Raw genomic sequence first — 121,896 nt, 5'->3', positions numbered from 1 at the left:
TGCCCTTCCTATTGATGTTGTTGAAAGCTTTCCCGAAATCGAAATATATCAAAATGACCCGAAGGGTGTTGATGTGGTCAGAGCGGCAGGAGACACGCAAGTATCCCTTCAATTGTCGCACTCATGGTTGTTTTTCTCTCGGATATTAACAATCGTCTCCTTCTTCCACTCATTGGGAAAGATTCACAGGATTTCAGTATAAGTAGCAGTAGCAGCGATGGATAAGCAGGCCGCCAAGCCCAAAGCCTTGCCTCGCTTGACTGCACTGGTAACCAGATGATTTCACTTTTGTTTGGAGAAGTAGTCCGCAATTAAAGCTATTGTTACATCGGAATTTGGAAATTCAAATTTGATATTTCTAACTTGTCTTTGTGGCAACACTACCTCGCTTCCCGCATCGAGGCAAATTCGCAAGCTCTAAATCACCTTCACATTCCTGGACTTCGCGATCCGACCAGTGCTTTATCTCATCGAGATTGATCGTGAGAAATGTTTACGCCAGGAGTACCAAATCCGCGACTGATCGAGTATTGTTTCGTTTGTTTGTCCCCACGACAGTCGAGAATGAGTTTCAAGTGCTAACCCGGTCTGGCCTGCATGTGAAGTATCGCTGAAGTCGATACGGTTGCGGCTGCGGATACATTTTGGACAATATGGTTTTCGTTGTTGTCTTAATCTGTTAGGGATCCGAACTTCATGCAAGGAATAAGTCCGACGAAAGCATTAACTGAGTTGCACCACAGCCTCAGGTCAAAAGTACACTCAAAAACATACGAACACATATATAAGTACTTTTACTTTTTCAACTTAGATACTAATGTTATAATAAATCACATATACATGTGCCCCGTACAATCTAAATAAATTAGGCATAGAAGCATAGAAATAATTGAAATAACAGAAATCAACTTATTGTTTGATATTGTAAACACAGATTAGAAGCGAGCGCTTCGCAAACGAAAACAAGCAAGATCGCCAGCAATATTCACGGAACTAAATGAATAAAAATGCCGAATAAAAGTTTAATATTGCTTTATTATTATAAACATAGGTTTTATACTTTAAAATTTATATGAAGAAACGAATTTTTTTCAGACTTTGTCCCGTTCACAAGCGGGGTCGGCTCGTCGTGATCGGTTTCACCATTTCGTACTATTAAATGCCTGCTCTGGATGCAATCTCAAGACTTTTAAATCCCCATCCGGGGTATCAAGCCACCTTTTGGTCATTTACCATCGACTTCGATGTTCAGACCAATCTTGGCAAGTGAATTCTCGTTGGCGCGAATTGCGTGACCATACCATCGAAGACGCCTCTCGCAATTTTTCCACGATCGATACAACCCCATAACGATCGCGGATATCACTAGTCCAACGCAACATCTTCGTTTCCATTACCGCAAGACGCCGTTCATTGTCTTTTATAGTCGGCCAACACTCAGAACCATGGAGGGCAACAGAACGGACGACATTGCGGTAAATTTTAGACTTGAGACGTTTGTTCATATGTCGATCACAAAGAACACCAGTTGTGGAACGCCACTTCATCCATGTTGCGTTAATGTGTGAAGCAATTTCATATGAAGAAAGGAACGCTTATTACACGAAGCGCCTTATTAGCCAGGACGAAATCAATCGTAGTACCTTCACAGGTGTGGTATAGGATGTAGTTCAAAATAAATTTCCTACGATCCTCGTTCTTGAATGTATTTGAGCACAGAGGTAACATTTTTTTCTCACAGAGGCGCAGTTTCTCGATTTGCGTTAGTGAGCTATCTGCCCAGAAAATCAACCCAAAGATGAGAAGTGGCTGGATAACTGCTTTCTCCGCAACAGGTCTATTATACCTAATGATCGGTAGAACGGAACGCAAAGCGTTGATTGCACGCTTCAGTGCGAGATCGATGTGTTGAATATTTTAGAGCGAAGTGGTGAGCCCTATGTATGTATGTCACTTGTGCTACTTTCGAAATCGAGATGGAATTTATGCGAAGGGAGATGTCCCCGTTGTTGCTCTTAATGGCGTATGCCCTGAAACACTATTGCACAGTTAGATACTAGACAGCTACCTCACTCCCCCTTGCTCCTCAAGGGGGGAAATCAGTGCGAGTACGCACGATTTCAAATTGTTTTGTCCTTGAGGATGAGCGAGATGTAACGAAAATCCGATCAGCTGTGTTTGACATACTGCCCGGACTTGCCAATGTATTGGTGAGATTGGCAAGTTTTTGCTTATGGATAAGTGAATACGTGAAACAACTTTTTGGTATATAGGTGAGCATGGCAGTAGTACCAGAATAGCAAATGCTCACCGATCTCTCCACTTGATGGTGGACCGGACTAAATGAGTCCGGTCCACCATCAAGTGGATGGGGACTTAGGATCCCACAGATCCTAAACAACAACCTAGCTTTAGTCTAGCTTAGACTACAACGACTGGTGTTTTAAGTCCAATATAACTCGCAACCTTGTCGTGTTTTTGCGATGATATAAGGGAGCGTCTTTCCACCTGTTGGCACTTTCGGTCACGCTGCTCCCAGGGCAGAGGTGAGGCAGCGTCTGATGAGTTGCCTCTGCCCTGGACGAAACCGTCAGTCAAATTTTTGATTTTTTCAATTCTTAATGCTTGGGGTGCTACGCTCCAATACTAGGGATCCATGGACTAAAAAACGAGGGAGTAAGTTGCTCCTCATTTAGTCCGGTCCACCATCAAGTGGATGGGGACTTAGGATCCCGCAGATCCTAAACAACAAGGGTATTGTCTGTCCTTCGCTGAAAGCTCTTTTGATACCTACAAATTCGATTGGAGCATACCGCAAGTTTCTGCTTCAAAACCTCTAAGATTTCTTCGATTGGCATATCATTTGAGAGATGGTAGTTTCCAACGATGTTGGAATGATGGATTTCAAGAAGTGCTTGCGTGACACGCCCAATCTCCTTTATCAACTTTTCAACCCTTTTGTTAAGTCGAATTACCTAGAACCGTGCGTTCCGTTCCTCCTGCGCGTATTTCTGTTATTCACTCTGAAATGTTTAGACGAATAACGGTGGCAGCCACAACGTAGACCACGCTATGAACCTCTGTCGCAGTAATCGCGATAACCAAACGTTCAGTCAAAATTCTCTGAATGGGACCTGGAATGCGGTCAAAGTCTCATTATAAATTGAGTCGAGATCCCCAGTCACTAAGATTCTCCTGATCACTGGGTTCATGGAGTGTCTTATAGGTGGAGTATTCGAGTTGCTCATTTGTTCAGTCCGGTAAGGTGATGACTCCACACGACGCTCAAGTGAAATTTCGTGGAAAAATTGTTGCCTAGTTGGTAGGGCAACTCGATTATTTTCCACTATCACCCGGTATAGATTTAAGGAGGTTGACTCCTCCAGAGGGGGAAGGATATGTTAGGGATGACATACACAAATGGAAACGTTCTGCTTGAGGGTCGACATGGACATTACTACTTGGGCTAGCATGACATCATTGGCCCTTTGCGAGACTCACACAGTTTCAGGTATTGTTTCACAATCATCGATAGGTTCAGGCGGCGACCTGAGGCGATACCTCTGAAAGGCATGACTGTACAATCTTATGCAGAGACCCTCTGCCGAGAATGGATTCCACACTTTGGTGTGCCGGCAATTATAACCACCGAACAGGGAATGCAGATTGAGTCCTCCCTTTTCTCAGAGTTAGGCAATCTCCTCGGCTTTAAATGCCACCGGACAACTGCATACCACTCGCAGCTCAATGGGATGCTCGAAAGGTATTACATAACGCTGAAGACCGCTGTAATGGCCCAAGACGATCCTTCTTGATGGCAGGTCCTGCCACTTGTTCCAATTGACCTCCGGACAACCAGTCGAGAAGAATTTGCGAACCTGCGGAGTTGGTATACGGTCAGAACCTGAAATTCCCCAACGACCCTCTTCTCGACGTCAAGTCGGGACTCAACGCTACCGGTCTGTTGCATCTGCTCAAGGATACGAGCGGGGTCTGTTCATCGTGATGGGTTTCGCCATTTGGCTCTATCGAGTGCCTGATTTGGATGCAGGCTTTTAAATCCCCATCCATCGTATCAAGCCACCGTTGTTTCGACCTGCCTTTTGGTCGTTTAGCATCGACTTCGATGTTCAGATCAATCTTGGCAAGTGAATTCTCGCTAGCGGAAATTGCGTGATACCATCGGTGCAACCCTATAACGACCGCGGTATTCCTCATTTCGGATGTAATCAAAACTTGTCACGTCACTAGCTCCACGCAACATCTTCGTCTCCATTACCACAAGACGCTGTTCATTGTCTTTTATTTTATATTCGGACAACAATCAGAACCATAGAGAGGGACGGGACGGACAACATTGCGATAAATTTTAGACTTGAGACGTTTGTTGATATGTCGATCACAAAGAACACTAGTTGTGGAACGCTACTTCATCCAGGTTGCGTTAATGCGTGAAGCAATTTCATCACACAGTTCTCCATTGGCTGATAGCGTGGACCCGAGGTATTTAAATCGATCAGTTCTGGGCCGATCATTGCCGCCGTCGTCAAAAATTCAATTTTGTTTAAATTCAATTTGAGACCGTGTTGGATGAGGCGATCATTCCATTTTTGAACGAGTTGCTCGAGATCATTTTTGCTATTAGATGCAAGAAAAACATCATCTGCATAAAGCAGTGCATAGGGCGCTAGAGGTAGGATGTCAAGTGTGACGGTGTTCGTAACAAGAACAAAGAGGAGTGGTAAGAGGGCGCTTCCTTGATGAACATCAAAAGAGAACGAGACGGTTTTGATACACCCGCCACACCCCTAACTTTACTTTTCGGATCGTGATAGATCAATTGAATCTAACGCACGAGTAAGCTGCTTATAATGACTTTATATAGTTGCGTGGGAGACAGTGGTATGGGAGAAGTTTTAACGGGTTGAAGTCCCACATTGTGCCTACGGAAGCGTTCCACTTCTATAAAGAAATCAGACAGATGAACAGTAAACTGAGTTCAGTAAGGTTTTGTTTTACACAAAACTAGACCAAAAGATTAAGTAAAAATTCGAAGTTACTCTTGAGGTAATGTTAATTGGGTTTAAGGTCATATTGATTAGCAGCAGTGCAACAAGTAAAAAACGGATCGACAATCAGAGGTGATTGAAGGTCAGGCTATCAATTCTCTTCTCCCGTGCTTGATTTCCGGTTCCTCTGGCGATATGACATAATTTAATAGAGTGGTTTTATGAAGAGTTTTTCTACTACTACTAATGCCTTGTCATTATTACGAAGGAGGAAAGCTTGACCTTGCCGATCTGACCTTTTCGATCGAATGGCTGCATTAACACTACACAGTTGCGCGAAAAAGAGGCTGCCTTATTTTTCTAAGGTATTTCTCCGTGTAATTTGTCTCAATAAAAATCGAAGAAAATACATGTCGAAAAAGCTGATTTGCCTGCTGTTTCTTCCATTTGTAACATTAAGATACGAAATTTGGTAAACACAGGAAAACTTTAAAAATGTATACAAAGTAATTTATCTGAATTTCTGGGGAGGTATGTTGGGGGAGGGGGTCCTCTTACAAGCGAAGAAGAGATGCAAGGCAGCATCAGATGGGAGACATCAATTATTACTTTTGTAATTGTGTTGATAGTAGTTTATTGCATATTTGGAAGATTCGCTGGAAATCCCTTTTAAATGCATTCTACGTACATACATATACAAAATTGTGAAGCAACATAAATCATTGCAAATATAAGACATGATACTGGAAACTACCTAGAGTTGGTAAAAAAATTATTCGTTTATTCTCATTTTCCAAAGATGTATTTATTAATGACTTGTACACAAAAGAACTGCATTAATCTATATATTGTGAAAAATTAGTAAGCATTAATTTGCCAAAAAAGAAAGGTTTTGATTTTGTTTTTTAGTAGGGCTTTTGGATAAAGTTCGGTGACCTTTCGTATTTATTATAGCTTGAAGTCTCCCAGACATTGATTATACAAGCTTCTTGGCCTGCTGAGACTTCAGCTCGACTCAACCCTTCTGAATATTATAAATTACGCCTTTCCTTGAAAAATATTTAATAAATGTTAATATTGCCCGTAAATTTTCGATAAAACTATTATGCGGTGAACAGCGATCACTCTTTAGTTTTTTACGAAATACTGTGGATCATTTTCATACATACATATTTTTAAAAGAAATTCTATCGCAATACATTCGCATACTTCCTTCTCCAAATTTATTACTATTCATTCAAATAAAGTTGAATTCGCCTTCGTCAAGAAGCATCAAATTTTTCCCTCTCGAGCAAACTGTTATTCTGTTTCCGGTTTTTCTCATTTTTAAGAGTTTTTCTCTTTTATGTATCTCCTCATGTTGCCGATTTCTCACAGTGGTTTTACAAATCCATGAGCAGTTATTGTTTTTTATTCAGCTTTCTTCCCCCAATACATGACGACTTTCACCCTATGGTGAAACCATGAAAACTATACATAGGAGATTCAACTCTCAGCACATTCTTTGAAATTTTACGGAGACGGAAAAGTTTTGCACACGGGTGTTGAAAAATTCCACGTATAAGGGTGCACGAAAAGTGCACAATGAGATCCCATGCCCCCTTTGTCGCTGAAGTTGCTCCTCCTGTGTATAGTCTTCCTAGGTGGGACCTTCGAGCGGAACAGCATTTGTAAGCTATAGGCTATGTAGACTGCCAGCAACTATGCACGAATTCCTTCGTCATAATTGTTATCGGTTTCGATTCAAGATAGAAACAATTATTAACGGTTTCAAAGTTGCACACTGGCTAAGTCCATTCTAGTCAGTCTTATTAATTTACTTGGGGTACCGGATTCTGTCATGCCCATATATAGTTTTATCCTATTTATGCTATCATAGGCGGGCTTGAAGTGAATGAAGAGATGATGCAATTCCCTTCTAGCCATGCGAAGCCTTTTTGACCTAGCGGGACAGCGGAGACTATCGTATAGATGGTAGCCGGCCACGTGATATCTCTATAATTGCGGTATTGCGTCATATTCCATTTTTAAGGTCTTATGTGAAACAAAACCTTATTAGAATCGATTCGATATCTGTCTTTCAGTCTTTCTGTCACACCCGATTTATTCGGAAACGGTTGGACCGATTGTCACGAAAATTAGTGAGATCGAGTGGTCTGTTGTTCCTTTTACATGCATAAACGTGAATAGAGGGTGCAAAATTTTTTTTTCACAGAATGAAGCCATGTGGGGTATCAAATGAAAGGGCTTGATCAGTACTTTTCGAAACTAGTCTCGTATTTGATATCAGGTAAAACGTAGGAGAGCGAAGGCTCAAAATATGACCCCCAAAAAGTGTCACAGCTCTCGTTCTCAGAACCTATCCAACCGAAAAATCTGAAAAAAATCACAGTGGTGTATCTAAACGAAATCTAAGCCTCAAAATACACCTCGTTTCGATATCTGCATAAATGAAGATAATAATACTATATTACCATATTTTAGAAATTTAGCCGGAAACCCCCTTTAAGTTCATGCTAGAAATACACTGGCACTTGCATAAGGGATAACATAAGGCATATCCTTGGGAAGTTTGAAGAAAATCGAACTATTATTAACAAAGTTATAGAAGATGAAATTTTTACATTTTGTGTGAAATTCGTACATTCTAAAACGTGTATGACGTCATCATAACATTAATTCATCAATACCACTACAAGGTAGCTCTTACGAATGGGGGTCGCAGGGAAACATTTCCTTTTAGTTTTCTAATCATTTATACATCAATATCAATTACTCCAGGCCGACAAATGTATGTATTTATATGTATATATAAATGAAGCTTTAGGGTAGTGCCTAATTTAGATATATACATTTGTATATTGAACAAGCGGTATTCAATATACGTACTTTATATGTACATATCTATATTTTCATGAACGAAGTAAATCGAAAATAGGTGTACGATCAATTTATATACATGCATATTCGGTAATAGGGATTGTTTGTTTCTTTAGGGTGAGCATAATATCTACATCTGTAATATGTACGTATATCTTGTAGTTTGAAAAAAGCATAGAGGAATATTTTGGGTTTTTAGCCATATACGAATGGAAAAATGCGAAGAAATAGAAAATTCATATGATGAATACAAATCCTTTACATCCGAAGTGCCAGCTTCCGGTATTCTGACTTGTTTATGTAAAAGATGTTATTGACAATTACCAGGCATCAGTTTGGTATCCTGAACCTTCAGTATAAGTTGATGAATCGCTTGGTATAGTTGGCCGCCTCCACATTTAACCAGTGCGGTTGTAATTGCATCGGGCCCTGGTGACTTATCATTCATAAGCCGATGAATTGCACTGACTATTTCTTCCACGCTTGCTGGTGGCAGCATTTATCTACTGTCTCCAGTTGGCAGGAACTCCAAATCGTCGATATTTTGGTGGTCGAGCAGCTTATCAAAATACTTAACCCATCGCTTCAATATGTCCATACGGTCGGAAATCAGATTCCCCTCTTTGCATCGACAGAATGGGCATCGAGTTGTTGGTAAAAGTTCTGCTGGGGTGATTCCTTGACTTGTACGAATGTATGTGGAATACGTAGCCTTTAAGTTTCTACTAAAAAGTGGAAAAGAAATTAACTAAGAACGGCCATGAGACATTAATTCGACATTTTTTTTTCTGAAGAATGATGCGATATTATTTGCTGCTTTTCCTTCTTTTATCGAATACCGTCGACAAACACATTGTTGTATGCCATTAAACATTAATGCCGAACCCATATGTTTACAAACCCTAACAAACTATTCGAAATTCAAACGTGTCGATACATTATTTGCTTGGTTTTGTGAAATATTGCAAGCGCTTGCCGCCTATTCCGATCGACTGTCGGCTTTTCGGATAAATCGAAGAAAGTTTGCTTTGCTACTCAGAAAACACTAAAAAAGTTCAAAAGCCTATGCACAACTACGGTGGTGCAGCGGCGCAATGCATTATAAATAGCGAGAACTTCGGACCTAATACTCCGATCGTTATGAAATTTGGTGAGAATATTCTTGAGATTATGTACTTAAAGTATATACAATAAAACAATTTCAATTCCCGCGCCCATCTGTCGAATGTATATAACCTCTTAATACGCTAGGGGAGGCCTCTGTTTACCACGATACAAATCCCACTGTCACCAGCGATATTCGAATTGCGACTTCCATAACGCGGCCAGGGCTCTAACCACCGAGCCATCAAGATATAGGTTATATAAGGTATAACGAAATCCTTGACGGGTGATTTCCGTCTTTTCGCAATCTTACCCATTTCAGCCGTTGACTATCAACAACCTACTCGGTTAATTTCGAAGTTGCCACTGGTATCGCAATAACAAAAGCCAGTCTTCACGATTTCAGTGATGCCACAACAAAGGGACGCCATCTATTGGTCGATTGTAAAAACTTAAAAGGCAACCTACGTATTGTTTGTTATCATAACCACCCGTTAATTCGTATTCGATAAATTATTTATTGTAATTTTCTGCAAACTAATTGTTGGAATATTTTTTTTTCTGTCAACTTTGTATGACCCCACCCTACACGATTTGTTTTTCATCGCTCTGCCCTAAGTCTCATTAGGGATTGATAGGCAACAAACAAAACCACAAAAAAGATTTTCTATCGGATGTATTTAATATTTGAACCATTCGGAAGACATACTTCGACTAACAACACAATGACAAATGCACTAAACTCAACCTGATAGCAGTCCACCCAGGCTGGCAGATTTTATTTTAAATTTAAGTATTCATGAGTCCATCAGTTATGGACATAAACGATCAGTTTGTCATAATTTTGTCATTCTCACTGACGCTACACTGATAAAAAACTGACCATCTAGGGTAGATCTATGACGAGAGTATTCTTGTTAATTGTACATTTTTGGACGATCATCCTTGAGCTCCCCTTCCGAAAAATTTGTTCACTAACCATTCATAACATAACGTACATGCAAGTGGAGCATGTAAACGGGTTCTCTTCTAATGTACCTGTGTGAGGTATCAAATGAAAGGCTTCAGCACTTTCATAGGCAGATTTTACTATTGACGATTGCATAAAAAAGAGTATGGGGTGAAAATGTACAAACTTAGAGTGAGATAGGATTCATTTTTGGAAACTTCCCAAAAATTCAGGATGATGAGCTTATATGAAATCCAGGCCTCTAAATATATCCAATTCCGATACCTGCTCAACTAAACTTAATATATTATAATAAATAATAATGTATAAATAAACTTAAAATATATTATTATTAGTATATTACCAACTTAGATCTTTAGAAATGAACCGGAAAAGCCCATTTACGCTCATTCTACGATCACCTAATTTTTCAGTACCATAGGGGATAGTATCGCGCATAATACTATGTCGTGTGAAATCAAGCTATTAGTATCAAAGTTATCAATTTCGCGCGAATTCACTGCATCCTAAACCATAGAAATAAGATGCTAACGTCATAGTTAACGAGAATAATTGACCTACGATTCAGATACAGTCGCATATCTGAAGAAGCTACTTTCCCCAGTCCCTTTTAAGGTTTTGTATAAATGTGTAAAACAAAACCTTATCAAAATTGGTTCCATTAAGGGGAGGTGACATTTCCATTGCTGCCTACGCCATGCAGAGGAAACTGATCTTCCGGGTCAACGAGTAAGTTTGGGATGACTTGGCACTTGGCGCAAAACGTTGGACGAAGAGGGCGGGTATCTCGTGAAGTCCTGCGGGACTTGAAGCGCATTTCAAGGAACCGTGAACGATGGGGGATAAGTGTGATTGAGGCACTATATCCAACCAACAAAGTTATAGTATCTGAGTGAAATTATGCGGTGTTTCCAACGATTGATTATCTGAAATAATAAAAAACTTATTGTTTCTTTTTCGTTAATCCATCGTAAATATCCACACCAACGAAAAAGAAACAAGTTTCTTTATTATTTCAGATCAAAGTTATAGTAGGTTAGATTTGTTTTTTTTTTCGTGTAAATTTGGAGTTAAAAATACTAAAGTTCTTTACTACATCTAAAAAGTTTTACATACTTGAATTCTATATAATCTCACGAGAGAATTCTTGTTAAATGTGAAGTATGCTACATCGTTGCAGTTTTCTTGCCCACATTCGAGGTTCGAAAATTCAAATTTGAGTCTTCGAACTTCCGCTGCGGCGGGTTTTTTTCGGTGTGGTAACGCTACACCGCTTTCCCGTGTAAAATGCTGTGGGATTTTTGGTGGACAGATGGCGAGAAGCGGTGTGAGAATGTAGCGACATGGTAATGACATGACAGCAACAACATGGCAACGCCTTTCAACAGCTGATATGCTCAACAAAGTAACGTCACTATATGGATCGGCAAGGATATAAATTCGACGCCATCCGACTTTTTTACACAGTTCGCTCCGAGCTCTCGAAGCGAACGGTCATTAAGAGCAGAGCTGAACAAGAATCCAGAAGGAAGTATACGTTCTGGACAGTGGTGTCATTCACGTCCGAAAAAGGGTAACTATTATAAGAACATTAAATTAAAAAAATATTGTTACATTCCAGAGCTGCTGCGCACAACAGCAAATACGGGCTTGGGGACAGGATGTCCGCCAAGAGGTGTAAGATGATACACCCCGAGGAGATGTCATCGGAAGAAGAAGGCAGCTCCCCAGAGCTGCAAGCAATAAACGCGACCCTCCTCGAAAAAATCGAGGGGCTGAAGCTAGAAAAAGCCGCGATGGTCCAGCAGCTGGACTGTCAGCTAAAAATTATAAAGCGGCTAGAGGATCGCTTGGCATCCCTCGAAGGGAGGATGCCAATCGCAACGTCGGAGCAGCAGCAACGACAACATCATCGTGAACAACATCAACATGAACAACAACAACACGAGCAACAACTGAAGGAGCAACAACAGAAGGATCAACAACATCATCAAGATGGAGAGATGTGCGTCGTCATCCAAGAAGAGGAAGGCGACGAGTTTAACTTCGTCCAGCGGAGGAAAAAGAGAAACAGAGAAAAGGTGAGTGTAAGTAGAGTTAATGCCCCTCCGGCAAACCCTCAGGCACCCTCCCCCCAGGTTACCCGCCCAAAAAAGGCAAAAATTCCGCCCATCACTGGGTATAAAATTAATGTTCCTCAATTCTTGAGGATATTAAAAGAGAAAGGGTTAAAAGCAACCCTAAAAAATACGAGGGCCGATAGGACCCTCATTTTTGCTCAAAGTCTTGAGGATCATGCAGCGATCTTCAACCTTATTAAGGAAAAGGGACTGCATGCCACGACCAGTACCCCTCCGGCTTTAAGGACTCAGTCCTTGGTCATCCGTGGTCTTCATAGAGAGACTGAGCCGGCTGACATAATGCGCGAACTCAACGAAGAGTATCCGCACCTAAAATTGAAAAGTGTCTCAAATCTAGTCACACGAGCCGACAAACTGGCCCACAGCCTGAACCCGGCATCTCCTTTGAAGTCGCAATCAGGGCTGTTCATGGCTACTTTCGAGCCAGAACAAGATCTAAACGAAGCATTTAAGGTGAAATATATCCTTCACCAGAAAATTTCGCTTGAGAAAGTCAAGCCGTTTCAAGAAGTGCAGTGCTACAACTGCCAAAACTTCGGGCATATCGCCATCAATTGCTCCATCGTACACCGGTGCGTGAGGTGCACGAAAACCCATGTGCGAGGGGAATGCTCAAATCCCACCGCAGACAAACCAACTTGCTGCAATTGCGGCCAGGCCGGACACCCCGCCAACTATCGCGGATGCCCGGCATACAAGGACATGGTTGCCAGAAGGGAAGCTGGCAGGGCGAAAAAAAATGCCGAGACCATAAATGCCAAACAGGCGGTGACTCAGATGTCACAAAGCTTGGCCAAACCGGGCGTTTCTTACGCTCAAGCAGCTAGGAATACTCTCCCTAGAGCTGCAGCCCCCCAAACTCCTCTTACCCAAACAACTAGGAACACTATTCCTAGAACTACAGCCCCTCAAGGCAATAAATTGGCCTTCCAAAACTTGGTCGAAACTATCGCGTCGGCCCAAACAAATGAACAGCGACAATTAGCCGCTATCCAACTTTTGATGAGTTTATGGAGTTAAAAGTCGTCACATTTAACTCCGCGTCCTTGGTCTCACACGCCCAACGTGCCACCGCACAAGAGTTGGTCGATTCCCTGAAAGCAGACTTCTTCTGTGTTTCAGAGACACATTTAAAAAGCAGGCACAACGTTAATTTTACCGGATATAACATTATCCGGGACGACACCAACAGCGGTTCCGCCCTTTTAGTCAGAAAAGACTATGCATTTGAGGAAGTCTCCATCAAAAACCTGCAGACCTGTTCCGCGGCAGCGGCCTTAGTTAAAACTAACGACAATAGACGCATCTTAATAGCTGCAGTCTACATAAAATGTAACTCTCCCCCTGAACAACTGGGCCAAGACTTACAAATCTTGAGCGATCTCCAGTCTAAATCTAAATACCTAATTTTTGGTGGGGACTTTAACTCACGGCACACTTCCTGGGGCGATTTGGCAAAAAACCGAAATGGGGTTGCCCTCGAAAAATGGATCCATAATCAAAGTCCATTAAACCAGCTTGAGATGATTTTGCCAGACACACCCACAAGGCCTGCAAGTCAGTCAATACTTGACTATTTTCTAATGTCCGCAGACGCCACTCTCACACTGCAGGTGTTAACGTGCAAAACTTTACCAGGGATGTCTGATCACTTCGCAGTTGAACTTATACTTTCCCTAAACTCTCAACTGCAAAAGCGAGTACCCAGCGCAATAAGATCATTCGCCCATACTAACTGGGATAAATTCAGGGCAGAATTGGCACCACAGCTAAATCTGAAAAAGATCACTGTCTCGCAAAATCTAACGGACAAAGAAATCGATGAGGCCATCATCTTGGCTACTGATGCCATCAACTCTGCTACACGCAGAAACACAAAGCTCCTCAAAATCGATGAGATTCAGTTCGATAAACTGCCGCACGAGATAATGAAACACCTGAAAGTCAGAAAAATCTGGCGCAGAAATCTCAAGCGAATCTTCCACAAAAATGGCAACAGAGCTAACACGGAATATAAAGTGTTAATTTCGCGGATTAACTGCCTTAGTACATTAATCCGTCAAATGGTGGAACAATTCCGTAGCAAGGAACTCACTCGCAAGCTAGCAGATGTGAAACCCGGATCTAATATGTTTGTACATATAAATAGGCTGACAGGCCGCAACAGATCCAAAAACTTCGTTCTTACCAAAAACAATGAAAACATCGGCAGTGACGCTAGGAAAGCTCAAATACTCGCGGAGTCTTTCCTAAATCAACTAAACTCTCCTTCACCTAGTAACAACCGAGCCGTCAGTTCGATTGTAGACACGACAATCAAAGACTTTCTTCATGAGCATTCACTAAAATTAACTACCTTCTCCACCTTTAACCCATCCTGTAAACCAAATGACCCAAAAACCTTTTTGAGCTTATCACAGCTCGCAGCCATCACTAAAAGCCTTAACGGCAAAAAATCAACTGGACCAGATGACATAGCAAATATTGTCATCAAAAACCTCCCTAGGGCATCAATGAAGTTCCTTCTTGCAGTCTTCAACAACTGCATCAATAATGGTTACTTTCCCACTACTTGGAAAGTAGCAAAGATAATCGCCATTAAAAAAAGGCGGCTCCCACGAACCACAAAACTTCAGGCCCGTCTCTCTCCTCTCCAACTTGGGCAAGCTCTTCGAAAAAGTATGGACAGTGGGATTAGTCCAACATTGCGATCGGAAAAACATTATTCCGAACCATCAATTCGGGTTCCGGACTAAGCACGGGACCCAACACGCACTAAGCTACCTTCACGATTCAGTGAGTAGCAGACTTAACGTCAATAACAAGCCCACAGTAGTGTGTGCATTAGACCTCGAAAAGGCATTTGATTCCGTGTGGGTCAACGGACTTATCTTCAAATTAATCAGCCTTGATTTCCCTATCCCGGTGATCAGACTTATAATAAGTTTCTTCGAAGATAGGCATTTTTACGTCAGCGTGAGAAATGATTATTCCGATCTCCTACCGGTCACTTCTGGAGTACCGCAGGGATCCATTTCAGGGCCTACACTCTACAACATTTTCACGGCCGACGCTCCAATCCCAGAGAGCGGCACAGAACTATTACAGTTCGCTGACGACACGCTTATCTTCTCGTCGAGCCTCCGACCCGGTAAGGCAGCTAATGCTATTGAGAAATACTTAACAGATCTCTGCAAGTACTACCAGACCTGGGGGATAAAAATCAACGAGGCTAAAACACAGGTTATTACTCTTCGGAGAAAATCCAGATACTTGGGATCTAGATCTATCCACAGAAAAGCTAAACGCTTAAAGCTACGCATCGGGAATACCGTAGTAAACAGTTCACAACAAATGAAATACCTGGGAATGCTATTTCATGAACACCTACGATTCGACCCCCACCTTAATCTTGTTCTCAGCAAAGCACGCGGTGCACTAAGTAAAATCTACTCTATTCTTCGTAAAAGAGTAGGACTTTGCACTAAATCTAAACTGACCCTATACAAAGTCCTCATAAGACCGATTCTTTGCTACGGAGCCCCTACATGGATCTCTTGCTCGACCAAAGCTATGAAGAAGTGCGAGTCCTTCGAGCGCAAAATTTTGAGACACTGCGTCGGCTTGTCGTACAATTGGAAAACCATGAAGTGCGGCCGCAATGCCGAAGTGTACAGGCGAGCAAAAGTTAAACCTCTTCGAGAGTTCGCTCTCAACCTGTTAGAAAGATTCTTCGAAAGAACGGAGAATCACCCGAATCCACTCATGAGGCAACTTTATCTGGAGGGTAACTCCACCCCAGTGGCCACATTCTTAAGGCCTTGCCAAATTGTGAGCTCTGCATTAAAACCCGCCATTGTCTCTCTCTTCGACACTCCTTGCCTGGTAGGGGTGCACAGAGGTTAAGCGCGAAATTGTGAGCGCTATAAAAACATTAGTTATAAGAATTAGATTTAAGTATTATTTATTAGATTAGATTAAGTCAGAATAAGTAAGTAAATAAGCCTTCTCGCGCTCTAGGTGCAGGCGCAGTTTTTTTCAAATATATGTCCAGTTTTTTTTAATCATGAATTGTCAAGATCTCTGTGTAAAGTAAATACACAGTAAAAAGTAATGTCAGAGAAGGTCGGGCAGGCCAAACAATGTAATAGCCACCCGTTTTTTTTTAAAATATTTAATTATGACACATAAGCTACATTTAGGCTAGTAATAAGAAACAAACGATATGTATTTAATGTAAGTCACTGGTTTTTAAATAAATGATTTAAAAAAAAAAAAAAAAAACTCTTTTACACACTCTTTCTCTCGACCTTCTCGGTGTTTGTTGAATAAATGGGTAGAACCTTAAAAACATACTTTTTCATGTTTCGACATTGGTGACCCCGACGACTAGAGTTAAAATAAAAAGTGCAGTGATCTTAAATTTCTATACGTTTAATCGACACCAAGCGCGAGTTTCAAAATGGCGACCGAATCCAAATCGCCAGAGACGCCGAAAACATCCCTTCAGAGTGATTTCCAGCCGCCGATAGCTAATCGACCAGCAGGCGTATTCGTGGAAGCGGCATGCATACAAAAATTTCCGTCATTTTATCGACCCGACCCGGCATTTTGGTTTGAGCAGGTAGAGGCTGCGTTCCACACTAATCACATCACGTCGGACGAAACAAGATTTAAGTACGTGATACAATTTGCCGAGCCGGAAATCCTTCCGCATGTGATCTCGATAGCACGCAATCCTCCGCAATCCAACGGTTTGGGAAACAAGCGCGTAATTGCCGACCGCCATGTAAGTGGCAAAATAATTCCGCGACTTCGGAAAACTAAATTCGTCGTCGAGGACGACCCCTCTCACACTAAACCCAGCCGATTATTAGTACTCGATCGGAAAAGCGGCATGCATTTACTGGTGGATACCGGTGCTGATATTTTAGTTTTGCCTAAAGACAAAAATCAGCACACGCCAATGCAATTTCAGCTTTATGCCGCCAACAATACGCCGATCAAAACATATGGACATCGCATCATAACGCTCGACCTCGGCTTACGACGAAAGTTTACCTGGAGGTTCCTTTTAGCGGATGTTCGACAGCCAATAATCGCTGTCGATTTGCTGCACCATTATGGCTTATTAGTGGACCTACGCAGGAGGAAGATAATCGACGAAAAGACCAACTTATCCTGCATCGCAAAGCTCACCGGCACTATAACTTGTGGTATGACAACACTGAAGTCAAGCGAAAGTTATCATGATATTCTGAGAGATTTTGTCGACATCACAATTCCATCTGACCGAGCGAAAGTGATGGCTCATGATATCTACCACCATATCCTGACTAAAGGACCGCCTGTTTTTGACCGACCCAGACGATTAACGCCCGAAAAACTGGGAGTTTGCTAACCAACGAGTAGCCCATGGGCGAGCCCGTTACACTTGGTACGGAAGAAAAACGGACAATGCAGACCATGTGGAGATTATCGGCGTTTGAACGCTATCATCGTCCCAGATAAGTACCCCATCGCTCACATTAGTGACTTTGCGCACAAACTGAGTGGATGCAAGGTATTTTCCACGATTGATCTGACAAGAGCATACCACCAGATTCCTGTAGCACCCGAGGACATTCCCAAAACAGCTGTCATTACTCCTTTTGGGCTTTTTGAGTTCCGAGTAATGACGTTCGGTCTACGTAATGCCGCACAAACTTTCCAGCGGTACATTGATCATGCACTCCGCGGATTGGACTTTTGCTATGCATACATCGATGACATTCTTATCGCTTCTAAATCGAACGAGGAGCATCGGAAGCACCTATTGACGATATTTAATCGACTCCGTGAATACGGATTATCCATCAATGTCGATAAATGCATCTTCGGAACATCTTCTGCCGAATATTTAAGATATTTGGTGAGCGAAAATGGCATCAAGCCCCTTCCAGGACGAGTGGAAACCATTTTGAATTTCGGAAAACCGTCAACAATTGCCGATTTGCGACGATTTCTAGGAGCTGTTAATTTCTATAGAAAATCGTTGCAGAATGCAGCCGAAATTCAAGCACCTCTCCACGAGTATCTCATTGGTGCAAGGAAACGGGATAAACGCAAAATCGAATGGAATCCACGAGCAGATGTCTCAGTTGAAAAGTGCAAACAGCAAACTGCCAACGCTGCGTTACTACGACATCCCATTGAGAATGCACCATTGGCCATCAAATCAGACGCATCGGACACGGCTATGGGAGCAGTTCTCGAACAGTGGAACAACGATTTTTGGGAACCGCTCGGTTTCTTTTCGAAGAAGTTCTCCGATACACAACGTAGGTACAGCACTTACGATCGAGAACTCCAAGCAATCTACAGTGCAGTCAAGTTTTTTCGCTATATGGTCGAAGGTCGTCCGTTATTAATCAAAACCGATCATAAGCCGATAACGTTTGCCTTCCAACAGAAAGCCGATAAAGCTAGTCCACGGCAATTAAGGCAACTGGACTATATCGGCCAATTCTCGACCAATATCATATACGTCACTGGCGAGGAAAACGTTACAGCAGACGCCTTGTCCCGAATTAGTGCTGTTACATTGCCGGTTGCCATAACCACCGAAGAATTAGCTACAGCGCAACGAAACGATGAGGAACTCCAACATCTACTGCGTTCTGAAACGACCTTGGATTTGAAAAAGTTGCGAGTTGACGACAAGGATACAATGTTGTACTGCGACGTGTCAACTTCCAAAATACGGCCGTATATCCCAATACTTCTCAGGAGGAGAATATTTGAGATTACTCACCGACTATCTCATCCAAGCGGATACGTCACGAAGAAGCTGATTTGCCGAAAATATGTCTGGCCTAGTATTTCCAAGGACATTCTCGAGTGGGCACGAACATGTCTAGCGTGTCAACGAAGTAAGATTGGACGACATGACACCATCGCATGGCCAAATCGATATGCCGGACACGAGATTCAGTCACGTACATATCGATATTGTCGGACCGCTAACGCAATCACAAGGTCACTCGTATGTATTGACTATGATCGATAAATTTACGAGATGGCCTGAAGCGGTTCCGATACGATCAATTACGGCAGATGTTATCGCAGACGCATTCTACACCAACTGGATTTCACGATTTGGAGCACCTACTATATTAACATCGGACCAAGGATCCCAGTTCGAATCTTTGATCTTCCAGTCGCTGACACACTTAGTGGGTTGCAAAAAGATTCGAACCACTGCATACCATCCTGCTTCTAACGGATTGATTGAGCGATGGCACCGATCGATGAAAGCAGCTATTATGTGCCACAACAACCGTGAATGGGTCGAAGTTTTGTCAACGGTTTTGCTCGGTCTTCGTACAAGCGTTAAGGAGGATATTGGCGCAACAGCTGCTGAGCTAATCTATGGGACAACGATTCGCATTCCTGGAGAGTTCTTTCTTGACGAGGAAATGCCTCCCGATCCGAAATTTTTCGTTGAGAAATTTCGTCACCATATGACGCAAGTTCGTGCAACGCCAATCTCTCGACATGATAGAAGGAAGGTGTTCGTCCACAAGGATCTTTCTACATGCTCACACGTGTTCGTGCGGATTGATCGAGTGAAGAAGCCGCTAGAGCATCCGTACGAAGGACCATATAAGGTGTTAGAAAGACTTTCCGACAACGTTTTTAAAATGGAAATTCAGGGCAAAGCAACAAATATCAGCGTCGAGCGGCTAAAACCTGCCTATTTCGAAGTAACATCTGATCCAACGGAAGCAGCCCAACGACCAATAAGTTTGGCTCCCAAAACGTATGTAGGACCAAGAGCGAAACCCGCAAGTGAGTGGCGAGTAATATTCGATACGTAGTTTTCTAGCCGTTAACCGTCAAAACTACTCAGGAGGGAGCAGTGTAGCGACATGGTAATGACATGACAGCACCAACATGGCAACGCCTTTCAACAGCTGATATGCTCAACAAAGTAACGTCACTATATGGATCGGCAAGGTTATAAATTCGACGCCATCCGACTCTTTTACATACTCTTTCTCTCGACCTTCTCGGTGTTTGTTGAATAAATGGGTAGAACCTTAAAAACATACTTTTTCATGTTTCGACAAGAAGAAGAAGAGGAGGTGGAGAAACGAGTTGTACGAAGAAAAAGTCATTTTTAAGGTGGAAAGAAAAACATGCTTTGGGCTAAATGAGCGATGGTAATTTCACAGAAAGCGGCGAGCGGTCGAAGGTTTTGTGAATTATTTTTTCACACTATCCAACGTTGTCGTCGAAATATTATTTTACCATACTATCATCGATTTCACTGAAGGGGAGGAGCATCCGGCAGCTATCATCAGAAAAAGTGGAACTGCGAGCTGAAATTGAAAATGTGTGCCAAAGCGAGCAAATTGCAGATACATTAAAAGCGCGTTCCTCGACAATATTTCCATTTCAATCAAGTGTTTATGTGCATGAACGACGCCATTTAAAGCTTTACCACTACTGCTAAATACTCACAATATACTGTAGGAGGCAATGTGGTCAGCATTGCGCTCGCCCGAGATTATTACCTTGATTTGACTCAGGTCATTCACACCTGAGTCCACTGGTATCCGACGTTAAATCACAATACAAATCCCACTTCCACCAGTGAGATTTGAACCGCGACCTTCCGTACGATAGCCTGGTGCTCTAACGACTCAGCTATCCGCACACAAGATATAATATAAAATGCTCATAATGACGAAGGTTAAGTCAATCGTTCAAACAGTTGTTAAGGAATTTTAAATGAACAATTGCAGATTTGATCATCATTCGACGGATAATTTTGTCAACTCACAAGATATTTAGAGAGCGAAAAAGACACCTACTGTGCTGTTAAAGAGATTGTTGAACCGATCAAAAAGCAGATCTGAACTCGAAGCGAATGTGAACTTAGCAATATTGGAAATATAAATAAATGGCGCATACGCAACAAATCTGAATTATTTAAATTATCGACAATTGATTAAGAATTTTAGTTCTATACTTCGCAGACGCATACATATTGCAATACAGCAAAAATAGAAATAAAAAAAATAAAATGTTATTGCATTTCACACCACAACAAAGAAACAATACCCATAACAGAAAAGAACGAATCGAAATTCATTACGTAAATATTGGCTTAGTAATGTTATATAAATAATTAAAGTTAAAAATATTTATTCAAGAAAACCAAAAATCACGAAAAGAAAACACTTTTAATTTTTAACAAAGAATTACCTAAATGAGTTTATTGAGGAAAATATTAATTTAATAATGATTGGATATTGTATGTCTAACTAATTAAAGAAAAACAAAGAGAACTAAATATAATAAAACAAAAAAGCGAAAATGAAGAAGATAATGACGAAGACATTATATGAATAAAAAAATTACTAATTAAATATAACAGACAAATAAGTGAAACCAATTATCCAGTATAGCTAAGGAATAACTGAAAAAAACAGAAAAATGAAATGGGAGAATATATAGCTAATAAGTAGCTTTTGCATAACACCATAAAGTCCTCCATAGTACATTATCCTCTGTATTTGAGTTGTATAGTGTAATGCTGTGATTCGTTCCCACACATCAGGTTTTCCTTCTTTTTGATAGAAACTAAAAAAGAAAATTAAAGAACTGAAGTCAGTCCTCTCATGTATTGAGGGTTCCCCCCATTACGTTTGTAGCGGCAGGAGGCAAATATTTCGGTTGTGGTAGGTCGCCGCAGGGCATCACCGAGCCCCACATGAAGAAAAAAGGAAGGCGGAGGCCACTCGTCGCGTAGGTATCAGAAACGGCTCAGGGCTAGTCAACCCCTAGCGCGTTAGTTTTTTTGTGATTTTGTCCCCTCTCTTATTAGGCCGCTAGGCTAGAGTAGTTTACCCTGGGTAGGTATAGTTTTTTTTACTATTGATTTTAGACATTGGTCCTAACGTGCATCTGTAGAAAATATAAAAGTTCAGATATTGCTCAAAATATACCTTGCTCCTTGGAAACAAAATAATACAACAAAGTATGCTCATTATTATTTTGGAATGTATAAACTTATATTAACGTTAATGGACGAGTACAAAAGTAGCTTAGATTACAACCTTAACTACAGACAAACGAAATTCTCCAAATACAAGCTCGTTCATATACAAGAGATAATTTGGAAACAAGAACGATATACATTACAGGATTAAAACTATAATTGGACGGATTACTGATATTTCAGGACATATGCACTGAGTTTACATATAATAGAAGCCTTATCACTAATCAAAATATATTCGTAAATGTACTGAGACATTCTTTCAACTGTTCAATTGTCGTGTCATTTAAAATTAACATAGAAGGGTGAACTATCATTTATTGCATCCATACAAGCATTTATTTATGTACCATATATGTGGTCAATGAAATGAAACATGCAAAAATATTTATACAAAACACACAAAGTAAGCACAGATTGTGCAATAATCAAGACGTTTATGGGAGGAAATGTAGTGTACATGTATCAAGTAACTATATTAAGAACATTCTTACCCACATCTGCTGCTTTGCAAATGCGAAAGATATTTAACAAAAGGAATTAGTAGTTGCTATCCTAATTAAATTGGATTTATCTTTTAGCATTCACGCATCAAGTTTATTCAGTTACCATTAATTTAATGAAGAAATTTAGGAGCGTTGCCATGTTGTGATACTAAAGACGAGTTTTTGTACTTAGAATTGTTTATTATATCATATAGCGAAGTCGTCTAAACAACGATAATGAAAACTTACCCAGCGTAGACGGATACCAACCGAATGCAGTACAAACTAGGACCTCACTGTGAATTTGGCAATCCACATTTAGTGAAGATTTTATTCGATGGACATATGTTCAAATGTTTATTATATACAAGGGAATGTAGTGAAATAGTTTCCAAAATTACACGGATGTTTGCGGAACCCCTTCCACCAACTGAGTTCGGCTCGTTTTCAAATTTTTTCTCGCTGTCGGTACGGGGAAAACATTTGATTTTGACAAGGAGTCGCTCGGAGTATTTGGATAGTCACGTCCCAAAAGTGTTTTTTCCTCTTGTTTGCTTCCTAGGTTTCCGCTCTTCGGATCGGGATCCATTTTGATGTTACGGTCAAAGTTCGTTTCTTTTGCTAATGGATGGATGTTGGATTCCTTTAGTGAAATTCCACTTCTCAATGATGATTGGCTACCTGATTTGATGGTTTGTGTCATGGTTAACGTGCTAGGTGATCGTATGGATGATGATGTGTCGGTTGGCGATTTACTCTTTGAGGGCGAGTCATGATATTCATAAACGTTTGAATTCCCCTTTTGCTGTGCATGATGATTTTGTATCATGTGGGCATTTTCAATTCCTCCAACAGTGCCCTCTCGTTCAGATTCGACTCCATCGTGCATAAATACGTCTTCGTCATAGAAACGGTCCGATTGCCTGTTAAAATGCCATATAAGTGAAATACATAAAATATAGAGCAGATAAATTATATGGTGGAGTACTTTAATCGCTATGTTTTTAATCTCGTATCCTCAGCAGTTCAAAATTTTACTACATAAGGCCAGTTTGTCGAGTGGTAAGAACTACCCGAACTATTTCAAATAAGTTAGACTTGCTTTTTCTATTCGCTAGTGATATTTATTATGCTTAAAACTACAAGTCGGAATACCGGAAGCTCGCGCTTCGGGTGTAAAGGTTTCATGTTCATCTTATGTAAGAAACTTCAATGCACATTTTTCCATCCGTATATAGCTACATATTTTTGGTAATAATAGTAGGATTTTCACCAAAATTTTCAGTATGGTGCCTCATACTAGAGCCTATACTATTGCAAACTATTATCGATCTGGAATGAACTCAAGGTGGGTTCTCAGTAAATTTTCAAAATATAATAATATACTATTATAATTAACTTTATTTGAGCAAATAACTCAACGGAGGGTATTGCAAGGCCTAGATATGTGCATGGATCACTACATTTTCCGGTTGGGTGATTTATGAGAACGGGTCCTTGAGGTAAGCGATCCTTCTGAAATATACTAATCAAGGCCAGTTTAAATCCAATGCAATTTAACCGTACAATTAATAAAATATTACTAAAAGCAAGTGTCTTTTTAATTTGTCTTTGGTGCGTAGGCGGTAAAAATATTAATCGTCCCAAGTCTAGGTAAAGAAGAAGGGTTTGAGGGAACATGTTTGTACTATTCTCAGTAAAACAAAAATGAAATGCTTAGATCAGGGAAAGAGAGAGTTGGAGTTGGAGTTATTCCACTATGCTAAATCCTACCGGATACAAATTCGTGGAGCGTGCGCGCATTGCAGAAACCAATCACCCTCCGTTTTCGATAGCCAGAGTTCAGTCTCCATTTGAGACGTTGTTAGCGTTTCGGAAGCAGTAATTTGTAGGTTGCTAGCCCAGAAATTTGTACCCATTTTAATCGTCTTTTACAACAAGCCGGGAAAACTTTGAGTGTACTCGTAAGCCCCAACTCCCTTTGCGACAATTTGCTGATATCGTGATAATTTAAAGATGTCATATGTAAAATTTAAAACAGACATATCATATGTCAAATTTAAAACAAAACGAAAATGTTCAAACCATTAGACCAACCAGGCGGGTGTGGAATACTATACCTAAAGCTTGCTTTTTAGGAACACAATCACTCCCACTCTTTATTCTTTTTTTTCTGGCAAAGTATCGCAAGTAGACAAATTGCAAATGCAATGAGTGCTAGTGTGATGCTGGAATCCCAAGCTGCCAAACCTCAACAATCCATCGCAAATTTAAACGTGCAGATAGGATGTTTGGCTTGGTTTTAATAGGGTTGCGAGCGCTTGCCACTGATCCAATCGCGTATCGGTTTTTGGACAAATCAAAGGGAAAACGCTAGCTGCGTTCCGTATGGTACTCGCGAACCTTGCGGAGTGAACGCCGACGAGCGCGGTCGAAGTCGTTCCCTTTGGCTTGTGAGGGTTTACCTCTCAAAACGGAATTTCGGAAAAGTAATTATTTAGGAAATGCTTTATGTAATTGTATGTTTTGTATGCAATGCGATTTAATTGAACATTCTGTATGTTATTTTTTTGTTGAGTATGCTGGGAGTCTTGAGTCCGCACCCACTTAGTGACGGACCGAACCACTTGGGGAGGAACGTACTCCCTCTTTTGTAGTTCACGGACTCCTCTTTTTTGAGTTAAACCCAAAACTTGTCTAGATGCTACTTATTAATTAAGTTATCTTATTCCAAAGGTATTTAATCTAGTGTAGAAATTACCAAAGCTCTTTTTTAAAGCGTAATTCAATAGCATTATTTCCTGTCCTACCTCTATTCATACCTCTTAGCATTTCTCCATAGTATACAGCATATCACTACCAAGACTATCAAAAATAAGCAGGCTGTTGACATACTCCAAAAAGCGATTTGTAAAGGTTCGCGCGGTTCCCACCAAAATTCCGTTGTGGGTGGATAAGTTGGTACTAATACTCCAATCACTGTTGGCAGATACTGGGTCCAAAATGCCATTTCTGTCTGTCTATAATTCATCAGAATAGATGAATTATATGTAGTATTTATATTAAGATATCTAAGTTCTCCTTGATACGCCAAATCGAAATGAAGACCTAATATCTGCTGAGGTGTTGGATTCCTGTTAACAGTAGAAAAAAAAAATTAAATATTAAAATCAGTTCAAATTTTCAAGTGTAGAAACGTACCCATATCTCGCAAAATCTGTGAAAGCTTTCATAAAGAAATGACTCATATTCCGATCGTTATCAGTCCACATATTTCGCTCAAGCCTATCCCTTGATGGAAAGAACTCTACATCCATGAATGGTGCGCCTGTCAGAAAATAATGCTCAGCATTATGAGGTACTTTTCTCCATTCAGGGAGTTTTAATCCTTCGACAGTGGTATTCATCACGTACATGTAAACGGGAACTCGTTGTTCCAATAGTAATTTCACCATTCTATCTACTGGAGCTCGATACAAAAAGTCAGAGAGCATATCAATATACTTTTCGCGAATTCGTGTGGTATTGTGTGGATCAGGCCAAAATGTATACATATATTTTATAGCCTCATATACACCTTTCGGGTTCAGGGTATAATTATACCTGAATACTAGTTCATGTATTTTCTGTTCTACAAACTGCTCATCTATGTTGAAATACGGTGCCAAAGACTGATTTTGTGCTATCATAAAAGCTGCTTCCTGCGTTGTAACCCCCGTCATATAATGTAATCCCCTATTAAATTTCTTATTTCTAATTAATTGCTCTGGGGTTTCAGAGAGAAATTTCCAATCTCGTTCATGCCAGCCTTCATACCAATGGTCTTTAGGAAAAGTGAAGTTTAGATCCAATACTGGAGCCCATGGAAACATGCCCACTTGTGGTGCAAACTCTGCATTCCCAAGCTCATAAAAACTTCTTCCATGTCGTAAGCAGTTAACCAATTTCCATGAAGACTCTATCGAACATCCTAGCAATTGTCCTAACACTCGACTTGTATTTTGTGCCCGGTACTTATCTACAATAAATGCCGAGTCCGCTAGGGGCGATCCAGATTGGGCAATTATCCTAGTAACAATGCTTCTTGTTTGTGGGGCTACCATAAGTAGACCTGCAGACGCAGCTCCTGCGCCTGGTCCGAAAAGTGTTATTGAATTGCGGTCGCCATTAAAAAATTCGATATTATCGTAGACCCAGCGCAATGCCATTGATTGATCTAATATTCCATAGTTTCCTGGAGAATTCTCATCTGCTGTGGACAAGAACCCAAGTGCACCTAAACGATAATTGAATGTTACTACAACTACGTTGTAAAACGCAGCCATCATATGGCCGGGAAATAAGTTTGAAGCGCCACGTATGAATTCACCGCCATGAATGTGGACCATTACAGGATACTTTTGTGCCACACCTGCTCCAGTCTGAAAATAGAAGGAAACGGTTTAATTTTAGTTAAAATAGTGTTCGTCACAATGTTGAGGGGTTAGACCACGGTGAAAGGAAAACAATGAGGCATGTAAGTTTAGACTTTCATTTTCGCTAACAACTTTGTGTAACTTTATTAAATTCAATAAATAACACAGACGTAGGTCTCACGTAACATAATTTGAGTCAAAAACAAGAAAACAACAAGTCGGAATTCCGAAAGCTGCAAGGTGCGTTCTCTTCTCTAATTATAAGATTTCGGTGCAGGTTGAGGAATATCATGATTATACAGAACTTTGCACCCACGGAGACTTCCGATATAGCGGGGAAGGATGCTTTTTACGGACAATTCACACAGTTCACAGCAGGCTTCCTGAAGATGACATTGTGATGGGGATAGGTGATCTGAATGCCAAAGTGGGATCTGACAACATCTTGCACTGACATTTGATGGGGAAATACGGGCTTGGTGACCGTAACGATAATGGTGAAAGGTTTGTAGATTTCTGCAACTTCCATTGCCTCGTGATTGGTGGCACATTGTTTGAACACAGAGCCTGCCATAAAGTCAGTTAGGCTTCAACTGACACCATACGAGTAATCAGATTGAGCGCTGACATCATCTAATGGTTGCTTTGGATTGCTTGCGTGTTGCGTCTGCCACGCCTCGCAGGCTTCAAATTTCATTATCGACCGCTTGTACGACCCAGCTGTCGCTCGACAGTGGGAGTATTTTGCTGATCGAGCGGCAGATCTATTGAGAAAAGCGTCTGGGAATATCGATGAGCATTGGGCTGCCATCAAACATGCTCTTTTCTCGGATACTACACAAGTTGTCCGCCAAGTCCCGAAGGGGCGTCATAAGGTCTGACTAACTACGGAGTTGGGGAAGCAGATCGATGAACGGAAGGGGTTGAAAGCTCTCTAACCGTTGCAAGTGACGACGGGCGCGACACGCTCGAATTTCGATACCGAACCAACCCCCGAGAAAGGGCTTGCATAAGGTCACAAATCTTCATGTGAAAGGCGTCAACGGTCGACTTCTCATCCACGCTGATGAACAACTGAAGAAGTGGAAAGAACACTTCATTATGGCTCTTCGTATTACATCAGGTAAAACTCCGCCTCATTTCGCGACATATGATGGCGCAAAATGTCGGAGGATTTTGAGGTAGAAAGCGGAGTCCGCCAATATTATTTTTTCTTGTTATCCGGGACGGTCTTCAAAGTGATTATCCGGAGGATGTGGAGGAATTCAAAGAACGATGACAGCTTTCCTCTCAACCGGTCATGGACCGTGGCCAAATGGCTTTGGATTTAGAAAGAGAGGCAAGTTGAGTTGGGCTGAACCACCACCAACGAAACTAATTTGTCAGTCTGATGGATCATTGCGCTCTCCCTATCTGCATTAATGGGCAAAGCAACGAAAGCGCCAATCAGTTTGTATATCTAGGAAGCGTGGTTTCTGCCGACGGCGGCACCGAACTAGATGTTGCCCAGGCGCTGAAGCGCATTTCAGGTAACCGCGGGCGATGACACGTAGGCGTAGTTGACCCACGTTTTTCCATTCGTATATAGCTACAAATTCAAAATGTTCCTCCTTTTTTTTTGAAACTTAGAGATATACGTACATATTACAGACGTAGATGTTATGCTTACCCTAAACAAACAAATATAAATACCAAATACTATATATGCAAACACATATAAAGCTTGATCTTACGAATTGTCGTACACGTTTAACAATGCACTAAATTCACACGAAATGAGAAACTTTGCCCTTCTATGACGTTGTTAATAGCAATTGGATTTTCCGTCAAATTTTCCAAAATTATGACCTACATTATTCCTTATACTGATGCAAAATGTTGTACTCCTAGAATGGACTTAAGGGTTTGGATTTCCCTCAGGGATCGTCAACGATCCTTTACGGGTCGTTTACGATACGGGGAGTGGCGTCCCCGAGGTGCTCGAGCAAGTAGTCCTGACTCCCTTGCGTCCTAGGTAGTAGCCTCGAGAAAGTTTCTCGGTGAAGAGCGAACTGCTAATGACCGATACACGCCAGGACACACTGGGAGTCCCCGGAGCCGTCGACAACTCCCTGTCGACGTCGATGGAGTGATGTGAGCCTAGCTCTGCCAAGGTGGTAGTTGTGGCGTGTATCAGGAGCCAGCCCCTTCGGGACCCTGGTCGGGTAGTGTGCATTGAACCGGTTTTAGTAGACCGCGTTGCCCCGAGCGAGCGCTGATCTGTCCGTGAATTCCGGGATCAGCTAAGCGTAGGTCAGGCCTCAGGGAACTGGGGTAGGGGCTGTGTCCCCGAGGTTATACCCGTTCCTAACTATTGCGCTCCTTTACACACGATGCGCTAGTAAACAACTCAAATGGAGAATAAAAACGAACGAAACGAGGAGATAGTGGAAATGGAGAGTGAGCTGGCTGCGTTTATTCGCAGCACGAAAATGCGCCGTTCGCTCCAGCGCCCAGCGAAGGACGCAACAAGGGTTGAAATACCCGACGAGACATCGGGACGCGCAGACGGAGAGAAAGACTCGGAAAGTGATGCGGCACCTGCAACACAGATAGGAACCCAAACCATACCGTACAGTGCTATAATTTGGGAAAGAGGCGCAGTGGAAACTGCCGAAACTAATAAAATGGTTTCGAATATAAGCCGAGTGGGAGGACTGTCGATTACTCTGGCGCAAGCTGAAGAGGAAAGACTTATTAAGAAATGCACGGCAGTTGTGAAGCACATGCGATCTGCGACGTTCCTCCAGAAAAACGTCGGCAAGGGGGTGAAAAACGGGCTAATGGAACTAGAAGAGCTCCTGAACAGGATTTCATACTATAGGCGAACATGGAAAGTAAGACAAAATCCGCAGGAAGCAGAAACAATCGCGCTTCCCGAGGAGAACACCACGAGTACCAAACAGATCGCTGACAGCCCGTTGCAGAGCGAACTTGGTAAAAAACGAAAGGAGGAAGGGACATCTGAAGGAGACTTCACTCAGGTACTCTCCAGGGCTGAAAAGAAGAAGGCGAAGAGGATCAAAAGACAACAACACGTCGCGCCATCAGAAAAACCTCTGCCTAAAACTAAGGCGGACATGAAGGACGGAGTGCCAAAAGAAAAGTTGGGGAGACGAAGGAGGACTAGACCGCCAGCTTTGTTTATTAAGCCGGCGGAAGGCAAGACTTTTGCGGAAGTCCTCATCGAAATCCGTTACAAAATCAAACCCGAAGACAACGGACTATAAATAAAGACTATAAATAAAGTCACGTTCTGTGAAGCAGTCAAGGGGCTTCTAGGAGAAAAGGCTTTGGTTTCTAGCCTGGAACCCACGTGTGCTTTGGAAATCCGAGACCTTGACTGTCTCACGGAAAATAACGAGGTAGAAGAGGCCATCAAACCCGAATGCCCGGAGGTAACCAATATCCGGATTGGTATCACCTCCGCGAACTCCCGAGGCCAAAAACTCGCTGTGGTGGAAGTTGCCGAGCAATACGCGAGGAAGCTTCTAAACAGCGGGAAAATAAGAATTGGTTGGGTAGTGTGTAGGATACGAATTCGGGCCGCCCCAATCAAATGTTACAGATGTTTGGATTATGGGCACACATCTGCAAATTGTCGGGTACATGACAGAAGGGCAACATGCCGTAAATGCGGTCAGGCAGGTCATAAAGCGAACAGCTGCAATGAAAAGAAAAGCTGCGTCCTATGCAGGGACCGTGGCGCGACTGATGAGAGCATTGCGCACACTGCGGGATCGGGGCGGTGTCCAGTTTTCACAGCAGAACTGGAAAGAGCTAGGATACGGTCAACATGATTCGCATCCTACAAATCAATATGCACCGGAGTGCAACCGCTCACGAGTTGTTAGCGCAGTTCGTTGCGGAGACCAAAGCTGATTTAGTACTCATCAGTGAGCAGTACCGAAACAAGGGCCCAGTTTCATGGCACCCAGACATATCAGGTACCGCTGCCATCTGGGTTCAGGACGGCACCCTCCTGGGGGTTCTTGCCCAAGGCCGGGGGGACGGCTTTGTCTGGATTCGGTGTTCAGGGATAACGTTTTTTAGTGTCTATCTTACGCCGAATGAGACGATGCCGGACTTTCGTCGGAGGCTTGATGCTTTGGAGGACGCTATCTTAAGCACGGATGGGCGGATCCTGGTCGGGGGTGACTTCAATGCTAGGGCACTTGAATGAGGCATGCCTCACACAGATGCCAGAGGGAAACGAATTCTGGAAATGGCGGCGAGAACAGGACTGGTAGTTCTAAACACCGGATCTACCCCAACATTGCGGCGCCCGGGCTGCGAAGGAAGCATTCCAGACGTAACCTTCGCGTCGGAATCGCTGGTGGACGGGTGGCGAATTCTGGAAGACTTCTCCGCAAGTGACCACCAATACATTGCTTTCGAAGTGGTGGATACAAACTCTCGGTGTGCGCCACCCCAGCGATTTACATGTACATGGAACGTCGCGAAGGTGAACACCGGGAAGTTTGTCGAAACTCTGGGAACGGGTGGGGCCACGCTGGAGAGTACTCCTGGGGGCGGTGGCGCCGCAGCTGACACTGTCGTAAATTCAGTTATGAACCTGATAACGACGGTCTGCGGAGCCTCCATGCCCAGGAAGACATCGAGGCGCGGCAAACCTTCCATGTATTGGTGGACAGCGGAAATCGCAGAGCTCCGGAAGGGGTGTCACAGGCTCCGCCGCTTAACACAACGTCTAGGCGACTGGGAGGAGGCATGTACCATAATGATGAAGTACAAATTAGCCAAAAGGAGACTCCGCAGCGCAATAAACAAAGCTCGCTGCTGGCAAGATCTGGTCGACGAGGTGAATGGGGATCCGTGGGGACTCGGTTACACACTGGTAACCCGAAAAATCGGGGCTCCGCGGTAACCCTGTTCACTTAAGGCTGAGAAGATGGGCCGCATTGTGGGGGCACTCTTCCCTGCGCACCCCGTATGGGGTGGTGACGTCGGCGCGGAGAGCGCAGAGGACTGTCCACTTTTCTATAAAAGAGTTGGAACAGGCAGTCCTTTCTATGAAAAACAAGAAGGCGCCAGGACCCGATGGTATTCCAGCAGAGGTATACAAACTGGTATTCCAACACCGGCCAGACCTACTGCTCGGCGCATTCAACGGAGATTTATCTCCCCGGCAGTTTGGTTTTAGGGCAGGGAGATCGACAATTGATGCTGTCATATAAGTCGTGGACGCCGTTCGACGAGGAGAGGCACATAGCCGCCGAACTCGACGGGTGGTGCTCCTCGTAACGCTTGACGTCAGGAACGCTTTCAATTCCATAAGATGGAAAGACATTCTAGGCACACTAGACAATACCTTCAACGTGCCGAACTATCTCTTACGGATTTTGAGGGACTATCTGAGGAACCGCTCCCTGCTCTATGAAACACTAGAGGGTCAAAGGTGGATGGAGGTCACGTCGGGGGTAGCACAGGGATCCATCCTAGGGCCGGACCTCTGGAACGTTACCTACGACAGTCTGCTTAAACTCGACATGCCAGAGGAGTCGCGCCTGGTCGTCTACGCAGATGATGTCGCAGCGCTTGTTGCTGGACGCACTGTCGAACAGGCGCAAAGCAGACTCGGCATATTGATGCGACGGGTAAGTGGATGGATGACTACTCATGGTTTCAACCTTGCACTGGAAGAAAACGAAGTAGTCATCCTGACTAAAAAGAGAATTCCGACCCTGCGTCCCATATCGTTCGGCGAGTCGATCATCGAGTCAAAATCAGCGGTAAAGTACCTCGGGTTGACTCTTGACTCAAAGATGAGCTTTTCTGAGCAAATCAAAGCAGTAGCGAACAAGGCTGCGGCTAAGGTTTCGGCGTTAAGTAGGCTAACGACAAACATTGGGAGTGCTACGTCTAGTAGGCGACGTCTTCTGATGAGCTCAACCCAGTCTGTCCTACTCTGCGGCGCAGAGGTATGGACTGGCGCTCTTAAAAAGGAGGTATGTCGTAAACGCCTCGCGCAAGTGCAGAGACGGGGAGCTTTACGGGTGGCGTCTGCGTACCGCACTGTCTCTGAACCGGCCGTGATGGTGATCGCGGGAGTTATCCCCGTTGCCCTTCTTGCTAGGGAGCGTCAGGCCATATACAAGCGCAAGGGAGGTTGTTGCTCGCGAAGAACGGCAACACACTCTAGACGAGTGGCAGCTCTCTTGGCAAAATTAAACTAGACGCAGATGGACTGCGCGGCTCATCGGCAACTTAGATGCGTGGCTGAATCGGAAGCATAGTGAGACTGACTATTTCCTTACCCAATTTTTAAGCGGGCATGGAGGTTTTTAGTCTTACCAGCACAAGATTGGAAAGGCGCGTTCTCCGGATTGTGTGTTTTGCAATGGAGTTGTGGACGACGCCCACCACACTTTTTTTCTTGTGGAAGGTGGGATGGGGTTCGTCAGCAGCTCTATTTAAACACAGGGGATCTCTCTCCAGACAACATTGTCGAAGAGATGCTGAGGAGTTCTGACAGGTGGAACCCTAATGGGCAACGTTCGGGCCCTTCTCGTTGCTAAGAAGATAGAACTCGACCGGTGGAGGAGCCGGATGACATGGGGTTCCTTGAACTGACAGTTCCCTTCTTGCTCTTCCCTCCCGTTGGTGAAAGGAATTCCCTGATTTGAAGGCTCCGCAAAGCGGGAGAGTTCGAGGACTAGCCCGAAGTAATGTGACAAACGGTTCCAGGCTAGCTCTCTGACGATGGGGAGGTGTTTAGTTGGTTGTCCGACGACGTACCGAATCGGGAATCCAACACTGTGTGCGTAAATGCATTCAGCTACCCTACCCCAACAAAAAAAAAAGGGTTTGGATTAAATTTATAAATTATATTTTGATTACATCTATAAAATAGCGTAATATGCCATTGTTGATTTTATTTGATATCGAAACTATATACATCAATTTTTTACAAATGCATCAACGCGATTTTTGTCAAATGTTTCGGTTGCGTAGAAATGAGATCTGTTTCACTTTTTTGGACGCACCCAGTATCAAAAATAGGATCAAAACTCCAAAAGTACTGATTGAGTCCTTTCCCTTCACCGCCCACCTGCATGTATGAGGAGCCCCCCTTAAACAGAAAATGCGGGTTGAATCATACCGCAATGGAAAACAAGTCGGAATACCGGAAGCTCGCGCTTCGGGTATAAAGGTTTTGTGTTCATCTTGTGTAAGAAATTTTAACGCACATTTTCCTATCCGTATATAGCTACAAATCCAACATATTCCTTCATATTTTTCCAAACTACATACATATTACAGCCATAGATATTACGCTCACCCTAAACAAACAAACTGCCTATTTCTGAATGGTGATCAAAGGGTAGTATAGGGGGGGCTGAATGGGTGGTCAAAGGGTAGTATAGATCCAAGGGCGAAACGTGGATTGGTACCCATGATGGAGCATAAAACCTGGCAAATGCCTGCTCCACTATCAAACCCTATCTCCACCTCCACGTGGTGACCGCTGGGAGCTCATTCTTAACGAAAAGCTGCAGATGGAGAAGGATGAAGGCCAGTCTCCCGCGCCTAAAAACGGGACAAATTGTACCAACTGGTCCTCCAGGTTGGGGGTTGGGTAGGGCTGACAACCCTACACGGAAAACAACTTGTTACGAAGCCACAACAGGAGCCTCGGACAGGACGGACTTTAAAACGACGAACCCGGCAACGACAACGGAATAACGATTTGCGCATTTTCTCATGGAACGTGCGCTCCCTGTACAGAGATGAAGCTGATGTCCCCCCCCCCCCTGTCCCAATATAGGGCTGATAACATTAACGTTCACGTCCCTACAGAGGAGACTGCAGAGTCGGAGAAGGATACCTTCTACGAGGCAGTAGAACGAACCCTCGAAGCCTGTCTTAGATATGATATCAAAATCATACTTGGGGATTTTAACAGCCAAGTAGGGAAGGAGCCAGTATTCAGGCGATACGTTGGCTCTCATAGCTTACACGAAAAAACAAATGATAACGGACTGCGGACTATTCAATTAGCAGGGTCACACGAAACGGTTGTTGGAAGTACCTGGTTTGCGCGGAAAGTGGTCCACAAACATACGTGGGCCTCTCCAGATGGGACCACTTTCAACCAAATTGACCACGTGTTGATCGAACGCCGCCACATCTCAGCCTTGATGAATGTCAGAACATATAGGGAGGCCAATATAGACTCGGATCACTATCTCGTTGGCATGGTGCTCCGAGCTCGAATAACAATACCACTGAAGAACGTTATCATGGATACGGCCACAAACAAACTTGGCGCCAGCCACAAAAGGAGTCGGAACGGCTGGTTTGACGATGAATATAAGCTAGCAACGGAACGGAAGAATGCCGCATACCGAGTAATGTTGCATTCTCAAAGAACGCGGGCACGCGCAGAGATTTATCACGAACTCCGTCGGGCGGAGAAGCGACTTCACAGACGGAAAAAGCCTGGGAGAATCAACAAGTCTGTGAACTAGAAAAGTACGAGGAACAACCGCACGAGGCGCGGAAGTTTTACCAACAAGTCAGCAGGATGAAACCTGATACACCTCGATGCTCATCCTGCCGAGACAAAGAGGGAAATCTGATTTCCGACAGAATGAGCATATTGGAGCGATGGGTTGAGTACTTTGATGAGCTACTGAACAACCAGAACATCGGCGAGTTGGAGGTCCCGCCAACTGAAGACGACGGACAAATACTGCCACCACCAAGTTTAGGAGAAACAGTCCGTGCAATTCATCAGCTAAAAAATCATAAGTCGCCAGGAGCCGATGGAATTACAGCCCAATTGGTTAAATATGGAGGCGACCAGTTACACCAAGTGGTTCATCAACTTGTGCTCAAGGTATGGGACAGCGAATCAATGCCTGGCGATTGGCAATGAGGCATTATCTGTCTCATACATAAAAAGGGAGATATCAGACAGTGCAGCAATTACAGAGGTATCATGTTGCTGAGTACCATCTATAAGATATTCTCCACTATCTTGCTGGGCTGGATAGCCCAATACGCCCAGAACATCATTGGCCCATACCAAAGAGGCTTCACTCCAGGCAAATCAGCAACGGATCAGATTTTCTCTCTGCAGCAAGCGATCGAAAAACTGTTGGAATATGGACAACAGTTGCACCATCTGTTCATCGACTCTAAAGCCGCCTATGATAGCATAGCCAGGGTAAAACTGTACGGTATCCCGACGAAATTAATAAGACTGACTAGACTGACACTGACCAATGTGCGAGGCCAGATAAAAGCAGCAGGATCACTTTCAAGACCATTCGACATCAACAACGGTCTACGACAAGGGGATGCCCTATCATGCGTCCTCTTTAACCTGGCCCTCGAGAAAGTGATCCATGATGCTGAGGTAAATGCAAGAGGTACGATCTTCTTCAAGTCCACCCAACTACTGGCCTACACTGACGATATCGACATCATGGGAAGAACCACCCGAGATGTACAAACTGCCTTCATCCAGATCGAGCAGGCGGCCATTGGGGCGAGATCTTGGGCTGCACATCAATGAAGGCAAGACAAAATATTTGGTGGTAACGTGAGCACCGAAGACGAATCAACCAACAACATCAAACCGCACTGGTCAAACACGAAGAAGAATAGGGATAGGAGAATACAACTTTGAGACCGTTGACAATTTCTCCTATCTAGGGTCGAAAATCACAACCGATAACAACTACGATGATGAAATCCGCGCACGGTTGTTGTCAGTCAACAGAGCCTATTTCAGCTTACAAAGACTGTTCCGCTCGAAACGTCTCACCATAGGGTCAAAGCTCTTACTGTACAAGACTATGGTCTTGCCAGTCCTCATGTATTCCTCCGAAACTTGGGTTCTTAGCAAGAAAAATTGCGAACTCTTGGCCGCGTTCGAGAGAAGAATCCTCCGAAGAATTTTTGGCCTTCTACATGAGGATGGACGATTCCGTAGTCTACACAATGACGAAATCTATGAGCGATACCATGACCGTGAGGTTACGGTGGGCGGGTCACTTAATCCGTATGGATGAGTGTGATCCCACCCGGAAAGTCTATAAGGGCAATATCTATGGTAGAAAAAGAAGACGAGGCAGACCCTGCCTAAGATGGAGCGATGGCGTAGGTCAGGACGCCAGACAGCTTTTAAGGATATCGAATTGGTGGACCTCGACGCAAAACCGGGATGTCTGGAGTTCCTTATTAAGGCAGGCCTAGACCAGATACCGGTTGTAGCGCCGTTGATGATGATGATGATGTACACATATATGCACGTATATAAATTGATCGTACCCATATTTCCGATTTACTTCCTGCACAAAAGCATCCATATGTACATATATAGCACCTATATTAAATACGGCTGGTTTAATGTACAAATATATCTATTTTAATTAGGCACTACCGGGAAACTTCATTAGCACGCATATACTATATATCTACAGACGCACATGTCTGGTTGGAGTAGTTGATATTCATATATAAATGACTAAAAAACTAAAACAAAATAATCCCTAGCGACCCCATTCATAAGAACTTCTTTCGTTGTAGTATTGACGAATTGATATGTGATGATGACGTCATGCGGGTTGTCGAGAGCACGAAATTCACAAAAAATGGTAAAGTTTTAACCCCTATAACTTTGTTAATAATAGTTGGATTTTCTTCAAACTGCTATGTTCTTCATTATACGCATGCCAAATTTTGTACTTCTGGGATGAATATAAGGGGGTGCCGGGTAAATTTATAAAATGTGGAAATATACTATTATTAACTTTATTTGTGCAGATATCGGAACCGGATATATTTTGAGGCCTAGATTTTGTTGTTTCGAAAAGTACTAATTGAGACCTTTCATTTGATACCCCACATGGCTACAATCTGTGAAAAAAAATTTGCATTTGCTCCATTCACATGTATGGGGAGGCCCCCTTAAACTTAACACAAATTGGCGCCACTTACTGCATGTAAAGGGAACACCACATTACATACCCTTACCAATTTTCATGACAATCGGTCTAGCCGTTTCCGAATAAATCGGGTGTGACAGACAGACGGACAGACAGACACCGTCTCAATTCTAATAAGGTTTTGTTTCACACAAAACCTTAAAAACGAGAAGACGCAATACCAAATTGCTCGGCAGCGCTGATCTTGGCAAACGGACTTGTGAATCTATTGGTGAAATTCGGTGTTGCCTACATATTAGTGAATCCGTGAAGGCTTTTAGAATGACTGATGTATGTGATCTATTTTGGGGAGAAGTGGAAGCCAGCACCAACTATTGTTTTTTGTTATCAAGGAACAAAGAAAGATTACACTAATACATACATTCACAAACACTTTGGTTTGAGTTTTGTAGATGGTTATATCTATGTTGCCCGCTGAACCGATTGTTTTGAAATTTGTCACACATGTAAAGGACTTTGTGACGTATACCACCTTTTTACCTGTGAGAACACACCTCAGAAAAGACACTGTTTATTTCTATTGAAGGGAGCTTTACATGAAAATAGTGGGATATAATTCAGAATGGTTATGAAAAAATTTTCCCTGTTATTCTTTTGTTCAAAAAGCAAAGAAGTTATATTATCCCAAGGTAGATTGAATTCATGTTACTAAAGCATATATGGGTTTTCAGCTGCAGGCATTACTAGACCAGAGAAAATCGCGTTTACTGACGTAATTGACAATTGTTCAAACGAGGAACGAGAAAATTTGCAATTAATTTGAACTAAGTGTAATCTGTTTGAAATAATTAAGACTTGCTTTTGCTTTTTCGCTAGTGTTATTTATTATACTTGCAAAAACCGATATTTCGAGAATCAGTTGTTCCTTTCATCAGTGATACATTTTAAAATGAGCGTGCGATAGGTCCAAAAATCGCAGTATAAACAGAAAATTGAGAACAACACCGATAGTAATGCGAACATTTTGCAAACTTCCTTGGCCCCTTTACGATTACTAACTAATAACACGGGAAAACCAATGGATTAATTAATTACATTAATTCAACCCCTTTTTCTGTGAAATTTTGTAAACCAGTACGGATGCGATTTTTTTTTAATCAAAAGATATCACTAAAGAAGAAATCTTTTATATCGAAAGTCAAGTTAAAAACTTGACAAATACACTACTGCCAACTGCACATGGGACAGTCAAAATTAATGCTGCTACGGACACATTATCAACTTCTCCAAATGTGAAAAAACTTCCTAAAACATCGGATCCTTATTTATGCTCTATTAAACGAAAGAAAAAAAGAAACAAGCAAGCATTTTCCAAAGAAACATTAAATTTAATGCTACCAAACGAGAATGAAAACGATCCACACGAGGCGATAGTGAATAAAAATAATTAAAGTCCTATTACTGTTTGTTCAAATAATATTCGCATTTTTACTATTTTGTCTAATGCATATTATCAAATATTAAATGGTATGCTCCTTAACTAAAATAATAGTTTTCTTCGATTTTATGATACAAATGGTTCACTTGATGACGGACCGGACAATACCAACTTACGACAGATTTCACTTCAATATAATTCGCACTCATGTCGTATTTACGATTATATATAAATGGAGCGATTACCAGCTGTCACAACTTTCGGTCAGGTTGTCCTCAGCGCAGAGGTGAGGCTGCGTCTGATGAATTGGCTCTGCCCTGGAAGAACCTGTCAGTCAACTTTTTTGTAAATGTAATCTTTTAGAGCGATTGATTCGATTAAGTCAAGGCAATAAGATGGGCTGAAGTTAACGCTGGGTCTAAGAAACCTTTTCAATTCTATGAGGTAAACCGAGAGGCTGATGATTTGTGAAAAGCGCTACACGCTACGCTAACAAAATGACACTATCCAAGTTACCTCGAATACAATATGCGTCGTATAAACGGATCTTGAAAAATAAGTATAATATATAAGGAAACCCAAAAATCTCTCAGAAATGAAACGTCTACTTTAATGGATTTCGAATTATTTTATCTCTGTTTTCCTTTATATATAAAAGCAAGTCGGGAAACCGGACACTGAATGCTTCAGGTAAGGAAGGTTTTGTGTACCAAGCTCGTAATGTTTATCCATTTAGTTTGGCAGACCATTTACTTTAGTATGATACTGACATTTAACTTCTTAGAATGCAATAAATGTTCACTAAAGTGACAAACTTGACCTACTATAACTCTGTTAGTAATAGTGGTAGTATCGTACTCTATAGTACAACCTATATTTCTGCAAAACCCGATGATTCCAAGATAAACTTAACGGGGGTTCATAGTGAATTTTTTGAAAATAGTCTTATAATAAACACCATATTTTCTTTTTTCTGATTTTTGGGATGAGTAGTTTCTGAAAACGGGTCCTTGAAGTAACTATCTCTTTTCGAGCCCAGCACTCCTCCCTTTGGCAACCAATGTTAAAATTAATACAGGTTTCCGAAAATATTAATCGAGACCTTTCTTTTAATATCCCCCCCTTTTGCTTGCTTACGCTGTCCTAATCTATTTGATTATCTACTCTGATATCTATCAGAATACTGGATGAGGAACAGACAGAAGACACTGTGACAAACCATTCAACGGATGTCGATATTTATGATACCTTACATATTCGCGGTGTGATTCAGAATAGATCATAGTAAATATTATATTGTGTAAAAACTGAATTATACTCCTCGGAATTTCCGGTGTAAGCAAAACACAACTTGGGTTTTGCATCTTGGGGTTGGCAGCTAATAAATGAAAAATGAAATACACAGAACAAATCGAAATTCTTATATATAAGCTAGCGCAACCTAAACGTCATGATTTGAATTATTTATAATTTTCTTCTTTTCAAATATTTTCTTATCTCATTTCAAGATTAAGCACAGAAGATAGAAGATCTGGATAATTTAATACCCAGCGACACAGAATAGAGCAACGAATCAAACCCATTGAATTTTATTTTACGAATCCACGTTCTGTTATTTTAGTTTAGTTTGTATATCATGACGCCAGCTACAAATTGTAATCTAAAAGAAGTTTCGTGATGCCGGAAGGTGACTCACTATACGGATGGACGAAAATATTGAACTTATATCTGTGAGTTAACAACAAAGTCCAGAAACCACAACAAGGTGACGACTTTCGATAGAAGTTTCGATATTATGATGACATGACATAACGGATAGAGTACCAGTGGACTTTAGTACGCCATTGGTTCTAGGCAAAAAACAGAAGAAACTTCTAATTTCATTCTAAATTTTATAATGAGCGGTGGACTCCATTTCTAATTGGAAGCCCGCCGAGTCAAGCAAAATTACAGAAAATAGGCTATGGGCACTTGCCCCAAATTATTTGCATGACATGCCGATCTGACATAAAATGAGGTGGTTTTGAGAAAATGTACTCAATACTATACTCAGGCAAATAAAAAAAATGCTGACGCTTCAGGTACGAAACTTTTTGTATATTCCTTACATAAAGACATTTGAGTGGGCATTTGTCCTATTAGTACGTCGCATATAATATAGGGGTGGTCAAGGGTAGTATAGGTCCCAGGGCGAAACGCAGATTGGTACCCACGATGGAGCATAACACCTGGGAAACGCCTGCTGAACCAACGCCAACAACTCTACTACCAAATCCTATCTCCACCTCCACGTGGTGACCGCTGGGAGCTCATTCTTAACGAAAAGCTGCAGACGAAGACGGATGAAGGCGAGTCTCCCGCGCCTAAAACCGGCACAAATTGTATCAACTGGTCCTCAAGGTTGGGGGTTGGGTAGGGCTGACAACCCTACATGGAAAAAAGTCGTTATGAAGCCACAACAGGAACCTCGAACTGGATGGATTTTACAACGACAATCCCGGCAATGAAAAAGGAATAACGATTTGCGCGTTTTTTTATGGAAGGCGCGCACCCTGTACAGAGATGGAGCTGGGGCCTGCCCTAATATAGGGCTGATGTAACAGCATTGCAGTAGATGCGTTGGACAGGGACCGGTTTCATGGAGAAGAGTCACTGCACCATATATTATAGCGGCCATCCAGTAAATCATGTTGTCGGAGACTTGGGGATTTTAACAGCCAAGTAGGGACAGACCCCGTATTCAGGCGATACGTTGGCTCCCATAGCTTAGATCAAAATACAAATGATAACGGACTGCGGATTATTCAATTAGCAGTATCACACGAAATGGTTATTGGAAGTATCTGGTTTGCGCGGAAAGCAAGCACTTTCAACCAAAGTGATCACGTGCTGATCGAACGCCGCCACCTCTAAGCGTTGATGAATGTCAGAACATATAGGGGGGCCAATATAGACTCGGATCACTATCTCGTTGACATGGTGCTCCGAGCGAGAATAACGACACCGCCTAGAATCCCCTCTGACAATCAGGTGAGAGTGAACACTGAAGCCATCCACAAGACAGTCCTCCGCGACACCTATAAGAGGGAAATGGATGCCGCAATAACTGCAGTCAACAGAGGACCTGGAGATGAAGCATCAACAAATCACAACCACCTGAAGAACGTTATCATAAATACGGACACAAACATACTTGGCCCCAGCCGCAAAAAGAGTCGGAACGGCTGGTTTGACGATGAATATAAGCTAGCAACGGAACAGAAAAATGCCGCATACCGCGTAACGTGGCATTCTCAAAGAACGCGGCCACGCGCAGAGACTTATCACGAACTCCTTCGAGCGGAGAAGCGACTTCACAGACGGAAAAAGGAAACCTGGGGGAACCAAAAGGTCTGTGAACTCGAAAAGTACAGGGAGAAATCGCACCAGGCGCGCAAGTTTTACCAACAAGTCAGCAGGATGAAACCTTACACACTTCGAAGCTCATCCTGCCGAGAAAAAGAGGAAAATCTGATTTCGGACAAAATGGGCATATTGGAGCGATGGGTTGAGTACTTTGACGAACTACTGAACAACCAGAACATGGAGGTCCCGCCAACTGAAGACGACGGACAATTAGTGCCACCACCAAGTATAGAAGAAGCAGTCCGTGCAATTCATCAGCTAAAAAATCATAGGTCACCAGGAGCCGATGGAATTACAGCCAAATTTGTCAAACATGGAGGCGACCTATTACACCAAGTGGTTCATCAACTTGTGCTCAAGGTATGGGACAACCAATCAATGCCTGACGATTGGCAAATAGGTATTATCTGTCTCATGCATAAAAAGGGAGATATCACACAGTGCAGCAATTATAGAGGTATCACGTTACTGAGTACCATATATAAGATATTCTCCGCTATCTTGCTAGACCGGATAGCCCCATACGCCCAGAACATCATTGGCCCATACCAAAGATTCTGCACTCCAGGCAAATCAGCAACGGATCAGATTTTCTCTGAGACAAGCAATGGAAAAACTGTTGGCATATGGATATCAGTCGCACCATCTTTTCATCGACTTTAAAGCCGCCTATGATAGCGTAGGCAGGTTAAAACTGTACACGGTCATGAGAGAATTCGGTATCCCGATGAAATTGATAAGACTGACTAGGCTGGCCCTGACCAATGTGCGAGGCCAGATAAAAGCAACAAGATCACTCTCAAGACCATTCGACATTAACAATCTCTTTAACCTGACTCTGGAGAGAGCGATCCGTGATGCTGAGGTAAATGCGAGGGGTATGATTCTCTTTAAGTCCACCCAACTACTGGCCTATGCTGACGATATCGACATTACGGGAAGAACGACCCGAGACGTACAGACTGCCTTCATCCAAATCGAGCAGGCGGCCATTGGGGCGAGATCTTGAGCTGCACGTTAATGAAGGCAAGACAAAATATATGGTGGCAACGTTAGCACCAAAAACCAACCAAACAACAACATCAAACCGCACTGGTCAAACGGGAAGAATAAAGATAGGAGAATGCAACTTTGAGACCGTTGATAATTTCTCCTATCTAGGGTCGAAAATCACAACCGATAGCAGCTACGATAATGAAATCCGCGCACGGTTGTTGGCAGCCAACAGAGCCTATTTCAGCTTATAAAAACTGTTCCGCTCGAAACATCTCACCATAGTGCCAAAGCTCTTACTGTACAAAACTATGATCTTGCTAGTCCTTAGGTATACCACAGAGAGTTCGGTTCTTAGCAAGAAAAATTGCGAACTGTTGGCCGCGTTCGAGAGAAGAATCCTCCGAAGAATTTTTGGCCCCCTACATGAGGATGGACGATTTCGTAGTCTACAGAGTCTTGAATTTGCAAAGAAGCGACAACTTTGATCTGTTATAACTTTGTTACTAATAGTGTCATTTCCACCAAACTTGGTAGGATCACGGTCTATGTTATAGTCGTAGTGCTAACATGAACTTAAGAGGGGGTTTGGCGGCCAATTACAAAAAGAAAAGTACTAATACCTTTCATTTGAAATCCCATATGACTATATTTGGTGAAGAAAAATGTCCACCCCCCTTTTGCATAAATTCCCTGTAAACGGACGTAACTCACTGTATACGTGAGTGTTTACAGTTCCCACCTTTCCACCAAATTTGGTGTCAATAGCTGCAACTGGCTCTAAGAAAAATGCGTGTGACGGACAGACACACAGTAAACCGATCTTAATAAGATTTTGTTTTACACAAAACCTTAAAAACGAGGCGGAAACCGGAAGCTGGACACTTTGTGTTTCTTTATGTGAGAAGCAGTTCCATTTACACATATGTATTTATGTAGTTACAAATTTAATCCTGCAACATTTTTCATTACCCGTTTCCACAAATAATTTGCTCTGGGCAATATTTTATCGATAATAGTCAACCTCGTATATCTAGCGAGGGGTTCAATATTGTTAACAAACAAACAATGCAAAAGTTCACAAACAATTGGGGAAACCGGAAGCTAAACGCTTCAGGTATGAAAGGCTTTGTGTTTTCCTTATATGAGAATATTTGAGTATACATTTGCTTATGTATTTAGTTCGTAACACTATTCACTTTAGTGTTATACTGACATTCAAAATCTTAAAATGGAAAAAATTTGTGCAAAGGAGGCAACTTTCGCCTATTACAACTTTGTTAGTAATAGTGTGATTTCCAACAAACTTGGTAGGATCTTACTCCATAGTATAGTATAATGCCTCTTGATGATTTAAGGATAAAATTAAACGAGGTTTTCAGTTAATTTCTAAAAAATTTTGTGATAATAAATATAGTAATATACTATTACTGACTGTATTTAAACAGATATTAGTATGGAGGGTATTGTGAGACCTGGTCCCCATACAATTACACCTGCGTGCCTTTCCTTCCTCGGTTTTCATTGAGTAATTTGTGAATATGAATCCGTGAATGAAATTCTTGCCTTGCCCCTGCATCAAATGTCAAAAGTGAGACCAACTTTGGAAAGTATGCATCGTGATCTTTCATTTGATACCCCACATGCTATACGCGGTAAAAAAAAATATTGAGTTTATTTGAAGGGATATCGGAATGGGATGTATTTTGAGGACTAGATAAGCGCATCACCCTGAATTTTCAGATTTTTGGGTTGCATAGTATCCAAAATGACGGCCCGACGTCATCAATGATCAATACCGAGTCTGAAGAATTTTTTTCTACATCAGAATTATTCTTAATTTTCCACGGCTCCGGTGAGTCCACTTTTTTTTCTTCGCTCCCTCCTCTTTTTGACATAATTAGAGGCTCGGTCTCCACGTAATTATGAAAAATTAAGAGCGTCATATGCAGAATCAATTGGATTGCAGTTTTAAGGTTAATTATTAATCATCAGTCCAGCCGGACTGACCGATTTTATTAAAAAATTTAAATATTCATCAGTCCATCAGTTATTCCATGAAAATACCCGAGACATTCAGTTTGCCATAAGAATTACTGCTGTCAGCAAACCTATGATTTCAAAGGATGGAGCTTTCAAGGAAGTCAAATTACTTTTAATTGAGAACAAAACCTTATTAAATTCGACTCACTGTCTGTCTGTCTGTCCAGCCGTAACATCGTTCTCCGTTGGGATTAAGGGGAGGTATATATATGCAAAAGAGGGATGTATAATATATTTTTTCCCACCGGATATAGCCATATGGGGTAACAAATGAAAGGTCTCAATTAGCACTTTTCGAAGCAGATATTAGTTTTGACATTGGTTGCAAATGGTCCTTTCTCAGAAACCATACAATCGAAAAATCTGAAAAAAAATCATGGCGGTCTCAAAATACTCACGACTTCGATATCTGCTCAAGTAAAGTTGATAATAGTATGTTATTATATTTTGAAAATGAACTGCGAGCCTCTCAAGTTCATCCTAGATCCAAAAATTGTGCAGTAAAATAGATTTTAATAAGCAGCATTATACTGGAAAGCTTGGTGGAAATTCTACTATTATTCACAAAGATATATTAGGTCAAAGTTGCCCCTTTCACATCAAATTCCCCATAAGATAAAATGTCAGTAACACATCGAATTGAATATCGGGTATATTTAACGTATATTCACTAACATTTTGTGTGAAACTGAAGCTGAGATACAGTGAACACATATGTATACGTAAACTATTCCCGCATGAGAAAAGCTTATTTTGGCCTTTGTATGCATTTGTATGTTATTTGTATATCAGTGGAAGTTGGCCGTTGTAACTAACTCCTCCTCTATAGCATAAGTCTTAAGATAAGTTAGAATTTCCTTAAATTAGTCTCTAGGTAAAGTTAAGCTGTTAGAGATAAGTCTAGTATTAAGTTTAGTCATAAGCTATGTGTAACGAAAACAAAGAGATAAAATAAATTGAATCTGTTAACAAAAAAACCAACTCTGATAAACATATACGTGTTTGTATTTTTTCATATGTGAGTGATATTGGCTTTTGTGTATTAAGTAAAGCGGAACTATAATATTTGGATGTATACCAACAATTTATTACACATCCGTTTTTTATTGTTCATTTTTCCAATCTATATACTATTGTTACCTATTTCTTAAAAATAAAAATGATTTTAAAAACAAATCCGTACATAAATGTATATGAATTTTTTTTATGTTTGTTTAGGATGATCTTATAATTAATATGTATATCTTGGACAATGGAAATACGTGAAGGAATATTTTGAATTTTTAGCTATGTGCGAATGGGTAAATATACATTGAAAATTCATCTCATACAAACACATAAAACCTTTCATACCTGAAGCCACAGTTAGATACTAGACAGCTACCTCACTCCCCCTTGCCCCTCAAGGGGGGAAATCAGTGCGAGTACACACGATTTCAAATTGTTTTGCCCTTGAGCATGAGCGAGATGTACCGAAAACCCGATCAGCTGTGTTTGACATACTGCCCGGACTTGCCAATGTATTGGTGAGATTGACAAGTTATTGCTTACGTATAAGTGAATACGTAAAACAACTTTTTGCTATATGGGTGAGCACGCCGTAGTACCAGAATAGCAAAAGCTCACCGATCTCTCTCTTACCAATACGATTTGACGAAGATTATGCCTTTTCCTTGTTTAGCGTCTCTGATGTGTACAGATAAGCTTCTGCAAGCACATTTGCAAGTGGGGTCATTTTTGTAAGGGTACTGCCTATAGTAGATCTACTGTGCCTGAAGCGTTCAGCTTCTAGTTTCCCGAGTTGTCATTCCTAAATCAAAAATATTATCCATTATAATAGGATGTTTTTTTTTTTAAAAATTGACGTTCAATGAATTCAAACAATTTTATGTGCTAACTGCTTACAATAACGAAAAATAAGTTAGGGGTATGTCAATCGGCACTAACGAGTGGCCGATTCATTCCTCTTATCTCATTACATTGATTATTGGTCTAGATTAATCTAGGGAAAGAGAGCAGAACAAAGTTGAACGGTTTCGTCATTATCTTATCAGTATTATTTTTATCAGGCAGGCTTTACATTTCGTATTGAATAAAATTGAACGTAACTCCTATAAGTGAATCATTTAGAATTACATTAAAATTACCTGTGGTGAATAAACATTCAAGTAAAGACAATCCTCGTCCATATCTCTTATACCTTTTGTAGCTCCCACATGGCGTACATGTTGTGGGCAAGCTGGACCAAAATCAACGGCTTGTAATAATTGCCAGCCTCGATGCAACCTAGGCGGCTTAAATCGTCCTTCGTATGTAGGTGGCAATGCATAGGGAATACCCAAAAAAACCGAGCAATGCCCTTTGACATAGTCCACTGTGCTATGCCATGGTCTGAAAAATGATGCTGGATTTGGATCGTCATAAAGATGAACCTTAAATCCTTGTACTTGTCCGTAGTTCGTTTTTACAAAAACATCGCGTTCTAGGGTTAATGAATCGCGCCGCAACTTTCCCTGCAGATCTTCTCGCCAGCCACCAAGAATACCCGGAAACGGCGTTTGTGGGCTATTCGGATGATTCTGTAATTTGGTTTGCAGTTAGTTCATAGATTCAATCTGTTCAGAGATATTGTGCACAAAGTCATTACTGGCGACTAGTATACGAATAGTTGAAACAATGGCACACATGTTGTTAATTTATTAACTTTGGTATGCGATTTGAAAAGATTAGTTGCTTATTTAAATTATGTACCCATCAAAACAAGATGTGTCCCATTATTAATGTGAACAATGTGAACAAGCATATAATGATCTATGCGTTTATACTCACGGGGTCAAAGCGAAACCGATCTTCTCCTTGAAGCACATCTTTCGGGTATTGATTGGGGTAATTTTGTCCGGGATACTTTTGTCCATATCCACTTGGCTGGTATTGACCATAGCGTCGATCATTAAAAGTATACGTACTACAAGTAAAAAAAATATGAACCATATTAAATGACGCGAATTTTGATTTCGATCATGTTAAAAAACTAGATGGATGTCCCCCCGCGCAGGAATTCAGCGTGGAGTTAGATCTTGACAATGCGAATTAGGGTTCAACTGGTGATGGTGGTTCTAGAGGAAATTCAATTTAGTTCATTGGAAAGTGCGAAAATTTGAATTCAACTTAAAGCAATATTGTTTTGGATCTACCGATTTATTTCGTATACAACTTTGCATATCCCTTTTTAAGGTTTTGTACGAAATAAAACAACAATGAACAATACAGTATCGACAGACATCGTCTGTCTGTCACACCCAATTTATTCAGAAATGGCTAAACCAATTTTCACGAAATTTGGTGATAACATGTGATCTGTGAACCCCTTTATATACAGCAAGTCGTGGCATTTTCTGTTGAGTCTAGGGGGGGGGGGGGGTTTAATGTGTAAGGGGGATGTAAATTTTTTTTTCACAGAATATAGTCGTGTGGGGCTGAATGAAAGGGCTCAATGAATATTTTTCGAAACTGATGATACTTTTGATGCAGGGTTAAACATAGGGAGTAAGGGCTCCAAATGTGTGCCCCAAAAAGTGTAACAGGTCTCGTTCTCAGAACCTATCCAACCGAAAAATCTGAAAAAAAATCACATTGTACATCCATACGGCCTCAAAATACATCCCATACCATTATCTGCTTAAATAAAATTAATAATAGTATATTACCATATTTTAAAAATTTACCCGAAAACCACCTTAAGTTAATCCTAGAAGTACAGAATTTATTGTGGTTATAAATATTAATATAACGTATAATCTTGGAAAGTTTGACAGAGAACCTATGATGATTAAGAAATTTATAGAAGATCAAAGCTGTGTATTTTAGGTGAATTTATTGCACTCTAAGACGTGTATGACGTCATCATCATATAAGATGAGCTCATATCAACAGCGGAGTTGTAGTTTGGAAATATATATATATATATCATGGAATATTTTATGTATATCATGGAATATTCTGGAATAGTAGTATACGCGATTAGGAAAATATGAATAGGTTATTCCTCACACAAGATGAACACACAACCTTTATACCTGAAGCGTCCAGCTTCCGGTATTCTGACTTGTTCTAAATAAAATCAATTGCTTATCATTATGATTATCAGCGGCGCAACAACTGGTGTCCGCTCTAGGTTTTCATAACTAAGGAACTCGAGAAGCCGGCTTTATGCCGAAATTCACCAATTCGATTTTCACTGAGAGCTGTCCGGTGTTTGACTGTTACATCTTTTTTCTACCATAAATATTGCCCTTATAGAATTTCGGAATAAATCACACTCACCCATACGAATTACACCACAACCTTTTGAGCCGGGTTTTGTCAACAACCGACGGCGGATTATTCGCAGCACTACTTCCTAAAGATCCAAGAAGGAATACATGGGGACTGTTAGGATCTTTGTCTTATTCAGTATGAGCTTTGATCCTATAATGAGATGTTTCGAGCGAAACAACCGTGCGCGAATTTTGTCATCAAAGCTATTATCAATTGATGTTTCGAGATAGGAGGAATTATCGACGGTTTTAAAGTGGCAATCACCTACCTCTATTGTTGTCAATTGATAAGTGCTATTTGATATCTTCGTTTTTTGATACTGATCTTGCCTCCAAGTATTTGGTCTGACATCATTAATTTTCAGTGCAAGATCTCACGTCAATTGAGGGTAGTTTATACATCTTGGGTTGTTCTTCCCTCTGGCATTTACAGTGATCAGTTTTTCAAAGTCAGGTTAAAAAGGATGCATGATAGGGCATCCCCTTGTCTTACTAACGTCACTAATATTCTTGACGGAAATTAGAGCATAAAATACGATTTTGGTGCAGAACTGAAACTTTTTCAAACCATTTTACATATATACAGAATGAACTGTACAATTATAATCATACATATATACACAATACGAGTATATGCGAAATAGATCGATTGAAGCAAGGCGGTAATTAAATCCCAAGTCAAATATGGCCACAGTTAAGCAATCCCACGGGTTACGATCAGTGTTGCAGGAAGCGAAAAAATTATGGTATCAAAAATGTCTGAAAAAGGTACTAAATGGTACTTTTACAAGAAAGTTGGCACAACAGGAAAAACGAACGAATTCTAATAAGAAACAAAAAAACATCGAACCTCTAATTCAGTTTATAGGTTATGAATGCAATTAAGGGAGGAGCCTACGAGGGTTTTTTTCCTACGGGTTTTTTTCTCCAATCATTCGATTCATAATATATATGAAAATATACACAAAGTTGCAGTCTTATTCACAATATTTCCATAGATACAAAGCCAAAACAGACGAGAGTTGGGTAGTTACGGTACGACCGAATACCTAACCTATAGCACGCTGGCCTCCTTTTGATTTTCGAGCTGGAATCTTTTATTCCAAATGTAATGTTTGAGGTTTATATGGGTCAGGAATAACAGATTAGCAACTACGGAAAATATTCGAAAAAAGGTACTTTTTCATATCGGTAACTTTGAAGCTCGTTTTTTCGATTCCTTTTTATGGGTTTGTTTCGATGCTTCAGAAACGGTTTTGTGTATTTCTTATGTAAGTAAATTTGAATGCGAAACTGCTCCATTTACGCAGATTGTAATGCATATGCATTTGGCAAGTCAGACTGCTTCACTTTAGTGTATTAAACGACCAAAAGGCCAGTCGAAACAACGGTGACTTGATACGCTTGATGGGAATTTAAATGCCTCGAAATTGCACCCAGATCAGGTATTTGATAAAATAAAATAGGAAAACCGATCACGACGAGCCGCCCCGCTTGTAAACGGGACAAAGGCTGAAGAAAACAGACAATCGGTTGATCAACCATGTAATCATAAATACAAAGTCATGGGTGTCTGCAAAGTCGATTACGATACGCTCGCCGCCCTCATTGCGCGTTCCAAACCACTTTCCCCAATAGCAAATGCTATCGTCTGCCTTTTCACCCACATGACCATTCAGGTTGCCGGCGATGATGATATAGTCATCAGCAGGCACGTTGCAGATCTTTGCATCGAGAAGTTGCCAGAAGGCATCTTTCATGGCATCCGGTCGACCTGTCTGTGGTACGTACGCTATGAAGAAATGAATAGTGCGATCACCTGATATAATGGTGAGTTTCATCAGCCGGTCATCAAATCGTTCGCCTTCTTTAATGGCATCGCGGAAACCCTCTGAAATGGCAATGTCAACAACGTATTAAATATGTGGGCTACAAAAATAAGTTACAACTTTTAGCACCAGACCATCGGGTTCCTTGCAGAGCGCAGATATCAATGCACCTTTCCGAAGGTCCCTTGCGAGTTCCTCGGTTTTTCCAGTTAGGGTGCGAATATTTAGCGTGCAGACACGTATTTGCTTTGCTCTAAGTTTATATAATTTTATGACTCTAAGATAAAGTTAAGGGGGTATCTAGCCAATTTTTCGAAAAGAAAATCATGCACTATTATTGAAGTAGATGTGGGTGTGAAGAGTATTTGGTCTGCCCACAGTATAGGGGCATCTTCATGTTTTTTTTTCGGATTTTTCGGTTGAGTATGTAGTTTCTGAGAATGGCTCCGCCAAAGAAATGATCACTTTCGATTCCCCCAGAGCTAATACCAAAACGAATACCGGTTATGGAAAGTACTAATTGAGATCTTTCATTTCATACCCCACGTGACTATATTCGGTGAAAATATTTTATATCTTCCTTGAACTCCACCTAGAACAATGTAGCTCACTGCATATGTGGGTGCTTATAGTTCCCACTTTCCCATCAAATTTCGTATCTATCGGTACTATTGTTTCTAAGAAAAGTGCGTGTGACGGACACAAAAAATTGTGATGACTTCAATTCTCTCTTCCTAAATCAGGTTCCACCATTAAGGCTCTATCAGATCAGATTGATCACAACGAAGGAAATTTCATCCCCAACATCTTACAATACTTTCCGAAGGTCATTTTTAGAGATGTATTTATGGACCGGTTTACCGATTAGAGATGCATATATGTAGAGTCTGCGTGGGACATTATACAATAATTATTGTCGTGCCGAGAAGTGTACTCGAGTTTGTTGTCCTACTGGAGGACAATTAAAGCACAGCATATTAATGTACACTTCCTTTTCATGTTCAAGTCTAGATTTTTGGAGTTGTTAGTTTCTGAAAATGGCTCCGTCTTTAAGGCGGTGCTTTTTGATCATTCACTCATCTAATTTATAATTGTTTAAAATAAAGGCAGCTCTATAAAGTGCTAATCAAAATTCTTCGTTTACGAATAAATTACATATGACACTCGGGCAGATGGTCTAATACAAAGGCGAACAGAAAGAGAAATGATGGGCTATTTTACAGAGAATCCTAAAAAACTTAATCCTTTATAACAACCTTATATACTCAAATATTATCAAATATGGTTACTTATTAAACAAAAAATGAAAGCAAAAATATGAGGGGAATATTTCAAAGTGAATTCCAAATGGTCAAAAAAAATCATTAATTGTCAGAATTTTTCGACTTTGAGGAAGTTTTTCTACGTGACGCTCGATATTTCTACCTTTCTAAGGTTTCTTGAATGCGTGCAAAATTTTCGTTTTGTATGCACGTTAGCATTCCGCGTGTTCTATTGACTGTAACTTCGTAAATATTTTGGATTTTCATCCAGCATACTCCCAACATATTCTGCTTTCGATGTATATATATTCATATATAAAACAAAACGATTTCTGGAGGCCGTCACATAGGAAAACCCCCCTAAAAAATGGGGAGCAAGGATCTTTGTTTATCACTACGAACAGGGGTGGCCACGATGCGCTGAAGTTCCGCAAATGTGAAAAAGTAGCCCAGTGAATTGGGGCTTAAGAATTCAAAGTCTTCCCTGATCGTAAGAGGCGCCTAAAAACGAAATTTGTGATCTGCAAATTTTGAAACCTTATTGCTGCCGAAACGTCAACAACACTTCGGATAGGGACTGACCTCACTGCGAAGGCCTTTGCCTATCGAAAGCCTACTATGATACTATACTACTACTATGATACAACGGTATCGGTCCTCAGAATGTTCGCTTTCTTGAACTCCAGCGATATAAGCTCGATATTCTAGGCCTAAGCGAAGTTACGTTGAAGAATACTCCTCTTCCTTTTGCGAAAATGTGTTTTTTGCTCTGGAAAGCCGAGTGGTAGCAGACGCGAATCCAGTGTTCAGTTGTTTCTGACGGCTATTACCAGGCGCGCTCTCTTGACCCGGGAGTCGATTTCTGACAGAATACTGACTACAATATTTGGGTCCAGGTTGAGGAGTATCCACTAGCAAAAACGCTACCTCATTCTTCAGTACAAAGCTACTAAAAATAATTGCGATTGTAAGACACTTTTATACTTTTTCACAAATGATCTAATTCCTTTTAAACTAATTACTTATTGCTTTAGTCAGGAAGCGATAGTCCTGTGACGTTAACGGTCGATTTCTTATCCACGATAACGAAAAACTGAAGAAGAAAGAACATTTCACCACAGTTCTTAATCGTATCACGTCCGGCGAGGTTCCTCTTCTTGTGGAAGAAAGGGTTACGGACTGTTCCTCCAATGCCCTCGAACGAAGTAATGCCACTGGACTTGATAGTCTCCCCGCAGAGGTATTGCATCTGCTGCTAGGAGTGGAAGAAGGAAAAGATCGTTAAGATCCCAAAGAAGGGCACGCTTAGAGGGGAATCTGCGTGCTCCCTGCCGTCGCAAAGATAAAAGTTAAAATAATCCTGAAACGCATTAAAGAACATCTCGCAAGCCTAATCGACAGAGAGCAGGCTGGCTTCCGCTCTGGATCCTCCTATATTGACCACATCAACACGCTACGGATTATTTTAGAACAGTGCGCGGATTTTAGATCTTCGCTACACCTACTTTTATATACGCAAAAATAAGAATACCATTATTGGAATCTATTTAAAAGCATATTATGTTATGTTATGTTTTTCCTGTAAGTAATAGTAGCAGTAGTAGGTTTATTTGGATCATCAATGATGTGGAGAGAGTTTCCAAATCACAGAAGCTTTTTACTTCATAAGGGTAATATAAAATCATCTTTACCTAATGACCCTCTCTAAATAGTAAAAAAACCTATTACACAGGGGACAATCGAGCTGAAGAACATGATTACACCAAAAAAGATTTGCTTGTCCGAAATAAATTTACTACAGGGAAGATGAATGCGAAACATACGTCTTTAATGGATCCGAACGAATTTAATTTTACCATCGCCACTTCAAATTGGTCCGGTAAAAAAATTCCTGAAAGCCGTGCTGCTTTACACAAAATTATTCAGGCTCAAAATTAAAAGAGCCAATATTTGTAGGTGCGCAAAAACTATTATCTCTATGGAAAAAGTTATGAAAAAAGGATTCATTAACAAGCAGTAACAAAACTCACACAGAATATATTTTATCCATTCACACCTGGACTTTCCTCTTGGAAACGTTCTCACCACGATCTTAAAATTTTTAAGGTAGGTATAAGAGACCAAAGTTTATTAGTGAACAACAAAAGAAGAATCCATTTATTTTTATTATATTTACTATTAGGTTTCGTGTTTCTATTCTATTTTATGTTTATATTATTATTGAATTTCTTGTGAGACGATGACTGTACTGCAACAAAGACAACAAATTGAAAGTTATTCTCGAGAGCTATGTAGCTAACGTCGCAGCAACCGTTATTTTCGCGGATGATAATAGCAAAACGATGCTATCAAAGCGCCTCGAGAAGTTTGAGACTTATGCAAATAAAGTGATATGGGAAATCATTATCTGCTTAAAAAGTGCTGGCCTGTCACTTGCTGATCATAAAATAGAAGCTGACCAGCAGCAAGAGAAGAAAGAAAGCAATAGCGAAAATAAAATTTGACGAACAAATAATTTACCGTAGGCATAATGATTGGGAAAAAACTAAGCTTCAAGAAACACATCGACTGTAGCGCAAACTAAAGCGTCTTCTACCGCTCTAGCGATTTCGAGGAAGCCAAGACAGTGCCGAAGTCTTCCTAACTCAAGGGTAATTTGTTATGTTCGCCTTCGCGCAATTGGATCATATCCGTGACAGAAAATAACTTTCAACAAATTAGCAATAGGATATCGACACACTTCCTTAGGTGTGTTGACATAGATGAAACTCTCGGGCATGGTGTATTTCATTGCCCGAGGTTTACTGCTCACTGAGCACGACTAATAAGTAGACGCTTAACACCTGCAAATATTTCAGGGTTCCTGGTGGAGCTAAAAAAAGTTTGGGATCAAGCGAACTATTCAGGTGACAAGAGAGAGATAAAACCACAACGAGCAACATTTAAGGACTGATCCAGCATCCAAGTAGAAAGTACGATGCTTTTCAGCAACGCGGCGGATTGAATGGAGCGAGAAGAAGGGGGTTATCGTGAATGAGACTTTCACATAACAGTATGCAGGAACCAGCGGTAGGTTTTGAACCTTACCGCCTTTCAAAGATTAAAACAAATCGGAATACCGAAAGCTGACATTTCGGGTATAAAGCTTTTGTGTCCATCTTTCTACGCACAGTTTTCCACTCGTATATGGCTAAAAACTAAAATCTCCTCATATTTTTTTCAAACTACAAAATATACGTACATATTACAGACGTAGATAGATCCGATTTACTTCGTTTAGTAAAGTATACATATGTTCATACAAAGTACGTATATTGAATACCGTTCCTTCAATGTACAAATATATATATCTGAACTAGGCACTATCCCAAAGTTTCATTTACATATACATATAAATACATATACATATACATCTGTCTCGAGTAATTGATATTGATATATAAATGATTAAAAAACTAAAATGAAATGTTTCCTTGCGACATCTTCCCTCTCCCGAATTGATATGTTATGACATCGTGATGCACGAAATTCACATAAAATGTTAAATTTTCATCTTTCATAACTTTGTTAATCACGATTGGATTCCCTTAAAACTTGCCAAAGTTATGCCTTATCCCTTATACTACTGCCAAATTAGCATGAACTTAAGGAGGGGTTTCCGGTTAAACTTTTAGAATATGCTAATATACTATTATTAACTTTATTCGTGTAGATATCGGAACGGGAAATCTTTTTAGGTCTAGATTTCGTTTAGATACACCTCTGCGATTTTTGTTTCAGATTTTTCCGAAAAGTAAAGTTTGAAGTGTGGCAGGTGCATCAGAACCGGTTCGTGCCTCTGTTAGTGTTCATCAAGGAAGCGCCTTCTCGCCACTTCTCTTTGTTCTTGTTATGGACACCGTCACATGGGACATCCAACCTCCAGCGCCCTATACACTGATTTATGCAGATGATGTTTTCCTAGCATCTAATAGCAAAAATGATCTCGAGCAACTTGGAAAAAATGGAATGATAGAATCTGAATAAAACTGAATTTTTTCACGATCGATTCTCATGAAACAGGTACAATCACTGTCAGTGACAGTGATCTGCCCAGAACTGAGCGATTTAAATACCTCGGGTCAACGCTATTAGCCAATGGAGAATTGGATTATGAAATTGCTTCACACATTAACGCAATCTGGATGAAGTGGCGTTCCAAAACTGATGTTCTTTGTGATCGACGTATCAACGAATGTCTCAAATCTAAAATTTACCGCAATGTCGTCCGTCCTGTCTCCCTCTATGGTTCTGAGTGTTGACCGATTATAAGAGACTAAGATATTGTGTTGGACTAGCGGCGTGACACGTTTTGATCACATCCGAAATGAGGATATCCGCGATCGATGGGGAGTTGCATCAATCATGGAAAAACTCCTAGAGAGGCGTCTTTGATAGTACGGTCTCATGACTCCCGCCAACGAAAATTCACTTACCAAGTTTGGTCTAAACATCAAAGTCGATGGTAAACGAACACAAGGTCGTCCGAAACAAAGGTGGCTTGATACGTGTGATGGGGATTTAAAAGTCTCGAAATTGCATCCAGATCAGGCATTCGATAAGGCCAAATGGCAAGGCTGATCACGACGAGCAAATCCCGCTTGTGACCGGGACAAAGGCTGAAGAAGAAAAAGAAAGTTCTGAGAACGCGACCTGTTACACTTTTGAGGGTTGTATTTTGAGCCCTCACTCCCCTACGTTTCACCCGATATCAGTCTCGAAAGGTATCAATTGAGCCCTTTCATTTGATACCCTACATGGGCACATTCTGTGAAAAAAAAAAATTGCAACTCCCTTTCGCATGTATGGGGAGGACCTCCTTAAACTTAACACAAAATGGCGCCACTTACTGTTTGTAGAGGAATCGACAACTTTCGTGACAATCGGTGTAGCTGTTTTCGAGAAAAGACGGAGAAACAGACGTCGACTCTATTCTAATAAACCAGACGAACCGACAGACAGATAGTAAGCCGATTTTAATTTGTTTGCACTTAACTTTAAAAACCAGCTACTCATGACTTGCACATAAGAAACTTACCTATAATCCGGATCCCCTGGATTTGGCCATGGCCAACTACGGTCACCTTCTCGTGAGTAGAACTTTGGATCCCGCGTTTGCGCTTCGGCTGAATTCGTTCCCAAAATAAAACCGAATATCACCACAGTAACGTAACATATTTTTATTTTTTTTTTCTTTTTTGCAGGACTATCTTTACACTTTACGCACTTCCGAAAGTATTCTTTTTCATCCATTGTATACAAATAGTTACAATCACTTACATCTTAATAATAGACCGATTATTTTGATGTTATCATTGATCCATGAATCATTTACATCACTGCACTAAACATTTTCAGAATATATGTATGAAGTTTAATTCGGCTGACTGAATGTACATATGAATTTGCTACACTATGTCTCCATACGCACTTTACATGATAACGGCTAAGCCTATTGGTATACAATTTTACGAACTTATGGAAACTGTGAAATTCCACGCATACTGTCAATGACACAATTGTGTGAAATATTTAAGGGAGTTCCTACACAGACCAAAAGGTCTCCTACCACTCCCGTTAATGAAATATCATATATTGTGTTCGGTGTCAAATAGACTGTCTTGGCAAGTACGTTCTGCGAAAAGTTCTCGTTTTTATATTGGAATAAGGGAGTGAGGAATCGAGATGTGCACACTTGAAATGAGACAGAACTTATTGCCAGAAACGAACTAACCGAAAAATCTGAAGAAATAGCTGCGTCTAGATTCCAGAGTACAACCCAAGTAATTATCTACTGAAAGAGTTGATAATAGTATATTACTATAATATAAACTTCGAAGTATGGCAGGTATATCGAAACCGCTTCGTGTTTCTGTCGGTGTTCATCAAGAAAGCGCCCTCTCATCACTCCTATTTGTTCTTGTTAAGGACACAGCATCCCACACAATGCTTCATGTAGGTGATGTTTTCCTAACGTCTAATAGCAAAGCTTATTTCAAGGAACATGTTTAAAATGGTATTATAAGACCGCCTCATACAACACGGTCTCAGACTGAATCTAAATAAAACGACCGATCCTAATGAAACAGGCACTATTATTTTTAGTGGCAGTGACCTGCCAAGAACTGACAAATTTAAATATCTGGCATCAATGCTATCAGCCAATGGTGAACTGCGTTATGAAATTGCTTCACGCATTTTCCAAACTTTGATGGTGATGGTGTTCTTCCTGACCGAGGTATCAACTGTCATGACCATATCCGAAATGAGGATATCTGCGATCGATATTGGGCTTTCACCGATCGTGGAAATATTACCAGAGAGACGTCTTCGCGTCGCGATAGCGAAAATCTACTTGTCAATATTAGTCTGAACATCGAAGTCGATAGAAAGCGACCAAAAGCCCGGTCGAAACAACGTGATACGTGAGATTTTAAAAGAGCAAAATGATACAACAGATCAAGACAAGCCGATCCCGGCTCTGAAACGGACAAAAGTCAAGAAGAAAATTCAGAAGGCAGAAATTACAGTAGATAGGTCACATATTAGGGAGGGGCGACAATTCCACTACTGGCTACTCGACGCAGTGGAATCCACGGTTTCAGAATGACTAACAAGTGGTCCGCCCCAGGAGCACTTAGCGCAGACCACTGCGGTCATCTGGGGAGAGTTGAATTGCATTTCAGCGAACAGCGAGCGATGGCGCGTTGAAGTGCTATAGAGTAAACGACAACCATATATATCTTTGGCAAAGGCATTCGCGACACAGTTTAAATTACCGTTAATAACATTTAATTTGTCAGGAACTGCGGCACACATAACATCCGTCGCGTAACTCCTCATGGAAAAACATTGCTCTCTTTATATTGCCTGCTTCGACATTCTTCTGGTATGTAGTGCAATTACGTCAGAGGAACCCGTCCGCTGGGTTAAACTCTTCTACCGTGGAAACAGAGTCTGCCAGGTACATCAAAAATGCTCCGACTCCACAGGTAGAGGGGTATGTATGTCCTCCAAAAATTGTGTTTTCGTTAATTTTCCACATTCTTATCATGGGCACTGTCAAGCTGCTTTTCGCAGATGGTGTTTTAATGACATCTCACAAAGGAACTGATTTCACGATCTAACATATGAAAGTACCACAGTTCCAATATGGAAAAAGAACGGTAGCCCAGCAGAATGTTCAAATTACCGTCCGATCCGGTTACTTTCCCATACCATGAAGATTTTTGAACGCATTCTTGACAACCGTATTCGCCAAATCGTTGAAATAACCGTGAATCAAGCCGGATTTGTCAAGAACTGCGGAACTACTGACGCAATACACGCTGCGCGGTTACTCATGGAGAAACACCGTGAGAAGCATCGCCCTCTTTACATTGCCTTTCTGGAACTCATCTGGTATGCTTTACGACAACACTTCGTGCCAGAAGAACTCGTGCGCTGGGTTAAATTGCTCTACCACGATCCGAAAAGTAAAGTTCGAAGTGTGGCGGGTGTATCAAAACCGCTTCGTGTATCTGTTGGAGTTCATCAAAGAAGTGCCCTCTCACCACTCCTCTTTGTCCTTGTTATGGACACCGTCACACGGGATATCCAACGTCCAGCGCCCTACACACTGCTTTATGCAGATGATGTTTTCCTAGCATCTGATAGCAAAAATGATCTCCAGCAACTTGTTCAAAAATGGAATGATCGCCTCATTCAACACGGTCTCAGATTGAATTTAAACAAAACTGAATTTTTGACGACTGATCCCCATGATACAGGCACCATCACTGTCAGCGGCAGTGATCTGCCCAGAACTGAGCGATTTAAATACATTGGGTCAACGCTATCAGCCAATGGAGAGCTGCGTTATGAAATTGCTTCACGCATTAACGCAACCTGCGTTCCACAACTGGTGTCCTTTGTGATCGACGTATCAACGAACGTCTCAAATCTAAAATTTACCGCAATGTCAGAAGTGAACAGCGTCTTGCGGTAATGGAGACGAAGATGCTACGTTGGACTAGTGGCGTCACACGTTTAGATCACATCCGAAATGAGGATATCCGCGATCGTTATGGGGTTGCACCGATCGTGGAAAAGTTGCGAGAGAGGCGTCTTCGATGGTATGATCACGCAATTCGTGCAAACGAGAATTCACTTGCAAAGATTGGTCTGAACATCGAAGTCGATGGTAAACGACCAAACGGCAGACCTAAGCAACGGTGGCTTGATACGCTGGATGGGGATTTGAAAGCCTCGGGATTGCACCCAGATCAGGCATTCGATAGAGCCAAATGGCGAAGCCGATCACGACGAGCCGACCCCGCTTGTGAACGGGACAAAGGCTGAAGAAAAAGAAGAAGAAGAACATCAATAAAATTGTGTTCCGGCTATGTGTATACAAAAACAATATGTCAAGTGTTCGACATTACTTAGATAGTTATCGGCCGGATAGCGACTTTGATTAGCTGAGGAAAGTGAACTCCTTAATGTTAAACCAGCTAAAACATCTTTTAATTTGCGAGCGGGTATATACTCATAAGCTCATATATAAATATATTCTTAGCTGGCTGGTCAAGTTAAAGCAGTCCTTGCTGGCTTAGTTAAGGTATCGTTGATCACAGCGAATGGATGATCCACTGATAACCTTACCAGGGGTATACTGGTACCATGGGAACCGGGATAGCCGCTGGAATCTCATACTTCGGGTGAACTCCCGTTGTATGTATTTGATTAATTTAAGAGGAAAGACTTGAATATTTTTTTATATTTTATCTTTCTTATACAGATTCCTTATCAAATTTCACTTCTCAGGTGGTCCACGCCCCATTTTTTCAAACTAAAAATGAGATTTTATTTCCTCTATTTTCAAAAATTATTAAATTTACGGTTTTGATTACAAACTCGGTCTATTATAAGCAAAAACAATCAAAAAACAAGTCGGGAAACCGCAAGCTTGACGCTTCAGGTATAAAAGGTTTTGTGTTTCTCTACCTGAGGAGCATAACGCAGTTCTCCATTGGCTGATAGCATTAACTCAAGATATTTAAATCGCTCAGTTCTGACCAGGCAGTAACCTGCCCAGAACTAAGCGATTTAAATATCCCAGGTCAATGCTATCAGCCGACGGTGAACTGCATAATGAAATTGCTTCACACATTAACGTAACCTGGATGAAGTGGCATTCAATAACTGGTGTTTTTTGTGATCGACGTATCAATGAACATCTCAAATCTAAAATTTCCCGCAATGTCGTCTGTCTGCCCAATGTACAATGAACGGTGTCTTGCGGTAATGGAGACGAAGACATTTCGGTGGACAAGTGGCGTGATACGATGTGATCAAATCACATCCAAAATGAGGATATCCGCGATAGATATAGGGTTGCACCGATCATGGAAAAACTGCGGAATTCACTTGTCAATATTGGTCCGAACATCGAAGTCAAAAGTAAGCGACCAAAAGGCCGGCCGAAACAACGGTGGCTTGATACGCTGGATTGAAATTTAAAATCCTCGTGATTACATCCAGACCAGGCATTTCATTATCATCAACGGCGCAACAACCGGTATCCGGTCTAGGAATGCCTTAATATGGAACTCTAGATATCCCGGTTTTGCGCCGAGGTCCACCAATTCGATATCCCTAAAAGCTGTCTGGCGTCCTGACCTACGCCATCGCTCCATCTTAGGCAGGGTCTGCCTCGTCTTCTTTTTCTACCATAGATATTGCCCTTATAGACTTTCCGGGTGGGATCATCCTCATCCATACGGATTAAGTGACCCGCCCACCGACGCGACGACCGACCTATTGAGCCGGATTTTATCTACAACCGGACGGTCATGGTATCGCTCATAGATTTCGTCATTGTGTAGGCTACGGAATCGTTCATCCTCATGTAGGGGGCCAAAAATTCTTCAGAGCATTCTTCTCTCGAATGCGGCCAAGGTTCGCAATTTTTCTTGCTAAGAACCCGAGGAATACATGAGGACTGGCAAGATCATAGTCTTGTGCAGTAAGAGCTTTGACCCTATGGTGAGACGTTTCGAGCGGAACAGTCTTTGTAAGCTGAAATAGGCTCTGTTGGCTGACAACAACCGTGCGCGGATTTCATCATCGTAGTTGTTATCGGTTGTGATTTTCGACCCTAGATAGGCGAAATTGTCAACGGTCTCAAAGTTGTATTCTCCTATCCTTATTCTTCCTCGTGTTTGTGTTTGACCAGTGCGGTTTGATGTTGTTGGTTGATTCGTCTTCGGTGCTGACGTTGCCACCATATATTTTGTCTTGCCTTCATTGATGTGCAGCCCAAGATCTCGCCCCAATGGCCGCCTGCTCGATCTGGATGAAGGCAGATTGTAAGTCTCGACTTGCATTCACCTCAGCATCACGGATCACTTTCTCGAGGGCCAGGTTAAAGAGGACGCATGATAGCGCATCCCCTTGTCGTAGACCGTTGTTGATGTCGAATGGTCTTGAGAGTGATCTTGCTGCTTTTATCTGGCCTCGCACATTGGTCAGGGTCAGCCTAGTCAGTCTTATTAATTTCGTTGGGATACCGAATTCTCTCATGGCCGTGTACAGTTTTACCCTGGCTATGCTATCATAGGCGGCTTTAAAGTCGATGAACAGATGGTGCAACTGTTGTTCATATTCCAACAGTTTTTCCATCGCCTACCGCAGAGAGAAAATCTGATCTGTTGCTGATTTGCCTGGAGTGAAGCCTCTTTGGTATGGGCCAATGAAGTTCTGGGCGTATGGGGCTATCCGGCCTAGCAAGATAGTGGAGAATATCTTATAGATGGTACTCAGCAACGTGATACCTCTATAATTGCTGCACTGTGTGATATCTCCCTTTTTGTGTATGAGACAGATAATGCCTCGTTGCCAATCGTCAGACATTGATTCGCTGTCCCATACCTTGAGCACAAGTTGATGAACCACTTGGTGTAACTGGTCGCCTCCATATTTAACCAATTGGGCTGTAATTCCATCGGCTCCTGGCAACTTATGATTTTTTAGCCGATGAATTGCACGGATTGTTTCTCCTAAACTTGGTGGTGGCAGATCAGGCATCTGATAAAATAAAATAGCGAAACCGATCATGACGAAGTGACGCCGCTGGTGAACGGGACAAAGGCTGACGAAAAAGATGTGAGGAGCAACGTGTGCATATCAGCTTCGTGTCACATAGTCAAAAATTCCATTTCCTCTATTTTTAGAAAGCGATTTAAATAAATCATTTATTGGAAAGCCCTGTATTGATTATAGTCAATCTCATTCGCTTCACACTCTGAGTTTGATATTATTAGCAAAAAAGAAGAATTTAACCTACAACAGATACAAATAAGTCGGGAAACCGGAAGCTGGACAGCTGGACAGGTATGAAAGATTTTGTGTATTTGTATTATAAAGACATTTGCGTGTGCATTTGTCCCATTAGTACATAGCACGTAATATATGCATATGTTATGTGAGAATATCCACATTCAGTCTTGAATTTGCAAAGAAGTAACAATTTTGACCTATTATAACTTTGTTACAAAATTTCGTGGTGCTAGAATGAACTTAAGGAGGGTTTCGCAGTCAATTACTAAAAAATATAGTAATATGCTATTATAATAATAATAATAATCGTTGGCGCAACAATCCATATTGGATCTAGGCCTTGAAGTGTGTTAGAGCACTTCATTCAAGACCGTAACGGTACACTACAGTAGACTGTAGGAGGCAATGTGGTCAGCATTGCGCTCGCCCGAGATTATTTCCCTGATTTGACTCAGGTACTCATTCACAGCTGAGTCGACTGGTATCCGACGTCAAATCGCGATATAAATTCCACTGTCACCAGTTAGATTTGAACCGCGACCTTCCGTACCTGTAGCCTAGTGCTCTAACCACTCAGCTACCCGGAATAATATGCTATTATTAACTTTATTTGAAAGGATATTGATATGGAGGGTATTTTGGAGCCTAGGTACCACATTGTGGCAGCTTCTTGGTTTTTTCAGATTTTTCGGTTGGGTAGTTTCTGAGAATGGTCCCGTAAAAACATGATCACTTTCAACCCTCCGCACTCCCCACCTTTCCAACAAATGTCAAAACTAAGACCGAAAGTACTCGTCAAGACCTTCCATTTGATACCCGACATGACTATATTTTATGAAAAAAAAATGTGTGCCCCCCTTTTGCATGTATGCGCCCCCCTTAAATGCGATGTAGAATTATGCAACTCACTGTATGCGTGAGCGTTTACAGTTCCCACCTTTCCACCAAATTTGGTGTGAATCGCTGTAACCATCTCTGATAAAATTGCGTGTGACGGACAGACATACAGACGGACAGACAGTAAGCTGATTTTAATAAGGTTTTCCTTTACACAAAAGAAATAGGCGAAGGAGGCTCTTCAGGAACGGAATTTTAATATTTCATTCGAAAATCAATTATTCTCGTTAATTATGACTTCAGCATCTTATTTGTATGGCTTAGGATGCGGTAAATTCGCACGGAATGGATAAGTTTGAACTGCTATAATTTGACATTATTAGTCGGATTTCCATAAAACTTGGCATGTGTATGCACGACACTGTCCTCTCCGGTGAAAAATACTCTTATGATGAACTTAAGGGGGGTTTTTCAGTCAATTTCTAAAAGCTGGGAATATACTATTAGTAACTTTATTTGAGCGGTTATCGGAATGAGGCATCTTTCGAGGCTTAAATTTCATATGCTTTACGCAAAACCTTAAAAAGGGCTAGGTTCTAAAACAAGGTAATATACTATTAGAAAGTTTATTTGAGAAGATATCGAAATGGGACATATTTTGAGGCCTAGATTTCATCCAAGCGCACTTTCCTGATTTTAGTAGTAGTTTCCGAAAATGAGTCCTGTATCACTTCAAGTGCGTACATTTTGACTCACGCACTTTGTAATTCACGCCAAAACTCAGTTTCGGAAAGTACTAATCGAGATCTTTCATTTGATACCCTACACGAAATGTTTAAATCCACCCTTTGCATTTATGGGGGGCCTCCTTTAAACTCCACCACCAGCGAATGACATACGCTGTATGCGTGGAATTTTATAATTCGCATCTGTCCACCAAATTTCGTTCGGATGGGTGCAGTCGTTTTGGAGAAAAGTGCGTGATACAGTGAATGGATTTTAATAAAATTTTGTTTCTACACAAAACCTTAAAAATATGAAGAAACTCCCCACTGCTATTATTTTTACTGCGCTGAATGACCACTTCTTAACAGAAATTAATTTTGACGTAAGTTTTGTTATAGTGAGCTGTTGTAAATTATAATCACTTTGGCATTTCGCTGGAAGTAATATTTGGCAAGAGACAAATTCATAAAAAGTTGAATGTAGGAAATCATATTGAGAGGAATGTGATGTGCGACGCCACACTGCTATAATTTTACCGCCACTGTATACATGTATATAAGCACCAGCATGTGGCAATAGGCAACGTTTCTTTGTTTAGGATGAGCACGGTATTTATGTCTTTAATATGAACATATATATATATCTCGGAGTTTAGTAATATATGAAGGAATATTCCTACTTATGGAGGAAAGACAAAACGTGCACCGAAAATTCCTCACATAAGATGAACACAAAACCTTTATACCCGATCTGGCCGACTTCCGGTATTTTCACTTATTTATATTTATCTTAATTGGACTTCTGCGTACTTAATTTTGTACTCCAAGCGCAAAGCATATGCATTTGACTCTTATTGATATAGTACTTTGCAGAGCGAACTATTCGTCTAAATAGTTCTTGAAAAATATTGGAGAATCGAATTTTTAACTATGAATAAGTAGAACCGTCATGCCCTCTAGGTTTCTCGCATAAGGAACAGAAAACTTTTTATACCTGAAGCGTCAAGCTTCCGGTTTCGCGCATTGAATAAATTATTTTCAGTGGCCGACAATGAATTCTTTTTTTCTGAAGTTTAATGAAGAAAGTACCAATTGACTCTTAGTTGCATACTCCTTAATATACATAGAAGGTAATAAATATTGCGTTTCTAGACATCATTCACTATCTATCGTTTATGAGAAAGATCAAGAAAATATATGCACAGTAAAATGACAATTCTGGGAAAAAGATGAGCTCACGCTTGTAAGGCAAATTGTAATCAGCCAATTGATTGCCATTATCTACAACATAACACAGTTTGGGTAAACCTTTATCCAGCTGGTACTCATTAGATTGTCTCATTTCGGCTTCGGTACTACGTCACTTTTTACATACATATCTGACATTGACACTAGGGCACCCTTTTCTATATTGGCGGCCCAGATATATTTCTAGTTAGAAGAAAAATATTGAAATTCAAAGAATAATGGTTTTTGATATTGTACTGCAGGTGGAAGGGTCAAGAACAGTCTGGCCAAACAATCCAGAAATAAAAGTCGTTAAGATGATGGCAACAAAGAAATACAACTTTACTTTTCCAACGTAGTGGTAGTAGTTGACTTCGCATAAATGTAGCTCTTAGACATTTCCAGTAAACAGGTTTCTCACAGGTACAATTCATCCACAGTAGATAATAACAGTAAACATTCACTGCCTCTTTTTCGAAATGAAAATTTTGTATTGCATCGTATTTTACATAAGTCATGCGTTTTTTTGAAATTCCCATATAAAAACCGTTCTTTCTATAGACGAGCAGAAACTACATTTCTCACCGTACATATGTTATCCACTTAGGCTTACTGAATCTATAAATCTAGATAAATTCACTCTGCTTCAGTGCACTTCACATCTTATTAAATGGAATACTGGAATCGGCTTTTCTGAATCTCAGTTTTTAATTTTTATTTCAGATCTGGATTGGGTGTTTCCTGAGCACGTGGTTTCTCATAGAGGAAGGCTTTTTCTTTTTTCTTCAAAGAGAAGATTTGGAGGAAGAATATTTCGCAGGTAGCGAATTGCAGTCGAAAGCGAAGTAGCGAGTTGGAATTAGAAACGCCAAATATTATTCATGAATATAAATAAAGATGGAAAAACAAGTGCACACCAGTTTTCGGGTAGGTCCAGAAATCACATAAAGATATCTTATGTTCTTTGCTGTTTTATGTGCAACACCCGTGCGCAGAACTCCGCCTGCCTATTAACCTTTAGTTGGCCTGATAAGCCGCTAATAACTGAGAATGGATGATTTCGTTCCCATGATTATCAGAAAATAAAGGTGCGTCGTATCGGTGGTACTTTCCGATTTGGTTTCTCATTACTAGCCTAATTTCCAATCCATAGCGACAAATTTTTCACCGTTCGGCGTACATTAACTTTTCACATACACTGCACAATAACACTGCTGACGTCACGAATTTATCGAACAACGAAGGTGAACACACTCGATATATGTAGATTTCTGCTTAAAGCTATGAAGAATGGGAGAATATATCGCTACTTGATTCTATAATTTTTCATGCTTTCACTGAACTGCGCTTGTTATTATTTCAAAAGGCCAGAAAAACACTAACCACTCCCGCAATGGTGGCGATACACCTGCCATTAATCGTTATGACTAACTATACTCTGTGAATACTTTTCTAGATTACGCGACGACGCGATTTCGAAACTGTTATCTTATCCGCTATACCTTCAATTAGTGTAAACCGAGAAAGATATATGTGTACCAAATGATCGAGACTTTGTTTTGGTTGAAAACTGATATCCGGATACCGAGTTGGCAAATGCTGTTTGTGTTCAGCAAGCAGGTATCGCAGTGAGTGGCACTGACGGTCGACAACGCCCCATTCAAACTGCTGCAGCACAAGTTATATTTCAATCGCGCCTTACGCTAACGTCCCAACCGAAGACAAAAGCCTCAACTAACTGACTGCTGGCAAGCTTCAAGTATCCAAGATACTGAAACCGAAATGGGAACCGGTACCCCACGCTTGACAATAGCTTGGGTCGGCTGCCGCTACTTTCTTTTCAACGCCGTGTCGTGCCTCGCTGGATGTTGCTATTTGTAAAGCGTGGAACTATGATTCAAAGGACGGTGTCCGGAGTCAGATCTTGCTAGTGGGCGGAGGCACTAAGTTGACCGAAATTAATTCTGAAGAGTGAACTGAAGCAAAATCGATAGATTCACTGAATGAAACAGTGAAGCAATTAGTGTCTTAATTAATTTAAGTGGTCATACAGGCGCAAGATCTGTGCACACTACATGCATGTTCGACTTACGAATGCTTTAGATACTGTTCTGGGGTGTAATGGCAGTATAGGGGATGATCTTTTAAGTATGTATTTTGGTGTTGAGGTGAAGAAGAACTTTTTTTTGTGCATAAGAAATATAAGAATAGGGGGATATTTCGATTGCCGATCGATTTCGATAAAACTGGCTGAAGTAGATTAAGTGAAACTTTTCACCTTTTCGAGTGCCTAATGTATTGCTAATTTCCTTTTAAATTTGTATGTCTTATTGTAATTTTTTATTATTTGGAAAAAATCAACAAATTATTTCTTTGGGAATATAATTAAAGAAAATTCTCATAAACTGCTACGTCACCAATTTACGTTTTCAACGTAAACAGACATGTGTGTTGGCAGAGTCTCATACTGCAATTCGTTCAACTTTTGAACCGTTGTTCTTGTTACATGAGGTGATGCATTGTCGTGAAGGAGTATCACACCAATTCTGTTGACCAATCTCGGCCGTTGAATACTCAATTTTTGGTGCATTTCCTCGAATTAGGCACAGTATTTCTGGGCATTGATCGTTTCTCTAGGTGCCAAAAAAGAATAGTGGATAACTCTAGCTGTAGATCACCAAACAGTCACCAATAACTTCGGATCGAGGCTCGGTTTCGGCATATCCTTCGGTGGCTCATCAGCATCTAGCCATTGTGCTGATTGTCGACGATTGTCATATAATATCCACCTCTTATCACATGTCACTATTCTGTGCAATCGGTTCTGTTGCGGGTGAATAGAGAATTGCAAATTTCCATTCGAAATGCCATGTTTTGTTCCGTAAGGGCATGCAGAACCCATTTGTCGAGCTTTTTCACCTTTCCAAGTTGTTGCAAGTGCCGGGAAACTGTCGAATAGTGTACGCCCAATTTCTCTGCAATGTCTCTCACAGACTGACGTGTGTCGGATTCGACTAGCAAACGCAGCTCGTCGTTGTCAATCGATGGTCCTGGATGTCCATGTGGGTCACTTTGAAGGTTTACGTCGCCTGACCGGAATTTTTCGAAAATACCGCCGTGTGATTCGTTCGGTTACCGTATCAGCTCCAAATGCGCTGTTAATTTTCTTGGTCGCTTTCGCCGCTTTATGACCGAGTTTGAACTCATGCAGAAAAAGTATATTTTTTCCTTTCTATTCCATGTCATCCCAACGATGGTCAAAACTGAAATGACTCCTTGATTAAGTGTAGGAGTATTTATACTTCAATATTCAACACCAACGGCGCCAACTGGCGGTGGTTTGATACACCAAAATCGCAACTAACTTCACTTGATTGCCAAAACAGCCATTTCATATGCAAGAATTTAATATATCGATCAATCCCATAATTGATAGGAATTTTTGGAAATTTCCTATTATTAAGTATTCAACTACGTCATGTTATTTACATAGCATGTTGGACGCAAGCCCAGATAAAGAAGGAGGGTTTGAAGCAATGTATTTTATATTATCCTCAGTAAAACAAGAATAAAACGCTGAGATCAGGGAAAAAGATAAATAAAGTATAGTTGGAGCTATTCACTATGTTAAATCCTACCTAATCTCTCTTGGTGATTGGTCCTGCGACAGGCCGACCAAGAAAACGCATTAAATGATGTTAAAAACCAAAAATGACCGCGTTGAGGAAAAAGGGGGGTTTACCTCAGTCGACGCGGCAGAAGGGGCTTCGGTCTCGTTGGGAAATGGGGAAGAGTTCTTGACGTATGGACGGCAAAAAGTAAGTAAATTAATCCGAGCAAACAAATATCTGTCTGTCTGCACACTAAATATTGGTATACTCGCTGAAAAGACGGAGGAACTCGCAAGAGTCCTTCGGAAAAGGTGCACTGATATTTGCGCTTGGATTGGGCGAATTGGATGGTGTGGTGCCAAAAGCTGCGACCAAGAAGACTGTATACAGGAGAAGCAAATCAAACGGCAAAGGTGCACAGAATTCCATTGTGTACTTTATTTTGTGACCCACGTGGTTAATGCCTTGGTGTGTTGTTATAGATAGTTTTCTTGTGTGTGGTTCCCCATCCTATCCCAGCAGGAAACGAATGTATTATGAAAGATTGATCTTGGATGCATCTACTTATCTGCTCCCCACTTCCAAGAAGAGCTACATGGATGGATGGACCAAGCTTCCTACAGAGGAATTTTGAAGCATCATTCACTTAGATCCATTACCATTAACCCAAGATGAATCTTCAAGGAAGCTCCCTTTAGGTGGGGAACGATAAACAGCTGTGCAATGCCTATTTTTATGACAGATGCTGCCACATGTTCGCATATCAATTCACTACATCACATACATGGCACTAAGAGCAGCCCGTATGCGCGGAATTTTTCGCAGGCAGTTTCCATTGCGGCCGAAGATGGGCAATGATTTTCCGTCTCAACAAAATTTCAAAAAATGCGCTGGGGGTTGAATCTTCTGTACATAGTCCCCTTGGCTGGGGCATAGAAAGGGAATGCGGTAAAAATGGCTAGACTTCTCTGCAGTACGATTAAACAAATCGAGCCATTTGATGATGATTTGATGATGTTCCCCACTAAACCAGCTGATCGTACATTTCACTTCTTTGGCACGTACGCACAACAGATAGGTCGACCTGATGTCAAGAAAGATGCCTTCTGTCAACTTTGCGATACAAAGACCTGCAACGTGCTTGCTGATGGCTACCTCGTCATTTCAAGGGATCTTAATGTTTATGCGGGTGCAAATGCAGACGGCAATAGGTACTGTAGGGGAAGAGGGTTTGGGGTATGCAATAGTCGATTTTGCGGACACCCATGACCATATACTTGTTTATTCATCATCAAACGATTGTATCATACTTCCTCCAGTAAAATGCAAATGGACTATATCGCATCGCACCTCAACATCGGCCGTTGATTGTCCTCTTCCGAATCAAGAAACCGATAAAATAGTGTGAAGAACACAATGGCCCGCCACGTTTTAATACGCGTCGATTTCGTGAGAAAAAAGAAGAAATTATTACAAATCATTAAGAATGTGGAAGGATGGTGGAACCAGGTTAAAACAACGATTCACAAAGCGACCTATGCAACTTTTGGGATCACAAAGTCAAGTAAGCGGATCATCAACCGAGATACTTGGCTTGAAAATAATACTGTCGAAATGAAGGTCTGTTGAAAAGAAACGCGTTTACCATAAGTTTTTCGAAGATGAAACGCTCGCCAATTTCCAAATTATAAGAATGCCATTCGGGAAGCAAAGAAAGCGATCGCTGTTACCCGAGCGATCCGTTGCAAAGATCTTTACGATAAACTGGACACTCAGGATGGCGAAAGGAAGTCAACAGTTTACACCAACGCACATACGATATAGAACACTTCTTTTGTGTTAATCACAACAACGGTACTTTGCTTACCGTCCGATGAGCCGACGAACTGAAGAATTTGTTCATCCTCCTCTTCCACATGCATTGCCGATATTTGGAACAATTCCACCTGTCAGCGCAACAGAAGTCGGGTAGATAACAACCCGAATGAATTCGGGGAAAGCAACATGACCTGACGACATCGCATCTGAGGTCTGGAAAATGAAGAGCTGGGACGGAACATTGTGGCCCAGTGAATTCTTTAATCGGGTTATTCGTTATGAGGAAGGGAGAACACCATCTGACTGGCAAAAAGCATCACAGTTCCAATATGGAAAAAGAAAAGTAGTCCAGCAGAATGTTCAAATTACCGTCCGATCCGATTGCTGTCGCATCCAACCGAAAAATTTGAAAAAATCACATAAGTGTATCTAAATGAAATCTAGGCTTCAAAATACATCGCAAAACCCAACCATTACCAATAAAGTTATAGAAGCTGAAATTATTACATTTTATGTGAATTTCCTGTATTCTAAAACGTGTATGAAGTCATCATCACATATCAATTCGTCAATACCACAACTAACTGAGCTTATATGAATGGGGGTCGAAAGGAAACATTTCGTTTTAGTTTTTTAATCATTTGTATATCAATATCAATAACTCGAGGTAGACATGTATGTATTTATGTGTATATGTTAATGAAACTTATATATATATTTGTACATTAAACCAGCGGTATTCAATATACGTACTGTATAAGTTCATATGTATGTATTCTTTTGTCCATATTGCAATGTAGGAATATTTTGGGTTCTTATCAATATAGGAACGTAAAAATGTGCGTAGAAAGTTTCCCATATAAGATGAACACAAAACCTTTATACCCGAAGTGCCAGCTTCCGGTATTCCGACTTGTTTCTTTTTTTGGGTAGGGAAGTCAAATGCATTTACGCATAAAGTCCTGGACTTCTGTCTCAGAGAGATTATCGGCAAAAAAAAAAAATACCTTGGAGCGTCTAGGACTCTGACCCGGCGCTGTTCGGCAAATTTCATCAGGCTAGGCTTATTCAGCACAGGAGCAAAACCCCGTGGATTCAGGGAGCCTCGGCTACTCGGGCGTTTCTCTCACCCATCTCCCTATTTTTCGCCCTAAGAATGCATTGAGTGTAATTATAGTGTCCGAGGACGAGGTAATGGTGATGTCGTTCCCACTATTTGCAGAAGAAATAGGTGTGGCAGGCATCTTCTACCACATCCTTGCAATAAATGCTTTCGGGCGACCGTGATTTCCCGATTGTGTGCAGATAGGATTGAAAATACACTTGACCGCTGAGCAGCAGCTGTGTAAGGTACCCATGCTTTTGATTGAACCATGGCCGGACATCATTTATGAGATTCGCGGTCCATCCACCTCTCGACACCTTTTCTCAAGATTGCTGCTAGGCGGTACGTTTTCGTTTTTTTACAAACGGTAACTTCTTTATTTACCTCGCCTTTTCTGAGCTATATAAGCCTCCGCCCGGCAGCATGGAGAGCGATCGAAATAACTCCCGCTATCGCCGCTTCGAGATGGTACGATAGGTGGACACAACTCGCAGAGCCCCTCATCTTTGTACCTGTGCTAGGCGCTTGCGGTAGATCTCCTTACTGAAGTAGCTCTTACTTCGGAACCGTAAAGGACGGACTGAACCGTACTCATCAGGAAGCGATGCCTGCTGGATAAGAGACCTCCGAGATTGGACATAAGGCGGCAAATCACAGGCTTGTCTGAGGTTATGCGAATCTACTTAATCTGCTCAAAGAAGCGCATCTTCTCTTCTACCATGTTGCGAGGTATTTAGGCGTCGGCTTCCACAAGACCATGATTTTACCAACCTGAATAGGGATGATTAAGGGAACCATCTCCTTGGTCAGCACAACGACTTCAATTCAGAGCTAGGAAGAATAAATGTTCTACCATCTACCTTCTTACTCGTCTCATCACCATTCCCGCTCAACCATGCGTTCAGTAACAAGTGCCGCAACATCTTCCACATATCCGACCAGATGCGATTCATCAGGCATCTCGAGTCCTAGAAGATTATCATACAAGACGTTCCAAAAGTCGAGAGCAAGGGTAGATCCTTGCTTCGCCCCGATGTTATTTTTATTCTGCCCTGCCCTTCCTGTGTCTCGTGGAGTAGGGCACGGTCCTTTAAATAGTCTCTCAATATCCGCAATAGGTGCCTGGAGTATCGAATTGAATTTCCAGTGCCTCCAGCATGTGGCACCATCTCGCAGCTTTGCTTCCATCTAGGGTCACAAGGAGCACCACTCGCCGACATTGGCGACTGTGGCTTGGACTTTCTGCCTGTTGATTTCGTTTTTGGTAACAGCCCGATGCCTCATGGCTCTCTGTTAAGCTCGTTGATTAGCTCCTGCCAGCAACGTGTTTCCGCCTGTTGAGACTCGGTTGTAGTTCTTCTGTATGCGCCTGAACAAATTTTAGAAAGTCGATTTTACCGATGTTAGGAAGCTGGAGCGTTGGCACCAAGGCCTCCGTAGCAAAAGTTACGCTGGGGATAATGCTTTGCAACCAGAGCGTCGGAATGTCGGAGTGCTACCGGTATTTAGGAGTCCTGTCCTGGCGGCTATCTTCAAAATGTGCGCGGCTTTAAAATCTCGTTGAGGCATATCCCATTCGAGGGCTCTGGTTTCAAAGTCTCTTCCGACTAGAATTCTCCCTTCCGTATTTCTAACCTTGTCCCCCTAGGCGGTAAGCCTATTTCGAAAAGCTTGCATAGATTCGTGGTGTCGTGATGGTGTCATAGTTTTAAACGTACTGGCAGACCTGCCATGATTATTATCGGGATGGAATCTAGAAATAACAAGGATTATTGCCATCCAGAAACTTTGCTCTGTCTGTCCGAACCCGTTTGGCCCTAAAGTGGTGTTCTTTGTGACCAACGTATCAGTGAACGTGACAAATTCAAAATTTACAGCAATGTCGTCCACCCTGTCGCCTACGGTTCTGATGGTTGGCAATGAACGGCGTCTTGCGGTAATGGAGACGAGGATGTTGAGTTGGATTAATGCCGTAACATGCTTTGATCACATTTTAAACGAAGGATATTCGCCGATATGGTGGTGCACCGACCGTGGAAAAATTGCGAGAGAAGCGTCATTGATGGTATGGTCACGTAATTCGCACTAACAAGAATTTACTTGTCAAGGTTGGTCTGAACATGGAAGTCGATATGGAATGACCAAAATGCCACCCGAAATAACGATGGATTGATACGCTGGATGCTGTTTCGGAAGCTTCGAAACTGCGCCTAGGTCACGCGTTTAACAGAGCAAAATGGCCGAGCCCGTTTCTGAACTAGGCCAAGAAGAAGAAGATCTGGTATTAAATATTCTCCCAAGTGCCTTAACCTACTTTGCAAGGGTGTCCGAAAATGACCCAGAATATGTATGGAGGTCTCATAATTCTCCTCGGAAAATCTGCAGCCAGTGCAGTGTGAAGGGCAGGCGCATTGCAATCTATAGCGATAGTCAAGCTGCTTAGAGCGCGATGCGTAGTCACTTCAAAAAACGTTCATTCTTGAACCGATGAACTCTGGTTCTAAATTCACTACTACTCCAGTAACCAGTAATTGGAGTGTTTGTAGCACTGACTAATGCTGATATCAAAAACTGGAAACAAGATTCCCGTTGTGGCAGGCGGCAGAGTCTTAATGCTGCTAAACGCATCAAACTTTTCCTGTCAGAAACGAACAAACATACTGTAATGTTTATCCTCTCGGAAAGCAAGAAGACTTGCAGGAGTATTGTGAGATTCTGATTAGCCATAATTCACTAACTGGGCATATGTTCAGAATAGGGATTCTCCCAGATGATATGTGTCCGTCCTGTAATGAGGAAGTGGAATCAACGGAACATTTTCTATTTGAGTGTCCTGCCTAAGGACGGGGGAATCGGATACAATGGACCACTAGGGTCTGGGTGCTCAGGAGCTTTGGCTCTCCCTCACCTAATAAAAACACACACACGCCTATCTCTAGCTTCCTTAGGCAGTAGTTTCTCCTGCGTAACTGTTCCCACTATGATCCTCTGGGCTCTTGGTGAGGTTTACAGAATCGTGAGAACGCTTTGGTTCATATCTGCCCATGAGTACCCTGGACTGTTCTATTTCTAGTAAGTTCGCACAGTATAGTTCCTTCAACTGTTCATTTTCCTTCCTTTTGGCCATGAATCCTGGGCAGCCACTATATGGTCTGGATTCTGGATCATATCGCGGCGTTTCTCCTCCTTTCCTGGCCAGCTCATCCAATGTCTCATTGTCTTCTAAACCAATATGAGGTAGAATCCACAGTATTCCGGCCCTGTTGTGTGAACCAAGTGTAATCAATTTATTAATGCATTCCAATATAAATTTATAGTTCACCTGGTTGGATCCAAGTGCTTCGATATCCATCTGGGTGCTGCTAGTATCACAATATTCTGTCCCCATAGTTCCTTCAGAGTAAGTATATTCATCTATTGCGTATATTTCCACCTGAAATTTACTGTTATGCTTACCCATTGGTTCAAAGTACGTTTTCCTTGGATCAATGATCCCTCACCCGTTTCCTTTGCTGTGGGGGTCTGTCAGTGTACCAGGTAATCAATTGAAGGTATAAGCCGTAAATACGTGCCACGCTCTTAAAGTCCGCCCTGTTGTCCGCGTTTCAAATACCCCTCGGAATCAGTAATTCGGGATATCATCGATAACCTCGGATATTCGGAAGCTTTCTCTGATTGCCTGCACCTGTATGTAAAGATAAAGACCAGTTAATCCCAGAACAACCTACCATTGCCCCAGTGATAAACACAAAAACCAATCTATCAATCAAGTTTATGTAACTCCCTGATCATCCCCCCATAGGGACTTATTATTGCAGTATGTATCAGCGAAGTATTTTCGCAGTGTAACCCCGAATCTTTCCTGCTATCGAACTGAAAATTATCAGAGCTCTTCTAGCTTTCCTACATGGGAGCATATATAGGTGTGCTACTTTCAGAGCAGCCTTTGGTCTAGTGTAATTCCCCCATACTTTGTATATCCAATAATTACCAGTTCCAAACTAACATTTCTGTCCTCTATTCTATTAGTTTATTATTTTCGTATTTACATTCCCATTTGAATTCTCTCAATTCGTTTTTGAAGGTATTGGGTGAAACAAAACCTTATTAAAATCGATTCAATGCTTGCCCGTCTGTCACACCTGATTTACTCAGAAATTACTGAACTTATGTCACGAAACTTGGTGAAAACGTGTGGTATCCGCAGAAAGTGGCGCCATTTTCTGTGGAGTTTAAGGGAGGTTCCCCATACATGCGAAAAAGGAGTGTACAACTTTTTTTTCACCAAATGTAGCCGTGTGAGGTATGAAAGGGCTCGATTAGTACTTTTCAAAAATGTTATTATTTCTGAAAGTATGGTGGGGGGGGGGGGGGGTGAAACATAACAGAGTAAGAGCCAAAGTGTGTGCCCGAAAAAGTGTAACACAATGGTGTATGTATATGAAATCTAGGCCTCAGAATACATTCCATTTTCAATATTTGCGCAAATTAAGTTAAAAAAGTCATCCTAGAAGCACAAAATTTGGCATTGTTGTAAGGCATAATTGGGGAGTTTGAATGAAATCCAACTATTATTAACGAACGATTGCACTCCAAGACGCGTCATGTCATCTTCATGAAAAGTGCTCTTATTTGAACGCTAGGAAGCATGCGAGCCTTATATGGACCTTTTTAAGGTTTTATGTAAACCTCCATCCTTTTACGTTGAATTTAAGGGAGAGTCCCTATACATGCAAGAGCGGGGCATCAAATGAAAGGTCTCGGTTAGAACTTTCCGATACTGTTCTTAGTTCGGGGGGTTCGGGGGGTCGAAAATGATCATTCATTTAACGGGGCCATTCTCAGAAACTGCCCAACCGAAAAATCTGATAAAAAATCAAGAGACTGCCACTATATAGTGGCTAAGCTCCGAAATACCTTCCATACCGATATCCCTTCAAATCAAGTTAATATGCTATTACCATAATTTTTAGCAATTGGCTGCAGAACCCCCCTTAAGTTCATCCTAGCATCACGAAATGCAGCAATGTAGACTATAATATAGAGCTTGATTCTACCAAGTTTGGTGGAAATCGCGCTATTACTAACAAAGTTACAATACGACAAAGTTGTCACTTCTTTGGAAATTCAAGATTTTGAATGCCAATATCCCCCGAAAGTGGATATTCTCACATAATATATGCATATATTACGTGTTAGGTACTAATGGAGCAAACTCACACTCAAATGTCTTTAAAAAAAAAATACACAAAACCTTTCATACGTTTCCGAAGCGTCCAGCTTCCGGTTTCCCGACTTGTTTAAGGTTACATTGTTCTTCATTGAATTTATGGAGAAGGGGGCTGACTATACACTTAAAGGGGGGAAATATGGCCATCAAAGGTCTCGAAGCGAATATTAGTTTTGACATTTGTTTCAAATGAAAGTAGTGCAGGGGTCCGAAAAGGCTCAATCGTTTTAAGGACCCGTTCTCAGAAACTACCCAATAGAAAGATCTAAAAAAAATATAATACATGCTCTACTCTCTACTCTCCGTTGCGATATCTACGCAAATCCAGTTAAATTCGGTATGTTATTATATTTAGAAAATTTCATTTCGTACTAAATTTGTAAAATTTTGCAATAATATAGGCTTCAAAATGTAATATCATGCTGGATGCAAGTTTAGCGAAATCCACTATTATTAACAAAGTTATAACGTTTCAAAATTGGCTCTTTCGTGTCAAATTACTGCTCTCTAATAGATGAAATGTAAGTACTACATCGGTTTGAGTATATACCCGATAAACATATGTACACTACGAACTATACATATTGTATATAAATGGAACCATTGTGTACCCAAATATTTTTACATAGAATATCAACAAAACCTTTAACACCTGCAACGACGAGCTTCCGGTTTTCGACTTGTTCACCTTTTAAGGTTTTGAGTGAAACAAAACCTTATTAAAATCGACTCAATGTCGGTCTGTCCATCTGTCTGTCTATCTGTCACATCCCATTTACTCCGAAATTACTGAACCAATCGTCACGAAATTTAATGAGAACATGGGGTCTGTGTGTCCCTTTGCATGCAATGAGTGGCACCATGCTGTCTTCAGTTTGAACAGGGACTCCCCATAGACGCAAAAAAAAAATTTTTTCACAGAATATGGTAATGTGGAATACCAAATGAAATGGCTCGATTAGTACTTGCCGAAACTGATCTCATTTATGATATTAACTGAAACATAGGAAAATGAGGGCCCGAAATGTGTGCCCCAAAAAGTGAAACAGGTCTCGTTCTCAGAATATCTATCCAACCGAAAAATCTGAAAAAAAAACACAGTGATGCATGTATACCAAATGTAGGCCTGTCTGTAAACACAAAATCTTATTAAAATCGGTTTACTGTCTGTCTGTCTGTCCGTCTGTCTGTCTGTCTGTCTGTCCGCCGCACGCATTTTTCTCGGAGACAGTTATAGCAATTGGCACCAAATTTGGTAGAAAGGTGGGAACTGTAAACGCTCACGCATATAGTGAGTTACATCCTTTTACGATGAATTTAAGGGGGGGGGGGTCCCCATACATGCAAAAGGGGGGTGTACATTTTTTTTTCATCAAATATAGTCATGTGTGGTATCAAATTAAAGGTCTCGGTTAGTACTTTTGGAAGTTGGTAGTTTTGACTTGTTGTTGAAAAGGTGGGGAGTGCGGAGGGTTGAAAATGGTCATTTTTTTAACGAACCCATTCTCAGGAACTACTTAACTTGAAAAAATCAGGGGTTGCCATTATATGGTACTTAAGCTCCGAAATACCCTCCATACCGATACCTGGACAGGACAGGAAAACCCCCCTTAAGTTCACTCTTGAATCACAAAATTTTGCAGTAATGTAGCTTACAGTATAGAGCATGATCCTGTGAAAATCGCACTATTGCTAACAAAGTTATACTAGGTCAAATCTGTCGCTCCTCTGCAAATTCAAGACTATGAATGTTAATATTACTTGAAAGTGGCTATTTTCACATAATACAGGGTGCGGCAGCATAACTTCCTTTTTTCAAAACTCAATAAAAACTATTGTATGCATCGGAAAATATTTATTTATTTTTTATAATGTAGGTACATGTCTAAAGTTTTTATTTACATTGTTTTGAAGATCAAATCTGTTAGGTGACGTCCCCCATTCTCCATACATTGCGTAAACCGATTTCTGGCGTTTGTCATGACTCTTGTTAGCATAGCAGGTGTTAAGTTGGCAATTTCTTCTTGGATGTTGGTCTTCAAATCTTGTAGGGTTCTTGGACGGTTCACATAAACACGGGATTTCAAAAAACCCCATAGAAAAAAATCACAAGGGAACAGATCGGGAGAGCGTGCCGGCCATTCCAAGTGAAAGTGTTCCCTCAAAACAGCCATCGATGCTCTTGAAGTGTGCGCTGTTGCACCGTCTTGTTGGAACCAAGTGTCCCCCAAATCCAAATTTTCTAGCCGTGGGAAAAAAAATTCTGTAGCATGTTTACATACCGGTCCGAATTCACTGCCACTGTAACCTCATTTTCCTCAAAAAACCAGGGACCAATAATTCCAGCTGAGGAAATTGCACACCACACTGTGACTTTGGGTGAATGCAAAGGCTTTTGATGCAATTCTCAAGGGTTGGTGTCAGCCCAGTAGCGCATGTTTTGTTTGTTAACCGACCCACACAAATGAAAATGGGCTTCATCGCTAAAAAAACAATAGCACCCTCGGGAACGACATCAAGAAGAAGCTCACACGCATTCATCCGAGAATTGAAGTCACGTTCTGAAAGTTCCTGCACTATCGCCATCTTATAAGGATGAAAATGAAGATCATCACGAAGAATTCTTCTCACAGAACGATCGGATAGTCCAAGGGTAGATGCGTGTTTGCGCGCAGAACGCCGTGGCGATCGCAACATTGACGCTCTCACTGTTTCAATGTTCTCAGGTGATCTAACGGGCCGAGGGACTCCAGTTCTTCCTTTTGTCGCACTTGCAGTTTGTCTGAATGTAGTGACCGATGTAACAATTAATTTGCGGTCTGGAACGGGAGCCAACGGGGCTAAATTAAAGCGATTCCGAAATGCACGCTGTGTTGCAATAACCGACCATCCGCTTGAAAAGTAAACCTCAACGGCAAAGGTACACTCCTCACTATTCCAACGCATGATGGCGACTGAACCATGTCGGGACAAAACTTTACAGTATCCCCTCTTGAACGAGACCATTAGCGCTCCGCTATGACATCAACTAACTGAGTGGCGTGCATTTTAAAAAAGGAAGTTACGCTGCCGCACCCTGTATATGCATATTTTACGTGCTATATCCTAATGGGACAAATACACACCCAAATCTCTTTATAAAAGTAACACACAAAACCTTTCATACCTGAAGCATCTAGCTTCCGGTTTCCCGCCTTGTTTTCTTTAAAATCATCGCAGCGTCCTCTAGCGCGGCAGGAGAAAAACACTTTTTTTGGAGATGCGTGTATAAATTGCTCTGTATTTTAATAAAGAACTTTGCGATCGGGCTGGAAAAATTACTATGCACGCTCAATATTAATAATATTATAAATTTATGGTGAAAAATTCGTATTTGTATCTTTACCAAGTTCTTCACAAAAAATTTCTAAAAAGAGCCAAAAAAAACGGCCTTCACACGAGATGACCTCCTTAATTACTTTACTTTTCCTTGTCTTCAAAAGTAAGAGCATCCATTTCCACCAGCCTGCCAAAAAGAGTTACATCAATTCCAAAATTGATTCATAGGTATGCAAGTTGTAATCAATTTATTACCGCTAAAATCCATTCTTGGATAGATTCCTTGACATGCAGACGATAATCAATTGATTCTCGCCTATGGCAAGCGTGCGTTAAAGTAATTGATCATTTCCCCATATAGTCATACAAAGCAGAATTAATTTGGAATTTCAAGAATTAGTTCCGAATCATTTCTGGAAGCATTCCGGTTACAACTGGATACATATATGCAGGCATCTAAGAAGCATATGTACATACTTATTAAAGATATAAATATTGTGCTTAAAGTTGATCACGCATTCCCACTTTACTCTGCACACGATACATACGTACACACACATCCATCTTATTGAACACCACCGGCAAATTTCGTTAGCATATACATATACACACAATCCTGTCTCCAGTAATTGATATTGATATTCAAATAACTAAAAAAAGCGAATAAACAAGTCGGAAAACCGGAAGCTAGCATGTAGCACGTAAAATATGCATATATTATGTGAAAATAGCCACTTTCAAGTGGTATTGACATTCATAGTCTTGAATTTGCAGAGGAGCGACAGATTTGACCTAGTATAAATTTTTTCCAAAAGTGGGATTTTCACTAAATTTGGCAGAATCATGCTCTATACTGTAGGCTCCATTGCTGCAAAATTTAGTGATTCTAGCGTGAGCTTAAGGGGGTTCTCCTGTCAATTACTAAAAATTATAGTAATATACTATTATTAACTTTATTTGAACAGGTATCGATGTGGAGGGTATTTCGAAGCCTAGGCACCATATAGTGGCCGCCCCCTGAATTTTTCCAGATTTTTCGGTTGAGTAGTTCCTGAGAATGGGTTCGTTAAAAAAATGACCATTTTCAACCCCCCGCACTCCCCACCTTGTCAACAAAAGTCAAAACTACTAGCTTCAAAAAGTACCAACCGAGACCTTTAATTTGATACCCCACATGATTATATTTGATGAAAAAAAATGTACACCCCCTTTTGCATGTGTGGAGACCCCCCCTTAAATTCATCGTAAAAGGATGTAACTCACTATATGCGTGAGCGTTCACAGTTCCTACCTTTCTACCGAATTTGGTGTCAATCGCTATAACCGTCTCCGAGGAAAATGCGTGTGACGGACAGACAGACAGACAGACAACCGATTTTAATAAACATAGTCCAAATAGTAATAATACAAGAAGAAGCCGATGAGAAAACAACGAATATCCAAGTAAGTACAGCTTTTCACACATTCTGGTCCTCACTTAGAAACTGTATTTATATGTTATACAGAAGTTTGCCACAGCATCGAAGACTACGTCAAAACAATTAGAAGTGCATTCCATCATGTCAAAGCAAGATTAAATAAGCCGGCGCTTATAGAGCGTGAATTTTTAAGTACTGCTCTTTAGTATTTTTAAGTTTTACTTTGTTAATTTCCTTTATTGTTTCATTTTTTTTTTGTAATGAATTTACGAATTATATAAATGAATAATTGTTTCTTAAGGGGGTCATCCCGTATGAAGGCGGTTTTTTTTGTTTTTCTTAGAAATTTTTTGTGAAGAACTGGATAAAAATACAAATACGAATTTTTCACCATAGATTTATTAATATATAGCAGATCAGTCATCAGTCAGATCAGTGAGTCAGTTAAGTCAGGGGGGGGGGGGGGGGGGTGGGTCCCCATACACGCAAAAAAAATATAGTCATGTGGGGTATCAAATTAAAGGTCTCGATTAGTACTTTTCAAAGCCGATCTTAGTTTTGACATTCGTTGGAAGGGTGGGGAGCGCGGGGGGTTGAAAGTGATCACTTCTTTAAGGGGGCCATTCTCAGAAACTACCAAACCGAAAAATCTGAAAAAAATCAGGAGGCTGCCACTATATGGCGCCTGGGCTCCGAAATACCTTCCATGCCGATATCTGTTTAAATAAAGTTAATAATAGTATATTACTACAATTTTTTGTAATTGGTTAGAAACCCCCCTTAAGTTCATCCGATCATCGAAATTTTGCAGTGATATAGGCTATAATATAGGGCATGATCTTACCAAGTTTGGTGGAAATCGCACTATTACTAACAAAGTTATAATACCTCAAATTTGTTGCTTCTTTGAAAATTGAAGACTATGAATGTCAATATCACCCGAAAGTGGATACTCTCACATAATATATGGATATATTACGTGCTACGTACTAAGAAATACACAAAACCTTTCGTACCTGAAGCGTCCAGCTTCCGGTTTCCCGACTTGTTGGTATTCTTTTACCTTTGGTTGCAGAAAGAGTTCCTTCTCTCTTTTAGGTGACATTGAAATTAAAATGATATCAGGATGTCAGAGTGCAGAAGCGATGGCGACCCGGATCACGACGTACATTGAGCAGCACTGGATCACAGGCAGCCTTGATGATTCAACCTACCTTCAGACCGATGGCATACACCGGTGTTTCTAATGTGTCGTTTCAGGTTAAAAGACCTTTCGGTTTCATATTGAGAGGCTAGGCTGATATCAAGGTTAAGTTTATTTGTGAAGGAGGTGCTGGACGAGGAACAGTGACTAACCATTCTCAACAACCCGCCGCTGATGGAACGCCCCCCAGTTCCTGTTTCGTTGTTGTCGCTTTTGTTGACACTCCCAACCAATTCGTTCTCGTGGCATACTGCCCAACCTGAATTATTGAATTGTTGGGGTCCGAAATATAAGGGCCTGAGGATACCAAGGTAGGTTAGGAACCCCAAAAGCGGTGTGTCTAATACCTTATAGAAAGTTCTTACCGAGAGAAAAATTAGGAAAATCGTGTGAAAAATCGGAAAATTTTAGGAAATTTTCGCGTTTGACAGTTTGTAGTTTAGCCCATACACTTTTAGTTCTGGGATCTTGGGCCCAAAAGCACTCGATCTCAGAAGGAAAACGTGTATGCGTTTTCGCTTAATCCATCCTAGGCGGCAAACTTGGGAATTTTGGAATATGTGGCGCTGCCAATGATCCCGCCGCCCGCTCAGCGCTGTTGGCATGGCGGGGTATTGATGGGAGCCATATAGGATTTTTATTAACATTTTCTTTTTTGCTTTTTACTCAATTGTGAATTGAATTCATAAAAACATATATAGTAGCAACAAGTTTGATATGAATTCTATGACTATTGGCAAAGTTATAGCGTTACATTTAAATTTACTGCATTCTACACAGGAATATCAGGGAATATCCGCACCACATTGAAGTCAGTAATCTGAAATACACTATAACAGAATCCTAAACCTATTTAACACAAATGTGGTCTTTCTACCAGTATTGGAAAATTTTTTAAAACCCTGTTCGCTGAAAACAATTTACTAAATGTATTAATTACCAATTACGAGCTAATCGCTAATAAGATTATCAAATACTGAAACCACTGAAGGTTAGTTTGGTGGATAGTGGATGTTGGGTGGGTGGATTTCGTGAGATCACAATGGTTAAACGTTAAATGAACAAGTTGAGAATTCCGAGATATCCATTTCTTACTTTTGTAAGGTTTTGTTTGTAAAACAAAACCTTATTAAAATCGGTTCAATGTCTGCCTGTCCGTCTGTCTGTCTGTCTTTTTTTTTTTTTAAACAGGTGGAAGTCTTCAAAAGACTCTGGCCTGGGCACGCCAGAGTGTGGGATTTTTACTCACTAAAATCACCCCCAAACTGGGACTGCATACAGCATGATATAACTCACCACTCTGACTTTGAGCAGCCTGCAAGTATGCCGCGGTTCTCCTACGTTCTGCATCATCCTTGCCAGAGCCATACTCGTGGTGGATGCTTTCTTACAAATATGTTCTATGTACTGCTTAAAAGTTTTCCGTCTATCATCACCCCCAAGTATTTGATGGTCGGCTTGGAAGTGATGATACGATTCCCGATTCTAATGCAGGCGTAATTTCTTTTGCGGCGCTTAGTGATGAGGACCGCTTCCGTCTTTTCCTCAGCGAGTGCCAGTCCAGCACTCTCCAGCCAAGCCTTAACAGCACTGATGATTGCTTCGCTTGAGTACAACTCAGCATCCTCGAGATGCTTTGCGACTACAACCAATGCTATGTCATCGGCGTAACCCACCACCATGGCCTCCTCTGGAACCGGAAGGTTAAGCACATCATTGTACATGATGTTCCACAGTAGTGGGCCCAATACAGAGCCCTGTGGGACACCCGCGGAGACAACGTACTCCTTGGGTCCATCATCGGTATTTTACCACAATGTTCGCTCATGCAAATAGCTATCTATGATAGCGGCGAGGTAGGTGGGAACACCAATCGTCGCAAGAGACTTTCGTATAAGGTTCCAATTGGCTGGATGACCACCACACAATATTTGCTGGTAGAACCCCTTCCGTGAATTGCATTTTCGGCCAAGCCAGTAACCATTTTGATGGCATCAGTGGTTGATCTGGCTTTGGGGAATCCATACTACCTATCTGAAAGGCCGCCTTGGCTCTCGACGACTGGGAGTAGTCTATTATAAATAACCCGCTCCAACATTTTCCCCATAGTGTCTAGAATACATATGGGTCTATAGGAGAACAGTTCCCCTGGCGATTTGCCAGCCTTAGGCAGCAACACCAGCTTCTGCCGCTTCCACGTCGCTGGAAAGATACCCTCGGACATGCTCCGCGAACGTATCCGGTCTACATTGGACGGCAAGTTTGAGCGCCTTATTCGGTATGCCGTCCAGACCCGGGGCTTTGCTGTCGCCTATTCGACTGCAGATCTCCAGCAGCTCGTCCCTGGTGACTGGTGGAATCGGCGTCACATTCAGGGGATGGTGGATGCCAGTACCCCTCTCTTGCTGGGAAAATAACCCCTGGATTACTTTCAACAAGAGTGTAGGGCACGTGATCTGCGGAGATGATCGGCCTCTGAATCGCCCTGTCACGATTTTATAGGCGCTACCCCACGGATTTATGTCCGCTTCCAAACAGAGCTCTTTGAAACATTCCCTGTCTGTTTGTCTGTCACAGGCACTTTTCTCAGAAACGGCTATACCGATTGACACGAAATTTGGTAAGAAGGTGGGACCTGTGGACCCCCAGACATGCAGTGAGTGATATCCTCCTACGTTGAGATTTAGAGGGGGTCCCCATACATGTAAAAGGGGGGTGTAAATTTTTTTTCACCAAATATAGGCATGTGGGATATCAAATGAAAGGTCTTGATTAGTACTTTTCGAAGCCGAGATTGGTTAAAAAGGCGGGGAATGCGAAGAGTACAAAGTGACTATTTCTTTAACGGAGCCATTCTCAGAAACTACCCAACCGAAAAATCTGAAAAAAATCATGAAGCTGCCTCTATATGGTGCCCAGGCCTCAAAATACTCCCCATGTCGATATATGTTCAAATTAAGTTAATAATAGTGTATTACCATATTTTTGGAAAAATTGAGTAAAACCCCCCTTAAGTTTATCTCAGAGTTATAAAATATAATATGAAGCATATTATCTCCAAGTTTGATCAAAATCATACTATTAGTAATAAAGTTACAGTAGCTCAAAGTTGTCTTTACCGTGTAAATTTACAACCCCTAGTAACTAAACTAATATGTTAAATGCATATTCTTAACGGGCTACGTACAAATGGGATAGTTCTACACTCAAATATACTCACATAAGAAGCAAACAAAACCTTTCATACCTGAAGCGCCCAGCTTCCGGTTTCCCGACTTGTTGATTTTTTATTAACAGTTTGTGTGAAACAAAACAAAATGGGATGTTTGAAGGAAATTCAACTACTACAAAGTTATAGAGCTTAAAGATTATATTTTATATTAATTGACTGCACTCTAGGCTCTCATACGGGTATGACGCAACACGCAGCAGGAAGCATGTGAATATCTTATTTTTACCTTTTTTAGTCATTTGTATATTAGCATCAATTAGTGGAGGCAGGTGTGCATATCCTAATGGAGTTCCGGACAGTGCCCAAATCAAATAGATATATATGTATAATATATCTATTTGATTTTCGATACACTGTATATATACCATCAGCGAAATTCAATTCAATTTCCCCGCGGAGTTCGTGCATGTATACATATGTATGCATCAGTATGCGGAGTAGAATGTGCTTGTTTGTTTAGGATGAACTATATTAATATGGAAATGTGTATATTTTGCAGTTTGGAAATATATCTGAACTATTTTGAATTTTTTAGCTGTGTGCCAATGGAAGAACGTGCATGGAAAGTTTCTCACAAAAGATTAGCACAAGACGTTTATACCCGAAGTTTGTTTGTTTGAAATAATAAACATACGCAGAAAGTTCCTTACATAAGATGAACACAAAACCGTTATACCTGAATCGCCAGGCTAACGGGATTTCGACTTGTTAGAGTTTTGTGTGAGACAAAACAAAAGGGGAAGTTTGAAGGAAATTCACCTATTATTAACAAAGTTATAGAGGGTGAAATTTTCATATTTTATATGAATTGCCCATCTGAATAGAAGGCAGCATGTGCACGTTTTATTTTTACCTTTTGTACCTTTTTTTAGTTGTTTATATACCAGCATAAATTTGCAGTCGAAACAAAATCGCAATAGACCTTACTGGAATCAGTGAGTGAAATATGCTTCTAAGTTCTTCTGTAGGAAGCTCGGTGGAAAGAATCACATGCGAGAGTCTCGGAAATTGACCCATATTTCCTCTCCTAAGAATTAAGGTGGAGGGTTTCAACACCGATGAACACGTGCGAGAAGTTGTCAGTTCAGGGAACCCTCACCGTCCGATCCCTCCGCCGGCGGAGTTCGACCTTCTTCGCAATAAGAAGAGCCCGAACATAATGCGCAATACGATTCCAACTGCCAGCGCTCTTCAGGATCTCTCTAATAATGTTGTTTGGAGAGAGCTCCCTGTGTCTGCATAAAGCTACTGACGAAAGGCGTCCAACCTCTCGCAAAACAAAAAGTTGTGTTCAGCGTTGTAGAACGAGTCGAGCATTAAACCAAGGTATTTAACCGTTGGTTTTGACTCTATCGTCAACTCGCCGATCGATATGGGACGCAGGGTCGGGATTGTTCTTCTGGTCAAGATGACTACTTCGGTTTTTTCCAGCGCAAGGCTGAAACCGTGAGCAGGCGTCCATCTGCTTACCTGTCGCATTAATATGCCAATCCTGCTTTGCGCCATTTTAACAGTGCGCCCGGCAACAAGTGTCGCAACGTCGCCTGCATAATCGACCATGCCCGACTCATCGTGCAAATCGAGCCTCAGCAGACTGTCATAAGATGCGTTCCAGAGGTCCGGCCCTAGGATGGATCCCTGTGCTACTCCCGACGTGATTGCCATCCCCCTTTGGCCCTCTAGCGTCTCATAGAGCAAGGAGCAGTCTTTCAGATAATCCCTCAATATCCGCAAGAGATAGCTTGGCACGTGAAATGAGTTTTCTAGTGTGCCTAACATATCTGTCCATCTGACGGAATTGTAGGTATTTCTGACATCTAGTGTTATGAGGAGCGCTATCCGCCGAGACTGGCGGCTATGTGCCTCGGCTCAACGAACCGGATCTACGACCTCCTTAATAACATCCACTGTAGATCTCCTTGTTCTGAACCCGAACTGCCTTGCGGGTAAGTCCTCGGCAACGCGGATCGCTTCAACGAGTCTACCCCTGATGAGCTTCTCGAGCACTTTTCCGGCCGTGCCAAGCATACACAGAAATCGGTATGCAGACGAGAGCTCTGGGTCTCCTTTACCCTTACTGATCAACGCGAGTCTGGCCAATTTCTAGCGTCAAGGAAAAATGGCCTCCTTCAAGCAAGCGTTGCACCCTTCAAGCAGGGCCTCCGCAGAGCCTCGATTTTCCGGGTGACAAGCTTATAGCCACGTCCCCACGGGTCCTCATTCACCTCGTTATAGCGCTGCGGAGCCTCTTTTTTGCCTTCGTGGCATATGTCACCTCCTTGGCGTGCAAATGTTGTGCCAAACGGCAGAGCTTATGACACACGCACATGCAATTTGTGCCATCCACCAGTATATAGAAGGCCTGTCCCGCCTGGGGCCCCTCTGGGGCATGGAAGCCTCACACGCCATTGTTATCAGGTTCATCATTGAATTTACGACGGTGTCAGCTGCGACATTACCACCCTCCGGAGCGCCCTCCAGTGCGGCTTTGCCTGTTCCAAGAGCTTCGACGAACTTGTTCACCTTCGCGACATTCCACAGGCAGGGGGAGCGTCGCGTTGGTGTTCGCCAGTAAGTAGCGTCAACCACTTTGAACGCGATGTACTAGTGATCACTTGCCGAGAAGTCTTCGACGAGAACTCCGCCAGGAACGGATGCACCCTCGGGGACACAGCCCCTACTCCAGTTCTCTGAGGCCGGACCAATGCTTAGCTGATCCTGGAATGCAAGGACGAATCAGTGCTAGCTTGTGACAACGCGGTCTACTAACACCGGTTCAATGCACACTGCCCGACCAAGATTCCGAAGGGGCTGGCTTTTGATACACGTCACAACAAGCACCTTGGCAGAGCTACTCTCACATCACCCCGACGTCGTGGACAAAGAGTTGTCGACGGCTCCGGAGACTCCCAGTGTGTCCCGACGTGTACCGGTCATTCGCGGTTCGCTCTTCACCGAGAAGCTTTCACGAGGCTAGTACCTAGGACACAGGTACACTGCCAGCTAGGGGGTCAAAACTACTTACTCGGGCACCTCGGGGACATCACACCCCGTATCGCAAGCGACCCGTTAAAGGTCGCTAACGACCCCTGAGGTCAGTCAAATCAGGGTAACAATATCGGGCGAGCGCAATGCTGACCATATTGCCTCCTACAGGGTACTGGTATCCGAAGGTCTTGAATGAACTGCTCTAATCACTTCCAGACACTAATTTGGAGAAATGTCGCATCAAAACAATTGTTCGAAGAAAACACACCGACAACGAAGGATACAGCCAAAATAACATCCGAATTAAGGGTATGGATTCGGACGACGTCTACAAAGTCCTCGGCATATTGCAAGCAACAACACCCGCTGTGGCAATTATGAAATCTAAGTTGCTGGGGGAATTTGAACGGCGTCTGGATCTTGTCCTTAAAACTGAGCTGTACGGGAAAAATAAAAGCATGGCAATCAACACCTTCGCCATTCCCGTCCTTCTATATACTTTCGGTGTGATACAGTGAAGTAGTACGGATTTAGAATCTGTCAATAGACGGGTAAGGGTAGTTCTTGCGAACAACGACATGCACAATAGAGCTGCCGAAAAATTGAGGATCACTATCCCACGCCATCAGGGAGGAAGGGGGGTACTTGATTTAAAAACATTGCACTATAATCAAGTGCATTCTCTTCGAGAGTTTTTCTATGAAAAACAATCATCCAGCCATATACATTAGGCTACCGTCATGGCAGATAAAAAATTATCTCCTTTGAACTTGAGAAGCAAAGAATGGAATCCCATGTTGAATCTTACTTCAGTCCAACAGAAGATCGACATGTGGAAAGAGAAACCCATTCACGGAGGTCATATCAAAAATTTGTTGTTGTCAGACATTGACATCGAAGCCTCCAACAAATGGTTGACTAATGGTGTACTTTTCTATGAGACCGAAACATTTCTAACTTCGATTCAGGATGTTTCGCTCCCAACAAAAAATTATAAACGGTACATTCTTCACGACCCCTCAATCACCAACTTCAGTTGTAGGTTATGCAACTGTGAAGAGGAGACCATCCAGCACATAACATCTGCGTGCATGATGTTGAGCAGTACCGTGTACACCAATTTTCATAACTCCGTCTGCAAGATTCTCCATCAAAACCTTGCGTTGAAGTATAACTTAGTGGCAAACTACCATCCTTTATATAAGTATACTCCGCAGAGAATCTTGGAAAATGATCGGGTCAAACTATTGTGGGATCACACTATTGCCACTGACAGTGTTAATCATAACAGACCCGATCTAGTTCTGCTTCTGAAGGAAAAACAGCACGAAAAAATCCGGAACTACGACCCCTTGGCAGACGATATGAAGCAGACTTGGAGACTACAAAAGATCGAAGTAGTCGCAGTGGTAATTTCAGCGACGGGATTAGTCCCGCAGAACTTACATAAAGCGCTGAAAACGCTCGATCTTACGGCCGGACTATACATGGAGATGCAAAAGCGGTTATCCTTGCAACCTGTGCTATAGTCCGAAGAGTCCTGAGCGATAACAATCTGACCTAATGGATTTAAGGGTTGATCCGTTCTGTCTTCGATTTAAAATTCATGTCTCTGTAATGTAGAACCACCGCCTCATTGCTTGAAGTGTTTGCGACAATGTATTGGATGGAGGTGGAAATCTTACAAAGACGCGGTTGCTCCAGGTTGCAGCAGTGTATGGGATTCGCACCCACTAGGACCACCCCCACTCTTCCGCCCCTCCCTGCGGGAAGTATTACTTCGCAAGGCAGGCTCTGGTTTGCTATACCAGCTCGTCCATGTCGCGTCTCCGTCGCACCGCCTTCCGAGCTCGATTCAACTTCAAGAGTCTTGTCTGCACCACGGCTACTGCCTCATTTGCCACCATCCAGCTATCCTCTGACTTCAGCATCTCTTCCACCAGGCTGGAGGGCTCGATGTCCGCCCCCAATATGCGGTTCAGCCCCCTTTTCTGTTGCAGAAATCTGGGACAATGCAACATAATGTGCTCCGGGTCCTCAGGTGTAGCACCGCACTCAGGACAGTTGGGAGACTCGTTGAACTCGAAGCGATGCAAGTGCTTCCTATAGCCACCGTGTCCCGTAAGGAACTGTGCCAGGTGGTAATTCAATTCTCCGTGCTTTTGGTCGACCCATTTCTCGATACACGGGATCAATGTATGGATCCACTGGCCCTTGTCGGAGTTATCCCATCGTTGTTGCCACTTGCCACACAATTCTCTCCTGATGGCTTTTCGAAAATCCGCATTCACCTCGGTTGGATTTACCTTCTGTTTTTCGTAGAGCCAGTGTGCCTCGCTCGCTAGAAGATCTATAGGGATCATTCCCGCGATGACACACACTGCCTCCGTCCACGCCTTCCTAAATGCGCTACACTCCCTTAGCGCAATTGGCCGGTATGCCGAACTTATCTTTCTCCGGTTGAGACCGTGGTTCAATGCTCCCGCCCAGACAAGGGCCGCGTATAACAGGATCGACTTCAACACTCCCGCGATGAGTAGCCTGCGAGTATACTTCGGCCCTCCCACGTTAGGCATCATCCTTGCAAGGCATGAGCTAGCATTTGTTGCCTTCTCCCGCACATAATTCAAGTGTCCCTTGAAACTCAGTTTGACATCGATCATCAACCACAGGTATTTGACAATTGACTTTGAGGCGACCTCACGATTACCAACCTGGATATAAACCGTGTTGTTCTTTCTGCGGTTGGCAATGAGAGTCGCCTCCTTCTTTTCGTCCGCCAGGTCTAGCTTGACCATTCGTAACCATGACTTGATGGTATGAATGGCTTCATTCGCATAAAGATCCACATCCTCGGGATGCTTTGCAATTGCAACTACCGCCAAGTCGTCTGCAAAACCAATCAGCGTTGCCTCCTCCGGCACGCGTAGGTCAAGCACTCCGTTGTACGTTATGTTCCACAGCAGTGGTCCCAATACAGAATCTTGAGGCATACCTGCTGTCACAATGTACTCCTTCGGCGCGTCTCCCGTCTCGTACCAGAGAAGTCTTTCTGAAAGGTAACTCTCGATTAGCCGATTCAAGTAATTAGGAACACCCAGTTTGGCCAAAGCGCCTTTAATGCAGTCCCAGTTGGCTAAGTTAAAAGAAGTTTTGACGTCCAGCGTCACCAGAGCACAGCAATTGCCCATGGCCATCGCATTTCGAGCCAATTCCACGGCCTTTGCTACTGCATCGATCGTAGAACGAGCTCGCCGAAACCCATATTGCCGCTCTGAAAGACCACCCGCAAGCTCGATGAACGGGAGCAGCCTGTTGTATATCACCCTCGTCAACATCTTCCCCATGGTGTCTAAGAGACAAATAGGGCGATATGAAGAGGGCACGCGGGTGGTTTTCGGGGCTTCGGTAGCAACACCAGCTTCTGCCTATTCCACTGGGCGGGAAATAGTCCTTCCGCCAAGCACTATTCGAATGTGCTTGCGAACCACCTTGTTCTGGCCTTGACCGCCACCTTCAGAGCCTTGTTTGAAATTCCGTCCAATCACGGAGCCTTGCTATCCCCAGAACGTCTGCAGATTTCCCGAAGTTCCTCTTCGGTAACACCAAGAATCGAAAAGACGTCCTGCTGAGTTGCGAGTTGGAGCTCACTTTCATTTTGATCCTGCTGCGGGAAAAGAGTTGTAATTATTTGCACCAAGAGCCGTGGGCATGTCACTTGAGGTGATTTTTGCCCGCGGATCTTGTTTCTTGCAACTTGGTAGGCTGTACCCCACGGATTCGTATTTGCCTCCATGCAGAGCTTCTGGTAGCATTCCCGCTTGCTTCTCCGTATGGCCTTCTTAAGGTTTTTTTCGCAGATCCCTGTATTCCTCGTCACCCTCCTGGTATTCCGCTCTTCCCTTTGTCCTGTGGGAAAGTTTCCTCGCTTGGATACAAGAGGATCTCAAGGCAGCGATCTCCTTGTTCCACCAGTAGTTTGGCCACTTGCCGTGGTGCAAACGTCGTCGTGGCATCGTAACGTCGCATGCTTCGGTTACATGCTGAGACAGCTGTGTGACCCTTTTCACAGCTGTTCTATCCGGATCATGGGCTCTCTCCAATGCCGCCATGAATGTCTCCTCCTCGAAAGCTCCGATAGACCAGCCAACCGTCTTAGCCTTTTTATCTCCAAAGCGTCGTTGATTGCTTCCTCGGTTTTTGATTCTGAGGAAGATGGCCTGGTGGTCACTGTGGGTGTAGTGCTTACTCACTTGCCAAACCACCTCCCTCACCATTCCTTCCTGAATGGCCTGTCTTCTGCACGCCCAGATTGCGGCATTGCCAGACGCGTCCACCGCCCAAGTCGCACTGCCGTCGTTTCTGTACAGCTCGCAAATTACCGCGACATTCACGTTCGACTCTCGAATGGTTTGCCAGTGCAGATCCTGAGCTGTCTCACGGTGATTGAGATTGATTTGTATCAATCCCATTTGGCTGTGAGGTTCAGCACCCTCCTATATGCCGGATATTTGCTGCTTCCCGCAACATGCCGGTCGTCCATGCCCTCTTTTCCACTACACAGCACACACCGTGGATCTCCGATGCAATCGTTGATAAGGTGGCCCTCTTCCCCACATTTCCTGCAACTTCTCGACCTATCCGCAAAATGGCCGCAGTCGAGGCATCTGAAGCATCTCTTTAGAAATATTTGCTCCCTGAGCCTGCACACGATCCAACCTATTCTTACCTTGCCCGCGGTAATCAACTTAATAGCTGATTCCGCCGGCAAACTAATAATAGCGGTCTGTGTAACGCCATATACCTTCTTCATCCTTTTTATGGCATTCTGGTCTATATCGCTAAGGTTGAACTATTGCTTTAGCGCAGCGCAGATGTCCTTCCGTGAGGTAACCTCACCAAGGACCATTCAACTACTATCTCCTGTTTCCGAGCTCTTACCTCAGCTTCCTCTCCTAATACCTTTTCCACCTTGCCGCGGAAGTTATCGGCCGACTTGTCGACGGATCTACTTATCTCCAGCCTCAGATCCCCTCTCTCCGTTCGCCTGTGATGGCTTACATTGTCTCCCAAACCCATCAGCTGCGGATCTGATTTCACTTTTCGGAGGATGTCGACATAGGACATATTTCACTTCATGGAAATAATTATTATTTCCGGACGGAGCTTCTTTTTGTCCTTTTGCCTCTTATTGCTCACATTAGTCCATTGTTCGAGCCTCCGAGCGGTGGCCTCTTCCACTTTTGCAGGTGTTGTGGCTGTAATCGTGACATTACCGAATTTCACGCCGGCTCCGCCTTCTTTGGTGAAGAGGCTTTTTTTTCTTCGGGACTTGCTGCGGTCCTAGAGGCTCACTGTTAGCTCCATTGACAGACCCTTTCAGAAGGAGCTCCATTCTTCGTAGATCCCCTCCTACACGGGCGCCGGCCCTCTCGATCGCTACCCCCAGTGGGAAGCGCATAGCGGGAGTCTTCGATGAGGAAGAATCGTTGACGCCGAATCACCAGAGCGATGTTTTAGGCAATGATAAGTCTGGAGCTTCCTTTCCTTCCCTCTGTAAAAAGATTATGCGAGTTCATATAGGAGCGCAGGAATATTCATCAAAATATAAGGGCCATGATAAGAGGCACCCGTTTGGCTCACGGTTAGGCCCAGGATGAACGAGTAGGGAAGTCGTCGATTGGAAAAGTGAACCAGGCAACTCAAATAACGCCGGTTCAAAACACAACAAGGGAGAGACCGGGGAAGAGGCTGCGCGAGAAGCTGAATGACTCAACAGGCCAGCAAACCCTGAAAAGAAAAAAGAACTCAACTCCCAAAAAGGCGGAGTTTATGAAAATTACGACGGAAGCTGCCAGTGAAACTATTGCAGCGGCGACTTCGAGGAAAGGGATCGGACCTTCAAAGGCGGATGTGGAAGCTTGGAGGAAAATAGAACCACGGAAAAGAAATGATCGGAGGAAGATAAGACCGGAGGTGATTATCATTTCCAAATGAGGCGAAGGGTCATACGCCGATATTCTCAGGAAAGTGAAGGCAGACCCCGAACTCATCAATTTGGGAGACAATGTCAGCCGCATTAAACGGTCCCACAAGCTTAAGAAATCCAAGGATGTAACCGCGGACAAATTCTTGAGCCAAATCGGAAAGACTTTAGGACAGGAAGTCGATAGATGGGCTAGCAGGCCGGAGATCACTATAACCTACAAAGATATAGATAAAATCACGACGAAGGAGGAGGTTCACGAAGCATTGGAGAAGCAGTTCGATCTTGCTGGACTACAAGGGTCAACGGTGAAACCGCTAAGGAAAGCCTATGGAGGAACACAAACCGCCATCATCAGCCTATCAGTAGAGAACGCACTCAAACTGTTAGCAGCAGGGAGAGTGAGAATAGGCTGGGTTATGTGTCGTCTTAGAGAACCGGTGGCGTTAAAACAGGGTTTTAGATGCCTTGGCTTTGGTCACATTGTCCAAATGACAGGTCAAAGCAATGCAGGAGATGCGGAGTGGAAGGCCATATCAGCAAGGATTACGGAGCTGACCCAAATTGCCTACTGTGCAAAGGAAAGGAGGGTGTGGATCGTCGACATATTATAGGCAGCAGCAGGGTGCCCGGAGTACAGGAGGGTCCTTAGCACAAATCGTAGATGAGGTTGGTACAAATCAACCTCAACCACTGCGAGGCGGCGCAGGATCTACTCTCGCAAACCATCCGCGAGAAAAACGTCGATGTGGCCATAATAAGTGAACCATATCGAAACCACGGTGGTAGCGTTTGGGTCAAAGGCCAAACGGGCCAAGCAGCGCTATGGGTTGTGGAGAACAAGCCTTCGAGGAAATAATGGAGCACTCGGAGGAGGGCTTCATCAGAGCGAAGATGAATGGGGCAGCCGGGCAACTAATGTGAGGGGACGTGTTCTCCTCGAAGCATTCGCGGAGCTCGACGTGGTACCGGCGAATGTTGGGTCTTCGTACAGTTTCCGGGAAGGGGCCTGCACTCTATAGTGGACCTAACATAAGCGCCACTTTAGCCAGTAGAGTCGTTTGGCATGTCAGTGAGGACTATACTGACAGCGACCACCAGGCAATCTGCATAGAAATCAAGGGCGGATCAAGCTGGAAAAAGAGTTCTTGCAGACTGCCGGGTGGTATGCTCGGCTGGACAGCGAAAGCTTTCGAGGGGGTCACGTTTTCCGCGGCACTCAAATCCGACATATCCCTGAATGGTACGGCTAGAGGAAAAGCCACCCAAATCACCCCATAGGTGACGGAAGCATGCGATGTTACTATGCCCAGAAGGCGATTGCTCCCCAGTAGGCAACCCAACTACTGGTGGAACAACGAAATCGCAAGTTTGCGAGCCACATGTTTCCGGGCGAGGAGGCTTTGCCAGAGACTTAGGGGAAATGGTAGAGAGGAGGCACACAAGTAATTGCGTGGCCGCCTAAAGGAAGCCATTTGAAGGAGCAAAAAAAACTGCTTCAAACAGCTGTGTGACCATGCCGATATAAACCCTTGGGGTGAGGCTTACAGAGTGGTGATTAAAACGCTGCAGAAATCACCCCAGGTGACCTGTCCGCGCCTCCTGAAACAGATTGTAGGTTCGGTGACAACAAGGTCTCAGGTTTGGATGGCATCCCCAACCGAGCTTTGAACCTGGCAGTGAAGACTAGGCCCGACCTTTTCGCCAACACCTGCGAGGCGTGCCTAAAAGAAGGAATATTCCCTGCCCAGTGGAAAAAGCAAAAGTTGGTGTTGCTTCCGAAGCCTGACAAGCCACCTGGAAACCCACCGTCGTATCGTCCTATCTGCTTGTTGAATACAATGGGGAAGATGATGGAAAAAGTCATCTACAACAGACTCCTGCACATCGTCGAAGCCAGCAATGGTTTGTCGGAACGCCAATTTTCCGACGCGTCCACTCTACGGTGGACGCAATTAACATGGTGGTAAACCTGGCAAAATATGCACCGATTTCTGACGGCTGCTGTGCCGTGGTGGCGTTGGATGTCAAAAACGCATTCAACTCGGCCAACTGGAATAGAGTTAAAGAGGCGTTGGCTAACATAGGTGTCCCCGCATATTTAGCGAATTTTGTGGAAAACTACCTCTCAGAGAGGGCTCTCCGATACGGGACGGATGACGGTCCCAAAGAGTACATTGTCACAGCCGGGGTACCACAGGGATCGGTACTTGGTCCCCTGTATCATGTATAATGGGGTGCTTCCTCTTCCCGTCCCAGAGGGGACTACGATTGTCGGCTTTGCTGATGACCTAGCTGTGGTTGTTGCAGCAAAACACCCAGAAGATGTGGAGGTTTACGCAACGGAAACAGTGAGTGCGATAAAGCCCTGGCTAGAAAAGGCCTGGCTGACCTTGGTGGACGCGAACGAAAGAGGTCTTAATAACGAACCGCAGGAAAAATAACACTGTGAAAGTGGAGGTCGGTGGACATACGGTCGTATCAAAGCCGGCTATCAAATACCTGAGGGTAATAATTAACACCAAATTGAGTTCACCACGGCACTTGCAGAAATGGTGCCAAATATTGGTGGGCCGAAACATTGCCGGAGGTTGGTGCTAGCCTGAGTGGTGCGCTCCATCCTGCTCTATTCGTCGCCTGTGTGGGCAGAGGCGCTTACAAACTCTCAGAGACGGAAGCAGGTGAACTTGGTTTACCGGCTGATGGCTCTGAGGGTTTTGACAGCCTTTGACAAGGCAGGTAACTGGAAGGCGCCTGGAGTTGACAAGATTCACAACTTCTGGCTGAAACGGTTCAAGAGCACTCACAAGATATTGGCAAATCAATTTAATTAAATGATTGCCGATCCACATTTAGTTCCATCATTTTTCACCAAGGGGATAAATTTCCTCAACCCCAAGGAACAGGGTGCCTCTTGCCCTTCAAAATGTCGACCAATTACTTGTCTTCCTACCATCTACAAGGTCTTCACTTCAGTTCTGTGCGCGAACATCTCAAAACATCTTGATGTTCATAAATTGATAGCTGAGGAGCAAAAAGGATGCGCAAAAAGCTCCTGAGGCTGCAAAGAACAGCTTATAATCGATACGGTAGCTGTAAAGCAGGCTGTCTATCAGAAACGAAATATCTCGACAGCCTACATCGGTTATAAATCAGCCTTTGACTCCATATCACATTCGTGGTTACTACAAGTGCTACGCTTGTATAAAATCAACTCGACTGTCGTTCTTCTTCTGAGAACAGTAATGAAGAATTGGAGCACGAAGCTATCGGTATCCTCACAAACATCAGGAGAGATACCAATCAGGCGTGGCATTTTCCAAGGCGACTCTCTAAGCCCACTGTGGTTTTTTTTGGCTTTGAATCCACTATCCCACCTTTTGCATGAAAGCAAATACGGGTTCCAAGTCAAGCATGGCATATTGTCGAAATGTACATTGAGCCATTTAATGTACATTGACCACATCAAATTGTATGCCAAAGCCGAGAATATCACCATCCAATTCAGCAGGGATATCGGCATGCAGCTGGGTTTGGAAAAATGTCGCATAAAAACAATTGTTCAGGGAAAACACACCGACAACGAAGGATACAGCCAAAATAACATCCGAATTGAGGGTATGGATTCGGACGACGTGTACAAATACCTCGGCATATTGCAAGCAACAACATCCGCTGTGGCAATTATGAAATCTAAGCTCCTGGGGGAATTTGAGTGGCGTCTGGATCTTGTCCTTAAAACTGAGCTATACGGGAAAATAAAATCATGGCAATCAACACCTTCGCCATTCCCGTACTTCTATACACTTTCGGTATGATACAGTGGAGCAATACTGATTTAGAATCTGTCAATAGACGGGTAAGGGTAGTTCTTGCGAACAACAACATGCACAATAGAGCTGCCAAAAATTGAGGATCACTATCCCACGTCATCAGGGAGGAAGGGGGGTACTTGATTTAAAAACGTTGCACTATAATCAAGTGCATTCTCTTCGTGAGTTTTTCTATGAGAAACAATCCTCTAGCCAAATACATCAGGCTACCGTCATCGCAAATAATAAATTATCTCCTTTGAACTTGAGAAGCAAAGATCCCATGTCGAATGTTACTTCAGTCCAACAGAAGATCGACATGTGGAAGAGAAACCCATTCACGGAGGTCATAATAAAAATTTGTTGTTGTTAGGCATTGACATCGAAGCCTCCAACAAATGGTTGACAAATGGAGTACTTTTCTATGAGACCGAAGCATTCCTAACTTCAATTCAGGATGCTTCGCTCCCATCAAAAAATTATAAACGGTACATTCTTCACGACCCCTCAATCACCAACTTCAATTGTAGGTTATGCAACTGTGAAGAGGAGACCATCCAGCACATAATATCTGCGTGCAGGATGTTGAGCAGTACCGTGTACACCAATTTTCATAACTCCGTCTGCAAGATTCTCCATCAAAACCTTGCGTTGAAGTATAACTTAGTGGCAAACTACCATCCTTTATATAAGTATACTCCGCAGAGAATCTTGGAAAATGATCGGGTTAAACTACTGTGGGATCACACTATTGCCACTGACCACAGTGTTAATCATAACAGACCCGATCTAGTTCTGCTTCTGAAGGAAGAACGAGCGTGCTTCATAATCGATGTAGCCGTACCATTGGACCAGAACATTGTTGAAAAACAGCATGAAAAAATCCGGATCTACGACCCCTTGGCAGACGATATGAAGCAGACTTGGAGACTACAAAAGATCGAAGTAGTCCCAGTAGTAATTTCAGCGACGGGATTAGTCCCGCAGAACTTACATAAAGCGCTGAAAATGCTCGATCTTAGGGCTGGACTATACATGGAGATGCAAAAGCGGTTATCCTTGCAACCTGTGCTATAGTCCGAAGAGTCCTGACAATCTGACCTAATGAATTTAAGGGTTGATCCGCACTGTCTTCGATTCAAAATCCATGTCTCTGTAGTGTAGAACCACCGCGTCATTGGCTGAAGTGTTTGCGACAATCGGGATGTAGTAATACATTTTCGCATGGTCGCACACACTTTGTTGCTTTGTCGCCCCTCGGTCCGGTTGGCGAGAAGAGGGTCCGTGGGCTTTTTAACTATATATATAAATGTATGTATAATATATATATATATATTGGAACGTTATATTTATTTGTGATTGGTGATTAACTGCTGCCTCGGAAGCTGTACCTGCATCTTTCTCTCATGATGGTTATTTTTAAGGTTTTGTGAATAACAACACTTTATTAAAATCGATTCACAAACTGTCTGTCACACGCACTTTTCTTCAGAACGGCTAAACCGATCCGAACGAAATTTAGTGGACAGATGGGAATTATGAAATCCCACGCATACAGTGGGTGACATAAATATAATAATAATCGTTGGCGCAACAATCCATGTTGGATCAGGGCCTTGAAGTGTGTTAGAGCACTTCATCCAAGACCGTAACGGTACACTAGGAGGCAATGTGGTCAGCATTGCGCTCGCCCGAGATTATTACCCTGATTTGACTCAGGTACTCATTCACAGCTGAGTCGACTGGTATCCGACGTCAAATCACGATACAAATTCCACTGCCACCAGTGAGATTTGAACCGCGACCTTCCGTACGACAGCCTTGCGCTCTAACCACTCAGCTATCCGGACACTGATATAGGCGGAGTTTAAAGAGGGGCTCCCCATATATGCAAAGGGGGGATTTACCGGATATAGTCGTGTAGGGTATCACATGAAAGGTCCCGATTTGTATTTTCCGAAACTGATATTAGTTTTGGCGTGAATTGCAAAGTTCGTGAGTAACGGGTCAAAATGTACGTACTTACCGTGAGGAACTACCCAACACTAAAATCCGAAAAAAATTAGGAAAGTGCGTTTGGATGAAATCTAGCCCTCAAAATATATCGCATTCCAATATCTGCTCAAATAAATTTACTAATAGTATATTACCAACTTTTAGAAATTGACTGGAAAACCTTCTTGAATTCATCCTAGGACTATCAAATTTCGCACCAGCATAGAGGATAGCATACACTTGCAAAATTTCATGAAAATCTGGCTATTAACGCCAAAGTTATAGCAGTTCAAACTTAGCAATTTGCGTGAATTTACTGCTTCTAAAGCCATGCAAATAAGATGCTGACGTCATAATTAACGAGAATAATTGATATTCGCGTGCAATATTAGAGTCGCATTTATGAAGAATCTACTTGTTAAGTTCTTTATGCACCGGCATAGAGGACAGCCTCGTGCATTCATGTGCCCGGTTTTATGGGAATCCGAGTATTAGTGTCAAAGTTATAGTAGTTCAAACTTATCCATTTCGTGCGAATGTACCGCATCCGAAGCCATACAAATAAGATGCTGACGTCATAAATAACGAGAATAATTGACATTCGAATGAAATATTAAAATTCCATTCATGAAGAATCTTCTTCTCCCCTGCCTTTTTTGTTTCTGTTGTAGGTTAAATTAAATAAATAAATATTAAACTCAGAGCGTGAAGCGTATGAGGTTGATTATCATCAATACAGAGCTTTCCATCAAATGATTTATTTAAATTGCTTTCTTAGAAATAGAGATCAATGGAATTTTTAGCTATGTGACACCGAGTTGTCATGCACTCGGCGGTCCTCACGTCTTCTTCTTTTCCTTCAGCCTTTGACCCGTTCACAAGCAGGGTCAGTTCGTCGTGATCGGTTTCGCCATTTTATTTTATCAAATGCCTGATCTGGATGTAATCGCGAAGCTTTTAAATCCCCATCCAAGAGTATCAAGCCACCGTTGTTTCGGCCGGCCTTTTGGTCGCTTACTATTGACTTCGATGTTCGGACCAATATTGGGAAGTGAATTCTCGTTAGTGTGAATTACGTGACCATAACATCGAAAACGCCTCACTCGCAGTTTTTTCACGATCGGTTCAACCCCATATCGATCGCGGATATCCTCATTTCGGACGTGATCAAAACGTGCCACGCCACTAGTCCAACGCAGCATGTTCGTCTCCATCACCGCAAGACACCGTTCATGGTCTTTTATAGTTGGCCAACACTTAGAACTATAGAGAGCAGTAGACGGACGACATTGCGGTAAATCTTAAATTTGAGACGTTCGCTGATACGTCGATCAAAAGAGCACCAGTTGTTCATCCAGGCTGCGTTAATGCGTGAACCAATTTCATAACGCATTTCTCCATTGGCTGATAGCATTGATCTGGGATATTTAAATCGCTCTGTTTTGGGCAGGTTATTGCTATTGACAGAACTGAGCGATTTAAATATCTCGAGTCAATGCTATCAGCCAATGAAGAACTGCGTTATGCTCCTCACATAGGGAAACATAAAACCTTTTACAGCTGAAGCGTCAAGCTTCCGGTTTCCCGACTTGTTTAGAATTGCGGTTCATTATGCGCTGGCATTACAAAGCATTTATGTTGCTTCTTCCTGCATTTCCGGGGAACAGTTCTGTAGGCACGATTTCCTTCAATCTAGGAGGAAGCATTATGAAAGTTTTTTAATGCTCCCGCACAGTGACATGTAATGTTACAATGAAATGAAGTGTCATGGAAAGGAATCCATCCACACCTCCCAAGGCAACAGTTAATTATAAATTTTTGATGCGAAAGCATTTTGAATTTTTAACTATGTACGAATGGAAAAATGTGCTTAGGAAGGTTCCTGCATAAGATAAACACAAAATCTTTATATCTGAAACGTCGAGCTTCCCGTATTCCCACTTATTTTTATTTTAATTTCCAGCTTTTGCTTGCGTCTTGTTACGTACGCAACAACTGTGTCCCCACGTTCGGCGCCAACTCTGTTACGATAAGACTTCAGCGTTGCATCACCTTGGCACCAACACCGTCAACAAAGCTGTCAACCAACCAAACTCCACTAACAAGTTTACCAGCCATGAACACCGGCTGCGCGAGATAGATGGAACCGGACGGCACGTGCAGGAGCTAACCCGAATGCTAGTAGTTGGACGAGACGTGGGCCAGTGTTCTTAGTTCTCACATATTATCTCCTTGTCAGGACACAGAGATTTAATCAGGTGCCTTGCCTCAGGAGTCAAAAAAACTGAACCCACCCGGGTAAACTACTCTATTAGACGTTTTGAGAATGAAGGGGGGTCCTAAGTCCGCATCAACTTAATGCAGGACCGGACCAATTGAGGAGCAACTTACTCCTTCTTTTCTGGTCCACGGACCCCTCGCAGGGCTTGCACCCAAACTTTTTTAAAAAAAAGTCAAGCGACGACGGCTTTACGGTTTCTTACCAGGGCAGAGGCAAATCGTCAGACGCTGCCTCACCTCTGCCCTGGGAGCAGCGTGACCGTAGCGGCTCGCAGATGTTAAATGCTCCTTTATATAATTCGTAAAACACGACATGCCTACGAATTATATTGAGCGCAAATCCGCCTTGTTGACCAAAGCTGGCCAGGGCTGAAATATTCGTTTTGAGAATGAAGGGGGGTCCTAAGTCTATTAGACCTTAAAGTTTCGAGGTGGAGTGATACCACCGAAGATTTCAATCCAAAAGGAGCTAAATTGCCAAACGGCCAGACAAGGGAGGGAACTAAATCACAAAAGCTTAACGCGCGCGGGGTGGACCGGGAAGGATTAGCTCTGACCTGATTCTAGCGACCGTCTTCCATTTTCTTCATGGGGCCAGATGATATGATGGCCCTGCGGCGGCCCACCCCAACCTAATCGTTCACCCCCGGCGCTTCAAACATAATGGGAGGAACCCTAGTCAAATGGGAGGTCAGAGCTTATAACACCCTAGATTCAATTCATAATTATTTTAATACAATCAAAATTATTCTCCCGGATAGAAATTATATCAACATTTTAGTTCGCTTTTTCCCAGCAAACAATATTCAGTGTTTTTTAGTCCGTTGATCCGATTTCAATTTTGAAAAACACCTAGGCATCTCATGAGGATCATATTACTAGGAATATTTCTTAGCGCTGAAAAATTAATAAATGGATGTTTCTTAGAGCTAAAGATTAATAACCGGATAATCCTTAGAGTTAAACATTAATAAATGCAAAATCAAACCGCACTGGTCAAATGGGAAGAATAAAGATAGGAAAATACAACTTTGAGACCGTTGATAATTTCTCCTATCTAGGGTCGAAAATCACAACTGATAACAGCTACGATGATGAAATCCGCGCACGGTTGTTGGCAGCCAACAAAGTCTATTTCAGCTTACAAAAACTGTTCCGTTCGAAACGTCTCACCATAGGGTTAAAGCTCTTACTGTACAAGACTATGATCTTGCCAGTCTTGCCACTTCTTAGCAAGAAAAATTGCGAACTCTTGGCCGCGTTCGAGAGAAGAATTCTCCGATGAAATGTTGGCCCCCTACATGAGGATGGACGATTGCGTAGCCTACATAACGACGAAATCTATGAGCTATTCCATGACCGATAAAATCCGGGTGACTTAATCCGTATGAATGAGGATGATTTAGCCCGGAAAGTCTATAAGGACAATATCTATGGCAGAAAAAGAAGACGAGGCAGACCCTGCATGATGTAGCGATGGCGTGATCAGGACGCCAGACAGCTTTGAGGGATATCGAATAAGTGGACCTCGGCGCAAAACCGGGATGTCTGGAGTTCCTTATTAAGGCAGACCAAGACCGGATACCGGTTGTTGTGCCGTTGATGATGATGATAATTTTAGAGTTAAGACTAATGAAGGCATATTTCTTAGAGCTAAGAACTATTAATACAAAAAATTGTAATACAAGCCAAGTATCTTTGATGATCATTTTTTCGATTATATATTTTTTATATATGTATATATATTTTACTTTACTTATTTACTTTTTTTTCTACAGATCACCGACCCTGGACGCCTTTAACATTATGTTTTTATTCTAGTCACCTTAGCTTCGAATGCCGCAGATGATCAGCAACACACTGAAATCGTAGGTCATCCCGAAGCCACAAACAAAGTCGAAACATTTTCATTAAACTTCATCAAAATAGGTGCAGAGAGCTGAAGTGAGTGGAAAGAACCGAACTGCAATAATCAGAAACATGGGCGTCCACTCTTCAATTGAAAGGACGCTCTTATTGAGCAAAACGTGCAAATACTACTCACGGTTACAACCGGACACTGCGAGTCCCTTTAGATTTTAGAAGCTTTCATCTTGAATTTCGTCCTAAATTATCTTCTTGTCGAACAGCATGGTGGTTTGATTAGAAGCAAGTGGTTTCCATTTTGTTCGGCGTCTTCAACCTGGCCTCTAAGTTTTCTTAATTCCTTCCGCCATGATTGCTCAACCTGTTGCTAATGCGCTGGTTTCTCGCGGCCCTTGTTCCGTCGTCGGGGCTTAACCTTCCGCTCGGGTCGGCCGTGCAGGGACGCGTTTGTCATGCCAAAATCCCGAGTCGCGCGCACCAACAAAAAAAACGACGAGTGAGGTGAGTCAAACGCGAATGCTAAACTGGCGACACTCCCTGGCTCGCTGTGAAGTCCGACGAGTCAAATCAAAAACTGTTCGTCCGAGCTATGCACGTTCAATCAGGAGATCTGATTCGGCCCTGGCAGGTAGGCAAAACACAAACACCATGAAATGAAGATTCTCCCTCTTTTTCTTTTTGTTCCTCAGAAACTCAAATCACTCACTCATAAATGATTTTCGTATTTGAATTTAAAACTAGAATATTCTTCTTCTTTTTCTCAGCCATTATCTCGTTTACAAGCGGGGTCGGCTCGTCGTGATCGGTTCCGCCATTTGGCTCTATCTCTGGGCGCAATCTCGAGGCTTTTAAATTCCCATCTAGCGTATCAAGCCTTCGCTTTTTGGGCTGCCTTTTGGTCGTTTACCATCGACTTCGATATTCAGACCGATCTTGGCAAATGAATTCTCGTTAGCACGAATTGGGTGACCATACCATCGAAGACGCCTCTCTCGCAATTTTTCCACGATCGGCTCAACCCTATATCGATCGCGGATATCCTCATTTCGGATGTGATCAAAATGTGTCACGCCACTAGTCCAACGCAACATCTTCGTCTCCATTACCGCCAGACACCGTTCATTGTGTTTTATAGTTGGCCAACACTCAGAACCATAAAGAGCGACAGAACGGACGACATTGCGGTAAATTTTAGATTTGAGACGTTCGTTGATATGTCGATCACAAAGAACACCAGTTGTGGAGCGCCACTTCATCCAGGTTGCGTTAATGTGTGAACCAATTTCATAACGCAGTTCTCCCTTGGCTGATAGCGTTGACCCGGGGTATTTAAATCACTCAGTTCTGGGCAGATCACTGCCTTTGACAGTGATTGTGATTCAGTTTTGTTTAAATTCAATCTGAGATCGTGTTGTATGAGGCGATCATTCCATTTTTTGACAAGTTGCTGGAGATCATTTTTGCTATCAGATGCTAGGAAAACATCATCTGCATAAAGCAGTGTATAGGGCGCTGGACATTGGATATCCTGTGTGGCGGTGTCCATAACAAAAACAAAGAGGGGTGGTGAGAGGGTGCTTTTTTGATGAACACCAACAGAGACAAGCGGTTTTGATACATCAGCCATATTTCGAACTTTACTTTTCGGATCGTGGTAGAGCAATTGAACCCAGCGCACGAGTTTTTCTGGCACTAAGCGCTCTCGTAAAACATTGCAGATGAGTTCGTGTGGCATACGGTCAAACGTTTTCTCTAGATCCAGAAATGCAATGTAAAGAGGGCGATGCTTCTCACAGTGTTTTTCCATGAGTTACCGCGCAGCGTGTATTGCGTCAGTAGTTCCGCAATTTTTGACAAATTCGACTTGATTCACGGTTATTTCAACGATATAGCGAATACGGTTGTTAAGAATGCGTTCAAAAATCTTCATGGTATGGGAAAGTAACCGGATCGGACGGTAATTTGAACATTCTACTGGACTACCTTTTTTTAAGGTTTTGTGTAAAACAAAACCTTATTAAAATCGATTCAATGTCTGTCTGTCTGTCTGTCACACGCATTTTTCTCCAAAACAGCTAAACCGATCCGAACGAAATTTGGTGGACAGATGGGAACTATGGAATCCCACGCATACAGCGAGTGGCATAAATGTAGGTGGAATTTAAAGGGGGGCTCTCCATACATGCAAAGGGGGGATTCAAAAATTTTTTTCACCGGATATAGTTGTGTAGGATATCAAATGAAAGGTCTTGGTTTGTACTTTCCGAAACTGACATTAGTTTTGGCATAAATTGCAAAGTGAGTGAGTAAGGGGTCAAAAGGTACGCATTTGAAGTGAAACAGGACTCATTTTCGGAAACTACCCAACCCAAAAATCCGAAAAAAATCAGGGTGGTGCGCCTAGATGAAATCTAGGCCTCAAAATATGTCCCATTCCGATATCTGTTCAAATAAACTTACTAATAGTATATTACTACTTTTTAGAAATTTACCGAAAAACCCCCCTTAAATTCATCTTAGGACTTCCGAATTTTGCACTAGAATAGAGGACAATATTTCGCACATACGTGCTAAATTTCGTGAAAAGCTGGCAATTGACGCCAAAGTTATAGCAGTTCAAACTTAGCAATTTCGCGCGAATTTACTGCTTCCAAAGCCATGCAAATCAGATGCTGACGTCATAATTAGCCGGAATAATTGACATTCGCGTGGAATATTAAAATCGCATTTATGAAGAATCTATTTATCCGCAGCCCTTTTTAAGGTTTTGTGTAAAACACTTATGTGAAATCTAATCTTCGAGAGATGTCCCATTCCGGTATCTGCTCAAATAAATTTACTAATAGTATATTATGAACTTTTAGAAATAGACTAAAAAACTCCCCTTAAGTTCATCCTAAGTGTACTAAATTTTGCACCGACATAGAGGACAGCCTCGTGCATACGCATGCCAGGTTTCATGAAAATCCAACTATTAGTGGGAAAGTTATAGCAGTTCAAACTTATCAATTTCGTGTTAATTAACAGCATTCTAAGCCATACAAATAAGATGCTGACGTCATAAATAACGAGAATAATTGACATTCGAATGAAATATTAAAATTCCATTCAAGAAGAATCTAATTCTCCCTAGCCCTTTTTAAGGTTTTGTGTAAACACAAAACCTTATTAAAATCGGTTTACCGTCTGTCTGTCTGTCTGTCTGTCCGTCTGTCTGTCTGTCTGTCTGTCTGTCTGTCTGTCTGTCTGTCTGTCCGTCACACGCATTTTTCTCGGAGACGGTTATAGTGATTGATACCAAATTTGGTAGAAAGATGGTAACTATGAACTCTCACACATACAGTGAGTTACATCCTTTTACATTGAATTTAAGGGGGGGTCCCCATACATGCAAAAGGGGGGTGTAAAATTTTTTTTCATCAAATATAGTCATGTGGGATATCAAATTAAAGGTCTCGATTAGTACTTTTCGAAGCCGATCTTAGTTTTGACATTTTTTGGAAACGTGGGGAGTGCGGGGGGTTGAAAGTGATCATGTCTTTAAGGGGGCCATTCTCAGAAACTACTAAACCGAAACATCTGAAAAAAATCAGGAGGCTGCCACTATATGGTGCCTTGGCTCCGAAATACCTTTCATACCGATATCTGTTCAAAGAAAGTTAATAATAGTATATTACTATAATTTTTTGTAGTTGGCTGGAAACCCCCCTTAAATTCATCATAGCGGCACGAAATTCTGCAGTGATGTAGGCTATAATGTAGAGCATGATCATACCAAGTTTCATGGAAATCGCACTATTACTAACAAATTTATAATACGTCGAAGTTGTTGCTTCTTTGAAAATTGAAGACTATGAATGTCAATATCACCCGAAAGTGGACATATGCATATATTACGTGTTACGTACTAATAAATACACAAAACCTTTCGTACCTGAAGCGTCCAGCTTCCGGTTTCCCGACTTGTTTATATTTGATGTTGGTTAAATTGTTTTCATTCGCTAATAATATTAACCTGAGGGCGTGAAGCGTATGAGGTTGACCATTATCAACACAGGGCTTTCCATCAAATGATTTATTTAAATCGCTTTCCAGAAAATAGAGGGCAATGGAATTTTTAGCTATATTACACGGAGCTGTCCTGCATTCGTCGCTCCTCACATCTTTTTCTTTTTCTTCAGCCTTCAGTTCGCAAGCGGGGTCGGCTCGTGGTGATCGGTTTCGTCATTTTATTTTATCAAATGCCTGATCAGGATGTAATCGCGAGACCTTTAAATCCCCATCCAGCGTATCAAGCCACCATTGTTTAGGCCGGCTTTTTGGTTGCTTACCATTGCTTTCGATGTTCTGATCAATACTGGTTGTTGAATTCTCGTTAGCGTGAATTACGTGACCACACCATCGAAAACGCCTCTCTTGCAGTTTTTCCACGATCGATGCAAACCCATATCGATCGCGGATATTTTCATTTTAGACGTAATCGAAACGTGTCACGCCACCAGTGCAATGCAACATCTTCGTCCCCATTACCGCAAGACGCCGTTCATTCTTCTTTATAGTCGGCCAACACTCAGAACTATAGAGAGTGGCAGACGGACGATATTACAGTAAATTTTAGATTTGGGACGTGCGCTAACACGTTGATCACAAAGAACACCAGTTGGGGAATGCCACTTCATCCAGGTTGCATTAATGCGTGAAACAATTTCATTACGCAGTTCTCCATTGGCTGATAGCGTTGACTCGAGATATTTAAATCGCTGAGTTCTGGCAATGGCAGTAACCTGCCTAGAACTGAACGATTTCAATATCTCGGGTCAATGCTATAAGCCAATGGAGAACCACGTTATGCTCCTCACATAGGGAAACACAAAACCTTTTATACCTGAAGCGCCAAGCTTCCGGTTTCCCGACTTGTTTCCATATTGGAACTGTGGTACTTTCTTGCCAGTCAGATGGTGTCCCTTCGTCCTGAATAACCCGCTCTTCGCTTTCAAGAGCTCAGACGCGATGTCATCAGGTCATGTGACTTTCCCCGATTTCATTCGTTTTATTGCCTCCACAACTTCAGTTGCGCTGACAGGTGAAACTGATCGAAATGTCGACAATAATTGTGGAAGTTGAGGGTGATTAAATTCTTCAGTTGAAATCTGCTCGAGGTATTTTCGCCATCTATCCGTTGCGGTTCGACGGTTGGTAAGCAAAGTACCGTTCTCATTAACGCAACAGAAGTGTTCGATATCCTGTGTGGGTTCATTACGGCTTTTAGCAAGTCGATACAGATCTCTCTCGCCATTCCGAGTGTCCAGTTTATCGTAAAGATTTTTGAAATGGTTCGCTCGGGTGACAGCGACCGCTTTCTTTGCTTCCCGGTTGGCATTCTTATAAATTTGCCAATTAGCAGGTGTTTTATCGTCGAGAAATTTGTGGTAGAGGCGTTTCTTTTCACGGACCTTAATTTCAACATCATCATTCCAAAGCCAGTGTATCTCGGTTGAAGTACCGCTTACCCGGCTTGGTGACTGCGAGGGTTGCAGAGGCCGCTTTGTGAATCGTGTCTTTCATTTGATTCCACGATTCTTCCACATTCGTAATGGTCGGTAATCGTGTGAGTGAAATCGTTTCTTCTTTCTTCTCACCAAATCGCGTTGCGGGCCAGTTGGTTCCTCACGGTGTTTTATTGGTTACTTAATTCGCAAGACGGCAATCAATGGCCGATGTTGAGGTGCGATGATCTCATAGGGAACGACTTTGCAATCAGTGACAGTGGTAAAATATCGGCGTCTTATGAGAATATAGTCGATTTTCATTTTACTGTTCCCACTATAAAATGTAGGAAGATGAGACAATCATTTGATGAACCATGTATTCATAAGTACAAGGTCATGTGTGTCCGGAAAATCGATTATACACTCGCCACCCTCATTGCGCGCTCCGAACCCCTTTCCTCCATGGCACCTGTTGCCATCGGCCTTGTTACCCACATGACCATTAAGGATACCGGCAATGGTAATATAGTCGTTAGCAGGCACGTGACAAGTCTTTTCATCGAGAAGTTGTCAGAAGACATCTTTCTCGACATCAGGTCGACCTGTCTGTGGTGCGTACGCGGTGAAAAAGTGAATAGTGCTATCAGCTGATATAATGGTGAGCTTCATCAGCCGATCATCAAACGGTTCGACTTCTTTAATGGCATCACGGAAACCCTCTGAGATGGCAATGCCAACACCATATTGAGTGTGTGAGATTCTCTATTTTGGTAATAGAGAAGTTTATAGCCATTTTTACCGCATTCGCGTTAAATGTCGCAGCTTTTGGAACCAGACCATCGGGTTTCTTGCAGAGCGCAGATATCAATACGCCTTTTCCGAAGGGCTCTTGCGAGTTTCTCGGTCTTTTCAGTTAGGGTACCAAGATTAAGCGTGCAGACACGTATTTGCTTTGTTCGTTGTGTTCCGACTAACTTGCTTACCTCCTGACGCCGTCCATGCGTCAAGAACCCTTGCCCATTTCTCGACAGGACCGGGGCCCGTCCTGTCGCGTGGCTTGTGACTCAATCCGATCATCATGTATGTAACGATATTGTACGCACACTCTTGGTCGGCTTGTCGCGGGGACTGTCACGAACTATACTCTATTTATCTCTTTCCCTGATCTCAGCATTTTATTTTTGTTTTACTGAGGATAGTACAGAGTACGGTGCCTCAAACCCTTCTTCATTACCTGGGCTTAGGAGCAGCATACTATGTTAATAGCACGAATATTCAAATCTCGAAAACGGCCAGGAAATTTATATCGGCGTAACATTGTTTACCTCCGTTAGGTATGCGCGATATCCCGTCTTTTGTTGGTTTTTCACGTTCTGGTGCGGACCCACGCACCGGTATAAGGACAGGTGAAGTTTCATTAAATGACAGGTGAAAGGCTGAAGAGTTCAAAGGAGCCCCCACCTCCCTACTTTCCAGGGCCTCGCTAGCAAAAAGGCAAGCAATCGCATGTCAACGTAACACTTCAGTGGAGCTTCGGTATTTACGGGCGGGCCTTCATTGCCATCATTTCACCAAATGTCTAGGTTTTTGGTCTTGGTCTCTTGGTCGTCTCCGGCCTCTTAGGATGACCTTTTGATCATCGCCGACATCATTAGGTCATTACAACATACATATATATTTATCCGAAGCTTCCTGTATATACATATGTCTCGTCTTGAGAAATTGAGACTGATACACAAATAAGTAAGAAAACTAAAAAGATTAAAGTAGGTTTTTGTTGTGGCGTTGATATATATCGCAATACATATAGAACATATTCTATGTATGATGTCTTTCGGGTAGTAAATTCACATGAATTTAGGAACTTTGACCTATTATGACTTTGCTGAATCTAAGGGTTTTTTTGATAAATTTTCAAAATATGTATACCATTTTTGTTGGAGTAGGTAAAGAAATGGGGCGTATTTTATATATATATAGATTCGTTGTTAGGACCATTTTCAAATTTTTCAATTAGATTGGTTCTGAAAACGAGATTTGCTATACTTTACAGTATCTATGTACACTTTTGATCCTACCTCCCTTGCCTCTCTCATATGAAAAACTCGGCTAGTTCTGAAAAGTGTTCATTTGATACCCCACAAGAGCATATTCTAATAAAAAATGTAGAGCCTCCTCTCGCATGGGAAGCCCCCTTAAAGTTAACATAACATCATCCCGCTGACCACATATAAGGAGACTCACAGACCATACGTTCTCATCAAAGTTCGTGATAAGAGGTTCAGCCAATTCGGAATAAATTGGGTGTGACAGGCAGAATCAAAATTAATTGATTTTGTTTCACACAAAACCTTAATAAAATGCTGATATCAGGAAAAAAAACAAATCGAAATACCGGAAGCTGGGCGCTTCAGGTATAAAGGTTTTGTGATTATCTTATGTGAGGAACGTCCTATGCACGTTTTCCTTTTCGCAGATAACTACTAATTCCAAATATTCCTTCATATATTTATTTCCAAACTCCTGATTTATAAAAATGTATGCCTTAACCCTTCAATCCAGCACAAAATGGTGCCACTTGGTGTACGTATTCTCCCCAAAATTTCATGATGGTTGTTGATCTCGTTCGCAGACAGGCAATCAGACGAACAGGCATTGAATGGAATTGTTTCTAATAAAGTTTTGTTTCGCACAAAAACTTAAATCTATTCAAATTCTATTAAAATGAATTTATTCGTATCTATTTTATAAACGCGATTGTCTGAAAACAACAATTTTCAAGTTGGCCGGATAACAATTAGGGTTCCAATCACTTGAAGGTTTACTGTATGTATTATATGTTCAAGACTACTTGCTCGTCGCTCGCGGCTACTAGCAATCACGAACTGTCCAAGTTGTTATGATGCCAAATCGTTGTTTGTTTCCCCCCTGGAACAGGAGTTCTTCGGGGAAGTGTGTTCGGTCCTGTACTGTATCCTATCAGCACGGAGGATTTTCTTGTTGGCAGGCTAACCTTAAGTTCACACCCAGAGTAAAAACTGCATTCTTTGTAACTGGAATGGCATCTAAGAGCAAGAGGAAGATGAAGATGAACGAGCCGAAGTATGCGCAAATAACTTCAATAACATCGCTATACCCTAATCATAAGTAATGCATCTCAATAGAAGGGGCCATATGTAGAGGCGGAGAACGAGGAACTGAAACTAAAGTTCAAAAGCTATTTTTGGATGCTCCAGAAAAAGGATCATGGCTCTCACTGAACTGTAAGTTGTTGATTTACAAATCGGTGATTAAGTCTATATGGAACCATCCATACAACATTCGTCTCTGAGATTTAAGAATTTATGATTTATTTGAAGCTTCCAATATATTTTTGGAATCAAATAAAGAAAAGTTGATAATAAAACAACTTTCCTTACTTACAGCCTAGGAGGCTGTGGTGGCATTCAGATTGAAGTTATTCAACCCTTCCCCTTTCCCAACTGGGCTTGGGCTGACTATAGGCGGATGCAATGTGTAGTGACCGGAATCTCATTCGGCTCTTTCTTAATTAATTTGCTGAAACAATGCATTTAATAGTGTGCAATTGCCTTAATGTTCGCCGCAGATTGCACATTATTGAATGCATGCGAGCGAATTGATCTTGACAAGAGGCGAATGATTTGCCGCATCCGCAGACGCATGCGCATGTTGCCGCAACATTGCCTAGCGGGGGAGAAAGGCTATGTAGCGGGAATAGAAGCGGTGCAGTGAAAAAAGAACGGGGGAGTTAGGATTTGAGTTGGAAGTGGAGGAGCTGAGTAGAACAAAGGAAGAGTGGAGAAGTCTTTTTCTGAAGGTGTTGGATTTTGCGGTTGAAGTGGAGGAGCTGAGTAAAACAAAGGAAAAGGAGAAGAAAGAGTTTTTGGATTTGGGTTGGAGATTTGGCGTTGGAGTAGGTGGACAGGTGGAAGGAAGGAGGTGCTGGAGCGGAGAAGAAGGGAAGGCGAAGGAGTTGGAAGGAAAATAGGGAATCGTGACATGGCTTTTGGCCAGCCGTCATTAGAAGTGTATTGGGGGTGTTCCTTGAGGAATTTCCTCTCGATTTTGCCTGCGTCTGTCCAGAATTTTGCTTATGGATTTGGATTGAAACATGCTAAGATGAATTTGTGTGACGGGATTGCGTGTGATTTTCGGGCGAAAAATTTTAGTTAATAGAGAAAGAAAAATTTTGAACCACTAATAAACGTGCGGATTCCACCATAATATATTGATCGTTTCTGTAAGAAATCAAGCAATACGCCAGATAATAATATTTCAATCTAATTGAAATTAATTTTTGTTTATAATCGTTTTCTTGAATCAATTTGGTTTTAGAGCTCGGATTGACGACCTGGATGAGGATTTGTTTTTATTTTCTTTTTATTTTTATTTATTTTTCTTTTTTTATTATTATTATTTTCTTCTTTAAATTTTATCAAATGTTTATTTTTATTTTCATTTGTTATGAATGTTATGTTATGAATAATTGTTATGAATCTGTTTTGGAATAATGAGGTGTGAATTGTGTGATGGTGGTTTGAGGACTTCCTCCTTTCAGATCCTCCTTCCCCCCCCCCGGAACTGTTTTAAAAGGGACATCCTCAAAGTAATAACTGGCCTCAGGATTTCGAGGTAGGGTGGGAACCTCAGAGGCCGTGCCTCATACCAGATCTGAGGCGGAAGAGACGATCATTGAGACAGTGAACCGTCGTGGATCTTCCCCTCCTTGATCGCGGTACTCGGGTCCGGAGACTTACGGCTCCACGCGCTCGGTCGAGCCGTTTTTTAAGGTTTTGTGTGAAACAAAACCTTATTAGAATCGATTCGATGTCTGTCTGTCCGTCTGTCTGTCTGTCTGTCTGTCTGTCTGTCTGTCCGTCTGTCTGTCTGTCTGTCTGTCTGTCTGTCTGTCACAGCCGATTTATTCGGAAACGGCTGAACCGATTGTCACGAAAATTGGTAGGAGTATGTAATCTGCTGTTCCCTTTACATGCAGCAACTGACGCCATTTTGTGTTAAGTCTAAGGGGGGGGTTCCCGATACATGTGAAAGGAGGGTGCAAAATTTTTTTTCATAAAATGTGGCCATGTGGGGTATCAAATGTAAGGCCTCAATTAGTACTTTTCGAAACTGGTCCAATATTTGATATTGAGTGAAACATAGGGGAGTGAGGGCTCAAAATATGACCCCCAAAAAGTGTAACAGGTCTCGTTCTCAGAACCTATCCAACCGAAAAATCTGAAAAAAATCTCAGTAGTGCATCTCTACGAAATCTAGGCCTCAAAATATATCCGGTTCCGATATCTCCACAGATAAAGTTAATAATAGTATATTTCCACATTTTAGAAATTTACCCGGCACCACCCTTATGTTCATCCCAGAAGTACAAAATTGGGCATGCGTATAATAAAGAATATAATGCACAATTTGGTCAAGTTTGAAGAAAATCCAAATATTATTAACAAAGTTATAGGGGGTAAAACTTTACAATTTTTTGTGAATTTCGTTCACTCTACAACCTGCATGACGTCATCATCACATATCAATTCGTCAATACCACAACGAAGTAAGTTCGTATGAATTGGGTGGAAAAGAATTATTTTGTTTTAGTTCTTTAATCATTTGTATATGAATATCAATTATTCCAACGAGACATGTGTGTATGTAGGTACATAGTATATGCGTGCTAATAAACTTTGCGGTAGAGCCTAATTCAGATAGATGTAGAGGTAAATCGGACATATGGGTACGATCAATTTATATACGTGCATATATGTGTACAGTATTCGAAAATAGACAGTTTGTTTGTTTAGGGTGAGCGTAACATCTTCGGCTGTAAAATGTACGTATGTCTCGTAGTTTTGTAGCTGTATACGGATAGAAAAATGTTAGTTGAAATTTCTTAGATAAGATGAACACAAAACCTTTATTCCCGAAGCGCGAGCTTCCGGTATTCCGACTTGTTTTTCTTTTAATTTCCAACTTTAGTTCGCGTTCTGTTTGTCCTTCGATAGGCCGTCGCGAAATCCGTACTAAGGTCGAGTTTAGAATCCGGTGCGGACCCACGCATCGGAAAAGGCACGTTGTTTTGAGTAATGAAGCGTGAGGGATCAAAGCGCTCAAAGGACCCCCCCCCACATTCCCGAGCCTGGCTAGCACAGAGGCGTGCAAGAACGTGTCGACCGAGCACTTTGATGGAGCTTCAATCTTTGTGAGCGGACCTTCACGGTCAATTTAGCCAATTTGTTTAGATTTTTGGGATAGCTCTGCCCTCTAGGTCGTTATCGGCCACTAAGGATGATCGACCTGATCACCTATTTCCACTTTTATCATTACAAATGGTGACAATATATATGTATAATAATCTATTCATAAATTCTTTTCTTGGGCAACAAAGTTATAAGCTGTGTTTTAAGGGTTTGTGTAAAACAAAAGCTTATTAACATCGATCCTATGTCTACCCGAAGTTAATTCCGGGTAATAATCTCGGGCAAGCATAATGCTGACCACATTGTCTCCTCAGGGTACTGTAGTGTACCGTTATGGTCTTGAATGAAGTGCTCTAACACACACAAGGCCTGTCTGTCTGCCACACCCGATTTACTCAGAAACGTCTGAAACCATTGTCATAAAATTTGGTGGAAATATATGGTCTGTGAAATCTTTTACATGCAGTGAGTACATACGTATAACATCATTCAAAAGTGTTGTGTAAATTATGGACAATGTGGGATATCAAATGCAAGGACTTAATTGGTGCTCTTAAGTTAATCTTATTTCTGATATTGTCAAATGTATAGTGAATTCTGAAAACTGTATGTCCCAAAAACTGAAACAAGCCTCGTTCTCAGAACCTATCCAACCAACAAATCGCCAAAAATATCACAATAGTACACCTACTACTTAAAATACATCTCATTCCTATATCGGTTGAAATAAATTATTATATCTAAAAAATTTAACCGAAATGTACGGTATAATACTGGAAAATTCAAAGGAAATTATGAACAAGGAAAAAATTATGAACAAAGCTATAGAAGGTTAAAGTTTTCTATTTCACGTGAGTTTACTGCACTGTAATGTACGTCATTATTATATATCATATGCCCTGTGAGTTTGGGCTTAAGAATGCACTCAAAGTCTTCCTTGCTTGTAGTAAGAGGCGACTAAAAAGGACAGAAAGGGAAGGATGCTTTCTACGAGCAATTAAACTTAATTCAGAGGAGGCTTGCTAAAGATGGGATGGATGGATGTGATGGGAATTGGCGATCTGAATGCGACGGTGGGATCTGACAACGCGTTGCTCGGATATGTGATAAGGAAACACGGTCTTGGCGACCGTAACAGTAATGTTGGGAGGTTCGTGGGTTTCTGCAATTTTCACCGCCTCGTCATTGGTGGCACATTGTTCAAGCACAGAGCCTGTCATGAAGTCAGTTATGTTTCAACTGGTCGACGCCTTACAAGCATTCCGATCAGCAATAATAATAGTAGGACTTGTCCCCTGGATGAGCGTAACAAGAGAGGCGCTGACATCGATCTCGGAAGAGATCATCATCTCTGCCGCTTGTCAGTGGGAAAATTATCTTACTGAACGAACGGCAGATATACTTAATTACGCGCCTGAGAATATCGATGAGCATTGGGTCGCCACCAAAAGTGCTCTTTTCTCGGGTGTTACACAGCTTGTCTACTAGGTCCCGAAGGGGCGTCATATGATATGGTTGACTACGGAATCGTGGAAGCGGACTGGTAAATGAGTGACGCGCTCGAATTCCGATACCGAGCGAAATCCCGGGTAGTTCAGCGTAATTTACGTCGTGATAAGAAAGACTTTGCTATTGCGCTGGTCAGGGAAGCGGAAGATTCCGCAGATCGCAATGATTTCAGAATTGTATACCGAATCACGAAATAGGTTACATGTTGTCGCAAATCTTTTGATGGTCTTGTGAAGAACGTCAACAATCGACTTCTCATCCATAATGATGAACAACTGAAAAGGTGGATGGACTACGCTGATGACATATATTTGCTCTCTCACCTGGCTATAGATCTTGGCTTAATGGCTCAGGATTTGGAAAGAGAGGCAAGTAGAGTTGGACTGAATATAAACCCCAACAAAACCAAGATTCTCAATCTGACGGGTCATCGCACTCTCCCAATTTGCATTAATGGGCAGTTCATTGGAAACGTCTATCAATTCGTATATTTCGGAAGTATGGTTTTAGTCGACGGTGGTCGAACTGGAAGTTGCCCGACAGATTAAAAGCGTTAGATCCGCTTTCGCTGCCCTGTCTCAAATCTGAAAATGCAGTTATTTCAACACCAGATCGAGTTAAGACTGTTCTGTGTTAGTGTCCTTGGAGCACATGGAAAGTGACTGCTACCCAAAAGCACCAAGCGGTCATCAATACTTGCCTTCGTCGTATCGTCGGAGTGCGCTGGCCTGACACTATCTCAAACGAACAACTTGGGGCACTTGGCGCAAAACAGTAGAACAGTAGAGAAGTAGTGCGAGCGTCTTGGGAAGTCGTCGCGGGCACAAGGGAGCATCTTAACAAACCGCGAACGATGGTGCATATATGTGGTTAATGCACTATACCCCACCAAGGGTTGAATGGCAACAATATGTCAGTACCACAACCAACTCCGTCATGCTATTAACATAGTATGCTGGTCCCAAGCCCAGGTAAAGGAGGAGGGGGTTTGAGGCAACATACTCTGTACTATCCTCAGTAAAACAAAAATAAAATGCTGAGATCTACTATGCTAAATCCTATCTGACCTCACTTGGTGACAGGTCCCGCGACAGGTCGATCAAGAAAATGCATACAATGTCGTTACAAACATGATGATCTGATTGAGTCATAAGCCTCGGAGAAATCAGTCAGTCGACGCGGCAGGACGGGCCCCGGTCCTGTCGAGAAATGGGCAAGGGTTCTTGACACATGGACGGCGTCAGAACATAAGCAAATTAGTCCGAACACAACGAACAAAGCAAATACGTCTCTGCACGCTAAATCTTGGTACCCTAACTGGAAAGACCGAGGAACTCGCAAGAGCCCTTCGGAAAAGGCGTA

At 42.1% G+C, this 121,896-nt stretch overlaps 1 protein-coding gene across 14 annotated transcripts; it reads right to left on the bottom strand.

Moving 5' to 3' along the window:
* Positions 1–22,143: 22,143 nt before the first annotated feature.
* Positions 22,144–69,264, bottom strand: LOC119650626 (cholinesterase). 14 transcript variants are annotated; one of them, XM_038053532.1, is made up of 8 exons: positions 68,624–69,229; positions 58,374–58,787; positions 48,719–48,854; positions 48,037–48,468; positions 25,839–27,058; positions 25,460–25,771; positions 23,319–23,560; positions 22,144–23,258 (listed from the first exon to the last, which is right to left on the bottom strand). In XM_038053532.1, exons 2-8 carry the CDS (start codon positions 58,586–58,588, stop codon positions 23,035–23,037), a joined length of 2,781 nt encoding a protein of 926 aa, XP_037909460.1. In that variant the 5' UTR covers positions 58,589–58,787; positions 68,624–69,229; the 3' UTR covers positions 22,144–23,034. The 14 variants fall into 14 exon arrangements, with proteins under 14 accessions (XP_037909460.1, XP_037909449.1, XP_037909451.1 ...); XM_038053521.1 differs by having other exon boundaries at positions 22,144–23,560; positions 58,374–58,679; positions 68,624–69,230; XM_038053523.1 differs by having other exon boundaries at positions 22,144–23,560; positions 58,374–58,679; positions 68,641–69,230.
* Positions 69,265–121,896: the final 52,632 nt, after the last annotated feature.

The sequence above is a fragment of the Hermetia illucens genome, chromosome 3, assembly GCF_905115235.1.
Source record: "Hermetia illucens chromosome 3, iHerIll2.2.curated.20191125, whole genome shotgun sequence".
In the NCBI taxonomy this organism is placed as follows: domain Eukaryota; kingdom Metazoa; phylum Arthropoda; class Insecta; order Diptera; family Stratiomyidae; genus Hermetia; species Hermetia illucens.
Note: the sequence above shows the minus strand (reverse complement) of the source record. Positions and strands in the feature narration are given on the sequence as shown.

Excerpts from the sequence above, each read along its gene's own strand:
- LOC119650626 (XM_038053521.1), bottom strand. The coding sequence starts at position 58,588 with ATGGATGAAAAAGAATACTTTCGGAAGTGCGTAAAGTGTAAAGATAGT. Across the intron at positions 48,855-58,373 it reads CCAGGGGATCCGGATTATAG|TACGTATACTTTTAATGATC; the intron begins GTAAGTTTCTTA and ends TTTTACTTGTAG. Across the intron at positions 25,772-25,838 it reads ACAGATTTTGCGAGATATGG|GAATCCAACACCTCAGCAGA; the intron begins GTACGTTTCTAC and ends TACTGTTAACAG.